The 141,614-nt window shown below is 52.9% G+C and overlaps 4 protein-coding genes across 9 annotated transcripts in view; 1 reads left to right on the top strand and 3 right to left on the bottom strand.

The window, feature by feature from the left end:
• Positions 1–30,127: 30,127 nt before the first annotated feature.
• CLDN14 (claudin 14) lies at positions 30,128–30,850 on the top strand (the record flags this gene model as incomplete). Its single annotated transcript, XM_084875882.1, has 1 exon — positions 30,128–30,850. One exon carries the CDS (start codon positions 30,128–30,130, stop codon positions 30,848–30,850), a length of 723 nt encoding a protein of 240 aa, XP_084732008.1.
• An 11,665-nt stretch (positions 30,851–42,515) lies between these two features.
• CHAF1B (chromatin assembly factor 1 subunit B) lies at positions 42,516–60,282 on the bottom strand. The gene is made up of 13 exons (XM_084873639.1): positions 60,109–60,282; positions 59,306–59,438; positions 56,876–56,993; positions 56,227–56,330; positions 52,260–52,356; positions 50,082–50,166; positions 48,242–48,335; positions 47,241–47,310; positions 47,068–47,159; positions 45,964–46,117; positions 45,466–45,873; positions 43,899–43,987; positions 42,516–43,208 (listed from the first exon to the last, which is right to left on the bottom strand). The coding sequence occupies exons 1-13, from the start codon at positions 60,232–60,234 to the stop codon at positions 43,075–43,077; spliced, it is 1,704 nt and encodes a 567-aa protein (XP_084729765.1). The 5' UTR covers positions 60,235–60,282; the 3' UTR covers positions 42,516–43,074.
• A 4,472-nt stretch (positions 60,283–64,754) lies between these two features.
• Positions 64,755–114,949, bottom strand: MORC3 (MORC family CW-type zinc finger 3). 2 transcript variants are annotated; one of them, XM_084873602.1, is made up of 17 exons: positions 114,839–114,949; positions 102,848–102,920; positions 101,717–101,849; positions 100,600–100,814; positions 99,953–100,100; positions 98,170–98,317; positions 95,799–95,927; positions 95,477–95,596; positions 92,516–92,613; positions 88,038–88,142; positions 85,173–85,295; positions 84,995–85,069; positions 76,919–76,964; positions 75,126–75,289; positions 70,588–71,476; positions 68,257–68,414; positions 64,755–66,459 (listed from the first exon to the last, which is right to left on the bottom strand). In XM_084873602.1, the coding sequence occupies exons 1-17, from the start codon at positions 114,875–114,877 to the stop codon at positions 66,306–66,308; spliced, it is 2,817 nt and encodes a 938-aa protein (XP_084729728.1). In that variant the 5' UTR covers positions 114,878–114,949; the 3' UTR covers positions 64,755–66,305. The 2 variants fall into 2 exon arrangements, with proteins under 2 accessions (XP_084729728.1, XP_084729729.1); XM_084873603.1 differs by lacking the exon at positions 114,839–114,949 and adding an exon at positions 113,582–113,813 and having other exon boundaries at positions 99,953–100,101; positions 100,601–100,814.
• Positions 114,950–131,345: 16,396 nt separating this feature from the next.
• Positions 131,346–141,614, bottom strand: part of DOP1B (DOP1 leucine zipper like protein B) — a 61,552-nt gene continuing 51,283 nt past the window's right edge. For 4 of the 5 annotated variants that reach the window (XM_084873567.1, XM_084873569.1, XM_084873568.1 and 1 more), the window contains exons 31-37: positions 140,795–140,856; positions 139,955–140,083; positions 138,632–138,768; positions 136,953–137,008; positions 136,141–136,302; positions 132,782–132,911; positions 131,346–131,822 (exon numbers count right to left, since the gene is read on the bottom strand). In XM_084873567.1, the coding sequence (XP_084729693.1) occupies positions 131,571–131,822; positions 132,782–132,911; positions 136,141–136,302; positions 136,953–137,008; positions 138,632–138,768; positions 139,955–140,083; positions 140,795–140,856 (928 nt within the window). In that variant the 3' untranslated portion in view covers positions 131,346–131,570. The remainder of the gene's footprint in view (positions 131,823–132,781; positions 132,912–136,140; positions 136,303–136,952; positions 137,009–138,631; positions 138,769–139,954; positions 140,084–140,794; positions 140,857–141,614) is intronic. The other variant, XR_014794088.1, reaches the window with a different exon arrangement.

Here is a 141,614-nt window from a genome sequence, read left to right as displayed (position 1 = left end):
TCGGCCCCGGTGTGCTGGGGGGGGGTCCCCGGGGCGGCCGGCCCGGTGTGCTGGGAGCGGGGTCCTGCCAGGGGTGCTGACCGGCCGCGGCGCAGGGAATCGTGGGTGGTGTCGATGTCACGGGCCCAGGACGCGGTCTGGCCGCGCTGCTGTGTGAGGTGAGCTTCCCGGGCAGGTGAGGTCAGTTTCCAGGCCAGAGGGGGTGTGTGCAGGTTATTAAAACACCTCAGACAGTCTGCAGCTAGTCTCAGGTGGTACGCGCACACACACACACACGCGCACACACGTGCATACACGCACACGCACATTCTCACCACTCGGAGGCTCAGGAAGGCCCCGCCCAGCGCTGTCCGGGGCCCCCACCCCGTCTCTGTCGCACCGTTTATCCCTCCCAGGTGAACCTGAGGTCACGCGTGTGCTTGTATTCGGATGTGTGTGTTGGCACGCACCTGCCTGTTCCCGGCCCGTCTTTAGAGGCGTGTCCCACGTCCGCCGCGTCAGCACCTGCGCAGTTAGTGCAGCGCCGGCCCCTTCACTCAGCCCGTGTCCGCCGCTCCCCGCCCGGGGCCTCACAGCCGTGCTCTCCGTGGGGGGGGTGGCCAGGTAACCCCGCGCCCGCTCCGGACAACCCGCTCCCCAGGCGGCCACTGCAGGGAGCCGCGCTGCTGCCCCCTGGCTGCGAGGGCTGGTCCTGCGTTGCCGGGGCTGGGGGTGGGGGTGGAGGGCTTGGGGGGTCTCTCCTTGCGGTGGCTGGGCCGGTGCTGCTGGATCCTCTCATGCTGTTGACACACGCATGTTGGGAGAGGGGCGAGCACATGGGCCACAGCACGCGTGTGCGGGGCCGGGAAGCGCCGTGGAAACGGGGTGGGTGGGCTGGAGGCAGACACGGGCCCGGCCTCACTGGTCTAGGCCTTTGGGGGCGGGGGGGGGGGGGGGGAGAAAGCTCTCCTGGAGTCTGTTGGGCCTTGTCTCCAGCTCAACATCGTCCCCAGGCCACGCGGCACACCTGGGGCGCCTGCCCCCCCCATTCCCACAGCTGGCCCTTCCGCCAGGCCCCCTGCGGGGCAGGCACAGGGCGCTGTCGCTGGCCTTCCCTGCGCCCCGTGCCCTGTCCGGCACGTAGTAGGTCTCAGTCACGGCGGGTTGGCCTGCCCGAGGTGGGGCACCCGCGCTTCCCGGGGAAACTGCTGTGTGAGGGAGGACACAGAGGCAGGGCTGCGGGGAGGGGGGAGGTGAGGACACAGAGGCAGGGCTGCGGGGAGGGGGGGGAGGGGAGGACACAGAGGCAGGGCTGCGGGGAGGGGGGAGGTGAGGACACAGAGGCAGGGCTGCGGGGAGGGGGGGGAGGGGAGGACACAGAGGCAGGGCTGCGGGGAGGGGGGAGGTGAGGACACAGAGGCAGGGCTGCGGGGAGGGGGGGGGAGGGGAGGACACAGAGGCAGGGCTGCGGGGAGGGGGGGGAGGGGAGGGGAGGACACAGAGGCAGGGCTGCGGGGAGGGGGGGGAGGGGAGGGAGGACACAGAGGCAGGGCTGCGGGGAGGGGGGGGAGGGGAGGACACAGAGGCAGGGCTGCGGGGGGTGGGGGGAGTGGAGGACACAGAGGCAGGGCTGCGGGGAGGGGGGGGAGGGAGGACACAGAGGCAGGGCTGCGGGGGGCGGGGGGAGTGGAGGACACAGAGGCAGGGCTGCGGGGAGGGGGCGGGGGAGGTGAGGACACAGAGGCAGGGCTGGGGGGGACCCCCTCAGAGACCCCACACGCCTGCTCCCCGGAGTCTCCTAGCTGTGCCCTGTGTGCAGAGCACCACCTGCGGCCGACAGGAGCCCTCAAACGGCCCCCACGGGCGGCGGTCCCGGCGCCAAGAGAGGGCTGTGTCTCTGAAATAAGGAAACACGTCCCTCCCGCTCCTGCCCGGCTGCTGAGTGCTGGTCTCCACCTGACGTGAGGAGGGGGACACACACTCACCGGGAAGTGGTCACCCCCAACCTCCTCTCCAGCCCCCTCCCCACCCGGGCTGTGCCCCCGGAGGGCGCTGTGCGGGCCAGCCCGGCCCCCATGTGTGGACCCCGTACCGCCGGCCGCATTGCCTTCCCTTCGTCCACTTCCTGTGTCCAGTGACGCCAACTTTATTATTTAATCTGTTTTATTGATCTCAGAGAGGAAGGGAGAGGGAGAGAGAGAGAGAAACATCAAGGATGAGAGAGAAGCATCGATCGGCTGCCTCCCGCACGCCCCGCCCTGGGGACGGAGCCCGCACCCCGGGCCTGTGCCCTGACCGGGAATCGAACCGTGACCTCCGGTTCCTAGGTCACCGCTCCAGCCCTGAGCCCCGCGGCCAGGCGGGTCGTGCCAATCTGAGGCTGGCGTGTGGAAATAAGAATAAGAGGAGGCTGTGGACAATTTTCCGTGTCTCACGTCTCACGTTTTAGGCAGCACTGATTTTTCAGACGAAGGGCGGAGGGAAGGTTAGGGAACATGTCCGGGGTGGCTCATTCCTGTGAGTTCGCAGCAGCTGGCGAGAGGGCTGTGCTACGGGGGCACGTATGGCCCAAGGGTTTGCGTTTTTCACCGTCCGGGGATGGGAGGGGAGGGGATGGGGTGCGGGAACCGAGCATGCCGTGTGTCCTCTCTCTGTTAAAAACCACCGTCCGATACACGTACAGATGGGGAGGGAGTCGATTTGAGAAAAGCCTTGTAGGCCCTAACCGGTGTGGCTCAGTGGATGGAGTGTCGGCCTGCGGACTGAAAGGTCCCGGGTTCAGTTCCTGACAAGGGCATGTACGTTGGTTGCGGGCACATCCCCAGTAGGGGGCATGCAGGAGGCAGCTGATCGATGTTTCTCTCTCATCAATGTTTCTAACTCTCTATCCCTCTCCCTTCCTCTCTGTAAAAAATCAATACAATGTATTTTTTAAGAAGAAAGAAAAGCCTTGTATGAAAAGATACATCCGTTCACACGTGAGGAGCTGTCTTGCCCTCGGGGCCAGCTCACGTTACTGTGATCCTCGGGAGGAGGAGGCGTCTCTGTGGCCACACGGCGTCTGGATGGGCACGAGGGAGCGTGTAAGAGGCCGGAGTCACTGACGGGAGGCTGTGGGGCAGGCAGCCTCCCTCGCCCGCGCCCTCCCGCTGAGCGCTGGGGGCATGGCCAGGTGGCAGCTCGCTCTGAGCTGATTCGGCCAGTGATAGAGATGGGGGCGGGGGGGCAGGAAGGGGCTGTGAAAGAAGGAGGAAGCCATTTCCGGCAGTTGATCGATGATTCTCTCTATCCCTCTCTCTTCCTCTCTGTAAAAAATCGATAAAATATACATATATATATATTTTTTTTAATCAATTTTTTACAGAGAGGAAGGGAGAGGGGTAGAGACTTAGAAACATCGATGAGAGAGAATCATCAACCAGCAGCCTCCTGCACACCCCCCAATGGGAATGTGCCCGCAACCAAGGTACATGCCCTTGACCAGAATCAAACATGGGATCCTTTAGTCCGCAGGCCGATGCTCTATCCACTGAGCCAAACTGGTTTCGGCTAAAATATATATATATATATCTTTTTAAACTTGAGCTTAGATGTTTTCAGCAGTAAAAATAGTGTTTTTCCCTCTAAGGAAGAGAAAACAAGCAACAAGAATGCGGAACTTAGACTCGTGTCCTGAGGAATCCCTCAGCGAGGGCACCTCCTCCCTGCCGGACCTGGGGCTGCCGTCTGCCCTGTCCTCCCGGAGCGCTAGACACGCTGCCCAATGAGGGTCCACCGTCCGTGCAGGCGTGGTGTCCGCCCCGGAGGGTCAGGCAGGAAACGGGCCTGTCCCCGCGAGGCCGGCGCACCTGGCCGGGCGCCGGGCGCTCAGGGCCGCTGACCCGCACGGAAACACGGGCCCGGCGCCAGAGCCCGCTCCCTGGGGCCGCGGTCACGCATGGGCGGCGGGCCTTAAAGTCCCATTCTTGTGGCTGGGGCCGTGCTGGCGTGGGGAGGCCGTCTCACGGAGGAAAGGCCGGAGCTGAGCTTTCTTAAAAATAGCCATTCGTCGCCCCGCGGAAGCAAACCAAACATGCGGGTCCGTCTCCGAGGGCCGGCCCATTAATCAAACGACGGCGTTGACAGGTTGGCCATTTGTCATTATTCCACGTGTCATAGTTCAGGCCTGACGTGCTGACAGGGCGATCGGAACATATGAAATCATCACGTCCGCGAGGAGTGACAGCTGAGCTTCCCAGCACGGATCCCCAAGCTTTCCCGGGAACGTGTTTGCCTCCGTCTCACCGGGCTGCGCGCACCTGCGGGTGACAATGACAATGACAGTGACAGTGAGGAGAGGCCCCCCCATGGAGCACAGCTGACATTGTGGGGAAACCTCACAGCCAAGGTTCTGCCTGCCACGTCCCATGGCTCAGGAGGTGGGCGCTGTGGCCCAGCCTGCGGAGAAGGGCCGTCCGTGCTGAGACCCGCCTCGGGCTGAGCCGGCCTGTGCTGTCCATGGGAGACGGGGAGGCTCCAGGAAAGACGAGTCGGAATTGAACTGGGGTGAAGTCTGCCTGGGGTGCTGTCACTGGGCCAGCCTCACAAGCCTGAAGTCCCCGTGGTTGCCTGCCAGGATTTGAAGTTGGATTGAATGAACATATTTTTCTAAAATAATTATAACTCTGCCTGGTTTGGCTCAGTGGATAGAGCATCGGCCCCAGGACTGTAGGGTCCCAGGTTTGAGTATGGCCAAGGGCACATCCATTGGGGATGCATGTGGGCGGCAACCAATCGGCATGTCTCTCTCTCACATCCCTGTTTCTCTCTGTCTCCTTCCCTCCCTTCCATTCTCTCCAAAAATCAATGGGAAAATATCCCTGGGGGAGGCTTAACAACAAAATAATACTAATAACGATACTACAGTCCTCTGTCTGTTTTTGTTTTCTCTGCCTCATTGGAAGCACAGACATGTCCCGTTGGACTCTCAGGTCTGCGCCTGCCCGGGACCCGCGTGGCCAGGAGGAAGGGCCGGGGGGGGGGGGGGGGGGTTAAGGCAGCTGAGACGGGGAGCTGGGTCCGGGTTCTGTCCGGGCTCCGGGGATGGCTGTGTGGCGTTGGTTACGTTCACCTCTGCGGAGCTCAGCTTCATCACCTGCAGAAGGAGGACATTGGGCAGGAGATGAGAGCCCGGCAAACCATGACCCAGTGGTCAGAACCGGCCCTCTGCCTGTTCCAGCAAATAAAGTTTTATTGGCACCCAGTCCTGCCAGCTGCTTCCGTGTTGTCAGGGCTGCTTTCCGTGACGACGGCAGAGGTGAGCAGTGAGACAGACGGTGTGGCCCACAAAGCCTAAAATACTTATATCCGGCTCATTGAGGAGAAGTTTGCCGACCGCTGAACTAAACCATCTCCACAGAGGCTTCCTCCCACGCCAAAGCCCACGCTCTGGGAAGGAGGAAGGAGCAGGAGTCTGGGCCTGAGTGGAGGGAAAGGCGGCCGGGGCAGAGATACGTGCCCCTTCCCTCTGGCCCCGAGGCCACGCTGTGACCACGATGGGGCGTCCGGGCCAGGAGGGCCCGGCTCCGGTGCAGCGCCAATGACTCCAGCAGCAGACCATTCCCCCGCAGCAGTCTCGCCTCCCCCTGCGGAGCCTGCGTGGCTGCGGCTCTGACCTTGCCGGTGCTCATTAGGGGGCGCCGGATCCCTCCCGAGGACACCCCACAACGCCGGCCAGGCCCGTCCCCACCCTCCAGCCTGCCGTTTGCCTGCTTGGGAAGTCACTGTTGGAAAACTGAGCCGAGGTACCGAAGGCCCCTCAGTCTGGCTCCCTCATCCCTCCAGCCTCCGCCACTGCTCCGCAGTTACCCGCACTCTCTGCCCTGGCCTAGGGCCTCCTCCATATCCTCTGACCCCAACCTCCTCCCTGACCCCCATCCTCCCTCCCTGACCCCCGGCCTCCCTCCCTGACCCCCGGCCTCCCTCCCTGACCCCCGGCCTCCCTCCCTGACCTCCAACTGCCCTCCCTGATCCCCAGCCGCCCTCCCTGACCCCATCCTCCCTCCCTGACCCCCATCCTCCTTCCCTGACCCCCGGCCTCACTCCCTAACCCCCAGCCTCCCTCCCGGCCTCGCTCCTGGGCCTCGCTCCTGGGCTTCGCTCCCGGCCTCTCTCCCGGCCTCCCTCCCGGCCTCGCTCCTGGGCCTCCCTCCCGGCCTCCCTCCCGGCCTCTCTCCCGGCCTCCCTCCCGGCCTCGCTCCTGGGCCTCCCTCCCGGCCTCCCTCCCGGCCTCGCTCCCGGCCTCCCTCCCGGCCTCCCTCCTGGGCCTCGCTCCTGGGCCTCGCTCCTGGCCTCGCTCCCGGCCTCGCTCCCGGCCTCCCTCCCGGCCTCCCTCCTGGGCCTCGCTCCTGGCCTCGCTCCCGGCCTCGCTCCCGGCCTCCCTCCTGGGCCTCGCTCCCGGCCTCGCTCCTGGCCTCTCTCCCGGCCTCGCTCCCGGCCTCGCTCCTGGGCCTCGCTCCCGGCCTCGCTCCCGGCCTCCCTCCCGGGCCTCGCTCCTGGGCCTCGCTCCCGGCCTCGCTCCCGGCCTCCCTCCTGGGCCTCGCTCCTGGCCTCGCTCCCGGCCTCGCTCCCGGCCTCCCTCCTGGGCCTCCCTCCCGGGCCTCGCTCCCGGCCTCGCTCCCGGCCTCGCTCCCGGCCTCCCTCCTGGGCCTCGCTCCCGGCCTCGCTCCCGGCCTCCCTCCTGGGCCTCGCTCCCGGCCTCGCTCCCGGCCTCTCTCCTGGCCTCTCTCCCGGCCTCGCTCCCGGCCTCGCTCCTGGGCCTCGCTCCTGGCCTCGCTCCCGGCCTCGCTCCCGGCCTCTCTCCTGGCCTCTCTCCCGGCCTCTCTCCCGGCCTCGCTCCCGGCCTCCCTCCTGGGCCTCGCTCCCGGCCTCTCTCCCGGCCTCGCTCCCGGCCTCCCTCCTGGGCCTCGCTCCCGGCCTCGCTCCCGGCCTCCCTCCTGGGCCTCGCTCCCGGCCTCGCTCCCGGCCTCTCTCCTGGCCTCTCTCCCGGCCTCGCTCCCGGCCTCGCTCCTGGGCCTCGCTCCTGGCCTCGCTCCCGGCCTCGCTCCCGGCCTCTCTCCTGGCCTCTCTCCCGGCCTCTCTCCCGGCCTCGCTCCCGGCCTCCCTCCTGGGCCTCGCTCCCGGCCTCTCTCCCGGCCTCGCTCCCGGCCTCCCTCCTGGGCCTCGCTCCCGGCCTCGCTCCCGGCCTCTCTCCTGGCCTCTCTCCCGGCCTCCCTCCCGGCCTCTCTCCTGGCCTCTCTCCCGGCCTCGCTCCCGGCCTCCCTCCTGGGCCTCGCTCCCAGCCTCTCTCCTGGCCTCTCTCCCGGCCTCTCTCCTGGCCTCTCTCCCGGCCTCGCTCCCAGCCTCTCTCCTGGCCTCTCTCCCGGCCTCGCTCCCGGCCTCTCTCCTGGCCTCTCTCCCGGCCTCGCTCCCGGCCTCGCTCCTGGGCCTCGCTCCCGGCCTCGCTCCCGGCCTCGCTCCGGCCTCGCTCCGGCCTCGCTCACACAGCCCGGGGCCCAGAGCCGTGTGCCCGGCCCGCGCACAGACCTCGGCGGAGAGCCCACATGGCCGGCCCCCCTCCCAGCTGGAGCCGTGCCCGCCGGGATGTGCCCGTCACCGAGTCTGATGTCACCTCCCATAGCCACGCGGCCTCGCCCGCGGCCCGTCCAGCGGCTTCTGACACAGGATCCCGGCTCTCGCCTGCAGGCCCCCCCCGCACTGTCACCTGAGACCCACGCTGCACCGAAACTGACCCCCCCCCCACCCCGTCTCCCTCCCGCAGCTCCAGTTCCAGGATGACGCTGCACAGCAGGCTCCCAGCGGGCGGCTCTGCAGGCCCCGTGCTCCCCCAGGGCCGGGCGGGGGGCGGGGGGGCGGCCCAGTGCGGGGTCCCGGCTGCCTGTCCTGTTCCTGCCGCACAAGGTCTGGGGGCAGCGGGGCGGGCGCCCAGGGCGGGCGGCCATGTGGCAGGAGGCCCCTCCCGTCTGTCATATGGGGGTGCCCGTTCACCTCCTCCTCAGCGGGGAAGCTTGTCAGATATTCTCTCAGTCATTCAAGCTTCAGTCCTGAGTGTCACCCCTGGTGCGCAGGCATCTGGGTGTGCCATCGTCTACAGCATGTAGATTACAGAATGCTGCTTCTGGCCCAGCCGGGGTGGCTCCGTGGCTGAGCTCGACCTAGGAACCAGGAGGTCACGGTTCGATTCCCGGTCAGGGCCCAGGCCCAGGTTTCAGGCTCAGTCCCCAGTGTGGGGTGTGCAGGGGGCAGCTGGTCCATGATCCTCTCATTATTGATGTTTCTCTCTCTCTCCCTCTCTCTTCCTTTTAAAAATTAAAAAAACAAAAAAAAAACAAACAAACAAACAAAAAAACAGCCCTGGCTGGTTTGGCTTAATGGACAGAGCGTCGGCCTGAGGCCCAAGGGCCCAGGTTTGATTCTGGTCATGGACACATTCCTTGGTTCAGGCCTGGCCTCTGGTTGGGGCTCGTCCAGGAGGCAGCCAATCAATGTCTCTCTCACATCGCTGTTTCTGTCTGTCTTTCCCTCTTCCACGCTCTCTAAAAATCAATGGGAAAATTTCCTCTGGTGAGGATTAACAAAAAAGAATTAAAAAGAATGTTCCTTCTAACACGGACGGACACACTCACACACGCGCACACACCACTACCGTAGCTGTGCCAGACGCAGTGCCAGAGGTGGCTCCGCGCTTTGTGGAGCCTGGAGCGGCGCCGCAGGCTCTGCAGAGGCCGCCAGCAACCCATTACCGCGTCCGAGGCAGCTCCGCGCTGTGAAGGCCACGGGCAGAACTGCACACAGTGGGGCGACGCCTTCGGCGGGCAGAACTGCGCACAGTGGGGAGACGCCTTCGGCGGGCAGAACTGCGCACAGTGGGGCGACGCCTTCGGTGGGCAGAACTGCACACAGTGGGGCGACGCCTTCGGCGGGCAGAACTGCGCACAGTGGGACGACGCCTTCGGTGGGCAGAACTGCGCACAGTGGGGCGACGCCTTCGGCGGGCAGAACTGCACACAGTGGGGCGACGCCTTCGGCGGGCAGGACTGCGCACAGTGGGGGGACGCCTTCGGTGGGCAGAACTGCACACAGTGGGGCGACGCCTTCGGCGGGCAGAACTGCACACAGTGGGGCAACGCCTTCGGTGGGCAGAACTGCACACAGTAGGACGACGCCTTCGGTGGGCAGAACTGCACACAGTAGGACGATGCCTTCGTGCCCGTGAGGTTCCTGGCTGCGCTGGAGCCGGCAGGGGGAGAGCATGTGGGAAGGGGAGGGCGCAGGAGGACAGTGAGTGCCGCTGGGCAGACTGGGGCAGGGGATGGTCGGCTCGGTGCCCTGCTCTGGGTGGCGCGGATGCCTGCCTGCCCTGTGCTCGCCGCCTCACCCCCTTCCCTTGCCACAGGCCCCTGCTCCCGGGAAAGACCAGGGGAGCACTGGGGTCTGTGCCTGGGGGCCAGGGCAGCGGAGGCAGGTGACCTGGTCACCGAGACAGACATCCTGCGTGCCACACCCGGCCCTGGCGGAAGTAGAACGAGGGGTCGTCTTGGGGTGAAAGCCACACGCCTCGCCCACTGACCTTGAGCACAAAAGACCGAAGTTTGGGAGGAGAGAGATGTCAATACTCGCCTTGGGGCTGAGGCTATGTCTGTGATTTACGTGCGGAGCGGGGACAGAAGCCCCGTGCACGGCCTCCGCTCCCTCCCCCGCGCATCTGCATCCTGAGCTCCGGAGGACATACATCACCCTCCTCCGCCTGGACCCGTCTCCGAGGGCTGGGCGGGAGCTCCGGGCCCTGCTCCTCTGGCTCTGCCAGACCCCACCCCCCAGACCCCCTCCCGCCCAGCCCAGCGAGCTGTCTCCCCCAGTTAACACGTGCGGACAAGGAGGCCCCGTGCCAAGTGTGAGCACCCTGTGGAGCTGCAGGCACTCCCGCAGCTGACTCAGTGCCACAGGCCCCGCGCCCACGGGTAATTAGACGGTTTCTCACATGAAGTGAGTCTGGGTTTGGGAAGGAGGCCAGAGGGCTGGGCGTGGGGTGTGGCTGCTTGACTCTATTGGACGTGAAAGGAAGATGGATTTGATCACATGCGGAGGTGCCAGAGAGCTGCTATTATCTGAGTTTGGAGTCAGTTTGACCCACAGAGAGGCACGTGAAGACTGTGCTTGCGTACGAGGCCGTTAAAAAGTTAAGGCACCGGATAAGCAACATGAGAATGTAACAGATTGCGGGCTGGCAATTTGAAATCACTAGAAGATTCTCTTCTTGTCCGCCTCTGGCCAATGCATATGAAACACTAACCCTTCCCAACACCAACCCTTCCCAACACCGACCCTTCCCAACACCGACCCTTCCCAACACCCTTCCCAACACCAACCCTTCCCAACACCAACCCTTCCCAACACCAACCCTTCCCAACACCGAGCCTTCCCCAACACCAACCCTTCCCAACACCAACCCTTCCCAACACCAACCCTTCCCAACACCGACCCTTCCCAACACCGACCCTTCCCAACACCAACCCTTCCCAACACCAACCCTTCCCAACACCAACCCTTCCCAACACCGAGCCTTCCCCAACACCAACCCTTCCCAACACCAACCCTTCCCAACACCAACTCTTACCAACACCAACCCTTCCCAACACTAACCCTTCCCCAACACCAACCCTTCCCAACACCAACCCTTCCCAACCCAACACTTCCCAACACCAACCCTTCCCAACACCAACCCTTCCCAACACTAACCCTTCCCCAACACCAACCCTTCCCAACACCAACCCTTCCCAACACTAACCCTTCCCAACACCAACCCTTCCCCAACACCAACCCTTCCCAACACCAACCCTTCTCCAACACCAACCCTTCCCAACACCAACCCTTCCCAACACCAACCCTTCCCAACACCAACCCTTCCCAACACCGACCCTTCCCCAACACCAACCCTTCCCAACACCAACCCTTCCCAACACCAACTCTTACCAACACCAACCCTTCCCAACACTAACCCTTCCCAAACACCAACCCTTCCCAACACCAACCCTTCCCAACACCAACCCTTCCCAACACTAACCCTTCCCAACACCAACCCTTCCCAACACCAACCCTTGCCAACACCAACCCTTCCCAACACCAAACCTTCCCAACACTAACCCTTCCCAACACCAACCCTTCCCAACACCAACCCTTCCCAACACTGACCCTTCCCCAACACAAACCCTTCCCAACACTAATCCTTCCCAACACTAACCCTTCCCAACACCGACCCTTCCCTACACCGACCCTTCCCCAACACCAACCCTTCCCCCACACCAACCCTTCCCAACACCGACCCTTCCCAACACCAACCCTTCCCAACACCAACCCTTCCCCAACACCAACCCTTCCCAACACCAACCCTTCTCCAACACCAACCCTTCCCAACACTAACCCTTCCCAACACCAACCCTTCCCAACAACAACCCTTCCCAACACCGACCCTTCCCCAACACCAACCCTTCCCAACACCAACCCTTCCCAACACCAACCCCACCCAACACCAACCCTTCCCAACACCGACCCTTCCCCAACACCAACCCTTCCCAACACTAATCCTTCCCAACACTAATCCTTCCCAACACTAATCCTTCCCAACACCAACCCTTCCCCAACACCAACCCTTCCCAACACTAATCCTTCCCAACACTAATCCTTCCCAACACTAATCTTTCCCAACACCAACCCTTCCCCAACACCAACCCTTCCAACACTAATCCTTCCCAACACCAATCCTTCCCAACACCAACCCTTCCCCAACACCAACCCTTCACAACACCAACCCTTCCCAACACCAACCCCACCCAACACCAACCCTTCCCAACACCGACACTTCCCCAACACCAACCCTTCCCAACACTAATCCTTCCCAACACTAATCCTTCCCAACACTAATCCTTCCCAACACTAATCCCAACACCAACCCTTCCCCAACACCAACCCTTCCCAACACTAATCCTTCCCAACACTAATCTTTCCCAACACCAACCCTTCCCCAACACCAACCCTTCCCAACACTAATCCTTCCCAACACTAATCTTTCCCAACAACAACCCTTCCCCAACACCAACCCTTCCCAACACCAATCCTTCCCAACACTAATCCTTCCCAACACTAATCTTTCCCAACACCAACCCTTCCCAACACCAACCCTTCCCAACACTGACCCTTCCCCAACACCAACCCTTCCCAACACTAATCCTTCCCAACACTAACCCTTCCCAACACCGACCCTTCCCTACACCGACCCTTCCCCAACACCAACCCTTCCCCCACACCAACCCTTCCCAACACTAATCCTTCCCAACACTAATCTTTCCCAACACCAACCCTTCCCCAACACCAACCCTTCCAACACTAATCCTTCCCAACACCAACCCTTCCCAACACCAACCCTTCCCAACACCGACCCTTCCCCAACACCAACCCTTCCCAACACCAACCCTTCCCAACACCAACCCCACCCAACACCAACCCTTCCCAACACCGACCCTTCCCCAACACCAACCCTTCCCAACACTAATCCTTCCCAACACTAATCCTTCCCAACACTAATCCTTCCCAACACTAATCCCAACACCAACCCTTCCCCAACACCAACCCTTCCCAACACTAATCCTTCCCAACACTAATCTTTCCCAACACCAACCCTTCCCCAACACCAACACTTCCCAACACTAATCCTTCCCAACACTAATCTTTCCCAACACCAACCCTTCCCCAACACCAACCCTTCCCAACACCAACCCTTCCCAACACCGACCCTTCCCCAACACCAACCCTTCCCAACACCAACCCTTCCCAACACTAACCCATCCCAACACCAACCCTTCCCAACACCAACCCTTCCCAACACTGACTCTTCACCAACACCAACCCTTCCCAACACTAATCCTTCCCAACACTAACCCTTCCCAACACCGACCCTTCCCTACACCGACCCTTCCCAAACACCGACCCTTCCCCCACACCAACCCTTCCCAACACCGACCCTTCCCAACACCAACCCTTCCCAACACCAACCCTTCCCCAACACCAACCCTTCCCAACACCAACCCTTCTCCAACACCAACCCTTCCCAACACTAACCCTTCCCAACACCAACCCTTCCCAACACCAACCCTTCCCAACACCGACCCTTCCCCAACACCAACCCTTCCCAACACCAACCCTTCCCAACACCAACCCCACCCAACACCAACCCTTCCAAACACCGACCCTTCCCCAACACCAACCCTTCCCAACACTAATCCTTCCCAACACTAACCCTTCCCAACACCGACCCTTCCCTACACCGACCCTTCCCCAACACCAACCCTTCCCCCACACCAACCCTTCCCAACACTAATCCTTCCCAACACTAATCTTTCCCAACACCAACCCTTCCCCAACACCAACCCTTCCAACACTAATCCTTCCCAACACCAACCCTTCCCAACACCAACCCTTCCCAACACCGACCCTTCCCCAACACCAACCCTTCCCAACACCAACCCTTCCCAACACCAACCCCACCCAACACCAACCCTTCCCAACACCGACCCTTCCCCAACACCAACCCTTCCCAACACTAATCCTTCCCAACACTAATCCTTCCCAACACTAATCCTTCCCAACACTAATCCCAACACCAACCCTTCCCCAACACCAACCCTTCCCAACACTAATCCTTCCCAACACTAATCTTTCCCAACACCAACCCTTCCCCAACACCAACACTTCCCAACACTAATCCTTCCCAACACTAATCTTTCCCAACACCAACCCTTCCCCAACACCAACCCTTCCCAACACCAACCCTTCCCAACACCAACCCTTCCCCAACACCAACCCTTCCCAACACCAACCCTTCCCAACACCAACTCTTACCAACACCAACCCTTCCCAACACCAACCCTTCCCAACACCAACCCTTCCCAACACCAACCCTTCCCAACACCAACCCTTCCCAACACCGACCCTTCCCCAACACCAACCCGTCCCAACACCAACCCTTTCCAACACCAACCCTTCCCAACACTAACCCTTCCCAACACCAACCCTTCCCAACACCAACCCTTCCCAACACTGACTCTTCCCCAACACCAACCCTTCCCAACACTAACCATTCCCAACACCGACCCTTCCCTACACCGACCCTTCCCCAACACCGACCCTTCCCCCACACCAACCCTTCCCAACACCGACCCTTCCCAACACCAACCCTTCCCAACACCAACCCTTCCCCAACACCAACCCTTCCCAACACCAACCCTTCTCCAACACCAACCCTTCCCAACACCAACCCTTCCCAACACCAACCCCACCCAACACCAACCCTTCCCAACACCGACCCTTCCCCAACACCAACCCTTCCCAACACTAATCCTTCCCAACACTAATCCTTCCCAACACTAATCCTTCCCAACACTAATCCTTCCCAACACTAATCTTTCCCAACACCAACCCTTCCCCAACACCAACCCTTCCAACACTAATCCTTCCCAACACCAATCCTTCCCAACACCGACCCTTCCCCAACACCAACCCTTCACAACACCAACCCTTCCCAACACCAACCCCACCCAACACCAACCCTTCCCAACACCGACCCTTCCCCAACACCAACCCTTCCCAACACTAATCCTTCCCAACACTAATCCTTACCAACACTAATCCTTACCAACACTAATCCCAACACCAACCCTTCCCCAACACCAACCCTTCCCAACACTAATCCTTCCCAACACTAATCTTTCCCAACACCAACCCTTCCCCAACACCAACCCTTCCCAACACTAATCCTTCCCAACACTAATCTTTCCCAACACCAACCCTTCCCCAACACCAACCCTTCCCAACACCAATCCTTCCCAACACTAATCCTTCCCAACACTAATCTTTCCCAACACCAACCCTTCCCCAACATCAACCCTTCCCAACACTAATCCTTCCCAACACTAATCCTTCCCAACATTAATCTTTCCCAACACGGACCCTTCCCCAACACCAACCCTTCCCAACACTAATCCTTCCCAACACTAATCCTTCCCAACATTAATCTTTCCCAACGCCAACCCTTCCCCAACACCAACCCTTCCCAACACTAATCCTTCCCAACACTAATCCTTCCCAACACTAATCTTTCCCAACACCAACCCTTCCCCAACACCAACCCTTCCCAACACTAATCCTTCCCAACACTAATCCTTCCCAACACTAATCCTTCCCAACACCAACCCTTCCCCAACACCCACCCTTCCCAACACCAACCCTTCCCAACACCGACCCTTCCCCAACACCAACCCTTCCCAACACCAACCCTTCCCAACACTAATCTTTCCCAACACCAACCCTTCCCCAACACCAACCCTTCCCAACACTAACCCTTCCCAACACCAACCCTTCCCCAACACCGACCCTTCCCAACACCAACCCTTCCCAACACCAACCCTTCCCAACACCGACCCTTCTCCAACACCAACCCTTCCCCAACACCGACCCTTCCCAACACCGACCCTTCCCAACACCGACCCTTCCCAACACCAACCCTTCCCCAACACCGACCCTTTGCAACACCAACACTTCTCCAACACCGACCCTTCCCAACACCAACCCTTCCCAACACCAACCCTTCCCAACACCAACCCTTCCCAACACCGACCCTTCTCCAACACTAACCCTTCCCCAACACCGACCCTTCCCAACACCGACCCTTCCCCAACACCGACCCTTCCCAACACCAACCCTTCCCATCACCAACCCTTCCCAACACCAGCCCTTCCCAACACCAACCCTTCCCAACACCAACCCTTTCCCAACACTAACGCTTCCCCAACACCGCCCCTTCCCAACACTGACCTTCCCAACACCAACCCACCACCAACCCTTCCCAACACCAACCCTTCCCCAACACCAACCCTTCCCAACACCAACCCTTCCCCAACACCAACCCTTCTCCAACACCGACCCTTCCCAACACCAAACCTTCCCCAACACCAACCCTTCTCCAACACCAACCCTTCCCCAACACCGACCCTTCCCAACACCGACCCTTCCCAACACCAACCCTTCTCCAACAATGCTGACATTTTCCTTGAGAAGTGAGGGGTGGGGACCTGGGATGATAAAAGCCTCTGGACTCCTTGCCCTGCTGCTCCCCCATCAGCCAGCATCCCTGAGCCAGGGTCACTCTGCCCTCCAGCCTGCTGCCAGCCCCTGCCCAGCAGCGATCAGCAGCTCTGGCCCCGCTCTTTGCTCCCAAGATCTCCTCCCACGGAGAGGCACCTCTGCCGCATGGGGTCTATTCCCTGGCCCCCGAAATTCCAGCTCAGTTCCAGGGTTCGCTGGGAACGCTGTGAGAACCTCCGTTGCCGTGGGAACATTCGGAAGCAGAGGCTTGTGTGGCTCTCCTACGAGACGCTGTGTCTGAGGCTGTATTTTGGACTAAGGGGTGTGTGTGGGCCACTCACTCCTCCTGGCCACGGCCGTGAGCTGGAAGCACAGAAACCACGCTAGCAACATGTCTCCCCCGCCCCCCCCCCCCGCCGTTAGCTCCCCCTCCCCCTCCTCCCTCTCCCCGGGAAGACTCCGCACAATCCCTCCTGCTTCTGAGCGGTCCTGGCCACGGCCATGGGGCATCAGGTGCTGCCAGGAGCCAGCGTGCGGCCTGGTGGTTGGAAAAGAATCTGATCCGTGCAAAACAGCCCTGCTCTCCGCATTCTGTGGCCAGAGCCAAGTTTCTCCGATACTTGGCACCGAGAGAGAGAGAGAGAGAGAGAGAGGATTTTTCTTCCTTTCTGAAATGGCAGCTCTGCGAGAAAGCCTGCCTCCCCCCAGGCCGCTGCCACTCCCTGCCGCTCTGCACGGCCCCTCGAGGGGCAGCGCCTGGGCTGGCGCAGAGGCTGCGGAGCCCAACGGACAGAGCCGTCCACGCGACAGACGGCTCCCTGCCGCCGGCGCCTCAGGGCGGTGGAGGGGCGGCCAGGCTGCTTCTCTGTCCGGGGCACCTCGGCTCCCTGGTCGGGGCACGTGGGGGGTGGGGGCGCAGTCTGAGCGAGCTCGTGTTTCCGTGGGGCCCCGGTGCTCCTGGTGGCTGTCTGGAAGCATGCAGTCTGGTCTGTTGTGGGTTGAACTGTGTCCGGTGGAAAAAGATGTCCAGTGTGAACTCCGCGACCTGCCGACGTGTCCGTGTGTGGACGTGGGCGTCGGGGGGAACTGGACTGGGGTGCAGTGGGTCCTAGTCCACTGACGGCACCCTGGCCTTAGAGAGAAATCTGGACACGTGTCCTTGGCCACGTGACAACGGAGACAGCGGTGGGAGTGATGGATCTACAGGTGCAGGAACGCCGAGGCCGGCGCAGCCCCGGCAGCAGGAGTGGCTCGGCCATCCTCCCTCCCTGAGCACCTGCGGGGCCCCTGCTGCACCCCACACCTGAGAATAACGCTGACTCTGGGCACATGGGCCCAATCAGGTTGACCCACGAAAGGAACCACCCCCGTAACTGCGTGGATCCCCTTTACCAATGGATGTGCCACTGACAGAGGCAGGCAGTGCCCGCAGCGCGGGCTGTACTGGGTGTTTAACACCCCGAGTCCCTGTCCCGTCGGCAGCCATGGGGTCCCCGTCCTTGTCAAACAAGGGTGGTGCCCACACATTCCCGAACGCCCTGCGGAGCCCAGGCTGAGGAGGCGCCGGGCCGGACGGCCTGAGTGTGGAAATGTGGCGGGTGTTGGCAGGGTCCTGATGAACGGTGGTCCTCACCATTCACACCTCCGGGCACACAGCCGGTCTGATCCAGGGCAGCCTTCCCCCGGGAGGGCCTTGGGTCCCGGTCAGAACCCTCCGCTCTGCCTGACGGGGCAGCACCAGCCCGAGTCACCGCACAACGGGGTAGACGTGGCTGCGTTCCAACGAGGCTTTATTTATGGCCGCAAATCCAGATCCCATCTACTTTTTCACATGTCATAAAACATTACCCTCTTTGGATTTTTTTCCAAACATGTCTGATACAAAAACCACCCTTAGCCCGCAGGCCATCTAAATGGAGCCCTCTCACTCTCCATCCACCACTAACCCCTGGTGGCCAGCCGATGATGGAACAAAAGGCTTGGATCGACGTTCCCTGAATCGAACCAAATGGGACTTGAACAAACAGTGATCTTTTTTTTTTTTTTTTCAGCAAACACTTCTTGGAGTTTGTATCTCATAGAAACCCCGTTTGGAACAAATGGCGTTTTATGAGTGAAATTTTATGATGTGGGCTCCAGCGGAGAGCGTTGGTGAATTTTGATGAATATAAAAACCAAGGGAAGGTCCAGATGGCCGTGTCAAGACGCTCTTTGATTAAACTGTCCAGATGCTTTGAAAAGAGGAGAGAGAAGGAAGTTCCTGCTCCGAAGCAGAGCCACTGACGTATGCAGGGTGATTTATATTCTTATTCATAAATATCAAAGTCAGACAAGAGTCCTGAAGAACTTACAGGAATGACAGATACATCATCCTGACAGCGCGCGTCACGGGTAACTTCAAACCACTGGGTCTCGGGGCGGGGACGAGAGCAGTTACAGCGCCTCCCGCAGGCTTATGGGAGTGGGCGAAGCACATCGGAATTTCTAAAAGGGCCGTGCAGGAAGACAGACTTCCTACCCACTGGCATGTTTGAAAACAAAAACAAAAAAACTCAGAGAATTGCTGGGAGAAGCTTGTTCCCAGGTGGCACAAAGGGGAAGCAAGAGGAAGCCCGAGGGAGCACACGTGGTCTCCATGGAGAGCACCGAGCGTGTTTCTGAGCATGTGCATGTTTATATTTTTATTACAGATTTTTGAATATTTAGAATTGCAGTAAAATGCATGGGACACAAAACTTGCCATTCTTACCATGTTTAGCGTAAAATTCAGTGACATGAAGTACATTTGCATTGCTGTGCTTTTTCATCATCCCAAATGTTCATTAAGAAATAACTCCCTATGCCAAAACCGGTTTGACTCAGTGGATAGAGCGTCGGTCTGTGGACTGAAAGATCCCAGGTTCGATTCCGGTCAAGGGCATATACATTGGTTGCGGGCACATCCCCGGTAGAGGGTGTGTAAGAGGCAGCTGGTCGATGTTTCTCTCTCATCGACGTTTCTAGCTCTCTATCCCTCTCTCCTCCTCTCTGTAAAAAATCAGTAAAATAAAATAAAATAAAAAGAAATAGCTCCCTGCCAAAACCGGTTTGGCTCAGTGGGTGGAGCATCGGCCTGAGGACTGAAAGGTCCCAGGTTCGATTCCGGTCAAGGGCATGTACCTTGGTTACGGGCACATCCCTGGTGGGAGGTGTGCAGGAGGCAGCTGATCAATGATTCTCATGAATATTTCTAACTCTCTATCCTTCTCCCTCCCTCTCTGTAAAAAATCAGTAAAATATATTTAAAGAAAGAAGAAGAAGAAGAAGAAGAAGAAGAAGAAGAAGAAGCAGAAATAGCTCCCTATTCCTCCCTCTCCAGCCCCAGACAACCACACCCTGCTTCCTGTCCCCATGAACTTGGCTATTCTGGGGAGCTCTAGGAGTGGGATAACTCGGTACCTGTCCGTTCACGACTGGCTAAGTGTAAGTAACTCAGCGTGCTCCCAGGGTTGGGCCACGTTATGTATCGGTCAGAACCGCGCTCCTGTTAAGCCTTACGAACACCCAGTGGATGTGCGGGCCACGTGGCGTATCCACATCCATCGGTGGACATTGGGCTTCTTCCATCTCATGGCTCCTGTGAATAGTGCTGCTACGAACACTCATGTTCAGGGATCCGAGTGCCTCCTTGCCGTTCTTCAGGGTATGTGTTTAGGAGCGGAACTGCTAGATCTCACGGTATCTCTGTGTTCACTTTTTTTGAGGACTCTGTACTATTTCCCACAGTGGCAGGAGCCACCAGCCTTGAGCCAACAGCCCAAGGTGTTCCAATGTCCCCACATCCTCACCCACAGCTGTGTGTTGTCGTTGTTTGCTTGTTTTGTACAATAGCCACCCTAACGGTGTGACGCGGGGAACATTTTTAATGAGGTTTGAGTCTCTGAAGCACCTTCCCACCCCTTTCCCACAGCTCAGTCTGAAAGCGGGCTGGGTTTCTTACCCCCACCCCCGAGCGTGTGACTTAGAGTAAACCGTCCTCGGCTCAGCTCCAGGGGCGAGAGGGTGGCTGCCTCCAGGCTGGAGGTGAGACCAGGAGAGAAACCCCGTCTCCCCTCACGAGGGAACCAGCCACCCCCAGCCCTGCCCTTTCCCTCTCTCTGAGCGAAATTGGGTTGCGAAGACGAGAAGGGGGTGCGGGGGGGCCCGGAGATTGCAGTTTGTGAGGTTACCCTCCTCTCTCATGTACTCGCTTTGTTGTTACATTTTCACTCTTTTCCTTTTTGCAAGAAACATATATTTTCTTGTCCTAAGTAATTTCAATACAGAAGTGCGTCGAGTAAAACTGCAAAGGTGCCTTCCCTGCCCTCCCGGAAAGACCCCGTCTCTCAGCCTGTCCCCTCCAGCCTTTGCGCATGTGCATGCGGTCACACACGTGATCACACGTGGTCACACAGATGATCACACACGTGATCACACACGTGGTCACACACGTGGCCACACATATGGGGGTGCTGTGCTTCCGTTTTCCCACAGGCGGGATCTTGTCCTGCCACGAGCATGTCCCACTCAGCTCTCAGCACTCACAGAGCGACTCCTTCACGTTAAGGCTGAATTTTCCCCCGTTGGGTGACAGCCCATTGCTCTGCCTCCTCAACGCTCTCCCGTCTCCCGCCTTACCCCTGGCTGGGTTATAAACACCCTGAGGGCATCTCTCTCAGTCTCCAAACACCGGGTCCACCATCTTCCTGCCGGTGAGAGTCAGAGCAGTTACTGACGGCGGAGTCTCTCCCCCTTCCACGGGGACGCCGGGGGTGGAGCCTCTGAGCCCGGAGGGACCGCACCACAGTCTCTCCGAGCGTGGCTCTTCTGTCTGACGACACGGGGACCAGTCCAGGGAGAGGGGGCCGTTCCCGCGTTCCCTCGGCAATGTTCTCTGGGTTTGGATGGCGCCCAGCTCAGGCCCCGGAGCAGCAGCCGGGAGCTGGGGTACCTGCAGCCATCCGTCATCCCGCTGTCTGCCCACCTGGGAGACCAGGCCGAGCTGTTAACGCCGCGTTCCTGCAGGACCATTTTCGGGGCTCCCGATGGTGCTCGCAGACTGGAGCTGGAGCAGCACCATGTGCCCAGACACACGCTATTAATAACCCTCCCAGGCTCCTCGCGGCCGTCGGAGCTACATGAAACAGAGCACAACCGAGCCTGTTCCCGGCCCTTCGGGGGGAGAAATTGCTTCAATATGAGGCCTCGCCTCCGAACAGAGCAGCCGGATCCGGGCCATCGCTCTGAAGCAGATGCCGGCGCGCAGACCTGTTGATAGCGCCAATGAGTGTCGTCTCGGCCTGGTGAGCTCCCGGTGCTTCCGAATCTGCCCGGCTTCCTGCGGCCGCTGGAAAACCCCCCCCGCGCGGGAGCAGAGGAGGAACACCTGTCTCCCAGATGTCCCTGCGCTGGGGAGGGGCCCACACCGCGGCCCTCGGCAGGAAACCGGATCGATGAGAGGAGAGCGAGCCGTCGGAACGAGGCCGAAATCAGTCTGCGTCCCCCAGCCGGTCACGCACAAGGGGAAACCTTCTGATCAATCGGCGTAATTAATATTGATTATGAAAACTCTGAGAAGCTTACAGCTTACAGCTGAATTGGGGAACTAGGACACCCACATGTGAACGATAGGCGATCAAGCCCAGGCAGACGCCCATTGCAGGGGGGAGAGGGAAATCCATTGGGATGGAGGCTGTGCTTCCGAACAGGGTGGTCATCACCGTGATACGGGCCCGAGGGACCGGCCTGGCAGGATGCTCGCCGGGGGAAGACAGAGCAGGGCCCTCCGGAGCCCCAGCCTGCCCTCCGGGGACCCCGCCTGCCCTCCGGGGCCCCAGCCTGCCCTCCGGGGCCCCAGCCTGCCCTCCGGGGCCCCAGCCTGCCCTCCGGGGACCCCGCCTGCCCTCTGGGGCCCCAGCCTGCCCTCCGGGGCCCCAGCCTGCCCTCCGGGGCCCCCCCCTGCCCTCCGGGGACCCCGCCTGCATGCCTTGGCTGTCTCACAGACCTGAGCACTGTCTTCCTCTGTGGGGGTGGGAGGTCCCCAGTCTGCCTCTGTCTCTGCCACCTTCCTTACCTTGAAATGGCCATGACCTTGAACGACCTTGATTACCCTTTCCTACCCCCCCAACCCACTACCTCACCCTCTTTTTGTTGTTTTGTTGTTGTTTTATTTCAGAGAGAGGAAGGGAGAGGGAGAGAGGGGCAGAAGCAGCAGTGATGAGAGAGAATCCTCCATCAGCTGCCTCCTTCCTGCACGCCCCACCCTGGGGATCCAGCCCCCAAACCTGGCATGTGCCCTGATGGGAATCAAACCCTGACCCCCTGGTTCATGGGTCCATGCTCAACCACTGAGCCACACCGGCCAGCCCTCACCCTGCTTTGCTGAGAAAGTATTGCCGGCAGGTGGAAAAGATAGAATCCGGAGAAAACCTAGAACACGTCCTGTCAACAAGAGTTAGAGGGTTTGTGTAAATTGTCGGAGCCGCCTTCAGGGCCGGCTGGGGTTCCCTGCAGGCTCCACCCCATGCGCCGGCCTTGGGGTCCCCGCACGCCATGGGTGTTCCTGTAGACAAACATTTTTTAGGCCAACCTTGGCAAGTACAATATATATATATATTAGAGACCCAATGCATGAAAATTCATGCGCTGGAGCAGGGGGACGGGGTGGGAGGGGAGTCCCATCAGCCCGGCCTGCCCCCTCACAGTCCGGGAGCCCTCAGGGGCGGGAGGCGACCTGGTGATCAGGGGAAGGGGATGGCTCATCACACCTCTGCTGCTGCCACTGCCGGTAGTGCAAGCCTCAGCCGGCCCTGGTTACCTGAGCCTCGGGCGGCCCTGGGCAGCTGGGAAGCTGCCATCTGAGGCTTGCCTGCTCCTCAGGCGGCCCCGGGTGGCTGGGGGCTGAGGGTGTGGGGGACTCCGAAGGCAAGCACGCAGGGCAGGCCCGGCCTTGCCGAGAGCCTGCAGCTCCAGCGGGGCTGAGGGGACTGGGCACCGCCATCTGTGGCTGTGGGCGCCGCCATTTTAGGGCGGGGCAGTCAATTAGCATATTCCCTCCTTATTGGCTGTGGGCACCGCCATCTTTGCGACAGTGTGAGGGTCAGTTAGCATCGTCCCTCTTTATTAGACAGGATGGCTGAGACCCTGGCAGCCCAAAGGGAAAGATGAAACCTGCCCAGTGTTTTCTTTCAAGAGGCGCTCTCCCTGCGGAATATTCCGCTTTGGCTGCTAATTAAAGAGGGCCCAACGGCCTGGGGCAAAGGGGGTTTCCTTCTGGCCAAGCCCGTCTCTCCTGGAGAAACAGGCCCGGCTGGGCCCCCGGACGGCCTCTTCGCCGGAGCCCACTGCTCCCGTGGTTTGTGGTTTGGTCCCCGGAGGCCGCTGCTCCCGTGCTTTGGGTCTGGTCCCCTCACCTTCCCTGTGTTCCCTCCCCAGGGGGTGCGAGGCCCAGCCATCCGGACGCCGGCCCAGCCGCCCAGGACCGTGCACGCCCGGGTCCCCGCTCTCCTGCGGACACCAGCGCCCACCCGGCCCGGCCGGACCGCACGGCCCCCCGCTCTGCTGACGTATGAGGTGGGTGAGGCTCCGGCGGAGAGGAGACGCCAGGGGATCGTTAGTTACAATCTGCGGACATGCGTCCTGCTGACGTTACTCCAGCTGCTGGCTGGACCCGAGCAGGCCCAGAGGGCAGGTGCCCTGGCCTTTCCGGGGTTTCCTGTCTGGCTGGGAGGGGCGGGGTGCACCCAGGAGCTCAGGGGTGCTGGGCCAGGCCGAGCTGAGCTGTGCTCACCGCCCTGGACAGAGAGGAGGCCCCGCCCCCGGGCCCCCACCACCCGGCTCTGGTGTGGGGACCAACCCTGCGAGGAAGGGCGGGCACCTGCCACCCGGGGACGGCATGTCTGCAGCGGGGCCCGGGCCCGTTCTTTGGGGACGGCCAGGCCAGGCCGAGGGGTGAGCACTGACTGCACCTCCGGTTTCTCAGGGCCTTGGGACGGGGTGGGGGGTGGGGGGGAGACCTACCAGCTGCTCTCCCCAGAGAAGCAGCCTGGGCTCCCGGGCTGTGCCAGGGGGTGTTCTGGGCGGCAGGCCCCTCCCAGGGACCCACCACCCTCACCCTCTTCCTGGAAAGACCCACAGCCACAGCACCAGGCTCCCTGCCTCTGCCTCCAAAGACCTGCCCCGTCCCACTCCGCTTCCCCGAGGAAGCCCCACGGCCACACCTCCCCTGCTCCCCCTACTCCCCCTCCCCCTGCTCCCCCTCCCCCTGCTCCCCCTGCTCCCCCTGCTCCCCCTGCTCCCCCTGCTCCCCCTGCTCCCCCTCCCCCTGCTCCCCCTCCCCCTGCTCCCCCTGTTCCCCCTCCCCCTGCTCCCCCTCCCCCTGCTGCCCTGCTCTTTGGTACAACACTAGAAATGTAGGCAGTCCGTGGGTTACGTCATTTCGTGGTTACATCGCCATTTCTCATTTATTTTTTTTAAAGTTCTGTCATTCTGACATGTACATATTTGCTCTAATTTTTTTGTTATTTATTTACCACAAGTAAAGGTCAGAAATCATTATCTTTCTTTTAACTTTTTTTACTGTGTCATTTCATCACTGCTGTGTGTCCTCCATGTGGGTGACCTAGGCACTCATGGAGGTGGGTCCCGACTTACATTGAGCTGTAGCCCGAGGACCTGCTGTACGGAGCTACCAGAGAATGAAATAAGAAATAAAGATGTGCAGCCCAGCCGGGTGGCGCAGAGGTTGAGCGTCCACCCAGGAACCAGGAGGTCACTGGTTCGATTCCCGGTCAGGTTGCAGGCTCCATCCCCAGTGGGGGGCGTGCAGGAGGCAGCCGGTCCATGATTCTCTCATGGATGTTTCTATCTCTTTCTCCCTCTCCCTTCCTCTCTGAAATCAATGGGAAAAAAATATATTTTTAAAAAGACTTAGAAAATGCAAGTCCGGTTCCTTTTCATTAGCTCTACCGACAAAATCAATCCGTCCTTTGTGATCCCCGCTCCGACGACCGGCTCTCCGTCTCTGCTCCGCTCTCCCTGGTGGGTCTGTGGAGGCTGCTCTGTGCACCCAGAGTTCCGCTCCCGTGGGCCCCACCGCCCCTCGCACTTCGCCGGGAGCGTGGTCAGGTCTCCGGCCACCGAGGCCCCGGCCAGTGCCAGCGCTGACACTGAGCGTGGGCTCCAGCCCCGGGCCCTGCCTGGGCCCCTCCCGCGGGCTGCTGGGCCTGGCAGGAACCGGGTCCGGGGCCGTGACGCTGTCTTCGGCCTGGAGGACACGGTGCCTCTCCCTCGGGTTTCCCGTTGCATGTGATCTAAGTGGAGCATCAGCCTCTCGTCCCGTCCCTGCCCCCTGACCGCTGCAGACAAGCCAGGTGTGAACTCTGGGCTGTGGCTGCCAGGAGGTGATAGAGCTTCTTCTATTGCATCCACCGCCTCTCAGTTCCCTTTAAACAACGTCACACCTGGCGAGACTCTTGGACGGCCTCACACCAGGAAAGCAATGAGCAAGGCTCCTGAGAACGGAGGGGGAGGGGACTTAAGTCTTTGGTCTGTAAGGGGGCGCACTCCTGCTCTGCTAAGCCCTTGGAGAAAACTGGCTTACCCGGAGCCTGAAGCGTCAGGTCACAGCGGCATCTAGTGGCCGTTGGTGATGGAACGGCTGGAGTGGACTAGACGGAAATTTATAATACAGTCGTTTTCAAGTGCTGAATTTCATCAGATCTAAGACTCAGGTTATTTTCCTGCTTGGCACGTTTTTTAAATGGGGATGTGGCTTGTCATATGTGGCACGTCATCTTTTTATTTTCCAGGGATACTTTGTCTTACAATCGTGACGTCTTCGTTTCGTCAGAACACGATCTTTGATGTGGAATTCTGTAGGATGTTCACTTAGGAATTCATTGTTTACTGGTCACCTGCTTCGTACGCGTTGACTCACTGCATGCTTTGCATTTGTTGCGTGTGATTGTATTGGACTCAAGACGTAATCACAGTGCCTGTGAGGCAGACATTCTCCTGGAGGCTGCATTAATGCATGGGCATCCACCAGACCGAGCCCAGGGGCTTAAAAACCCGTTACTGCCGAGGCTCAGTGGTCCTCAGCCTGGGGCCTGGGGGCATCCCTGCAGAGTGTCCCCCCCCTCAGGCCCCCTCCGGTGGGTCCGCCGTGGGCCTCACGTTAGGAATCTCAGAACCGCCCGGCTCTTACAGTCCACCGCGCCGCTCAGCCGAGAGCTTTGTCCTTCACTCGAGTCAGATGCTTTCAAGGTTATATAGATTTGCCCCAGCCGGTGTGGCTCAGTGGATAGAGCGTCGGCCTGAGGACTGAAGGGCCCCGGGTTTGATTCTGGTCAAGGGCACGTGCCCGGGTTGTGGGTTCCATCCCCAGTGTGGGGCTTGCAAGAGGCAGCCAATCAATGATACTCTCTCATCATTGATGTTCCTCTCTCTCTCTCCCTCCCCCTTCCTCTCTGAAATCAATGAAAATGTATTTTTTAAAAACTATTATATAGACGTTTTAGAAGTTGAGAGATGTGCGGCATTTTGTTTTATAGTAAACAACTTTTACTTCTCATAACGGTCATAACTATGCAAGAAAATAATTTTCCCTAAAAACCCCATCACGGCCCTAACCGGTGTGGCTCAGTGGATAGAGCATCGGCCTGCGGACTCAATGGTCCCAGGTTCGATTCCGGTCAAGGGCATGTACCTTGGTTGTGGGCACATCCCCAGTAGGGGGTGTGCAGGAGATGGCTGATGGATTTCTCTCTCATCGATGTTTCTGACTCTGTCCCTCTCCCTTCCTCTCTGTAAAAAACCAATAAAATGTATTAAAAAATAAAAATAATAATAAATAAAGGCACCATCTCTTGGTGTGCCATCCAACAATGCACAGCCTGCCTTGACCTCACGCCCTCACGGCGGTGACTGTGAATCATGTGAATTCGATTATCACATGTGACAATGCGGGGAGGGAGCCCCCGGCCAGGCCAGGGCCCTGGCGGGTGGAAAGCAGCGGCTGCAGGATGTACAAGGCCCCACAGCAACACGCCTGAACACGCCAGCCCCCGCCCGGGGAACGGTCCGAGGTTCCGCCTCCGGGACTCGCTCCTCGGCTGAGCGGGACCTGCTCCGGGGCCGGCCCTGAGCGTCCTGCCGGGCGGCGTGGTTCTGGCCTTCCGGCCGGTGCGATGGTAGGACGGAGCCTCATCAGGCCCAGCGGGGATCCGGGCAGTGTCTCCGGCCACAGCTCGGGGAGGAAAGGACCCCGCGGCTCTGGCCCTGCCGTGGGAGCCTGGCGACCCCGTACGCCACACGCCTCTGGCTCCCGGCAGGCACACGTGGGCGACAACCTTGCAGACACGCGTCGGCGTTTGTAGGTGGGGAGCACGCAATGAGCGGCCAACGCAACAGCAGTGACTCTTGGTGGGTCCTTCTCGCTGCCTTTGTTTTTTAAAATATGTTTTTACTGATTTCATAGAGGAAGGGAGAGGGAGAGAGACAGAGAAACATCAGTAACAAGAGTCATGGATCAGCTGCCTCCTGCACAATCTCCCCACGGGGGATGGAGCCCACAGCCCGGGCCTGTGCCCTGACCGAGAATCGAACCCTGACCTCCTGGTTCCTAGATCGATGCTCAACCACTGAGCCACGCCAGCCTGGCCTCCCTCCTGCTTGCAGTTCGCTGGGTAAAGGCCGGAGATGGCCCAGCACCTGCAGGCAGCGCAGACCGCTGGCCCCTTCCCGCCTGCGCGCAGCCTCGACAGCGCGGGTGCGAGGTCGGGGCCTGGGGTGTCTGAACAGTAGCGTGGCCCCTTTGGGGTTCCTTGGCTTTAACGGATAACAGGACTTTTAAAGTCACAGGACTTCTTCTATCCGCGCTCTCACAGCTGAGGAGCAGTGTCCTAAAATATTCTCACCAAAGTCCCTCTTTCTACCAAAACAGCCCCTGCCGGGCCCGACGGCGGAGCCTGAGCTGTCCTTCCAACGGAGACCACGGAGACCACGGGTCCCCGGACCGAGGCCCGGCCGCTGGCAGGAGAGAACAGCCTGCAGTGGCCGTGGATCCTCCATCGAGGGGGCCCTGTGGTGGGGGCAGGAGGCTGGGTCCATGTGAGCACGGCAGGAACGGGGAGGGGACCCTCAGGAAGGAAACCTGCAGAGGGCCCCGCCCAGGTTCCTACTCTCAGCCCCGCCGGCCAGGCTCCACCCACACCGGGCCCTGAGCACCGCCGCCGGCTCCCACAGGCCCTGCCCGTCCCCTGGCCCAGCTCCCCGCCCCCCGGCCCGGCTCCCCGCCCCCCGGCCCGGCTCCCCGCCCCCGGCCCGGCTCCCCGCCCCCGGCCCGGCTCTGTATCCCCCGGCCCGGCTCCCCGCCCCCCGGCCCGGCTCCCCGCCCCCCGGCCCGGCTCCCCGCCCCTTGGCCCGGCTCTGTATCCCCCGGCCCGGCTCCCCGCCCCCCGGCCCGGCTCCCCGCCCCCGGCCCGGCTCCCCGCCCCCCGGCCCGGCTCCCCGCCCCCCGTCCCGGCTCCCCGTCCCCCGGCCCAGCTCCCCGCCCCCCGGCCCGGCTCTGTATCCCCCGGCCCGGCTCCCCGCCCCCCGGCCTGGGGCCAGAGCGGCTCAGGGGACCCGGTCCGCCTCGGTCCTGGTCCTGGGTGAGAGTCCATGCGTGGGCCCGGCTCCGCGTCCCAGCCCAGCTCCCCGTCCACACCTCGCACCCCGCCTCTCCCCACGGCTGCCTCCTGCACGCCCCACTCTGGGGGTCCAGCCCACAGCCCGGGCCTGTGCCCTGACCGGGAATCGAACCCTGACCTCCTGGGTCATAAGTGGATGCTCAGCCCTTGAGCCACACCACTTGGGCAGGTGTGTTTGTTTGTTTTTACTTTCCTCCTCTCTCTCTGTGTGGCAAGCTCCCAGCCTCCGGGGCCTTGAAAACTGAGATACGGCCCCGCGGGCGGGCACGGCTCCGACGCCCGTTTGTACGTGTCGACGGCCGCCTTGTCGATGGGCCTGACGGGGCCTGGGCCGGGCACGCGGGCTGTGTCCCCGGAACGGTGAGGGCTTTCACGGCTGCGGTGACCGAGCCTGCGGCTCCCACTGGGCCAGGAGCCGCTCTGTCCCGCTGAAGCGCAGTGGCCTCCGCGCGCGTACCCGCACCCGCGCTTCCGCCTGCATCGGCCTGGCTTCTCCCCAGGCCCGGCCGGTTATGAATCATGGGTTTCTCTTTGCTCGTCCGCAACAGAGGGCCGACTTCTCACCTGGGCCTCGCCGTGTGTGTGGGATCTGGGCAAGCTGTTCCTCATGGGCCCTGAGCCACACGAGCGAGCCAACTGCCAATCTGAGTGGCCAGATGATTATGGTCTCTGAACGCATCATCATCAAGCCACTCCGTGTACTTCTCTTGAGTGCCTCATTTATTTGATATCAGAGACACTATAAATCGTGCACCTGATCAGTTTCTCCCTCTGCACTGGCTGATAGGGAGCTCATGGCAAATAGATTTGATCTTAGAGAGGAAGATGGTTGATCTCCAGCAAAATACTTTTGGTGCCCATTTGAGGTACAAATACACCGAGTGGCCAGATAATTATGGCAGGGAGGGCAGTTAGGGGCGATCAGGCAGGCAGGCGAGTGGTTAGGAGCCAGTGGTCCTAGATTGTGAAGGGGATGTCTCACTGCCGGTTAGGCCTGATGCCTGGGATCGGGCCTAAACCAGCCGTCGGACATCCCCCAAGGGGTCCCGGATCGGAGAGGGTGCAGGCTGGGCTGAGGGGACCGGCCTCTGGTTAGTAAATAAGTAACATGTACTCGTTGTCATGCCAGCCGCCCGTGGGAACGCAGTTTCCGTGGCGGACACACATGCACGGAGACGACATCTAACTGCTTCCTCTCTCTCCCGCCCCCCCCCCCAGGACCCCCGCGGGCACCTGAGCGAGCACGGCCCCCGCCGGGCGGGGCCATGGCCAGCATGGCCGTGCAGCTGCTGGGCTTCCTGCTCAGCTTCCTGGGCATGGTGGGCACGCTGGTCACCACCATCCTGCCGCACTGGCGCCGGACCGCCCACGTGGGCACCAACATCCTGACGGCCGTGTCCTACCTGAAGGGGCTGTGGATGGAGTGCGTGTGGCACAGCACCGGCATCTACCAGTGCCAGATCTACCGCTCGCTGCTGGCGCTGCCCCAGGACCTGCAGGCGGCCCGGGCGCTCATGGTCGTCTCCTGCCTGCTGGCGGGCGCGGCCTGTGCCTGCGCCGTGGTGGGCCTGCAGTGCACGCGCTGCGCCAGGGGCACGCCGGCCAAGGCCACCTGCGCGGTGCTGGGCGGCGCGCTGTTCCTGCTGGCCGGCCTGCTCTGCCTGGTGGCCGTGGCCTGGACCACGCACGACGTGGTGCAGAGCTTCTACAACCCGCTGCTGCCCAGCAGCATGAAGTTCGAGATCGGGCAGGCCCTGTACCTCGGCTTCATCTCCTCCTCCCTGGCGCTCATCGGCGGCACGCTGCTCTGCCTGTCCTGCCTGGAGGAGGCGCCCTCCCGGCCCTACCCCGCCCCGCCCCGGGCCGCCACCGCCACCGCCACCGCCGCCGCGCCCTCCTACCGGCCGCCCGCCGCCTACAAGGACAACCGGGCGCCCTCCGTCACCTCCGCCTCGCACAGCGGGTACCGGCTCAACGACTACGTGTGAGCCCGGCCGGCCTCCCTGAGCCGGGGCAGGCACCCAGGCCCCGCACCCAGGCCCGGACACCCAGGATCCGGCACCCGGGACCCTGGCACCCAGGCCCCCGCACCCAGGCCCCCGCACCCAGGATCCGGCACCCAGGCCCCGGCACCCAGACCCCGCACCCAGGCCCCCGCACCCAGGATCCGGCACCCAGGATCCCGGCACCCAGACCCTGGCACCCAGGCCCCCGCACCCAGGCCCCGCACCCAGGCCCCGCACCCAGGATCCCGGCACCCGGGACCCTGGCACCCAGGACTCCAGCACCCAGGACCCCGCACTCAGGACCCTGGCACCCAGGCCCCCGCACCCAGGCCCCGCACCCAGGATCCGGCACCCAGGCCCCGGCACCCAGGCCCCGGCACACAGGCCCTGGCATCGAGGATCCGGCACCCAGGCCCCGCACCCAGGCCCCAGCACCCAGGCCCCGGCACCCGGGCCCCCGCACCCGGGCCCCGGCACCCAGGACCCGGCACCCAGGCCCCGGCACCCAGGATCCTGGCACCCAGGCCCTGGCACCCAGGCCCCGGCACCCAGGCCCCCACACCCAGGCCCCGGCACTGAGTGTGCGTCGGGCTGCTCTGTGCAGGAAGGACCGCGTGGACGTGCTGGGCGGGGACAGGGAGGAGGGAGTGAGGGGGAGCTCTGATACCAAAGACGAGGAAAGACACACATTTATGGGGGGGGAGGGGTGAAAACACGAGGCAGAGGCCCCGTGGGGTCGGTCCGGGGACCGGTTTGCAGGCGGGAATAAACCTGTGGACTGGTTGTTCCGGAAACGTAGTCTCCGCGTCTGTTTCCAAGAGGAAAACAGACATGCACACTGTCATGCACACACACACTCTCACTCATGCACGCACACACATATGCACTCGCTCACACACATGCACACTCTCATGCATGTGCACGCACATGCATGTACATGCACACACTCTCGCTCATGCACACACCCATGATGTGCTCTGCAGCTTTGCCCCAGGAGAGCTCAGCTCCTCCCTGGAGACGGAGAGCCTGGGCCATCCTGGACCAGCAGGCGCCCTCCCTCCCGTCTGCTGCAGTGACGGCCTGCGGTGCTGCTGGGCTGCGGTGGGGAGGGAGCGGCGGGTCCCGGAGCAGCTCCCTGGAGGCCGGGCCGGGCTGGGTGTCCGCCAGGTGCCTCCGGTCACTGAGTCCAGAGGAGGCGAGGGCCTGGAGGGCCTGCGGGACCAAGGCCAAGGCCAGGGCAACCAGGGCCACTTCTTGTGCAGGAAACACCGGCTTCGGGCAGATGTGGCCAGACCGGCAGTGCTCGCTGTGCGTGCGGCCACGGGGGGAGGTGGTGGTGGGGGCAAGAGGCGGGGAGGGGGACCACAGAGGAAGCCCCGGGAGTGACAGTAAATCCCCTTAACTACGATTCCAGGATGTAAAAGAGCCGGCCATGCCCCACATTTCCTGTTTCCTCACCGCTCCTCACCTCAGAGGAGAGCTGGGTGTGTGACCGTGTGTGTGTGTGTGTGTGTGTGTGTGTGACCGCGCGTGTGTGCATGTGTGTGTGCATGTGAGTGTGTGTGTGTGACTGTGTGTGTGTGTGTGTGTGTGTGTGGCTATGTGACCGTGTGTGTGTGTGTGTGTGACTGTGTGACTGTGTGTGTGTGACTGTGTGTGTGTGTGTGTGTGACTGTGTGTGTGTGTGTGTGTGTGTGTGGCTATGTGACCGTGTGTGTGTGTGTGTGTGTGTGACTGTGTGACTGTGTGTGTGTGAGAGACAGACAGAGAGACTGAAATCTGAGGTCCTATGTATTTGAAGCCATTTCTTGATTCAAAAAGCACAAAGCCAATTCCTGGGCAGCTATCCAAAGGAAAACAGCGACATTTTATTCTGGTAAATTATTGTAGGTGTGTGGGGAGGGAAAGCATTAGCAAGCAGCCTGTTTCCTGCCCAGGGGAAGGCCCGTGAGGTCGCCCATAAATCTGGGGGGCCCGGCCCCGGGGTCAGGTCACCGTGTCCCCCTCACCCCTCTCGCTCTGAGTCCAGCACAGCTCACACTCCATCCCCCTCCCAGCCCCACCTGCCGGCCTGCGGGCCAATGACCCACCCGGCAGCCCTCCGGCTCTGCTCCCGCTGGAGCATCTGCTGCCGCCGCCGCCTCCAGCCCCCCGGAGGCCTGGGCTCCTGACCGTCACCCCAGGCGTTTCTCCAAAATAAAGCATCTGCCGGCATTTCCGGTCCAGCATAACCAACAGCGAGAGGGCGGGCCTCACAGCCAGGAGAGCAGGGTTTGGAACAGCAGGGATTGGGTCCAGTGGCTCGCACAGGTGTCTGGGGAAGCTGGAGCCTGCCTCGGTCGGAGCACACCTGGGACCTTGCTGAGCACAGACGGATGGACGGACGGACGGGAGGCAGCAGGCGGCAGGCCCCAGGACAGTGAAGAGGTGTGGAGATGGGAGCACAGTGCCATACCTGGGGTCCTAGGACCCGGAGAGGGCCTGGTCCGAGCCCTCTCCTCAGATGGCCTCTGAGGAGGGGTCAGCGCCTTCCATCCCTCACTCCGCAGACGTTCACGCCAGAGCCTCTCCCTAATGCCCAGGCGGGAGAACATCGACGGCTTCGTTCCTCCAAAGTCGATCTGGTGCCCTCGCCGGTGGTGCTCACTGGATAGAGCATCAGCCCGTGGACTGGAGGGTTCTGGGTTAGATTCCAGCAACCAATGAGTGTGTAAGTGGGTGGGACAAAAATAATCAATGAAAAAGTATTTGTTTAAATAATGAAGGACTCCTTGATGTATACATTCATGTCCTCCTTCATTTCGGGAAGTTCTGGCTTTTTATGCCTTTGCACAGCTGTTCTGTCCGGTCTGCTCTGTAATACTTTGCAGTAGAACAGCATTGGGTGTGCACTGGGTCCTGGGTGGTCTGTGCTCCTTATTGGCCGTTGCTTTTCCTCCAGTGGAAATGCTCATGATCTCGGTCACAGTGATGCTTTCACAGCAGTGTGTGTGTGTGTGTGTGTGTGTGTGTGTGTGTGTACACACAAATGGATCAATTGCACACATTATATATGTGCAGTTAAGTGTACTGCAGTTGTACCTCAATAAAATTGGGGGGAAAGGAAGCTACTTGGAGATATAATTTGAGATTAAATTAAAATAAATAAATCAGAATTCATGAAATTATAGGATGAAAAATCAGCATGGAGTATTGAATCTATTAAATATAAATTATATCCAATTAATGCAGAAATTCTAATTACAATAAGGTACAATAACTGTTGCAATTGCTAGGGAAAAGGGAACTGTCTGATTATTTTTCACTGACAAGACATAAAGTACATAATACTCCAGAACAGGCAGTAAAACTGGGGAATGGGTTGTCCAAGAGTATTAGTGTTCTGGTATACTCTCTCTATAACATAAAAGGGTGATATGCTAATTAGGCCGATGTCTTCGGATGTCCTTCCTGACTAAGCTGAGGCCTGGGGGAAGCCAGCCGGGGTCCCGGTGCCTGCGGGTGGGGAAGGAGGGAAGCCCGGGTCCCGGTGCTGGAGGGAAGCAGGTGCCGGCAGCCAGGAGAGGGAAGGCCTGCTCTTGGAGGGATTTCCATGCACCGGGCCTCCAGTCTATATAATAAAAGCCTGAGCAATCGTTATGGTGGAACAACTGGCTGCTAAGATGGGGCAGACGCTCAATGCAGGAGCTGCCCCCTGGTGGTCACTGTGCTCCCACAGGGGGAGTGGCTGCTCAGCCGGAAGCTGGGAGGCTCTCTCACTGCGGCAGTGCTAAGGAGCAGCGAGCCAAGCAGTAAAGAGCGAGCAGGTGGGCGGTAAAGAGCGAGGGACCCTGCGTTGTGAGAGGGATGTCCGCCTGCCAGCTTAGGCCCAGTCCCCGGAGGGGTCCCGGACTGCGAGAGGGTGCAGGCTGGGCTGAGGGACACCCCCCCCACCCACCGCCCCAGTGCACAAATTTTGTGCACCAGGCCTCTAGTCTTTTATAAGAGAAAGTAAAGTGGGATGATTGCATTACTGAAATTGACACCTTGTTGTAAAGTAAATACTCAAACCCAAACAGACTATATATTTTCTTAATTCAAAGGAGAAATAAGTCAACACAGCAGAAGGTACAAACAGGAGAAAACGGCAAGTGTTAAAGATACATAAAAAAATGCTTTCAGATAAAGCGTAATAATTTATACTATCGTCAGATAAATTTAAGGGACTTAGAAAAGCCAGAAGTAAAATTACAAGCAAAATTATAGATCAAAGATCTGTAAAATGATGGCACACGGTGGGCAAAATGATGGTGAGCAAAAAGAACGCCGGGGAGACGTCCAGGATTAATATTAGGGAAACGTGACCTCGATGAAAACTCGGGAGGTCACAGACAAGGGCCACTCCATCCGGACGACGTTTATAGCGGACCATGTGACCTGGGGAAACGGCAGAGCCACACTGACAGTGAGACTCTGGCTCCCTTCGCTCTGTCCCCATCCAGGCAGACACGGAAGCAGGAGAGACAGGAGGCACAGGCTGACCTCACACACGCACAGCGAGTTCCGTGTTCTGAAAGGGAAGAGAAGCTGAAACCGGTTTGGCTCAGTGGATAGAGCGTCGGCCTGCAGACTGAAAGGTCCCAGGTTCGAATCCAGTCAAGGGCATGTACCTTGACTGCGAGCACATCCCCAGTAGGGAGTGTGCAAGAGGCAGCTGTCGATGTTTCTCTCTCATCGATGTTTATAGCTCTCTATCCCTCTCTCTTCCTCTCTGTGAAAAATCAATAAAATATATATATATATATATATATATATTTTTTTTTTTTTTTTTTAAATGAAAGGGAAGAGAAAACACAGGACACAGGCTTTTCAGAAACAGAGAGGCCGCGCACCGCTTTCTAACATGTTAGACCCCAGAGGCAACCCCAGTGACCTCCAGGAGCCGAAACAGAACCCGCCTTCTGAGGCAACAGGAAGACGAAAATAATGAAGTGGAAGCAAACAAAAGAAACACGAATTCCCAACCCACCGGAAATGAAGAAAAGCAACCTCTGTTTTTTCTGTTTTTTTCTTGTTTCAAAGGGGAAATCGAACTGGAACAGCACTTGATCTAGGAAATTACAATAATGAGGATATTGTATGTCAGACTCCCTGGGGCAGGGTCACAGCTGAAGGCAAAGTAATAGCCATACCCTTCAGGGCAGTCTGCAAACACTAACCAAGCATCTGAAGGGGAAACAGAAAAACCAATGCAAAACCTAAAGAAAACAAGGCAGGAGCCCTGGCTGGTGGCTGGTGGTTAGCCTTGAGCAGTGGTTAGAAATCAATGAAAAATATATATTTTTTAATTTTAAATCATAGACTAGATCCATGGTCGGCAAACTGTGGCTCTCGAGCCGCAGGCGGCTCTTTGGCCCCTTGAGTGTGGCTCTTCCACAAAATACCACGGCCTGGGCAAGTCTATTTTGAAGAAGTGAAGTTAGAAGAAGTTTAAGTTTAAAAAATGTGGCTCTCAAAAAAATTTCAATCATTGTGCTCTTGATATCTGGCTCTGTTGACTAATGAGTTTGCCGACCACTGGGCTAGGTGAAATCACTAGACAAGGAAAGGAAGGAAGTCTGGGACAGCGACCTGGGTTCGGGAGGGAAGAGCAGAGAGGGGCACAGAGGAAGCGGGGAGCAGACCAGGAGCCTCGGGGACTGGGGGCCGGAGGGAGAGGGTTGCAGGAGAGGGTGCCCTGCAGGGGCAGGTTCGATCCCTGGCCCCAGTCAGAGCACGTGCAGGAGGCAACCAATAGATGTGTCTCTCTCACACTGATGTGTTTCTCTCTTCCTCTCCCCCTCCTCCCTCCCTTCCATTCTCTCTTTCAAAATCAACAAAAACAAACATCCTTTGGTGAGGATTAACAAAAAGCTTGTTTTTGAAAAGCAAAGTAGAAAGCCCACAAAACAACTAGATCACTTTTTAAAGAAAAAGGTGGGCCCGGCCGGCGTGGCTGTGGATGAGCATCGACCCATGATCCAGGAGGTCACGGTTCAATTCCCAGTCAGGGCACAGGCCCGGGGTATGGGCTCAATCCAGTGCGGGGCGTGCAGGAGGCAGCCAGTCCATGATTCTCTCATCACTGGCGTTTCTCTCTCTCTCTCTCTCTCTCTCTCTCTCTCTCTCCCTTTCTATCGAAATCAATGAGGATATATATTTTTTTAAATGAGAACTGCCCCAAGCCAACTACTGCTCCTGCCTCAACATCAGCACCAACAGGCACCTGAGGTGCAGGGATGGGTAACGGGCGGGAGGGTGGGGGTGGTGGATGGGGGTCAGCAGGTGTTAAGTGATGGAGCCTGGAGGGGAAGGTGGGTGACTAGGGGGGGCGAAATGGGGGGATGAGGGCAGCGGCAGCTGATGGTGAGGGATGGAGCCTGGAGGGAAGGTGGGTGACTAGGAGGGTGGGGAGTGATGGATGGGGATCAGCTGGTGGTGAGGGATGGAGCGTGGAGGGAAGAAGGGCCAGCTGGCAGGCTGGCATCTGCAGGTCGCAGAGCTGAGCAGACAGATTGCACGGTGCGGTGCCCTGAGGACCCACTCCCCTGCCAAGGTGGTGTCTGGGGCGTCCCCCAGCTCAGTTCCACGTCCCCGTGTAGCTCAGCACATGGACAACCCGTGGCCTCAGAAAACGCACGGCTCCCCGCGCCGCTGGGCGGACGGGCACACAGTGACAGTGACCGAGACGAGCCAAGGCCACGCAGGCGGGCGGGGCAGAGCATGTGGGTGCCCGGGCCCACCCCACGCCCCACCTCAGTCCACGTCTGGGTCTTGCCTTTGCCCAGGCGGGGGCTTTCTTCGTCTGCAGCACCCGCCAGGAAGCAGGGCAGCGAGGCCAGGCCCGGCCTGAGGAGGGAGTCGGGGTGACTCACCCAGGCAGGTCCCCGCTGCAGCCGCCCACCCCAGGCGGGCAGGGCCTGGCGCTCACAGGAGGCCCTGCTCCTCCCGCAGCGGTTCACGGAGAGGAAGCCCCGGAGGGACAGACAGGGTGGGGGGGACCGTGTGAAACGCTGGAGAGGCTGCAGGCACGTGGTGCGGCTCAGGGACACGGCTGGGCAATGCCACCGCGGGAGAGCTGGCCGCCAGGTGAGGTGGCCCCGGGGGAGATAAAGGGGTGAGCCGTCACTGGCAGGGCTCCCGTGGAGGTGGAGTGGGGAGGCAGCCATGCACGGGTCCCTGCATGAGGAAGGGGGTTTATGAGCGGAACTGGAGTGGAGGGGGAGCCCGGCCTTGGGGCTCCGTTCTCCGGGGAGCGAACCCGGCATCTGTGCCTCGTACACGGGTGTGGCCTCGGTCCCCGCCTCCTGCGGACGGGAAACGGGGCAGACATGAGCCATCGCCCGCCTGGCTGCTTCCGCTCTGGGGCTCCGATCCGGGGGCCCTCCCAACGTGGGTGCCAGGTCTCCCCGCGTGAGTCAAGCCACCCCCGCACGGCCACAGTAACGCCTTGGAGCCCAGCAGCTGCCGTCTGGTTCCGTCTGAGATACAACTGGCCTCCTGGTGTTCACTCATCCTGCAGCGTAAGGACCGAGCCGCCCAGCTGTGCGACGCCCACGTGGCTCAGTGACTGTGTGTGCGGATGGGTGTTAACTCTGTTCTGGTGATGAGAACTTTTACCATCTACTCTCTTAGCAGCGTCCAAATAGTGAACCCTAATCACCACTGTGCACACCCACCCCAGACTTACCTTACACTGGAAGTGTCTTCCTTCTGACCTCCTTACTTAGTTGTCATTTTAATTGATTTCAGAGAGGGAGAGGGAGAGATAGAAACATCAATGATGAGGATCATGGACTGGCTGCCTCCTGCACACTCCACACTGGGGATCGAACCGTGACCTCCTGGCTCATAGGTCAATGCTCACCGCCGGCTCAATTCCAAGACACTCACATATGCCCACGCCTTTGCTTCCCCGTGCCAGCATTCTGGCCCAGGCCCGCCCAGCCTGGACTACTGCAGTGGCCTTCCACTGCCATTTCCCCACAGCCCACCTCCACGCTGCACCCGGCCGCCCCAGGCCCAGCCAACGGCTGCCTAACGCCCCCGGCACAGCCGTATTTAATCCAGTCCACCTGTGGTAGACACGTGGGTGGTTCCCAGGCTGGTTTCCATCTAAAATAGTACAGCAAACCGTAGTGCGGAGATCTCTACATGGTTATGAGGAGGCACAGTGGACATATTTGTTGCTAATTTAAACGTTAATAAAGGAAACCTCTTTGAGGTCAGCTTCTTCAAACTCATTATACCTTTGACCACATTGAAATAAACACATGTGACGCCCCCTGGAGTGCTCTGAATCTGATTTAAAAAAAATATGATGTGGATTCATAACTCATCAGAACAATAAAATAGCATTTAATAGCTGGAGGGGTTCCATGGGGGAAAAAAGAGGAGACATATGTAATACTTTCAACAATAAAGAATTTTTAAAATCTCAAAGTAAATAGCATTTACTAGTAACTATATGTAGAAAGGAATAAACATAAAAACGTATTGTAAATAGATAAGAATTTCATAACAGTGAGGTTTAAAATCCTGTCATTAAAAATACACAAATTGCCAAAACCGGTTTGGCTCAGTGGATAGAGCGTCGGCCTGCGGACTGAAAGGTCCCAGGTTCGATTCCGATCAAGGGCATGTACCTTAGTTGCAGGCACGTCCCCAGTTGGGGGTGTGCAGGAGGCAGCTAATCGATGTTTCTCTCTCATCGATGTTTCTAACTCTCTATCCCTCTCTCTTCCTCTCTGTGAAAAATCAATAAAATATATATTTTTTAAAAATACACAAACTTAGTTAATAAACTTGGTGGAATTAAGGTTTGGCACTGTCACCCCCTAGTGGCTTACTCGAGTACTGACGCCACTAGAAACTTAAATTCATCACTTCCCTGTGAGTGCGACCAGCTGTGGGTCCGGCTGAGACAGCGTGGACCCTCCTGTACTGCGGGTGGGAGCGGTGTGATGGTGTGGCGGGCAGCACGGTTTCCTGCAGGCCTGGCCTCCTGGGCAGCAATTACAGACTCCCCATGAAGTCAGTAAACTCCGCGCACAGGCTGTCACGGGTGCATCCTCCAGACTTTACGTCTCGCCAACCAGCTCTGTGCGGACTGCCCTGAACGTCCGTGAAGTGCGTGGCCTGGCGGTGTCCCCTCGCCCACAGCTGGCCACGGGGCCTGGACAGAGCCCGCCGGAGCCGGTGTATTTTATTTGTAAAACCCCACAGGTGAGGGGTGCTGGGCTGGGAGGGAGAGAGCCTGTGGGGAAGGGCAGCCCTGGAGGCTGACCCACCTCACCCCACCCCAGCATGCGGTTCTCCGGCCTGCCGAGGGCGCTGGCCGGGGGCGCTGGCCGGGGCGGAGGGACCAGAGTCACGCCAGGCGTTAGGCCCTCAGAATGCCTTTCCCGGCGGAGACAGCACGTCGTTCTGAGAACTGAGAGGTAGGCCCTGCTGGTGGCACAGGGCCTGGCACCGTTCCCTGCACAGGAAGTCACCGTTCCATCCTGGTCAGGGCACATGCCCGGCTGTGGGGGTGCGTGCCCAAGGCAGCCGGTCAATGTTTCTTTCCCACATTGATGCTTCTCTCCCCTTCCCTTCCTCACTCTTTTAATGTTTTAAAAACATGTTTAAAACAAGGAGAGGGTGGTATCAGCCCCACATCATCCCTGAGCATCTGCGACCACAGCTGTTAAAGGGATAACACTGCTGCTTCAGTCTCTCCAGCCAAACCCTGTCGGGGGAGCACTCTTTCCTGCCCTGTCAGTGCTGACGCAGGCAGGACCTCAGGTGCAACACTGCCCTCCAGGTGTGGCCACCAGGGGCTGCGGCCAGCGGCCACGGCCACGGGCAGGGGGGCTAACGGGACACAGACCCCTCGGAGGAGGAGGTGGGAGCAGCCTGCAGAGGCTTCAGACCCAGGCCGTCCTCCTCCTGGGCAGAGGCTGTGGGGACAGTGCCACCTAGCGGCCACAGGAGTGCAGGGCACGTATGTGTGCACATGTGCGTGTGCAGGGAGGGAAGTGGGTCTGCTTACCCACAACCACTCAGTCCCCCTCTCATCTGCCCTGTGACAGCTGTGAGCGACCTTCAGATGAAGTGGACTGTCCAAGGTCCATCTAAGACACAGACAGACAGACGGACACACACATGCACCAGGCGAGAGTGAGCGACACAGCAAATAACACCGAGGGGAGCCGTGGGAGCCCGGGGGGACCCCAGGCTCGAGGGTGGGCGCCCATGCCCCCCTTGAAGTTTTAGGAGCCCCGAACCCGGCAGTTTTTTTTTGTTTGTTTGTTTTTGTTTTTTAAATATATTTTATTGATTTTGTACAGAGAGGAAGGGAGAGAGATAGAGAGTTAGAAACATCGATGAGAGAGTCATCGATCAGCTGCCTCTTGCACACCCCCTACTGGGGATATGCCCGCAACCAAGGTACATGCCCTTGACTGGAATCGAACCCGGGACCCTTCAGTCCCCAAGCCGACGCTCTATCCCTTGAGCCAAACCGGTCTTGGCGGAACCCGGCAGTTTTACTTATTTGGGAGGAAGGGTGCTCTGGGAGGGGAGGACCAGGGGGGATGGGGGAGGCGTTGGGGGGCCAGGGGGCTCACCCTGACCTTCGCTGAGGTGCCCATCCTGGTGGACCCTGCTTGAGGCCCTTCCTGGTGGCCCAGGCCTGGTCACCCACCGGGGTCCCCACTCTATGGGCCCGTGTGTACGGCAGTTCACCCTCGCTGCCCCCACAGCCCCACGGCTTCCTCCGTCAGACACAGGCGGGGGGGGGGGGGGAGGGGACGGGGAAGCAGGCCCTGGTCCCCACGTCACTCCCAGGCTCTGGGGACACAGGTCGGGTCGTCCCAGACGGCTGCCCAACTGCCACTCCTGCTGTGAGAGGACCCCATGTGCCTCCCACGGGGCCCCTCCTCCTCCTCCCACCCCCACGGCGTGTCAGCGGAGGGAGGGGCGGAGAAGAACGAAGGTGCTGCAGGTGCCAGCTCTGAGGGACCTCATGCAGCTGAGGCTGAGAACCACTGGTCAAAACACAGGACTAGCCGGCCGGAGGCTCTGGTAGTTTTCCCATTTATTTTTAGAGAGAAAGGCAGGGCGGGCGGGAGGGAGAGAATCATCCATGTGAGAGGCACGTCAATTGGTTGCCTCCCCACACATGCTCTGACCAGGGCTGAGAATTGAACCCGAAATCCCCTGGTCCACAGGCCGGTGCGCTAACTACTGAGCAGCCAGCCGGGCCCAATTCCTTTCTTTGCTGCTGCTGACTGGAGTCAGAGCCTCTCCCAGCCCTTGTCCAAGACTGTGGGCAGCTCTGGCCCCGCACCACATTCGTGCTGGTCACCAGGAGGAAGGCAGCCCCGGGCAGCACCGCACCTGTCACCGGACACCTGCCACTCGTGCTCCTCACGCCAGTGACGGCATCAGTCCGGCCCCACCTGCTCTGCGGTGCCCGGACATTCGCGGTGACAGCTCTTCCCAGCGCCATCCTCCGCGGGCCCACCCGCCACCGCGGGCCGCCCCCGGGCACCCACCCCTGCCTCCTGCGGTGACAGCCCCCCCAGTCTCCCCAGCAGAAACAGGAGCTGTCCCCCTCCTCTCCCCTTCCCCCACCCCGGGGCAGAGAAAGCAGAGACACAGGCGTCAATGACTACGTTACCTTTTTCTTCTTTGAAAAATCAACCTAAAAAGTTAACCTATTTGATACCAAATTGTATCTCAAGTAAAACCTCAACTCTCCCCTTAGAAGAGAGTAAAACCTGTTTTTTATGCCAGAGCAGGGGACGGGAGGACAAAGCTACCCCCCCCCCCGCCAGCCTGCTCCTCCCTTCACGCCGGCTTCCTGTTCAGAATGAGCCCTATCACCTTTAAAATCAGAACGCAAACAGAACGAACTTCCAAAAGCTGGCCCACTGTTTACAGGGTAATCTAATAACCATTCAGACACCCGGAACCCGCCACCCCCAGAGGGTCCGCACGGCCACGGGGCTCGGGGGGAGCGAGTGGTGTCCACAGGGACGGGCTCCGCGGCCCAGCTCCAGGAGTGCGGCGGAGGCTGGCGGGGACAGTGTCCCAGGGACACTCACGGAGGCGGGAGCAGACCCTCCCGGAAGCCAGGCTCTCTGACGCCGTGGCCGGGGTCTTCGCCCTCCCTGAGCGACGGGGTCCCTGCCACGCAGCCTTCACGCACAGGCCAGGTCTCCCGCGGGCTCCGGGCCCTGGGTGCCGTCTCCGTCCTCCGCCGGCCGGGGCCGCTTCCGCTGCGGGGGGCTGGCCCGCGTGTCTCCAGGTGGCTCGGGAGCGCTGACCGCCGAGGCTGCCAAGGAAGCAAGACTTCTCTAAGTGGAGAGCGGATGCCAGCACAACAGATCCTGGCCCCGGCTGGTGTGGCTCGGTGGACAGAGCCCTGGCCTGCGGACTGAAGGGTCCCGCTTCAATTCCGGTCAAGAACACATGCCTGGGTTTCAGGCTCAGTCCCCAGTGTGAGGGGGGCGTGCAGGAGGCAGCTGATCGATGATTCTCTCTCATCATAGATGTTTCTATCTCCCTCTCCCTCTCCCTCCCTCTCTGAAATAAATAAAAACATATTTTTTAAAACTCTGTGCCCAGACAAGGAGTAAACTGTCCGGCAGGTCCCATGTGCCTAGAATGGAGTCCACACCAGGGATCTCAGCCCCAGGGCCACTGTGCCTCCCAGGAGGGCGGGCGCTGCTGGCGACATGTTAGGATGTCAGGAGGGGGGATGGGAACATCTGGGGGTGCTAATGACCGCCGTCACACAGGACAGCCCACCAAGCCCCGCCCGGCCCGGCATGGGGCACCCAGCTCCCCCGTGCGCTCCGGGAAGCGGCTCCCCGAGAACAAACGGGCCAGTGGGTCTGCAGGGTGGGCCTCAGCAGGCGCATCCTCGTGTCTCAGAAGCAACTTGACATAAGCGGACGTTCATTTCCAAAGGAAGGAGAAGGTCCTCTACCCCCAGGGGAACGGGCCCAGTACCAGCCCTCACCTGGCGGGGCCTCCGCGGGAGGGGTGCAAGCCACAGCGGCTGGCACAGCATTCGGGCCATCCGTCTTTAAGGGCATCAGGTTCACTCTCCTGATAAGAGAAGGGAAGGGCGTGGTGAGTGCCTGTCACAGGGCCTGGGTGTCTGACACCACGACCCAAACCGCGGCGTCTCAGTAGCAGCTGGTCATGTCTGCAAGGCGGTACCTGCACACAGACACCGCGGGCTTAGTGACCAAGGATCACGCTCGTTCACGTTGTGTCACCAAAGCACTGGCATCATCACTGCGCTGATGCCATCACCGCGCTGATGTCACTACCACATGACGACACCACAGTGCTGACATCATCACCACGCTGGCGTCACTGCCACATGACGTCACCACGGCGCTGATGTCATCATTGCGCTGTTACTACCATATGACGTCACCGCCACATGACGTCACCACAGCACTGACGTCAGCTTACCCCTCAGCGGGCCCTCCGTGTGCACAGAGCCCTGCTCAGCTTCCTGCTGCGAGCTGTTCTTTCCAAAACCCACAACCTGAATGTCCAACAACTATTCCTTTTTCAAAATGAACAACTGCAAGAAGCTTGTAAGACATGAAGCGAAGAAACTTAAATACCCAAATATTTCCCAGAACCCCTTCCCTCCGCCCAGACACACAGGAGAGAAACCAAGCATCGCTGGTCTAGAGACCGACTGGGAGCCGCATACCCCCACCCCGTGGTGGACTGGCCAGCGAGGTCAGGAGTGAGCAGGCAGGGCCGCCCCAGGGCTTCCGGCACCTTCTGTCACCCCCGCCCTCCGGTGACCCCCAGGCACTCTGTTTGGACAGAGGGGCCAGTCTGTCTAACAGCCGGGAGGTGGGCCCGGAGGTGACCCCCCAGACATCCAGGGAGGAAACCGGGCAGCGCAGCTAATGGGGGTCACAGGGTCAGGAGGGCTGGGGGTCACCCCAGGGGCTTAGACCTCACGGGAAGCAGCAGAAAGAAGTCCCGGCCGGATGTGACATGTGACAAGAAAGCAGGGCTGATGGAGGACACGGCGTCCCAGTGTCCGGGGGAGAGGGGGTCAGAGGCCCCCAGGCCGAGTGTGCTCTGGGGACCTAGCTTTCGGGGTCGGGCTGGAGAGGAAGGCACCCGGGAAGGAGTGTGACCACGGTCTGCAGGTGGAACCGCACCTGTGCGTCACATAAGAAGCAGGGACCCCTCAGAGGGGTGTGAGCCAGGAGGCGGCGCTTGGAGTGAGGTGAAGAAACCTCTGGAGCCCTGGCTGGTGTGGGTCAGTGGCTAGAGCATGGGCCTGTGGACTGAAGGATCTCAGATTCCAATCCCATCAAGGGCACATGCCTGGGTTGTGGCTCGATCCCCAGTGGGAGGTGTGCAGGAGGCAGCTGCTCCATAATTCCCTCTCATCATTGGTGTTTCTCTCTCTCTCTCTTTCTCTCTCTCTCCCTCCCCCCCCTTCCTCTCTGAAATCAGTAAAATCATATTTTAAAAAGGAACCCTCTGGGGCAGCACAGAGTCGTGCTGCCGGCTCCTCAGCGTCCCCGTCCAGGGGTCCTTACCGGGGCGTCTTGCTCCAGGCCTGCAGGGTGTGCAGGGTGACCCTCCGGGGCGGGGGCGCCTTCCCAGCCTGACTGCTGGGCGGGCTCTTCTCCTCCGAGGGCCCGGCGGGGGCAGCCGTGGCGGGCGGGTCTTTGGGCGCTGGGGCTGCGGACGGCCTCCCCGGAGCGGGTGCTGGGCAGGGACTGCCAGGGTCCGGGATCCTGCTGGCCGGGGTGCCCTCCCCCGGCCTGGGCCCCGGCGAGGACCCCTGTGGGGTCTGACACTTCGCCTTCGTCGCCGTATCGGGAGTCCGCGTGCTCAGGTCCGGCTTCTCGGTGAAAGGCGTCCCCAGCTCGCCCTTCTCAAAGGTCACGAAGGAGCAGTAGCCGTCGGTGGAGGAGATGGCCAGGAAGGCGCCGTCGCTGGACCTTGGCCCCAACGCAGGAGAAAGGGTGGAGTTTTACCACGTCCGGCCCCCCCGCCGCCGCTCTCCCTGTCAGAGCCCCCTCCCCGCTCACCAGGAGATGTCGCTCAGCGTGTGGTAGTGGATGTTGGACACGTAGCCGAAGGGGAAGAGCTGCTGCGTGTCGTAGAAGAGCACCGAGTCCTCGGAAGCCACGGCGAACACCACGCGGTAGGGCAGGCGCACCAGCGGCCCCGGGGCCGGGCCGTCTGCGGGACAGGGCAGGAAGGACGTGACACCAGCACCAGCCGGACCCCCACACCGAGCCCCTCCCCGGACACACAGGACCGATTCTATAATAGCGTGCAGAGGCCCGGAGGCCTTCCTTTTATTTACACACAAACGCAGGAACGAGAACTTCATGAACCAACGACACCGTGTCAGGATCACCGAGGGGCACACGGGAGAGAACTTCCGGGAAGGAAGTCCAGGGTCACGTGGGAACACTGTACCAAGTGACCTTTCATGCTCTCTCCGGTTAATTGTGTTCATTCACATAAGAGTTTAGAGTGGAGAACAGCTCCGCTCCCAGCCTCGGAGTGACGGGGCCCGATTCAGCCTCCGACGTTTTAAGACGCAGACTGCCCGTCAGCAGTGAAGGCCAGTGCCCCCGGGCGGAGGGGAGCAGCAGCACGCAGTGCTGCGCAGCCTCGGCTCACCGCCTGGTGCCCAGGCCCAGCGGCGGGAGGGCACCCGGCGGCGCCCACAGGTGCCCCGAGCTGCGGGGCCAGAGCAGGGCTCCCAGCTGAGCACTGGCCGGTGCCGTCGGGGAGCGACCCGAGGTCCAAGCAAGAACAGGAAAGAGATCCCTGGCCAGTGGTTGAGCGGCAACCCAGGAAACAAGAGGTCACCTGCGGCTCGATTCCCAGTAGGGGGCGTGCAGGAGTCAACTCATCAATTATTCTCTCTCATCATTGAAGTTTCTCTCTCCCTCTCTCTGATATCAATAAATATATATATATATATATACATCTAAGTTGCTCTAAACAGAGACTGTATGTTCTAGACGCTGCCAACCACAGACACACAGTTTGCTAACAGAAGCCTCTGTGCCGGCTCCGAGTAACTAAACGGAGCCAAACTCACAGGCCCCTCCTTCCCCCAAGGTAAGGTCTAACCTCACCCACCCTGCTGACCTCCCGACAGGAGACACATGTACCTGTTTCCGCCTCCGGCCTCAACTCAAAGTAGACGGGGCAGCAGCGGACAGCAAGCGTGGCTTTTCCGGGACACGGGAGATGCGCCACCGGCCTGGGGGGGAACCAGGGGTTAGAGAGACCGCCGCTCAACAAAGCAAGAGGGCAAACGTCCCCGCCGGTCCCTCGGGCTCACCGTTTCAGGTTCTTCCTGGAGAAGAGGTACGTGGTGTTGGTCACGTTTTCGCCTGACTCCACGCATCCGGCTGGCAGGAGGGAGGCTGTTATTTTACGGTCCACCAGCACACCCAAGCAGCCAATTCCGGCTTAAAGTGACCTTCCCGAGAGACGTACCCCCTGGACAGTGTGTGTGCAGCTGGGATCAAATACAAACCCCGCACCCTTGGGCTCACCTGCCCACTGGCTCTACCCACTGGTCCTCACCTGGGTGCCATCTCACCTGAGAGCTCAGCCACCTGAGGGCACGGCCACCTGAGGGCACAGCCCCCGGCCAGGCCCGAGTCCTGACCTCACTGCCGTCCGAGGGCTGAGGCTGGCCGGTGGAGCCAGGAGCTGCCAGGAGAGAGCCCTCTGCCGCAGCCCCAGCCCTGCAGAGCTGACCGCTCTGGGGCCACCCCACTGTATTTGGTCCCAGTCGCACACACACTGTCCAGGGGGTACGTCTCTGCTCCACCCTCCCACGCTGCACTTGGCACAGCCAGACCCAGTGGAGAGCGACCGACAGACACACCTGCTCTTGGACACGTCTTGTCCTCTGCTGCTGAGCGCGCGCGTGCCCACACACACACACACACACACACACAAATGCACGCACATTCTCACACATGTGACCTTTGCGTATCCACCAGGAGGGCGGCAGCATCTCGCCCATCCTTCCTTCCATCCCAGGATAAACACCTGGCCAGCGTGCACTTCCTGCAGGCTACGTAACCATGACAACCATACATACACACGTGGTGGGCGTTTCTTTACTTTACAAAATGGGGTGCTCTCTAGACTTTTCCTTATCTTGCTTTTCTTAGTCTAACTGCTCAGGAAAACCACCTGCACAGCAGCTAACGCCCTCTCTTCCCTCGCCCACCTCGGGGTCCCTCTTACGTTCCCCTCCAGTGCCCGCCCTGTTCTAACCACACGTCCGAGGTGCCCTGGCCTCCGAGGGGACGCGCCGCCACGCACCTGGGGTGAGCAGCAGGGAGCCATCGGGGGTGAAGCTCAGCCTCCGGAAGAAGGACTTCATGCTGTCGTCATGGAACATGCGGTAGCTCCTGGCCTGAGGCACAAAGCGAGCGTCAGCCCCGCCCCCGGCAGACAGGCCGCTTCCCTCCGTGCGGCCGCCACTACTGCCGATCGTCACCGGAACCGAAACAACGAGTACCAACCCGCACTCCTGGGGCATGAACGGATCGGCCTTCCGTTCAGGAAAGCTTGTGTGTGCACGTGTGTGGGCACATGTGTGGACATGTATGTGAGTAACTGGTTCGTGTGGGGATGAGACTGGGAAAGAGTAAGAGGATGGCCGGAGCTCTCTGCTTGTTGAGAATTCCCACCAGAACAAATGCCTTTTTGAAAGGATGTATTGTAGTTGATTATTAAGCTGGTAATCACACCTTTCCAACCACCCTCCTGAACCCTGTGGAAGTGCCGTGCGCACCCACTGCAGGAACACCGGGCCAGGGCAGCATCGCCCTCACTTCCCAAAGCGGCGACCGCCGCCCCGCCAGCCCACACCTGCCCGAGGCCTGCATGGCGCTCCGTCCGTTTGGGCCAAAACCCGACTGGCTGGCTCCCTCCTGCCTCCTCAGCCTCCATTCCTGCGGGAATAGGGCCAGCTCTTCCCAAGGTCAATCCCTCCTGCCCCTGAGCCGGCAGAGGGCCTGGTCCCTGCTGTCTGTGCCCGGAGCCCTCCGTCTTCCTGCCAAGATGCCATTTGCACTGCCTGCTGCCGGCCACCCACCCCCTCCCACCTGCCTGCGTGCCTCAAGCTGGGATCCTCCAGCCCGCGTGCTCCACCCACGCCACTCCCCGCAATCCACTCCTGGAATCTACTATCGGAATCCACTCCCTGGAATCCACTCTTAGAATCCACTCCTGGGAATTTACTCCCAAAAATCCACTCCTAGGAATCCATTCCCCGGAATCCCGGAGGCCTGCCGCCTCAGCTGACTGACCCGCTCAGGGTGGCCAGGCTCCCGCAGATGTTAACCTGTTAACCAAGTGGGACCTATAAATACGTCAAATGTAAACAATATCGGGACGTATGAATACGTCCTTGAAATATATGTTGCGCTCCGAGAGGGACGGTATATATTTTTTGTAATCTTTTTTTTTATTATTGATTTTTTTACAGAGAGGAAGGAAAGGGGAGGGACAGAGAGTCAGAAATATCGATGAGATGAGAAACATCGATCAGCTGCCTCTTGCACAGCCCCCACTGGGGATGTGCCCGCAACCAAGGTACATGCCCTTGACAGGAATCGAACCCGGGACTTTAGGTCCGAAGGCCGACGCTCTATCCACTGAGCCAAACCGGTTTCGGCTATTTTTTGTAATCTTTATCATTGTTTGTAAAATTTATAATTTTTTAATTCGACGTGTCCATTTTTTTTTTTGTCGTTATTCTTTTCTATTTTTTTTTTGTAATTTTGTGTTTTCCTTTGTGCTTTATATATATAAATAAACGAAAATATATATATTTCATTTATTTTCATTAAGTATAAATAAAAAAAAAAATAACATGAAATTACGTCCTCCGGGCGTGACGTACTGACACGTCCTAGTGAAAGAGTACGCGCCCGTTACAGGTTGCGTCATTAAAAAGGGAACTCCCTGGTTAACAGTTAATGCTTCTCGGCTCTCCTGCCCCAGACGGCCCTGCGCCCAGACAGGCCGGCCCACCACACTCCCGCCCCGACGGCCCAGGGGGCCTCACTGGGCTCAGGTTTGGCTGCGAGTCAGGAGCTCAGTCTCGCCCCGTCCCCACGGAGCGCGGCCCCACGCAGAGCCGCGCCTCTCCTACCTCTCCCTCGGCGCCCGCGCCCGCCAGCATCTTGGACACGTTGAAGGCCACGCGCTTCTTCTGGGTGCTGTACACCCGCAGGGTCCTGGGGGAAAGGAAGTCCGGTCTCACTCTTCTGGCCAACGATCTGCCTCCCACAGAAGCGATCCTCACCCAAACGAAGGACGCCTAGTACCGTGTGGCCTGGAACCGTTTACAGTGCCTTTCCCCGTGACCGCGTCCTTCCGAGGAGCGGTCTGAGCGGCAGGTCTGAGCGGCCTGAAGCTGTCAGCGCGGCGCAGGGAGGCATCCCTCCCTCCCTCACGGAGGGTCCCGGCTCCCCGGTAAGACTGTCTCCAGGCCGGGCCTCGTTTCGTAGGCCCGGACCTCGGGCCCAGCGGCAATTGGTACGGCTGTGGGTTAATTTTCGTGGAACAGCCCGGTCCTCAGGGATTTGCAAGAGGAAGATAGCACCACAGGCCAATCTGCAGGCGGGAACTCAGGATTCCCACTGGCTAAGCATGCCTCCTGCCGGCCGGAATCCACACAGAGCGGGAAACCATGACATCTGGGACGTCACAGGTTCCGGGGAAACACACACCAGCTCCCCCCGACTCTCATGCCCAGGCCTGAACTGAGACCTGCTGCGATGAAAAGTAGTGAGTGAACACTGAGAAGGACCATTTTGACTATCACAGGCATATGACGAGTAATATGCCTGGCACTCCTAATTTTTAAAAAATTATTTGTTCTAAGAACAAAACTCAATGTGATTACACCAGTACACACAGGAGGAGGTCCTCCTTTCAAAAGGCACAAGAGTTTACTTTTATATTCAACAGTCTCCTTAAAATCGCCGTAGTGGCAACAAAAGGAAACCAATATCCACTCCTACTATTGGTACCTCTGCTTAAGTCATCTATACCAGTGTTTCCCAAACTTCTCTCATGATGAGAATCACCTGGTGGAGTTGTTAAAACACGGATTCCTGAATCCCAACTAAGAAGTGCTAAACTAGAATTTTTGGGAACATATAGGTAAAATTGTATACTTAACTAGTGCTCTAAGACAGATGTTATATACAGAGCACTAAGTTAGGTATGCAATTTTACCTATATGTTCTCAAAAATTCTAGTTTAGCACTTCTTAGTTGGGATTCAGGAATCCGTGTTTTAACAACTCCACCAGGTGATTCTCATCATGAGAGAAGGTTGGGAAACACTGATCTATACTAATAAAAGGGTAATATGCTAATTAGACCAGACGTCCTTCCGGACAAAGCCACAGTGGCAGGGGCCGAGGCAGAGGCGGTTAGGGGCAATCAGGCCAACAGGGGAGAGCAGTTAGGGACAATTAGGCCATCAGGGGAGAGTAACTAGGGGCAATCAGGCAGGCAGGCAGGCAGGCAGTTAGGAGCCAGTGATCCTGGATTGAGATAGGGATCCCAGATTGGAGGGGGTGCAGGCTGGGCTGAAGCGCCCCCCTCCATGCACAAATTTCATGCACTGGATCTCTAGTCTATATATGTAAAAGCCTAAGCAACCAGCTGACCAGCCGGCAGTTATAACATGCACTGACCACCAGGGGGCAGATGCTCAATGCAGGAACAGAAACCACAGGAAAGAAAACGTGGAACAGACTGATGAATCTCAGAAGAGAGGGGCAAGGAGGAGGGTGGGAAGAGATTAACCAAAGGTCTCATATGCATACTGGAGGCCCGGTGAACAGATTCGTGCACTGGTGGGGTCCCTCGGCCAGGCCTGCAGGAAACCAGCTCTCCAACATCTCCCGAGGGGTCCCAGATTTTGAGAGGCACAGACCAGGTCGAGGAACCCCACCTCTAGTAGTTATTATAAAAGACCTTTTCTTTAAAAGTTGCCCATGAAATTCAGATCTAATTCCAAGCTCTTTCTGCATTCATTCACCTAGCCCGGCCAGCGTGGCTCAGTGGTTGAGCATCGACCTATGACATCCACCCACTCCATAGACTTACTAGGTACTAACTTCGGGTAAGACACTTGCCTCACCAGTTTCCAATTTTTCTTACTGAAAGAATGACAAAACAAAATCTTTCCATGAAATGAGACTCAAAGAACCGAAGCTAGACCACTGCTTATAGTGGCTGAGTTGTGATAAAATGCCTCTGCAGAAGTTTTTAAGTAAACAGATATAAAGACCGTTTGTCCAGTACTCACGTACCGATCACAGCTCAGGGTCGCGATGTACTGGCCCAAAGGATCCCAGGTAATTCCCTGTACGTAACTTTTATGCTCATTAAAAATAGAGATCTTCTGTCCTAGGAGAGAAACACACGACAGCATAACCAAAACTGCTCCAGCGCCAGCGCGGACACCGCAGCCTCCGGGTCACTGTCCCAACCCTGTTCTGCCGTCAGCAGGTGGCCAGGAAACTGCCCCGAACACTGGGTCAGGCTCGGCCACACGGTCCTGCCCAGCCCCAGCCGCCGGAGCCGGCAGTGGACACCCCACGGGCAGGCGCACTGCACCAGGAGCGTGGAACAGAGGAGGGAGGCTGGGCGGAACCAGGCAGGCGGGACCAGGTAGGGCGAAGGGGCCATGGAGGGAAAGGTGGTCTAAGCAGACGCACGAGGAGATGGAGCAATGCGATAACTGCAGACCGCCAGGGGGAAGGTAAAGGGCAAACGGACAAGATGAGGCGGAAGGGGGTGGGCACAGGAGCCCTGGGCAAGGAAAAGACCCGTGCGGCTCAAAGGAACGCCAAGAGGGGTGACCTGGTTGTAAAGATGAAACTTGGAGGCTTTTGGGGATGTTGTTTGTTTGTTAATCCTCAATATATTTTATTGATTTTTTACAGAGAGAAAGGGAGAAGAATAGAGAGAATCATCAATGAGAGAGAAACATCGATCAGCTGCCTCCCGCACACCTCCTACTGGGGATGTGCCCGCAACCAAGGTACATGCCCTTGACTGGAATCGAACCTGGGACCCTTGAGTCCTCAGGCCAACACTCTATCCACTGAGCCAAACCAGTTAGGGCTCCATTGACTTTTAGAGAGAATGGAAGAGATGGAGAGACAGAAACATGGATGTGAGAGAGACATCCACCAGTTCCCGCCCACACGTGCCCCCACTGGGGCTGGGGATCAAGCCTGCAACCCAGATACGTGACCTTGATGGGGATCGAGCCTGAGACCCTTCAGTCCGCAGGCCGGTGCACTAACCACTGAGAAAACTGGCCAGGCAAAAGTGAGGTTTTGAGAAGACCATGGAGAGTGCCCTGGTTAGGAGGTGAGGGTAGAGCAGATGGGGGACGAGGGCCTGAACCCCAGCAGCGCTCACGGTGGGGGAAGGGGAAGGGGAGGTAGGAGGAAAACCAGGCACACACCAAGAAGGGAGGGGAAGTCATGAAGGCTTGGCCATGCTAGGGAACCAGGACCAGTTCTCTGAGACGGCCTTCCCTCTGCTCCCTCCCTCCACCTTTCCCACCTCATCCCCAGCCCTGTGCCCTCCATCACCAGCCCTCTGCCCTCCATCCCCCAGCCCCTGTGCCCTCCACCCCCCAGCCCTCTGCCCTCCATCCCCCAGCCCTCTGCCCTCCATCCCCCAAAGCTGGCCCCACAGCTGCCAGCACCGACCAGTGTACAATGCGCAGCTTCAGGCTAACCCCCGCTCCTCCTTCCTTAAACTCTGTCCAGGCATTCTGCTGAGGTGGCGGGGCCGGGGAGACGAAGGGGGTGTGGGGAGAACAGGAGCGGGACCGGCCTCCCGGTGGTCATGAACACCGGCCTGAGGCTGGTGGGAGGCCTGGGGAGTGGCCCAGCCGCGGGGGGCAGGTGTGAAACCAGCTGCGCTCAGCCTGGGACTGGGAACCGGAAGGAGACCGTCAGCCCGATCCAACCGGCCGGGGTTTGTCTTGGAAAGGGCCGAGGGAGTGAGAGCTGATGGACAGCCCCCGGGGGAGCACGGGCTGGGGCTCCCAGACCAGGAAACGGGGCTCAGAACGAGGGCTCCGGGGAGAAAGGAAAGGTGTTGAGGACGGAGGGCGACGGCTGTGATGGGAGAGTGGGCCCTGGGCTCCAGAGGTCAAAGGCGGAGCAGCTAAAAGACCTGAGACTGACGGATGTGACAGTCGGATGTGACAGCCGGGACGTGACAGCCAGACGGCATGCTCCCCTGAAGACAGGACTCACACTGTGGAGGGGAGGGGCCGAGGCGCTGGGCAGCAGCAGGAATCGGCTCATGAGGAATTCCTTAAACAAAAATGCACCCATAGCCCAGCCGGCACTGCTCAGTGACTGAACATCAGCCTGTGAACCAGGAGGTCACGGCTGGATTCTGGTCAGGACACAGGCCCCGCTGCAGGCTGGATCCCCAGGAGGCAGCTGATCATGATTCTCTCTCATCATGGATGTTTCTCTCTCCCTCTCCCTTCCTCTCTGAAATCAATAAAAATAAAAAACTTTTAGCAGAAACCGGATTGGCTCAGTGAACAGAGCGTCGGTCTTCAGACTGAGGGGTCCCACGTTTGTTTCGGGTCAAGGGCATGTACCTTGGTTGCGGGCACATGCCCTGGAGAGGATGTGCAAGAGGCAGCTGATGGATGTTTCTAACTCTCTATCCCTCTCCCTTCCTCTCTGTGAAAAAATAAATAAAATATATTTTAAAAAATAAAAATAAAAAAATTTTAAATATTGACTTGAAATAAGTTGCCTATGCTACATATTGGGGGGAAAAAAAACTTTACCCACACAAGGCAGAGGTCTGACACGTGACCCGATTCCCACACTTCCCCGTGGCCCAGCTCAGGAAATGGCTCCACTAGTCACCTGGTTGTCAAAAAGCTCAGAGTTACAGCCAATGCATCAAACCCCGTCCGCTCTTTCTGCAAACTATGTCCCACCCCCTCCCAGCCCCTCCCGTCCCCGGCACCCAGCCCAGGCCACCGTCACCCCCCGATCACGCCTGCGCCGCTCACAGCGTCCCGCTCCCACCTGTGTCCTCCCAGGACCCGCTGGCCACACGCCACCTGGAGGCGTCTTTTAAAGTCCCGTCAGGCTCTGCTCAAAACCCTCCGACACCACGGTCACACGTGGGACACAATCTCCAACCCCGTGGCCCGAGCCTCCCGCTCCATCCTCAGTCCCCCGCCCCTCCACCCCCCTCCGGTCCTCTGTCCGTTCCCTCCACACACAGGCCGCGGCGCTGCTGCTCCCACCGCCGGCATGCTCTCCCCAAAACACCGCACACCGCTTGCTCCCCAGATCCGTTCACGCCTCGGTTCAAACCCCACGCGTGAGCCTTCCGAATGACCTACACGCCCGACCCGCACAGCGCCTCTGCTACCCGGCACCCCAGCAGGGGGCTGCCGCCTCGTCCTGTGCTCTCCCGGCACCTCGCCAGTGCCCGGCATGCTGGCCCGTCCAAGGCCATCGCCGGGCGCCGGCAGGCTGTGCAGGACAAGGCCAGATTTGGGGACGAGAAGTGACACATCCTCCGTTAGAAAGAGGGGCAGGGACAGGGATGGTGGAGGGAGGCGAGGAGAGGACAGCACCGGAGGAGCAGCTGGTGCAGAGGGCATGGGAGGGGGCTGTGGCGGCAAGACCCCTCCCCCAGGGCACGGGGCTGCGGGAGAGAGGGAGGAAACACAGGCCTGAGGAAAGGGCTGCAGGGGAGGCATCGGCTGCTGCAGGAGGCAGCCGGTCAGTGATTCTCTGTCATCACGGATGTTCCTCTTCCTTCCTCTCCGACATCAATAAATTACTTTTTTAAAGCAGCGAGGTGCCTTCACCTCCTGAAATGGAACCATGGTCCTGCCTCTGAGCTCGGAGCAGGGAGTGCCCCTGGATGGAGACTAGCCAATCTCCCCAGATCTCAGCGCCTCGAAGGCAGGGGTCAGCCTGTCCCTCCACGGCCGCCTCCCGGGCACGGGGCACCCACCTTGCTCGGCACCGGGGACTCGGGACACCACCCTAGGCCCAGGCTTCCTGCCTGGGCGCCGCAAGCTGAGCTGGATGCACGGCACCCGGGCTAACCCCCAACCTGCTGCGCCCAACCCGTTTGGGCTCCTTAAAGAAGTGCTTCTGATGCCGTGAAGACAGACAGGTGAGGCTTGGTAGACACACCGGATGCCGCCCCCCCCCCCCCCCACACACACACACACAGATAGTAACAAAGCCTATCCGCTACCTTTGCTGACGTCCCAGATGATGGCCGTGTTGTCCACGGAGGCGGAAGCCATCAGGTTGCCGTCGGCGGCCCAGCAGATGTCGTACACGTCCTCCAGGTGGCCCCTGGGGTCCGAGTGGGGGGTGGTGGGGGAGAGGAGAGAGAGAGGATAAAACGTTTAAAGGCAAACTGAGGGGCCACGCGTTAGGATGGGATGGTAGGAACTGCTGCTGGGGCTACCTTAGCGACAGCGACAACCGACCACCTTCACGTCCACAGATATCTGTCTTTTGCCCTGACTGGTGTGGCTCAGTGGATAGAGCTTCGGCCTGCGGACTCAAGGGTCCCAGGGTCGATTCCGGTCAAGAGCATGTACCTTGGTTTCGGGCACATCCCCAGTAGGGGGTGTGCAGGAGGCAATGATCTATGTTTCCCACTCATCAATGTTTCTCTCTATCCCTCTCCCTTCCTCTCTGTAAAAAATCAATAGTTATTTTTTAAAAAAGAGATATCTGTCTTTACAATTGATTCGATTTTACTTCTTAGCAGAAACTAAGGAAACCCATGTTAATCATGCTTTTCTCTTTTAAAACCGTTCTCTTGTTTCCGTCCCGCTGAAGGACAGTCTCCAGTGAGATACGCGGTCCTCGGAGGACGAGCCCTGCCCCACCTCAGCGTCTTCACCACCGTCCAGTTCTCCTTGTTCAGCTCCGCCTCGTCCTCGTCCGGGAAGGCCAGCTGCTCGGGCTCCTTGCTGTCGTTCACCTTCCACAGCAGAATGACCGCATCTGGCGGGACGCAACGGGACAGGCTGCTCCACCCCACCTTGGCGCCGGGGTTCAGGCCCTCACACCCCAGGAGCCTCGTCCACCTGCGGCCACGGCCATTCACTTCTAAGGCCGAGCGGAAGACAGGTTTGCCTGCTGAGCTAAAAGCCCCAATCAGACTCATCAGATCAGGGCGAGACAAGTCGCCTTAAACAGAAGGGTCCTGGCGGGCCAAACACCACTGCAACGCGGCCCACAAGCCAAAAGGCGGAACCGAGAGAGAACCGAGGAAAGGCAGCCGCGCTGGTGGGTTAGGTCGCTTGGTCACGGTGTCCTCCCCGTATGCCAAGGTGGCAGGTGCCAGCCCCTGCCAGGTCACACACGGGGACGCATCCAGCAGTGAGTCATCAATAAGTGGAACAACAAATCTCTCTCTCTCTCTCTCTCTCTCAATAAATAAAAATGTTAAATAAATTAAAAGGAAAAAAACAAAACGGCAACCAAGAGCCACCAACACCATGGATGGCAAATCTTTCCCAGCTGTGCGACCTTCAGCAAGTCACCTCCATCTCCACTTGTAAACCGGGGGTAACAGCCCAGCAGGTCTGGCTCAGTGGACAGAGCGTCAGCCTGTGGACCGAAGCATCACTGGTTCGATTCTGGTCAAGGACACGTACCTCGGTTGCAGGCTTCTCTCTGGCCCGGGCCCTGGTCGGGCTGGTGCAGGAGGCAACCAATCGATGTGGCTCTCTCACATCAGTGTTCCTGTCTCTCCCTCTCTCTTCCACTCTCTCTAAAATCAATGGGGAAATATCCTCAGGTGAGGATTTAAGTTTTTAAATAAAGAAAAATGAAATAAAATGGGGATAAAAACAGGGTCTGTTGGGAGGATTAAATGTGTTAACAGGCGTGAAGCACTCACAGCACAACGCCCCGCCCGCAGTAAGCCCACGTGTCAGGATTAATATCGTGGAGGCATCTCACACATTAGCCTGACGTCATCGACTGTCTGCTCCCTGACCACTGCGTTCTGAGTCCGCTCACAGTACCTTCTGCCCAGACCCGCCTCCCCCTGAGAACTGCCCAGACGCCGGGGACGGGGACCCCTCCTATGGCTGGAGCCTGGAGCCCGGCTGAGCAGATGCCCCAACATAAGGACAAACTCCACTGCCAACAGCAGGTTCCTGGGCCTCCAGGGCCAAAGGGCTCTGCTGCCCAGGGCAACCTCACGGAAGACTTCGGCCAGGCCGCCAGGGGGCGCTCCCACTCCCCACCCCCCACCCTTCCCATCTGGGCCCACCCTCAGGACACAGGGGCACTGAATTTTACAGCCAGTCTCTTTTCCTCCTGTGAACAAAGTCTGAGATTCCTGGTTTACTTTGCACTGGCTTCCAGACTGTTCTAGAGGTAAGGGATGGTAAAAAGACTTACTTTTTTTATATAGTTTGAAGACTAGAGATAGGCAATACAAACTAGAGGCCTAGTGCATGGGATTCAAGAACTGATGGGGGGCGTGGCTCATTGTGGGACGCTCTTCCTGGTTAGCCCAGCGGCTGTGGACCCGCTCTCTGAGTGGCTGTGGACCCGCCCTCTGAGCGGCTGCTTCCGGGTCTGGCATCTTCCCTGGAGCCAGAGCACTCGCCTCTCCAGGGGACCAGGTGGGGATGGGCCCAGGGACAATAGCACGGAGAGGCGACAGAGTAGCCTCAGGCCCTCGGCAGCCACAAACCCGCCTCCCACCTCCAGGGTCAGCAGTGGATAGAGCGTTGGCCTGGGACTGAAGGGTCCCGGGTTTGATTCCGGTCAAGGGCATGTACCTGGGTTGCGGGCACATCCCCAGTAGGCAGGAGGCAGCTGATGGATGTTTCTCTCTCATTGATGTTTCTAGCTCTTTATCCCTCTCCCTTCCTCTCTGTAAAAATCAATATATTTATTTTAAAAAAAAAACAAAAAAAAAAACTTGGCTCTCAAAAGAAATTTCAATCGTTGTACTGATATTTGGCTCTGTTGACTAATGCGTTTGCCGACCACTGTCCTACACCAATTCATTAGCTGGTTACACAGACCCGTGGGTCAGACTGTGGTCACTTTACATTCTACACTGACAATCCAACGAGGCCGGCACAGGCCTGGAGACTCCGTCAGAAGGGAAACACCTCGTACTGTCCCCGAGCCAGCCCAGGGGAGCACGTGGGCAGGAGGCATTTTCACACAGGTCTTCTCAGCGTGTGTTTGCTGCCCCAGCTGCTCCGGCCCCCAGAACACGGGTCCGGGGCCTCTGCAATACACAAGCCCTGCCTGGCTCCCGCCTCAGGGTTTCACAGGACACTCACCATCTCCTCCGGAGGCCAGGATCTCCCCAGTGGGAGAGAAGCGCACGACGTTGACGGCCTTGGTGTGGCGGGCCAGATTGGACAGGAACTCAACGATGGCCTTCCCGTCCGGGCCTTTCTCCACCTTCCAGACCTGGTGATGCCAAAACAGGCAGCCAGAGCCGCAGAGTGAGCGCCCGCCGCTCCGCACCCGGAAATGACACTGCGCCCATTGCCAGGAAGACAGCGTAGCTTTCCTTTTGGAACATAAAACCCGCAGACCCACAGTCCCACTGCTGCCTGCCCTCCCTCCCGCCTTGTTCTAGTCCGGACTGTTCCCCCACAGGGACCTGGCTCAGGTTCTAAAGCCACAGGGATCCAAGCCCCTCAATCTAGAAGGTGACCCCCGGAGAAAGCAGCCTTCTCCGGTCTCACTGCTCCCTCCGGGCCCTGAGAGTGGATCCCGCTGGGCGAGGTGAGGAAGCAGCTAGAGCTGGTTGGCATGAGCTTTAAATGTGCGACTGGAGCTGAGGACAGTGTGGCTCAGTGGATAGAGCGTCGGCCTGTGGACTGAAGGGTCCTGGGTTCGATTCCAGCCAAGGGCATGTACCTTGGTGGTGGGCACATCCCCAGTGGGGAGTGTGCAGAGGCAGCTGATAGATGTTTCTCTCTCATCGATGTTTCTAACTCTCTATCCCTCTCCCTTCCTCTGTAAAAAAAATCAATAAAATGTATTAGGAAAAAAAAAAAAAGAAATGTGAGACTGGAGAACGCTGCCTCGGCGGGGCTTGCTGTGCTGCTGCTGCTGTCCGGTCTGCCCTCACCCTCACGGCGGTGTCCACGCCCGCGGACGCCAGCCTGTGCACCCTCCCGGCCGCGCCGTGCTGGAAGTCCAGGCTGTACACCGGCTCCTTGTTGTGCCAGGCGATCTCGCAAGTGATGACCTTCATCCTCGCCCGTCGTGGCCACCGTTCTTCTTCCAGAGACGCTAGAGGAAACTGAAAACGGTAATGAATTGAAGAGGAGAGCCGGGAATGTGAACCCTCACGATGAGCCAAAAGCCTAACCAGCCAAAGCCAGTTTGGCTCAGTGGAAGAGCGTCGGCCTGGGGACTGAAGGGTCCCGGGTTCGATTCCGGTCAAGGGCATGTACATTGGTTGCTGGCACATCCCTAGTGGGGGGTGTGCAGGGGGCAGCTGGTCGATGTGTCTTTCTCATTGACGTTTCTAACTCTCTATCCCTCTCAATTCCTCTCTGTGTAAAATCAATAAAATTAAAAAAAAAAAAAAAAAAAAAAAGCCTAACCACTAAAAACGCACTTGATAGCTTCGTTTGTTACAGCATCGTCCCTGATACGCCACGGTTGCCGGCAGGGGCCAGGCCAGGGCACCTCCAATGAACAGTTCACGTAAGTGGCACAACAAATCATGCTTCTCCCTCGCTCTTTCTCTTCCTCCCTCTCTCTCTAAAATCAACCACTTTTTTTTTTTTTTTTTAATGCACGCTGCACCGGAAAGCATGCAAATATGTCCCGACACAACACCTTGCAAGTTGCACCTAGAGTGCTCTGTTGAGCCCTTGCTGGTGTGGCTCAGTGGATAGAGCCTCAGCCTGTGGATTGAAGGGTCCCAGGTTCAACTCCAGTCAAGGGCACAAGCCCGGGTTTGCGGACTCCATCCCCAGCAGGGGGCATGCAGGAGGCAGCCGATCCATGATTCTCTCTCATCATTGATGTTTCTCTCTTTCTTCCTCTCTGAAATCAATAAAAATATATATTTTTAAAATGCTCTGTTGAGCCCTGGCTGTTATGTTTGTTCTCCCGCTACTTGGAAAAGCAAAATGGAACACGCGGGCGGAGAAACCAGGAGGCCGCCGGCTGTGCCCCCGCCCCGCTGAGTGGGGATTGGGGCGCGCAGAGGGAGCCAGGGGGCCAGCGAGGGAACCCCGCTTCCCAGGAGCCAGGCAGCGGGAGGAGGGCTCCCGGGAGGAGGGGCTCTGGGAGGAGGGGCTGCGGGAGGAGGGGCTGCGGGAGGAGGGGCCGCGGGAGGAGGGGCTGCGGGAGGAGGGGCTGCGGGAGGAGGGGCCGCGGGAGGAGGGGGCTGCGGGAGGAGGGCTCCCGGGAGGAGGGGCCCTGGGAGGAGGGGCCGCAGGAGGAGGGGCTGCGGGAGGAGGGGGCTCCGGGAGGAGGGCTCCCGGGAGGAGGGGGCTCCGGGAGGAGGGCTCCCGGGAGGAGGGGCCCTGGGAGGAGGGGCCGCGGGAGGAGGGGCTGCGGGAGGAGGGGCCGCGGGAGGAGGGGCTGCGGGAGGAGGGGGCTCTGGGAGGAGGGGCTGCGGGAGGAGGGGCTGCGGGAGGAGGGGCTGCGGGAGGAGGGCTCCCGGGAGGAGGGGCCCTGGGAGGAGGGGCCGCAGGAGGAGGGGCTGCGGGAGGAGGGGGCTCCGGGAGGAGGGCTCCCGGGAGGAGGGGCTCCGGGAGGAGGGCTCCCGGGAGGAGGGGCTGCGGGAGGAGGGGCTGCGGGAGGAGGGGCCGCGGGAGGAGGGGCCGCGGGAGGAGGGGCTGCGGGAGGAGGGGCTGCGGGAGGAGGGGCCGCGGGAGGAGGAGCTGCGGGAGGAGGAGCTGCGGGAGGAGGGGGCTCCGGGAGGAGGGGCTGCGGGAGGAGGGGCTGCGGGAGGAGGGGGCTCCGGGAGGAGGGCTCCCGGGAGGAGGGGGCTCCGGGAGGAGGGGCCCTGGGAGGAGGAGCTGCGGGAGGAGGGGGCTCCGGGAGGAGGGCTCCCGGGAGGAGGGGGCTCCGGGAGGAGGGCTCCCGGGAGGAGGGGCCCTGGGAGGAGGGGCCGCGGGAGGAGGGGCCGCGGGAGGAGGGGGCTCCGGGAGGAGGGCTCCCGGGAGGAGGGGCCGCGGGAGGAGGGCTCCCGGGAGGAGGGGGCTCCGGGAGGAGGGCTCCCGGGAGGAGGGGCCCCGGGAGGAGGGGCCGCGGGAGGAGGGGCCGCGGGAGGAGGGGCCGCGGGAGGAGGGGGCTCTGGGAGGAGGGGCCGCGGGAGGAGGGGGCTCTGGGAGGAGGGGCCGCGGGAGGAGGGGCCGCGGGAGGAGGGGCCGCGGGAGGAGGGGCCGCGGGAGGAGGGGCTGCGGGAGAAGGGGCCGCGGGAGGAGGGGCCGCGGGAGGAGGCGCCGCGGGAGGAAGCGGGGTCACGGAGGAGGAGCCCCAGGAGGAGGGGACAGGGGAGAGGGGGCTGCCCGGGCTGCAAAGGGAAGGGCCGAGACTGCCAGGGAATCCTGCCCCGCAGGGACGGCCTCGGGGGCAGGGGCCCTCTCCCGGCCGCAGGGGCAGGACGCACGCCCCGGCAGCCGAGCCTGGCCCGGCGGGGAGGAGACCGCGCGGGGCCGGGGCCGGGGCGGGAACCGGCCGCCCGAACGCGCGCCGCTCCGGAGGCAGCCCGCCCCCCGCCGCCTGCCTCAGCGAGAGCCTCTCGCCCCGGCCCGGTTCGACCCGGTTCGGCCCGGCCCGGCCCGGCCCAGAGACCCACGGCGCCGCGGGAGCCGGCAGCGCCGAGAACTCACCTACAGGGACGCGGCCACTCAGCCGCTCAAGCGCGCGCTCCGATTCCCGCGCGCCGCAGGCCCCGCCTCCCGTGGGCGGGGCCACAGGACGCCCGGTTTCTCGTTGGGCGGGGCCATAGGACGCCCCGCCCCGGACGCCGAGCGTGGTGGTCCCGCGCCGCTGAGTCGTCCAATCAGGGCTGGCTGGCTCCTGCTGGCTCCGGGAGCGCACGCAGCGGGAGAAGGGGCGAGTCATCCGTTCATTCCTTCCATCGCTTCTTCCCGAGCTGGTTCGTGTTTTCTGCAACCGCGCCGCACGCTGAGGCCAACTCAGACCTGCCCTCGGGGAACTTAGAAAGGGCGGTCCTGCCAGACAGGAACTCTGAGACCGCCTGACTGCCTGTCTTTCACGGGTGCAGCGAACTTTGAGCTGCAGCCTGTATCGGGCCTTGCCTTAGTCTCCAGAATTTCAATCAATAAGACTGTCCTCGACCTCCTGTAGTCACGTACGCGAGGAATTACAATAAAAAGGTAAAGTGGCCCCATCCGGACCACGTACTGTCAGCAGCAGCATCTGCACATGAGGAATGTGGGGCCCGGTGTCAGCTCGGAGCTTTTATTGAGTTTGTAGCCTTAGCTGACTATATATAGAGAGTTTGTTGGGATTGAGGACTATCTTCTCATGCTGTTTTGTTTTTAATTAGATTAAGCAATACCGCCCTCATTCACTACTTTTACAAATGTAACAAAAAAGATAGGTTCCTCTACCCACATGGGGTATGTGCCATGAGAGTCCACAAGGCCTTTGGTCCAACTCGTTAGCCATCTTTCTCTCCAATGAGGCAGCCAGGCAGCGCCTGCAATGCAGAGATGCGATCTTTGGGAAGACCCTACTAGGAAGGCCACTGTCCTTGAAGTCGAGCCCAGTGACATCGAGAATGTCAAACCTAAAACCCATGACAAGGCATCCCTCTGACCAGGAGCGTCTGGTTCTTGTGGGCAAACACTGGAGGATGACCCAACTCTGATCACAACATCCAGACAGAGCCCTGCACTCGCGCCTCCTTCCACCAGCTCCAGCAGAAGTGAAACCGGCAAAACGACCAGCCTGAACCCCGTGCTGTCAACCGTCTCCAGAAGTGCGGCCGAACCAACAACCTGCCCCACAGAAGGCTGAGTGAGGCCCCTCCACCACCTCCTCAGCCCACAGGCGGCTTCTGCTGGACTCCTGGGACCCTGAAGCTTCACTAACGTTGCTCTTTGTTGACTAGAACAGTTAAAAAACATCTAGCCATATCTTCAAAAGAGCCCTAACTTAGCAATATTTTCTTAAAGGGTGAAAAATATGTAAATACTTCCCCATTAAGCCAGATAATATCCATAAAATGCATTTTTTGAAAAAGGAAAAAATAGCAAATTCCAGAAGAATGGCTACATAGATGTTCACACACGTGGACTGCTGTCATTTGGACAGCTTCTTTAGTCCGAGTGGTATAGACACACACTGCTCTGCGGAGTGCAGCTACAGCACTCATGCTCACACTCGCTCAATAGCTCGGTCTCAGTCTAGTGGAAGCAGTTCAAGTCTTCTAAGCTGAACTGTAGTAAAATGAGCTCAACCTTAGGGTTCTTAAGGAACACAATTTTAGTTTTCAAAATATAGTTTGAATGCAGAAGTCTTTAAAAGTAATATCTGGCCAGGACCGGTTTGGCTCAGTGGTAGAGCGTCAGCCTGAGGACTGAAAGGTCCGGGGTTCAATTCTGGTCAAGGGCATGTACCTTGGTTGCGGGCACATCCCCAGTGAGGGATGTGCAAGAGGCAGCTGGTCGATGTTTCTCTCTCATCGACGTTTCTAACTCTCTGTACCTCTCAATTCCTCTCTGTGTAAAATCAATAAAATATATATTTTTTTAAAAAAGTAATATCTGAAGAGTTAGGCATCATATATATTTTTATTTTATTATAAGAACTTTTAAGTTTTGGGCAGATACAATTGTGACAGAAAACCAGCTTCATACCAAAAATACACTTTCGATTTATCAAGCAAATAAAACAATCATTTATTTGCTTTTTCTAGAACAATGTACAGTAAAAATTTGATATTCTATATGATAGAGATGTAATTAAACATACATACAAAAAAAACATGTACTGAATGTTCAAAAACAAAAGTAAAAATAAATAGCAATGATAAAACATTGGAAAAAATAATGCACATTTCAGTTGTGGAAAATTAATTATATATACAGTTAAACTTAATAGAAAGCCATCTCTTTAAAATTGCACAAAACAAGGGACCAAAAAAAGCATTATTTATGGCATGTGATACTGTAATCTTAGGGCGATTTGTTCCTTAACTCCAGGACACAGAACACTTAATCTGTAACACAACGAAAGGTGTGCAGTCGTGTTTGAGAAAGATTGTCTTCCCCAACGCACATTCACCTGTAGTGATTTTATAAAAAAGGCTGCACAGGAAATTCATTCAAAGGAATATTAGCAATTATTGTGCCCACTCCATGCTCAGCAGCCAAAAATGGGCACGTAAACATGGTCAGACAGTTAATATACTTGATAATTTTTTATACTGAAGATTATTTCTTTGTTGTATAAAAACACTTGAGCAGAGACTTGTTTGGCTCAGTGGATAGAGCATCGGCCTGCGGACTGAAAGGTCCCAGGTTCGATTCCGGTCAAAGGCATGTACCTTGGTTGCGGGCACATCCCCAGTAGTGGGTGTGCAGGAGGCAGCTGATCGATGTTTCTCTCTCATCGATGTTTCTGGCTTTCTATCCCTCTCTCTTCCTCTCTGTAAAAACTCAATAAAATATATATTTTTTTAAAAAACAAAACACTTGAACAATGATTGGCAATCTCAGCACAGAAAATATCCCAGCAAAATGGATGGAGACAGTTTCTGCTTACCTTATTTTCATGAGAAAAAAATATTCCAGGAGATAAGCACTTATTGAAAAGAAACGTTAATGCTCAATTCACTTACAACTTATCAGGAGTTCGTCCATTTTTTACAAACGCCGATTTAACTTCTCTGTAAGAAAACCAAAGGTAGCATTCCCATTTGCATTTATGTATGGCACAGCCCTCACTTCAGATAAAAATACTTTGGGAAACCAGGAAAGATTGCACAAGGTTAGGGGCAACCTGAAAACCTCTTGGTGAAAAACACTTATGTCCTTTGGGGCAATAAAAAAATATGTGCAGACTTAGTTACAAATATTTACATTTTAAAACAGAAACATGAGTTAGCTATTCAGTTGCTCAATATCAATGATTCACAGGCATTTCAAATGGTGTGATAATGTGTCCGCATGTCTGTGGCCACATTTGAATGCATAGGATACAGGAAAGATTATGGTCCTTCAGTCTGCCACCTATCACACATCTATAAAACAAAATGATTTACATTCTGACAGCTGGACAACCAAAAGGACTGAGCAAACAGTTTTATTATCTCGCATAATACAGACTTTAAGAACTACTGATTTCACTCATTTGTTCAACAACTTGTCCTAAAATCTCATCGACGACATCAACATCGTAATTCACTTGCTGCAGATCGAGGTCAGGTACAATCATGGCCAGCAGTTGTCCCACATTAACTCGGAGAGATCGCAGTTTGAAGCTGCAAATACAAGTGTTACATTTATTTAAAGAAATAAAAACCAAATATTACCTTTAGTAGATAAACAGTGCAATACAGTTTAATATCCATGTAGGGCATAATGCTTAAGGGGAAATTAGTCCACCAATTTAATCACTATAATTCAATGTAATAATTATGTATCTATTGGTAGTCAGTAGTGTTTCATAACCCTAGTGGCTCTTTGGCTCCAACGTTTACAATTCTGACTTGAGCCTGGAGAAAACATGGACTGGCAAAATACGTAACTCATCTCCTAGAAAACTGTGACAACAGCGAGCATCCTGGCTGGTGTAAGAGTAAGAGTGCATCTCTGACTCTGCCGCCTGTGAAGAAAGAACTGTTCCCTAGCACACGTTCTGTGAGCTATCCGTCACTGTGTAAGAGGAGAAAGAAATGGTTCTGGGGCCTAACCTGTTTGGCTCAGTGGACAGAGTGTTGGCCTGCGGATTGAAGGGTCCCAGGTTCGATTCTGGTCAAGGACATGTACCTTAGTTGCGGGCACATCCCCAGTAGGGGGTCTACAAGAGGCAGCTGATGGATGTTTTTCATCGATGTTTCTAACTCTCTATCCCTCCCCCTTCCTCTCTGTAAAAAAATCAATAAAATGTATATTATAATTTTAAAAAATGGTTCTGTGATCAAAGATGTTCATAAAACATTGGGTTAATTAATAGTAAACAAGACTTTTTAAAATGCAAGAATTCATGCTAAAGGTCACTGACTATCCATTTTTTAAATGCATTTACAGGAAACCAATGTCTCTCTCTCACATCGATGTCTGTCTGTCTGTCTGTCTCTCTCTCCCCTCCCTTCCTTTCCACTTTCTCTAAAAGCAATGGGGAAAAAGTATCCTCAGATGAGGATTAAAAAATAAATAAAAAATCATCAGTTACTCAAAGGTTAGTGTACGAGAGTCATCTGCAATGCTTCAGTGTCCAGTTTAATAACCTGCACTGTGGCCCACGGACAGACATCTCTACAAGCAACATGGCTGCTGAGGTCCCATTCTTAGAAACACTGGCGGGGAGTTTTTCCTGAACCCTTCCCTCCAGCTTCTGTGCAGCACTCCACACAGCAGATTTAGTGAAGTCCTTCAAAACTTATGCTAGAAAACAGTACTAATACAATTCATGGTCAAGTGAGGGTGGTAGCTTATTTCTCAATAGCACCTTTTAGCTCTGAAGTCCTATCATACCAGCAAAAAAGTGGCACAATCTTAGCCCTGAATGTCTACTTATGAATGGCAAACCATCAACACGGCACCAACACTGTCCCCCACCACCTGAACATATCCACTCTCAAAAACAAAACAAACCAGTTCCATTTTATACGTCACTGAGACAGGGTGGGGTAGTCATTCATTTGCTCTTTTCTGATTTTCGCAGCACTTCTTCCTAATGATCACCCGTTCTAAGGCAATTTTTAGCAACGGTGGGATTTCCCAAAAGCTAAGACGGGGGAAGGCACGTGGTAGTAAAAGGAGATAGCAGACCTTAAAGAAATGGTGCCAAATACAAAAGTAAAAGAAATCACACATTCCAAACCACTCTGACCAATCCAGAGCTTCGGTCCATAGAAGCTCCTATTTCACTTAAGTTGGATCTAAACTGTTAGTCTGAGGGAAGGATGATAATATGCACTTCTCTTTCTCTATCACAATGCTGGGGTCAGAGCAGTCAGTAACCACTCTGGATAGAGTACCTGTTAGATGTGTGATAGCAAATTAGTATCTCATAACCAGCACTACAGACAGCTAAGTGGCTCAACTGAAATTACCTTTCCCCATCAGCGTAATTTACAGACTCTTCGATAGTACTTGAAGTTGAAACATCTGTTCCTCTGTGTTCATTTGCAGATTTTAATTGTTCAATTTCAGTTTTCAGTTCTTCACACTGTGAACGAATTTGTGATTTCTCCATTTGCAGTATTTCAACCTGACAAGAAAATTATAATTACTGTAACATTTAGAACTACTGATATCAAAGTACAAATTTAAGATAAGAAATCTAGAAAACCTGCTTGATGAAAAGTACCACAAAAAAATATTAGACAAAACCCCCAATAGCTTTCAATGTTTAGTTTCATTTTCCCATCTTTGTACACAGGAAGGAACAAAAGTTCATTACAACTTTCTAAAAATATATATGGTACCTGAAAACTAGGAAACCAAGATTACAATGCCTAAATGACGCTGGCATCAGTGTGTGGTTTCTGGCACACTCCCCCACTCTGGGTGATGACACAAACCTCACACTGACTGTGAGCGATGAGGTCACCTAGCTCCTAAGTCACACAAAGATGGAGTCTGACTGAGCACTTCTGTCAGCAGTATTTCCAGGAACAGGCATGTTGTTTTCAAATTCTTCTTAGCTGAGAAAAACCCTCCTTTCAAACATCATGTACATAACTTATATAATAAAAAGCCCTAAATGCTAAGTGTCTGGTCATCCAATAGGCCATTCAACCAATCCTATATAATAATCCTTTATAATAAAGATACAATATGCAAATCAACCATCACTCCCAACACACAAGATGATCGACCCCATGTGGACTCAAGATGGATAGCAGGTGGGGGCAGTTGTGGACAATCAGGCCAACAGGGGAGAGCAGTTAGGTGTGACCAGGCCAGCAGGGGAGGGCAATTGGGAGGGACCAGGCTGGAAAGGGAGGGCAGTTAGGGGTTACCAAGCTGGCAGGGCAGAGTAGTTGGGGTTGACCAGACCAGCAGGGGAGGGCAGTTAGGGCAATCGGGCCGGCAGGGGAGAAGATAGGCGTCAATCAGGCGGGCAGGGAAGTGGTTAGGGGGTGATCAGGCTGGCAGGCAGGAGAGCAGTTGGGAGCCAGCAGTCCTGGATTGTGAGAAGGATGTCCGACTGCCCAGTGGAATCAGGCCTAAACAGGCAATCAGATATCCCTCGAGGGGTCCCAAATTGGACATGGTGCAGGCTGGGCTGAGGGGACACACCCCATGCATGAATTTCATGCACTGGGCCTCTAGTCAAAACATAATATGCTAATGATATGCTAAGGCTGCTTAACTGCTATGACATGCACTGACCACCAGAGGGCACAGCTGACAGGTCGACCAGTTGCTGACATGCCCTGATCACCAGGGGACAGATGCTCAATGCAAGAGCTGCACTCTGGTGATCAGTGTACTCCCATTGAGCCATCAGTCAGAAATCCCCTCAGGGGCTCCCAGACTCCAAGGGCACAGGCTGGGCTGAGTCCCCCCCCACCAAGTGCACGAATTTCATGCACTGTGCCTCTAGTGATACATAAAATAATTTTCCTTAAAAAGGAGATACCAAATTGGACCTGGAGGCAGTATAGAGGCCAATACTTAGTTCCTGATACTAAAATCTCCTCCTTCCTCGCCGAAACCGGTTTGGCTCAGTGGTAGAGCGTCAGTCTGCGGACTGAAAGGTCTCAGGTTCGATTCCGGTGAAGGGCATGTACATTGGTTGTGGGCACATCCCCGGTAGGGGGTGTGCAAGAGGCAGCTGGTCGATGTTCCTCTCTCATCAATGTTTCTGGCTCTCTATCTCTCTCCCTTCCTCTCTGCAAAAAAATCAATAAAATATATTTTAAAAAATAATAAAATAAATAAAATTAAAAAATCTCCTCCTTCCTCAGAAAAGAACCCCTGAATAGACTGAAATTCCAGGGCACCCATTAGCCAGTTAAGTCAAGTCCCAACAGATGGAATATACAACTCTGAGGAACAGCATCTTCCTCTTCCCTTCTGCTTGGAATGTTAGCTACGTGGGGGCTGGGCCTGAAAAGCCAGCTCAGACCACAACTGCACACTGTGAAGCAAAGTAACTAAGCAATGTCCTGTGCACTACAGGACACTTACCAGACCTGTCACCACCGCTGGATCCCAGCACTGCCCATCTACAGACAGTTTAAGAACCAAAACTACCCGACACATTTTCATATGCCCCCAGAAGGCTGATCCTCGGTGGAGAGCCAGGACCATGGCATGCAATCAGTGGAAATTCGGACTGAGCTATGTACTTCACTCTGGCAGCTGGCAGTGGTCTCAGGTTGAGATGCCACTGGATTCCCATGACCACCAGGATGCTGAGTGATAGAACTCACCTCACTTTTATACTGGTCCCTCTCAACAGTGCACTTGTCCAGCTGTCTAAATACATCATCAAGCTGCACAACCATTTCATCCACCTCGCTCTTACTGTCATTATTGGAACACTGACTACATTCATGCTTGACGTGCTGCAAAGCACTGCACTGTTTTTTCAGCCTTTCTATTTCGTCCAGAGCTTGCCGATACTGAGATACCATGTGGTCCACACTTTCAGATTTGCCATTAATACTTTCAAGTAAATACACAGCATCAGTTTCAGTAGATTGATGGCAAGTTTCCTTCTTCACGTATTTGTCATTCATTTCTAGTATCCTCTGTTGTAACAGCCTGATTTGGTCAGTGAACACATGACATTGTCTTTTATAATCTTCTTTTTCTTGGGAAACTAGCAGCAGCTCATTTCTGAGTTCATTTAACTGGCACCCAGCATCACCCACAGCTTTATCTAAGCTCTCCGGCGTCTCCTGTGGCTTCGCTTCAGCTTCCACACACGATGGCGGTGCAGCCGTATCGTTTCTTGAATTGACGTCATCTTCAACAGTTTCTTCCTTTTTAACCACCAGGCCTGGGACTTCAGTCTGGGTGGCCACAGCATTCGCCTGCTCACACCTGGATGGCAAGGTGCCTGTTGAACTCGTCTGGTCACAAGGTGCACAGTCACCCATAGGCTCATCCTGAACAGTGCTTGGCTCGATGTGACTCTGTTCTGGTCTCGCTTCAGCATTCTGCTCTACGGCGGGCTTGGGAGTACTGTTTTCTTCTAGGATGATGACATCTTCATCCTCCTCTTTATAAGCTGGAGCTTCAAATGCTTGATTACTCAATCTCGGAGTCTTTGCATTCAAAATTGAGGAACGAGGCGTAGAAAGTCTCCGTTTCATGCTGCAAAAGATTTTATATGCAAATTAAGTTATGAAATATAGATACGAACAAAATAGATGACTTTAAATTATTCTACCTTAAAATTTGAAGAACTACTTGCTCATGCTGTGTTTTACAACAGTGATCCATTATTGCACGGTACTACCCAATGAGTTAATGGAGTACAGATCCTCTGCTCCCTCTACACCCGAACAAACACTGCTGAGAGGTCTTTAAAGCATCAGATGAGCCCACTGCCAGCATCTCTTCATTTGCTGTCCTCTGGGCACTTCAAGGTACCCATGTCCCAGCCAGAACGCACCACCACCACCACAGGTCCCCCTTTGAATTCCAAAGCTCAGGGAGTGGCACTGCCATCCGATCTGCCCATCGTGATTTGCATCGACATTCAGTGATCAAGTGAGCCACAGAGCAAACCCGTATGCCCTGTACTTTCATGTAACAATATTCTTCATTTCCTTAGGTTTCTGGGAATTTATCACCAGATGATTACTTTTTGCACCACTTTTAAAAGGATATTTGTACTAGTTTCCTGTTTGGGCCTTCTGTGTCAGACCTCACGTTTCCTTGATTTTAAGATTTTCTGCCCCAACCAGGTGTCTCAGTTGGTTGGAACATCAGCCCTTGCACCCAAAGGTTGCTGGTTCGATTCCCAGTCAGGGCACATACCTAGGTTGCAGAAACGATCATGGTAGGGGTGCATACAGGAGGCAATGGCTCAATGATTCTCTCCGACATCAACATTTCTCTCTATTTCCTCCCTTACTATCTTTCAAAAATAAAATTAAAATAAAAAATGTATCCTAAGAAGAGGATTAAAAACAAAGAAAGAACTTCCTTTCTTGGTTTATTCTCTATCGAAGGAGTACAAATTCTAATAAAATCTTGAGAAGGCATAACCAGGACATAAAAAATGTAAAACTTGCCAAAACCGGTGTGGCTCAGTGGTAGAGCGTCGGTCTTCGGACTGAGGGGTCCCAGGTTCGATTCCGGTCAAGGGCATGTACATTATTTGCGGTCACATCCCCGGTAGGGGGTGTACAGGAGGCAGCTGGTCGATGTTTCTCTCTCATCGACGTTTCTAGCTCTCTATCTCTCTCCCTTCCTCTCTGTAGAAAATCAATAAAATATATTTAAAAAAAAAATAAATGTAAAACTCTGCTGATGAAGATGTCTTTATTTACCTCGTGTGTTTACTGGCTTGGTTTTATACAGACTTTAAGGTTGGTAGTTACTTTCTCAAAACTGTAGAAGCATCAGATTCCCATACACACTCAGTGTGCTGCCAGTCTCAGCCTGCCTTTGTGCAGTTTGTTCCTCCGTGTCTAAACTTCATGACGTGCCCTCACAGGTTTGGCTCAATGGATAGAGCGTCAGCCTGCAGAATGAAGAGTCCTAGGTTTGATTCCAGCCAAGGGCACGTGCCCGGGTTTGTGGGCTCAATCCCCAGTAGAGGGCCTGCGGGATTCTCTCTCATCATTGATGTTTCTCTCTCTCTCTCCCTCCCTCTCCCTTCCTCTCTGAAATCAATAAAGAAATACATTTAAAAACAAAAACAAAAACGCGTGGGAAGAGGCTTCCCCAGACACTGTGCTGTGTGCAGTGGAATGAAGGCTTTCTTCCATTACTTCCTCCCTTTGTTTTCGGATTCCTGATTCAGATGCTGACCTTCCCGTCTCTTTTTCTACCTCCACCTGCTTACCTTTCCGTTCTAAGAGGCTCACTTGTCCAACATCTCCCCACCTCCCAGCCAATGTCACGTGGTTTCTTCGCGGCCTTCCTCCTGTTTGTACATGGTGATCCTTGGCCCTCTCTTTCTATTTCAGAGTGAGGGTGGGCTTGCGATTCAAGAGCACGCAGACACTGCGCATCCAGAGCTGTATCTTGGGAACCAGTGAGGGAGGAAGAGGGGTTTCTCCCGCTCAGTATTCAAATATTTGCTCACTCCTGTTTTCCAAACAGTGGCGCCCGGATATCTTCAGCAGAACACACTGGTCCAGGAGGTCACCTTCCCACCTCCTGACACAGAGGAGAGCAAGCAAGCCTCCTGTCCTCGGCCTAGTTTTCACCTTCAGAAGAACTGGTGTTTCCAGGTTCTCATCTGTCCGGAGATCTCCGGAGTGAGCCAGTGGATTGGAAATTGCCCCATTATTTTTCTTACCAGGCTTACTCCTAATTTGTCATTGTCACAGACTTTGACTCTATGAATTTGAGTATAGGCGTTAAAAATTTCCTCTATTCTCTTCTTCCATTTTAATGATAGTCACTTTTAAAAATAAATTCCATCATTTTTTCTCTTACAGATATTTCTTTTTCTAACTTTGTCTGGAACCATCTTTATGAGGAAAAACCAGGAATACAAAGAAAACTGCTTTTTAAAAATTCACACAAGTTTCTAGTTAAGTAGCAGCCCGGCCCCAAAAGAAGTCCCTGATTGTGAGCTGGAAGGCAGCTCCATGTGCATATGCACAAAGGCAATTCCTTCTGTTTCCTAAGGTCACAATCCCTTGGAGAATTTAACGAAGGTCACAAAACCTCTGCAAAAACCTGGCATCACTATCTCAGAGAATCTTGTTCCAATGTTTCTTTCAACAATAAGCATCAGGTGTAGTCAGCCTGATCCACCAGTCCACTCACCTCACCTGTTCTTTCCTTCCCTCTGAACGGGCCCTGTGCACAGAGTTCTGCATTCAGGGTTTCAGGAACCAACTGAAGTAAGCACAGCCTCATCACGAGCCTTCTCAGTCATTCCACTCAAGAGAGCTAACAAATTGTTCAAACCACTATCACTCATCCTTTTTATCCCTTCCTTCTCCAACCACTCATCCAAAATACAGTGTCACGGGCTATGCTAAAATGTATAGTTCACACTTGACATTATAATATTTCTAGAGGCCTGGTGCACAGATTCGTGCACAGATGGGATCCGGCCTGCAGGCCTGGATTGGGGAGGGAAGGGGCCTGATCAGGGTGTGGCAGGGCAGGGGAAGGGGTTACAGTCAGTTGGTGGGCCAGCCCCACCTCCTGGTCAAACTTCCTATAGAGGGGGCAATTTGCATATTAGTCTTCTATTATATAGAATACTCTTAATTATTTTGTTTTCTTCTTTACTCCGTTACTGACAATCCTAAAAAGCAGAAACCGCCCTGGCCAGTGTAGCTCAGCTGGTTGGAGCATCACCCCATGTAACAAAAATGAGCATGTTCCATTCCCAGTCAGGGCATGTAAGGAGGCAACCAATCAATCTTTCCCTCTCACAATGATGTTCCTCTCTCTCTCTCTCTCTCTCTCTCTCTCTCTCTCTCTCTCTCTCTCTCTCAAAAAAAAAAAAAAAAAAAAAAAAAAAAAAAAAATCAATAAAAACATCCTCGGGTAAGGAGTAAAAAAGAAAAGGCAGAATATTTCATGCTATCGGAAATCTCAGAGGTAACAATTTGATGAAATTCCACAATAAGTACAATTAATATTTGTAATTGATTTAAATAGGTGTCAAAGTGGGATATGATAAGTACATGTGGATACTGTGAGCATTCACCTGTCCTTAAGACTTTTAATGCACCTAAACTACAGTTTCTTAGATGTGCCTGCCAGGGCCCAGGAAAGGCTGTTTAATTGTCACCCCGAACGGGAAGCACATTCTGCCACTGACCTGTTGCTCTCAGGCTCAGCCTGGGGTGAGCTCCTGTTGTTTACAAGTCTTGCTGCATAAGTGGTCGCTGGTTCGGAACTATGTCCTCTTGGAACACTGTCCTTCGCGGGAGAAAAACTTTGACTTGGCAAAGAAATTGTTCGAAACAACAGGTCAGTATCAATCTGTTGGAGGGAGAAAAAACTTTTCTTAAAGGAATTTTTAAGGCCCAAAACACAATACATTTTTTCCCCTTTTCTCCTTATGCACAAGATGCTGACAACTATCCCACCCTGTCACCTCCTTGTGCTACACTGGAGAGCAAAACACAACAGGCCAAGAGCCACATCCATCTGCAAGTGAGCGAAGAATGGATTTGTTTCTTAAGGTGTGAATGAAACAAATGAAAAATATGCCATGGAGACTATATGTAGTCCACAAAGCCCAAAACGTTCACTATCTGGTCTTTTACAGAAAAGATCAGTTGGCCCTGTAGTACATAGAGAACTTATGCAGATATAATAAAAACTTTTTTTCTAAGAGAAATAAGTTAAAGATAGTCATAAGGATACTGCCTTTAAAAACAAGTAAACCCACTATTCTTACATCCCAGTTCTGTTCTCACCCCTAATCCTCAGCTTTATACAAAAAAACATTTCAACATAATTATAAGCAAACATACACATCTGCATAAGATCAAAACTTCCACACAAGCAGGAGCACCTAGTCACATACTCAGAACAGGCTCCTCAGCACCAGTAAGCAATCAGAAAGAAAGAAAGGGGCGGGGAGAGTGGTCAACAGAGACAAAGAACACCCACAGCTTCAGTCCAGGTTAGGACTAGAACTTGGCTCCTGGGTGTTCCTGCATACCTTTCCTTGACTGCCTAGCAACAGGTTCTAAAAAGAATGTCTGCCTTTCCTCAAAAGATGCCCTGCCTTGGCCAGTGTGGCTCAGTGGATAGAGCGTCGGCCTGCAGACTGAAGGGTCCCAGGTTCAATTCCCGGTCAAGGGCACATGTCCAGGTTGCTGGCTTAATCCCCAGTCGGGGGCATGCAGGAGGCAGCCAATCCATGATTCTTTCTCATCATGGATGTTCCCTTCTCTCCCTCTCCCTTCCTTTCTAAAATCAATAAAATTAGATATTAAAAAAAAAAAGGATGCCCCACTAAATAATAAAACTGAACAGTTTAACACAGCCAGTGTGACTCAGTGGTTGAGCATCAACCCAAAAGGTTGCAGATTCCCGATCAAGGCACATGACGGGGTTTCAGGCTTGATCCCCAGTAGGAAGTGAGCAGGAGGGAGTCAAGTGATCAATCAATCAATGTTTCTCTCTCATTGGTGATATTTCTCTCTCTCTCCCCGCTCTTCTCTTAAAACATTTTTTTTGTTTGTTTGTTTTTGGAACAGATTGAATGAAGTTGTTGGGTTAAGAAGTCAGGGTTGGGAAGTGGGCAAGGAGGAGAACAAGAAAAGAGAAATGCTTGAACTGAAAGAACACGATCACTTCAATTTGCATGCAACTCCTAATCTTTAAAAATATCTGTGCCCTAGCCGGGTTTGCCTCAGTGGTTAGAGTCAGCCCTCAGGTTTGATTCCCAGACAAGAGCCTCGTTTGAGGCCTGTGAGGCAACCAATGGATGTTTCTCTTTTTCTCACCCCCCCCTCCACACCTGTCCCCCGCGCGCCCCTGGGCAACTCCTTAAAAAAAAAAGGAAAAATACCCTCATGTGAGGATTAACAAAAACAATGTGTTGAAGTAATCTCTACCCAATAGGAGACCCGGCTACCAAATGGAAGGCTTCGTTACCTGAGGGATCCTCTCCAGTTGTCTGATCCTGAATCTGTCCTTGTCTCTTAAAAAAAAAAAAAAAGAAGAAAGAAAGAAAGGAAAAGATATTTAAATCTCCTCGACATCTCACTCCCACGTCCCCGGGATGTGCACGCTGGAGTCGGAGGTGCATCAGTGCGCCTTCTACTCTGCCTTTCTCCGCTAACGCCCGGGCCTCGGCTGTCCTCCCCACTGCTCACCGGCCTTGGAACAGGAATTCCACACAGGCCTCACTGGTCTGTGGAGCCCCGTCCTGCTGGATTTAAACAGTGCACCTTAAATCGAAAGTTCCAGAAAGTGCTGTGAACTCTGCCCTATGTGTGCAGCACTGTAATCTAAGTTCACCGAGGCTGACCACCATCACTCGTGACCTAACACCCCTAGCCCACCTCCATTTCCACGTGACCACTCCCATACTTCCTCTAGTTAAGCCGACAAATCACTGTGCCGTGTGCATTCTCATCCTACCTCCAAGGCCTGTTACAAACATGTCCTCATGAGTCTCCCTGATCCATGCTGCCCTCTGCATCCTGGGGCCAGAAGTAACCCTCCTTATGGCCTTCCCAATAGGACTAGAGCCGTGGTCGGCAAACTGCGGCTCCCAAGCCACAGGCGGCTCTCTGGCCCCTTGAGTGTGGCTCTTCCACAAAATACCACGGCCTGGGCGAGTCTATTTTGAAGAAGTGGTGTTAGAAGTAATTTAAGTTTAAAAAATTGGGCTCTCAAAAGAAATTTCAATTGTTGTACTGCTGATATTTGGCTCTGTTGACTAATAAGTTTGCCGACCACTGGTCCAGATCATGCCTTGCATGGTATTTGTTAACTTCTAAATGGTAATATTCTCATCTCACCTTCCCTGTTAGACTATCCTATCCAATAAAAGAGTAATATGCAGGGAGAGAAAAAATGATGGCAGCATAAGGTAGACACCTGAATGCAGCCTACCACAACAAATTTGAATTTAAAACTGGAAAACAGGAGAAACAGCCAAAACCGGTTTGGCTCAGTGGTAGAGCGTCGGTCTGCGGACTGAAAGGTCCCGGGTTCGATTCCGGTCAGGGGCATGTACGTTGGTTGCGGGCACATCCCCAGTAGGGGGTGTGCAAGAGGCAGCTGGTCGATGTTTCTCTCTCATCGATGTTTCTAGCTCTCTGTCTCTCTCCCTTCCTCTCTGTAAAAATCAAAAAAAAAAAAAAAAAAAAGAAAAGAAAAGAAAAGAAAGAAAGAAAACAGGAGAAACATTGCCCTGAAGCTCCGGACAGCCGGCTGAGAGGAGGCTCTACCATCTGGGAAGGAGAGAGAAGGCGCGCTGAACCTCAGGAACTGAGAAGGTGCAGAGAACTGTGCGCGCGAAAAGGCGGCCACCCAACTTCGCTGCCGGCTTGCTTGCAGAGCGCGGAGAGGGCAGGCCAAGTTCGCTACTGGCTTACTCCCCGCGTGTGGAGAGGGCGGACAGCTAATGCGCTGCTGGCTTTCTTGTTCGGGAGGAAAACAGAACCACCCTATTGCACTGATAGACGGCCCCAGACAGGGAGAGGCCAGACTGTCAGGCAGTGGGCAGAGATCTCTCAGAGGTGTGTGAAGCCAGCAGCCATTGCTGCGGGACTCAGAAACCAGACCCTTGTAGGGAGGGGCTGAATAAAGCTTGTCTGCACCACCCGAGACTCCGCCCCATCCAAGCAGAGCACAGAAGCCCTTCCAGTGGCTAGCTTTCTCGTTCGCTATGAATAGGACTCTCCTAGGGAGGGACAGACAGGAATCCAAAGCTTGTCTGCGCCTATACCAAAGAGGTGCGCGCGCCTGCAACCAATCTTGCAGGATTCAACAAACCTTGTCTGTGCCACCCGAGACTCCACCCCATTCAAGCGGAATACAGAAACCCTCCTAGCTGAGACACTTCTGATCCTCATAGCCCATTGGCGTGGAGATCAACGCTTCCCAGTGATACCAACAACAAGCAAAGCTTAACAACAAGGCTGCCCACACAGCCCACAAAGGGCTACACCAAGACTGTCCACCTCAGGTAACTGGGAGGCTGACTCACTGAACCATATAGGACACCTTAGCACACAAAGCCACACTACCAACTCAGGGAAGCTGTGAAAATGCCAAGACAAGGAAACAGATCACAAACAAAAGAAATGGAGGACAAGAAGCAACTGGATACAGAGTTCAAAACCACACTTATAAGGTTTTTCAAGAATTTTCTAGAAAAGGCCAATAAAATAAACGAGACCTATGAAGATATGAAAAGGGATCAACTAGAAATAAAGAATACATTGTCTGAAATAAAAAATATTATACAGAGATAGCAAGAATCCAGTTAAAGATTTGAAACACAAAGAGCCAGAGGACACTCCTCCACAGAAGCAAGAAGATAAGAGATTCCAGGAAGTTGAAGATAGTGTAAGAAACCCCTGGGACAATTTCAAACGAACCAACATCAGAATTATGGAGACCCAGAAGATGACAGAGGCAAGATACCGAAAACATACTGAAAGAAATAGTGACAGAAAACTTCCCCCACCTGGTGAAAGAATTAGACTTACAAGTCCAGGAAGTGCACAGAACCCCAAACAAAAGGAATCCAAGGAGGACCACACCAAGACACATCATAATTAAAATTCCAAGAGCAAAAGACAAAGAGAGAATATTAAAAGCAGCAAGAGCCGAGACCGGTTTGGCTCAGTGGATAGAGCATCGGCCTGCAGACTGAAGGGTCCCGGGTTTGATTCCGGTCAAGGGCATGTACCTTGGTTGAAGGCACATCCCCAGTAGGGGGTGAGCAAGAGAAAGCTGATCGATGATTCTCTCTCATCGATGTTTCTAACTCTATCCCTCTCTCTTCCTCTCTGTAAAAAAAATCAATATATTTATTAATAAATAAATAAATAAATAAATAAATAAATAAATAAATAAAAGCAGCAAGAGAAAAGCAGGTAGTTACCTATAAAGGAGCACCCATACGATTGTCAGCTGATTTCTCAACAGAAACCATGCAGGCCAGACGTGAATGGCAAGAAATATTCAAGGTGATGAGCAGCAAGAACCTACAGCTAAAAATGTTCTACACAGCAAAGCTATCACTCAGAATCGAAGGCCAGATAAAGAGCTTCACAAATAAAAAAAAGCTAAAGGAGTTCATCACCGCCAAACCAGAATTATATGAATTGCTGAAAGGGGTTCTTTAGGAAGAGGAAGAAGATAAAGATAAAAATTATGATCAACAAATATGTAACTATCAAAAAGTGAAACTTAAAGCCAAGGGAATTAAAAAACCTGATGAACGTAGCAGCCAAGCCCGGAGCAGCCGGGTCAGGAGCATCCAGGCCCGGAGCAGCAGCTGCCAGGCTGAGAGCGGCCAGGCCCAGAGCAACCGGGCCCAGAGCAGCCAGGTCGGGTGCGGCCAGCCCCGGAGCAGCAGCAGTGGCCAGACCCGGAGCAGCTGGTTGTGGAATGGACCAGAGCAACAGAGGCCAGGCCCGGAGCAGCCAGGCCTGGAACAGCTCACTCCTTGCCTGCCTCCGCCCCAAGGCCGCCTCTCAGACATGGCTGGAAACTTTTGGGGGAACTTGAGGGTCTGCTGAATCAAATGAGGAAAGCTTAGATCTGGATGTGTTGAGTTAGTATAGTGCTGGGGTGTTGATCTGTGAGCGCCTTGGGTGGGGCCTGGATGAGGTTGGTTGATCTATTTGGAAATGTCTTTTGTGTGAAGTGTATCCTTGGGCATATGGGGGTATTATTGATTTGAGAAAATGCTAAGTAACTGATTTACTATCTGAAAAATTTAAAGTTCTGAAAGTTTAAGGTCTCTTGCCAAAAAGAGGTTTTAAAGCTAACACCTTAAATTTAATGGAGAAAGGAAATGACAAGCCCTCCCCACCCAGAACAGGAAATCCAATTCCAACCAGCAGCTATGTTTAAACAATGTGTCCATTTACACTTGAATGGCTATACCTTTTGATAGCCTAAGGGCAAGTTTACATGTAAACAAGTTTGCTCTCAATTCTCAGGGCAGAAAAAAAAAAACAAGGTTTAAAATTATTAGATTTTAAAATTTATTCTTAGAAGTGTAAAAGTTTATTAATTAAAAAAAAACAACAACAAAAAAAGGAGATTGAAAAACCTGATTAACAATAATAGCTGTTCATTGTAGTAGAGTCGGCGATATGGGAGGAGTGGACTGACTGCTCTCGGGGAAAGGGAGGGAGGAAGAGACTGAACATAAACTGTGCACCTATGTATGAGGACAAAGGGGAGTGGGGAGGGGGGGAGGGGGGGGTGGGAACCTGGTGGAGGAGGGAAGAAATGAGGAACCTTTGTAATAATATGAACAATAAAGATTGATTTATAAAAAATAGAGAGGATCCAAGATGGCTGCTCGGGTATACACCTAGCCGCAGCAGCTCACAACAATTTCAAGGGAATACAACTAAAATGTAGAGTGGACATTGCCCAGAGCTACAGGCAGTCGACTGACTGAAAACTCTACAATAGGAAGGAGGGAGAAAACCAGAAGGAAAATCAGAGGAGCTGAAAAAAAGCCTAAGGTACGGAGACATGCTGCCCGCTCGCACGCACACGCGCGTGGAGAGGTCGCAGCCGGAGAGGAGGAGAGGGCTGGGTGCTGCCCGGCGTTCCCTAGCAGGAAGGAAATAGAACCCCCAGCCTGGGCTGAACCCCCGAACTGGCAGCGCTGAGCCCCAAGTTATGTGCCAGACCCTGGGGACCCAGGCTCCGGCAGGGGGAGACAATCCCGGGGGACGGCGAAATGCAGGGCCCCCGGAGTCGCGCGCACATGGCGCGCAGAGGACTGAATGTTGACTCTGATGCTGGATTACCCTAGCCGGAAGAAACAAAGCCTCCGGCGGCAGCTCTGAGCCTCAGTCCAGACCGCCCCGAACTCCAGGTCTGGGCCAGTCCCTGGGGACCCAGGCTCGGGCAGGGGGAGACGGAGCTGTGAGGTGGAGTCCTGGGAGCGCGGCGAAAGGCCGAGCCCCCGGAGTCGCGCACACTGTGCGCAGAGGACAGTCTGTTGACTCTGATCCTGGACTCCCCTAGTGGGAGGGAGAAATAAAGCTCCAGACTGGAGGAACGCCACGAGGAGCAGGAGCCCCTGCCGGACACCGGCCAGCCGGACACCGGCCAGCCGGGCGCCAGCAAGGAGCCGGGCGACGGGGCCCCCAGTGGGGGGGGTGCCCCTGAGCCTTCGACTGCTGAGCGCAGGCAACGGAGCCAAGGACGGGGGCTGCTTCCTGGGCGGCGCTGACCCCGGCAACAGGCTGGAGCAGCGCGGGAGCCTGCGGAGAACAAAGGGGTGCCACAGGCCAACCTGCTGAGCTCCCAGGACAAGGAGGAAGAAACCAAAGAAGTTCTCAATGTGAAGAAATCAAGTGAGAGCAAATGATAGTAAAATTACTTAAGAAAGAATACAAAGAAGATCTTGAAAAATCAAAGACTAAGTCAGAACTCAACGCACCAGCCAACATTGCAACATAAATACGTTTTTGTTTTTTTTTAAAAAAAGAAAAAAAAAAGAGAAAAAAGGGACAGAATGTTGGAACAGCGGCGACCAGGCCTAGAGTGGCCAGGCACAAGGCAGTGGCAGCTGGGCCCGGAGCAGCAGTGGCCAGGCCCCAGAGCAGCAGCAGCCAGAACAAGAGCATCAACGGCCAGCACTGGAGCAGCCAGACCTGGGGCAGTGGCAGCCAGGCCTGAGGCAGAGGCGGCCAAGCCCAGGGTGGCCAGTCCAGGAACACCCAGACACGGAGTGGCTGGGCCCGGAGAAGCCCGGCCCAGAGCAGCCGGGTTGGGAGCAGCCAGGCCCAGAACAGCAGTAGCCAAGCACGGAGCATCCAGGCTGGGAGCGGCCAGGCTCGGAGCAGCCGGGTCGGGTGCGGCCAGGCCCGGAGCAGCGGCGGCCAGGCTGGGAGCGGCCAGGCCCGGAGTAGCTGGGTCTGGTGTGGCCAGGCCCGGAGCAGCGGCTGCCAGGCTGGGAGCGTCCAGGCCCAGAGCAACAGCTGCCAGGCTGGGAGCGGCCAGGCCCGGAGCAGCGACTGCCAGGCTGGGAGCGGCCAGGCCCGGAGCAGCCGGGTCTTGTGCGGCCAGGCCAGGAGCAATGGCTGCCAGGCTGGGAGCAGCCAGGCCCGGAGCAGCGGCTGTCAGGCTGGGAGCGGCCAGGCCCGGAGCGGCCGGGACCGGAGCAACCGGTCCCAGAGCAGCCGAGTCGGGTGCGGCCAGGCCTGTAGCAGCAACAGCCAAGTCCAGAGCAACTAGGTCGGGAGCGGCAGTGACCAGACCCGGAGCAGCTGGTTGTGGAACGAACCAGAGCAACAGAGGCCAGGCCCGGAGCAGCCAGGCCCAAAACAGCTCGCTCCTCGCCTGTACCTGCCCAAGGCTGCCTCTCAGACATGGCTGGAAACTTTTGCGGGAACTTGAGGGTCTGCTGAATCAAGTGATGAAGGCTTAGATCTGGATGTGTTGAGTTAGTATAGTGCTGGGGTGTTGATCTGTGAGTGCCTTGGGTGGGGCCTGGATGAGGCTGGTTGACCTATTTGGAAATGTCTTTTGTGTGAAGTGTATCATTGGGCATGTGGAGGTATTATTGTTATGAGAAAATGCTAAGTAACAGATTTACTATCTGAAAAGGGATTTACTATCGGGGAAAGGGAGGGAGGAAGAGACTGAACATAAACTGTGCACCTATGGATGAGGACAATGGGGGATGGGGAGGGGGCAGAGGTTGGGGTGGGAACCTGGTGGAGGGGGGAAGAAATGAGGAACCTTTGTAATAATATGAACAATAAAGATTGATTTAAAAAATAAAAATAAAAAAAAAATAAAAAAAATAAAAAAAATAAAAAATAAATTTAAAAAAAATAAAAAACCTGATGAACAATAATAATTGGTGAATATAATAGAATCAGAGGTATGGAAGGGGAGTGGACTGACGATTCTCGGGGGAAAAGAGAGTGGGGGGGTGCGGGAAGAGCCTGAACAAAAACTGTCCACCTATGGATGAGGACAATAGGGGGTGGGGAAAGGACAGAGGGTGGGGTGGGAACCTGGTGGAGGGGGAAAAAATGAGGAACATTTGTAATAATATGAACAATAAAGATGTATTTTAAAAAAAAAGTAATATGCAAATTCCCCATCACTGCAAAATACAAGATGGCGACCCCCATAAAGTCAAAGATGGCTGCACCCATGTGGACACAAGATGGCAGGGAGGGCAGTTGGGGGTGACCAGGCCTACAGGGGAGGACAGTTGGAGGGCACCAGGCCACCATGGGACGGGAGTTATGGGGGACCAAGCCTGCAGGGAAGGGCAGTTGGGGGTGACCCGGCTGGCAGAGAAGAGCAGTTGATAGTGACCAGGCCAGCAGGGAAGGGCAGTATGGGGCAATTGGACCGACGGAGGAGCAGTTAGGTATCGATGAGTCTGGCAGTGGAGTGATTAGGGAATGATCAGGCAGGCAGGCATGCAAGCAGTTGGGAGCCAGCAGTCGTGGATGGTGAGAGGGATCCCAGAATGGAGAGGGTGCAGGCTGTACTGAGGGATACCCATCCCTGTGCATGAATTTCATGCACCGGGCCTCTAGTAAGCTCATAAAGGACAGTATTCACTCATGATGCGTGGCCCCAAAAGACAAACAATCTGTATGCAAACTACCTTGTATGTAGGGCAGCAATAAACAGGGATGACAAAAAGAGGTGTCCACAGCATCAACTTTTTTTAAAACCCACTTGCTGTTATGCATCCAACAAATTATTTTCTTGGGTCATAATCTTTTTGGCTGAACACAACCCCTGAACAAGGGTCTGAGCTAAACACAGACTTGTTCTCAATAAACACAGTCAAACCTCTTTATCCTTAGGTCTCACATCTGCAGATTCAACCAACCACGTACACGGAGGGACAACTTAAGTTGTAGGCAGATTTTTGACAGCAGAATTAAGGTCCCCCTAACCCCCTACCTCCACCCCACTGTTCAAATCAGCGAATACTGCAGATGCATTAATTCTCCTCCCACCGCAAATCAGTGCCACCCTCACCTCTTCTTGTAGGTTTTTTCATAAGTCGGATGCACCAAATCTTCATCTTCAGGTTCTTCCGGAACATCACAATTTCTAGTCATAAAAATCACAGGAAGAGCAGGTCAGCAGTGCCTAATCATAAACCTGGAACAGTATTTCCTTCTTTCCAAATAGGACACTCCCAACTATCTGGTACCTGAACTGTGGGTCAGGGTTATTGGAGCAATACCATTTTTCTGGGAGATGATCTATCCCATCTGGTAATTTTCGCCACTTTAGACAGGAATCACATTGAACCCATGTCTGATCAGGACGTTTCCTGTAGTAAAAAAATATATATTAACATGGAAACATGGATGCTAAGTGCACTTCCATTAGCTTTTCCATATTATTTCCATAATAAAATGCCCCTCTTATTTAATTCTGTCTCTGAAAACTCATGACATCTATTATTGTGTACAGCAAGTTAAAACAATTTTGATTACCTTCAAAAGATTAAAAATGACAGGGCAATTTATTTTTTAAAATATATATATTTTATTGATTTTTTACAGAGAGTAGAGGAGAAGGATAGAGAGCTAGAAACATCGATGAGAGAGAAACATCAATCAGCTGCCTCCTGCATACCCCCCTTACTGGGGATGTGCCCGCAACCAAGTTACATGCCCTTGACCGGAATCGAACCTGGGATCTTTTAGTCCACAGGCTGACGCACTATCCACTGAGCTCTATCCATTGGCGACAGGGCAATTTAAATTACTTAAGTATATTATTTAACAGCATACTATTAAACTTACTCCAAGATAATAAAAACTCAAAACAATTCAAAATACTTCAAATGCCTTGCTCTGAAATTTAGTGTTTGTACCTGCGAAGACAAATCTATATATAAAAGCCAGCGACCAAAATGCCCCAATGACCAAATGGTTGCTATGATGCCCAATGAGCCCTTGAAGAGGCCTAATCGGGGTGTGGAGCCAGCCCATCCCATCCCAATAGGACCACAGCCCCTCCCCCCAGCCAACCACACCCCAGAATGTCCACCCCCAATTGGGGACAAGGCCCACCAGACAATTGCCTGCAGCCCCTCCCCCCAGCCAAGCCAACACTGATTGGGGTAGGACTGCTGGCTAAGCCCCTGCCCTCTCCTCCTCCCCACAGGCCCAGCCCTCATCCGCCTATTGGGGCCAGGATGGCCGAACCCACTGTGCACGAATTCGTGCACTGGGCCTCTAGTATACTTATTAGCAAAATAAATCACCAGGTACAGAAAACAGACAAGTTTTATTACTACAGTCTAAGCAACTTTTTACAATTGTACTACATTTTATCCTCTATTATAGCACATCTCTGAACAACTTAAAATTTATATGTTCTTTCAGTTCATAAAGTACTTTCTTATTTTTATCACTTAATAATTACACTGATCCTGTCGAGACCGGTTTGGCTCAATGGATAGAGCGTCGGCTTGGGGACTGAAGGGTCCCAGGTTCGATTCCGGTCAGGGGCATGTATGTAGGTTGCGGGCACATCCCCGGTGGGGGGTGTGCAGGAGGCAGCTGGTCGATGTTTCTCTCTCATCGATGTTTCTGGCTCTCTATCTCTCTCCCTTCCTCTCTGTAAAAAATTAATAAAATATATATTTTTAAAAAAATAAAAAAAAAAATAATTACACTGATCCTGTAAAAAATTTGAGACTCATTTAACATATAAAGACTTCATCTTAATGCCTGTAATTTTTTAAATGTAGTTTTGAAAAATGCATTTATACAATTAGATGAATCTTCAAACAGTCCAGAAGCTTATAAATAAGTATAAACTGATTTCAGGAGGTTACATTATTGCATGTGTAGACACACACAAAATAAATAAGAAATTAATACACCAAGTTGTATCTTTCTTTTTCTTCTCTTTTTTCTTTTTTTAAAAATATATTTTATTGACTTTTTACAGAGAGGAAAGGAAAGGAATAGAGAGTTAGAAACAAGAATGAGAAAGAAACATCGATCAGCTGCCTCCTGCACACCTCTTTCTGGGGATGTGCCTGCAACCAAGGTACATGCCCTGGACCAGAATCGAACCGGGGACCCTTCAGTATGCAGGCTGACACACTATCCACTAAGCCAAAGATATTAATAGTTAGGGCTCTATCTTTGTTTTTCATTATACATCTTGAATATCTTCCCATTGGTACACACAGTAAACATCAGTACTCATTCATAGGATTATTATTATGTGCTCAGTGGGCTTGAGTGTCACACATATCTTTTAACTAGAGGTCCGGTGCACAAAATTCGTGCATGGGTAGGGTCCCTAGCCCTGGCTGATGATCAGGGCCAGCGGGAAATTGGGGGCCCCGCTGGCACTCGCCTTGGCTGGCCTGGAAACTGTGGGTTGGGGGCAGCTCCTGCATTGAGCTTCTGTCCCCTGGTGGTCAGTGAAAATCACAGAGACCAGTCATTCCACAGGTTCTGCTGTTCATTCGATTTGCATATTAGGCTTTTATTATATAGGATTCTTACAATCCTAGGAGAAACGGAAGCTTAGAAGAGGCTAAGTAAGAAATTCAATGTCACATGGTTACTTAAGCGGCAAAACTAGAATCCAAACTCAAGACTGGTTTATGAGATAATACAACACATGGGTAAAAACTTTATCATCATGAATCTTTTCTGACTATGTATAAATATATATATTTATTAGTTCACTATTCTAAAATGTTTTTATTGATTTTTAGAAAGAGAGGGACAAAGGGAAGGAGGGAAACATTGTCATTGTTTCACTCATTTCTTCATTTATTGGTTGTTCCTTATACATCCCCTGACTGGACACTGAACCCAAAACCTTGTTATCCAGGGACAACGCTCTAACCAACTGAGCTTGCCTGGCCAGGGCCTATTCATCAAGTCATTTTATGGTCTGCTGATTTAAACTATAGAATTTACTACTTACTTTGGGTGAGAGTCAAGTGTAAACACTACACAGTCACTGTACCCTCTAACATCACTGGACCTTCTACATCATGATAGTAGAGAGGGTTGACTTTTTAATGTAAACTTACTGTATATCTTCAACAGGCAAATTTAGAGGATATTCTGCATTTTTCTTCACTTTCATTTCATTCCAGTAATCATTCAGTTTATCTCCCAGTGCTAGTATTGTAAGCCTGAAAAGTAAATTATGAAACCAATTTAAGAAAAAATAATGATCAGATTAAATCTTTGTCAAACACAGAGAAAGCACAATTTAGCAATGATCAGGTGGACACTGGGAGTGTAGGGAGTAGGGACGAAGGACCCCCAAAAGTACAGTTAATAAAAAACACTCAATGTAACAGCAATTTTCTAAAAGGACCTTTTTAAGCTCCTAGTGCAGAACAAGGGGCCTCTGGGAGGAAGACACAATGTCACACTTTGGGTCCCTTGTGGAAGAATGCGGCCACCAATCATGGTGACAACCACGTATGGTAACAACCAATTATGGTGACAGGCTCTCTGAATTTCAACTCCAACTGCCCACGCTTCAATTCAAGTCAAACTCTTAACTTTTTGTGCATGAAAGTATGCAACCATTACCAGCAAATATATTTCAAATAGCTTCTGTCCCACAATTAAAGACTTTCACTTCTGCCACAGTAAGATGTCTTTTCTTCACTGAGTTTATTAGCATGACATTGGCTAATAAAATTACATAGGTTTCAGGAATACAACTGTATAATAATACATCATGTGTTTACTGCACTGTGTGTTCACCACCCCAAGCCCCCTAAGATGTTACAAAGCAAGTCAATGGGACCCACTGAAATAAACAAGACTAAAGCCACAGTTCTTCCTTGTCTCTTTTTCTCATCACCTCTACTCCTCATCCATGACACTGCACTCAGTTCTGTTGAGAATATACGTAGGAGAGGAACTGCAGGGTCCTGTGGTGAGCATTTACTTGACAGCCTAATAGTTTTCAAAAATGAACAATCAACAGTTTTATATCCCACAGCAATGTACGCTGAGAGCTCCAACTGCCTACATCTTGCCAGCATTTGCTTGTTGTCTTCACTGTAAATAAGGTATCCACTTTTGCTCATTATGATGGAAGCTTTTTGCATCTTGTTTAAAGAACCTGCCTAACTAAAGATTATAAAAGTATGCCGAGATTGGTTTGGCTCAATGGATAGAGCATCGGCTTGGGGACTGAAGGGTCCCAGGTTTGATTCCAGTCAAGGGCATGTACCTTGGTTGCAAGCATATCCCCAGTAGGGGGTGTGCAAGAGGCAGCTGATCAATGACTCTCTCATCGATGTTTCTAACTTTCTATCTCTCTCCCTTCCTCTCTGTACAAAATCAATAAAATAATTTTTAAAAAAATAATAAAATTAAAAAAAAATAAAGATTATAAAAGTATGCCTGTTTCCATTTTGATTTTGTCTCATTTAGGTCTACAATCCATCGAAGAGCTGGCCTTTCGCTTCATTGTAAAGGCAGGAGTTAAAGTTCATTTTATCTGTACAGCCAGCCAATTGACCTGGTCTCTTTTGGAAAGATGACCATTTTCTTACCGCACTCTAATGCCACCTTTGTCACAGCATATGTGTGAAAATTGGGGGTTGTTTTTTCGTTTTCTCTACTCCATTTCACTAGACTGTTTACCCTTTTATTAACACCCGCTTTCTTAGCTACTACAGCTTTCTAAGAGTTATTTAATACTATGAATCTTCTTGCTTCGCTGTTCTTTAATGACTGTCTTAACTGTTTTCAGTCTTCTAACTGACTACTTGGAAGTTTAGATTAAGCCTATCAATTTATCAACATCCACACATACCTGATGGGTTTTTTTGATTCTTTTTAAAACTGAAATTGCATTTAATTATTTTGGAGAAACACTGACACTTCATAATACCCAGTGTTCCAATTCTTCAACGTAGTATACCTACTTATTTAGGTCTTAAATTTCACTCCACAATGTTTTGTGGTTTTCAGTGTATCAAGGTCTTTGTGTATTTAATTTCCTCTAAAGTACTTGTCTTTATGATGCTCTTATTGATTTTAATATCATGTTGTTTAGCTGTTGTTGCTAGTGCACTGATTTCTGAATACTTATCCAGCAACTTTAGAATACATATTATTTGTTCCTTAATTCCAATTACAGATAATTTTGGACTTTCTACATATTATCATCTGCATAAGTTTTCTGTATTCCTTCCCAACCCTTCTAACTTTCATTGCTTTTTCTTGCCTTATTGTATGGGTCATTTCCTCCAGAACAACTGTAAATAGCTGATGTCTTTATCTCATTCTCACTTTTGGAGAAAGCTATTGATTATTCACCATTAGAAACGATGCCTGCTCTTTTTGTAAATACTCTGTATTGTTATTTGTAAGTAACTATTGTTACTATGCCCTTTCTATTAATAATTTTGTAAATGTTCCCTTTTTTTTCTAAATCACAAATGGGTGTTGTTTTTATCAATTGATTTTTCTGCACCTATGAAAATATCGATCAGAGTTTTCTAAATCAATGTGATGAATAACATTGAATTTTGAATGTTAAAAACCACCCATAACCATCTTGCAATTCATCCCTTGGTTTAAATGTATCATACTTTTTATATTTCAGTGGATGCTATTTGTTATTATTTTAAGATTTTTATATCTTGATCAGGAAAGATTGACATAATTTATTTTCTTGTAACATATTCATGAGTTCACTACCAAAGTTATGCAAGTTTATAAAGGACTTTTTTTTAAATCTTTGAATTTCATATATAATCATTTTTCTAAAAATTTATTTAATTCCAAAGGAATGTATTCCTATCATCTAAAATGATGACAAATTACGCTATCCCTTTCATAAAGTTTTGTCTGTAGACCTACAGTACTGTCCTCTATTTCATTTCTGATACTGACAACTGCGGTTTTCTCCTTTATTTCCTTAATTGCTTCGTCTTACCAGATACTTACAGACTATTAAACTTATCAAAGAAGAAACTTGGAGCTGTTTTATTATGTCACTTATCAATTTATTGTCCCTCAGCTCAAAGCCAGACCTCGTTGCTCAGCTCTGTGACGCAGTGCCCTTTGCCAGCTGAGCCAGGTGAGCTGGGCTGGAGCAAGGGGCCTGCAGGGGGAGCCGCTCCGAGTGCTCCCGGGCTCGGGGGGCCGGCCCACAGCCTGAGGAGCTCCGCATGCCCTGACCCCCCTCTGCCCCGGGCAGGAGAGCAGGCCTAGCACCCGGGTTCCCGCTGAGCCAGATCTTCACCATCCAGCTCCAGCCCACCACAGCCTGCCAAGAGCAGGCCCAGGACAGGCCCACTGGTCAAGCAGGCGGCTTGCTGTTTCGTGACCTCCAGAGATCGGAACCTCTGGGATTGCGGCGGGGGGGAGGGGGGGGGGGAGTCTTCTCCTAGTTCCCTGCCTGTTTCCTCCTTTTCACCCTGGAGGTTAGCAGCTCCTCTTTTCACCTTCACCCCTTTTAGTAATCACTTTCTACAATTCTAGATGTGGGCAATAAAAGGGAGCCACAAACTAAAAATCACACGCCCAAAGCAACCACACAGGACGGTGTGGAATTAAAACGTCCCGGCTGGGAACTGGTCATGTCCCAAGGCCAGTGCCTCCTTGACACAGGTCATCCTCACCTTCACTGAGCCTGTCCATTGTCTTCTGTACCAGGACAGCATAGGTACCTTTGGAATGTCACGTAACTTCCTACCAGACAGCGGCCACGGGACCCTCCTGGCTTGTTACTCACTAGTGTTTGCTGTGACTGTCAACTATCCTCACCCACAAAGTAAGGGAAGCACGTCTATCCCTTTTCTCCATCCCAGATTCCCACCTCCCCTGTGCTTCCTCCAGCTCCTCAGATGGCCATGTCTGAAACGAGGTGCAAAGCGGCCTTCTCTGGAGCTTTCCTCAGTCCTCTGAGATTCTGCTTCCTGGGAATCGTCCACAGTTGGCTCAAATAAACCTACAAAATTCTCTTTAGGCCTGAACTTTCCTTACATTGACACAGTTAACAATTCCTTGTATTAAATTATCCCTGTTCAGATAACAGGCTTAGCCGTCTCAGGACTGAACTCTGAGTGATATATTTATTTTCTATATTATATGTGGTTCTTAATTCACTGATTTTGCAGTTATCTTTATTTCCTTCCTTCCGTTTTCTGGGTGTGTGTTTTTTTCTTTATTTAAGGAGAGGGCCAATGGCATTTGTCTTTGCCACAAATATTTACATGACATTTGCATTCTACTCCAGAACATATGCTCATTAGGACTGTTTGTGCGGCCCTACTTTACAACTAACATTAATGGCCATATTTCCCGGGACTCTCAGAAGTATTTCATTAGTCAAGACAGGAGACTATATTTCTATTTGTAGGACACAACGCCTAGGATGGAAGGCGACGGCTAAATGTGTCTTCTGTGCAAGCCTTTCATCTACTCATTTTCTTAAGGCCCCACCAGGTAAACACACCCACAGGATAAAAACATCCTCAGGAAAAGTTATGAAAGCATCTCCAAAACAAAACATGAAAAGGCAACACACCTGTACTCATTAGTATAGTCGAAATCTTGCTTATTATGAGTTGGCTTTAGGAAATTACACTCTATAATTCCCACCACTCCAACACCCATGTTGTTTGCCTGGAAAAGAAAATGAAATTGGCATTTTAAGCATAAGACATGAAGCCAACATAATTACCCCTCCATGAAGATTTATAATTTGTAGCCAACGTTTTCCTGTCCTTTATCTCATGAAGTTCAGCCGGAGAAACATTGTCCGGCAGGGTAATTCACTTTTCTGGGAGTTACTTCCTATGTATATTAGAGCCTTCCTCCAAAACCACATCCACTGTTGTCAAGTATTCCTCAGACAAGTATATCACCCCGATTTTACACAAAGGAAAAAGACCACTCTGCGGGGACGCAACTTCTTAGCAGTAGAAACCACAACTAAGTCACCCACAGCCCAAAGGCTCCGGCACTTAATACTCCATGTTTGTTTAAGGTTAGCATTTTAAAAATTAAACTCATTTATCCCAAGTTATACATCCAGTTGTTAATGGCAATGAAGTGAAAATCTACATCAGTAAAAATTATTTTTAATTTTTACTCTGCTAGCTAAAATACTGAACTCAAAGCACAAGTCATATTCTGATTATCTACATGTGATTATCAAGTATATTTTGTTAATTTATAATAAAATATTTTTGTAATATTTTGATTGTAGTTTACTTCTTTCTCTTTTTTTTTAAAAAATATATTTGTATAGATTTCAGAGAGGAAGGGAAAGGGAGAGAGAGAGAAAAAAACATCAATGATGAGAGAGAATCATTGATCAGCTGCCTCCTGCATAACCCGCACTGGGGGGGGGGTCAAGCCCACAACCGGGGCATGTGCCCTGACAGGGAATCGAACCGTGACCTCCTGGTTCATAAGTCAATGCTCAACCACTGAGCGATGCCAGCCAGGCATAACTGTAATTTACTTCCAAGTTGATATACAAAGTGAAAGAAAATATACTTACAAAATGAAAATTTTCATAAATACCGGTGGTGCAAAAGTATGGTTATAGTTGTGAGTACAAGAAACAGAGTTTATTCTTTTTTAAACAATATATTTCTTTATTGATTTCAGAGAGGAAGGGAGAGGGAAAGAGAGATAGAAACATCAATGATGAGAATCACTGACCGCCTGCCTCCTGCACACCCTCTACTGAGGATCGAGCCCACAACCAGAGCATGTGCCCTTGGCCAGAATCGAACCCAGGACCCTTCAGTCCACAGGCTAATGCTCTATCCACTGAGCCAAACCAGCTAGGGCTAAAGTTTATTCTTATATTATTTATGAATTACTTATGGCTTACTGTACTGTTTTCCAGATGAACAACTGTACACCCACTATTGCCCACCCTGGAGATGAAGCCATATAAATGTAAGATAACCCTACTCCATGAACAACCATCAGTGGTCCTACTCTCACACACTTGTAAACCACCCTTCAATCTGTAGTTCGTTCCACCTTCTTTCCAACCTCATCTTCCTCTCTCTCCCATCACTCTCTTTCCCACTCATCACCTAATGCAGGCACAGCACACTACTCCCTTAGTGATGGCAGCATCTCAGAACCTCATTTCCCTTCCTCTGAAGGTCATGTTCTCTGCCCGGAAGGCCCTGCCAGACTTCCACCCAGGAGTCACTGAGACTCATGTCAACCACGTTTCTCCAAGAAGCTTCTTCAGATGCTCCGTGTCTGACCAGCTCTCTGTGCTGAGATCCAGCACAGGAAATCACACCACTGTCTGACACCCCCACTTAATCACCCCTATTTAGGGGTGTCAGATGGAAGGCAAATACTAGCACCAATCCATCATCTGGTAATTAATTAATTAATTAATTAATTAAAAGTTGGTCGTAAAGACTATTTTGTGGAGGGCCAAGCATAACCAGAAATTACACATATGCAAATTTAACTGGGTGGGAAAATGGCTATGTCTCTTACTTAAGTCAAATTCATAAGTGGTAAACGATAAAAAGAATTTACATTCTGTGGCAGATACAATTATTTCTTTTGAATCCCAAAGCACTTGATAACTAAGGCCTATTAGCAAAAATGCATTTCCAATTACCAGTAAGATTCAGAAACTTGTGAATATAAAGAGCCCGACATTCATTTACTTTTGCAAAAATGCTCTACCCTGAGCTTGTGCCGTGAAAATATGTAATCAAGACACAATCCGTTGACTAACATTCAAGTTAAACCCATACTATCATACTATGTAGAGCTCATATTATTTCACGAAGAATTCAGAATGAAATAAGATAAATGAAAAAAAGAGGAACACCTATAATAATCTGATTTAAGATTTTATATTAAAAAATAAGATAAATTGAAAATGGAAGTCATAGAATTAGAAAACAAAATATGCCTAGACATAAGAGCTTTAAGAAGATGGTTTTCAGAATTGATCACTGAATTAACACACAAACACCAACAGTAACAAAACACCTTCCTGTGAACACATGTGAAGGACAAACAGAATGACGTGGGACAATGTCCATCACCCGAAACTGAACTCTACAATGGTTATGGCTTAGGAGGAAGGCTCTATTAATTTAGGAACTAACTCCAAAAAAGTAAATCACCTACCAGATCCTGTTTTTTCAGGCTACTGAGTCAGCACTAGTGAAAGCAACCAATTTCATTCCAGCAGGAAATGAGCAGAGATCCAGATCCAAATGCATCAAAAGGTCTGCATGGTGAGGCCTAGGGCATGTTACTGAGCCCGGTAACTCATCTGTAAAACAGACACACAGCATTCTGTCCCCTCATAACATGACTCAGGATCAAATCAGAAACGAGTAACCCAGGATTCTAAGTTCAAAAGCCACACCAACACTATTAAAACACCGAAATGTAGAAGCCATTAGGCAGAAAGCATGTAATTTCACATCTGACCCAAATAACAGTTATCATAACGTATGGAAGACAGACATTGCCTGCTTACCTTTAACTGATATCCAACTTTTTCATAAGCTTTGATGAGTCTGTTTTTATGATACATCATTATCCCATAATGTTCTTTATTTTTGCAGTTGAATCCGAAAGTAATTTTCACTGTTCTCGTCTTAAAAGTTAAGGAAAATTCTGAACACATCACCCCCCTCCCTTCAAGTCATCCTTTCTACTTCATCAGTGACTGAGTGTGAAGGTACAGAAGAAAGGGGAGTTAGAGGCCAGAGCAGCATGAGAAGAAGAGGAGGGACGGTGTAGGGGAGTACACAACTAATACAGCTCCGGACGACATCAGAGAGAAAATAAAAGGATACTAGAAACTTTGGTCGATAAACATCGTGTTCAATGTAAGCAAGACTCTTCGAAACTAGTTGTGTCTTCACTTTCTGTCCACGTAAGATGATCTGCATTCTTGGCTTTAGATATAATATACTGCAGTAAGCCTGAAAAGACACGAAACAGTATGTTTTTTTGAAACAATTATCGATAGCTTTGTTCAACACCACTTACACATGCATTTAAAAAGAAGCTGCCGACTTACTTCATAAAGGACCATTAACTCCAATAAAATATGCACTCTATATACTTTTCACTGAAAATAAATTCAGCATATTACAGCCAGTAAAAATTCTGCAGAAAACAATCTATTGACCTATGTTGATATGTTAAGTGAAAAAGTTACAAAATAGCATGTATGGTATCTCATGTCAATTTTTTAAAAATGTATACATGTAGCCCTAACTGGTTTGGCTCAGTGGATAGAGCGGCGGCCTGGGACTGAAAGGTGTGCAGGAGGCAACTGATAGATGTTTCTCTTTTATTGATGTTTCTAGCTCTCTATCCCTCTCCCTTCCTCTCTGTAAAAAATCAATAAAATATATTTTTAAATGTATACATGTGCATTTTCTGACTCTTCTGTCAAGTACATATCTATCTATATAATAGATGAATATGCAAACTAGCCAGGACGCTGTAACAGCATGACGGAACAGCAGAGACCTGAGGCTGCGTGGTGCCTAGCCAGGGCGTGGGGCCTTAGGCCGCATCCCCCGCCCTGCAGAGCTTGGTTGGGAGCTTCAGGCCATGCTCCCTGCCCCAGGCGGGGGGACCTGAGGCTGCACCCCTGCTCAGAGGGCCTCACAGGGTGAGGCCAGCCACGTCTGGGTGTGGCTGGCTGGGTCTAGGTCTCCTGCGTTTTTGAAGTTCGTGTGGGTAGTGGGCGGGGACGACTCTAGGTCCCATAGCGTGCCCAGACTCTGACAGGACGGAGATTTTCATATACATTTTACTAATTTTCTTTCATTTCTGACATTTCTATTATAGAGAAAGGGCAAATAACAATATTAAAATACTTGCTCTAATTAATTCCCTTTCAATGTGCACAAATTTCGTGCACTGAGCCACTAGTATAGCTATAATTTTAAAAACAAGTTTTACTGACGAAACAGGTTTGGCTCAGTGGATAGATCGTTGGTCTGTGGACTGAAGAGTCCCAGGTTCAATTCCAGGTACCTTGGTTGTGGGCACATCCCCAGTAGGGGGTTTGCAGGAGGCAGCTGGTCAATGTTTCTCTCTAGTTGATGTTTCTAGTTCTCTATCCCTCTTCCTTCCTCTCTGTAAGAAATCAATAAAATATATTTTTTTAAAAAAACAAGTTTTTTATGTCTTTTTTAAAAAAATATATTTTATTGATTTTTCACAGAGAGGAAGAGAGAGGGATAGAGAGTTAGAAACATCGATGAGAGAGAATCATCGATCAGCTGCCTCTTGCACACCCCCCACTGGGGATGCGCCCACAACCAAGGTACATGCCCTTGACCGGAATCGAACCCGGGACCTTTCAGTCCACAGGCTGACGCTCTATTCACTGAGCCACCTGGTCCCAGCTAAAAAAACAAGTTTTATTTAGACAAAAATAAACATAATAAAAGGGGCAGTTCGAAATTGGAAAAGGAAAAAATCCTTATATATATTAAGAGCCTAATCCTTATATATATGCAAATAGATCTAACGGCAGGACCAGTTGCTATGACACACACTGACCACCAGGGGGCAGATGCTCAACGCAGGAGCCACCCTCAGTCCACAGGACAGCCAAGGTGGGTGCCAGCAGGTCTACCCCCCAACCCTGATCGCCCCACAGATCAGCCCTGATCGCCGTCCACACCTAGGGACCCTACCCGTGCACGACTATCATGCTTTTATTATATATAATAGGATTGTTATATTGAGATATTAATTTCCTCAATCTCAACAACATAAACATTTCTCAGGTCGTTTTTCAGAGGTATTTATAACAAAATTATATTAATGTATGTTATCTCTACTCTATACACAATTTATTGCTTTAGGATGTCAATGTGTGTATATTCTTGAGTATTTTAAATTAAAAAAGAAACTCTGACTTTGGTATTTTTGATTGAGTAATCAATATGGCCATAATAGGATACTCTTATCCCATTATTTCCAATTTAAATCATTTAACCACATAGGGAGAGAATGACACAGTGCTAGACCTGATGACTTCACAATTAAAAACTGTTTCTAAGCAAATAAAACCCATGTGCTCCTGCTGGCGTATGTCTGAGACACTGCATCAGAGACCAATGGTAGCATTTGTAACTAGTGGGCAACATGTCTTCCATTATCTGATGCTTTTCTCACTTCTCTGGGCCTGGTACATACCCTCAGGGAGTAGTCACTTTCTGGGGCGATTTGGTCCATCCTCTCTTGCTTCTTGTACCCTTTCTTCCCTGTTGTCTCATCTAAATCCTCTGGAATTCTGATGTCATATTTATCCTTCTCAAAATCAAACTCCGTTGCATTTTTGTAGCTGTAAAATTAATTTTTTGAAGGAACAAAATTTTAACTTCATAACAAGATAAGCAAAGAAATACTACTACTTAACAAAACACCTATATACCCGGTAGGCACTATAGTGGTGGTGGTGGGGAGGGGTAAAAATAAAATGAAAGAAAAGGAATCTAAGAAAATGAAAAAATAAATAAATAACACCTTTATTCGCACACATTGCTAGTGGGAAGGTCAAATGGCAGAGCTACTTTGAAAAACATTCTGGCAGTTTCCTAAAAAAACTAAACTAGCAACTCCCTAAGACCCATCAATTATACACGGCTGGCCATTCACTGTAGAAAACGCAGACTAGCCCTAGCTAGTTTGGCTCAGTGAAGAGAATGTCAGCCTGTGGACAAAGGGTCCCAGGTTCAACTCCAGTCAAGAGCATGTACCTTGGTTGTGGATACATCCCCAGTAGGGGGTGTACAGGAAGCAGCTGATCGATGTTCTTAACTCTCTACCCTTCTCCCTTCCTCTCTGTAAAAAATTAATAAAATATATATTTTTAAAAAGAAAATGCAGGCTATATTCTCACAAAAACCGGTCCACAAATGTCTAGAGTAATGGCCAACAACCCAGATGGCCTTCCGAGGTGCCTGGTTAGACACCCTGTGCTCCACCCACACGGGCTTCTCCTCAGCAAGAAAAGGAAGAAACTACTGCCGCCCTGAGAACTGCATGGCCCTCTGGGACTGGTGCCGAGGGAAAGCAGCCAGGGTCACACTGGGATTCCTTTTATGTGCCGTTCCTGAAATGGAGAGCTAGAGCTGCCCAGGATGCAGGAGAAGGGCTGTGGACATACGGCAGCCTGAGGCCCCTGCAGGGATAAAACACCCGCACAACGCCTGCGACAGTGTCTGCGGTTTGGAGACGTTCCCCCTGGGGGAAAGAGGTCAGTGATGCAGGAGATCTGTCATTATTCTTACAATTGAGCATGAATTGCAATCATCTTAAAATAAAATAAAAAGTTTAAACTGAAAAGAAAGAAAAACGGGGGAGGCACAGGGAAGAAAAGTAAGAAGAAAAGAAAAGGGGAACACAGGAGGTCAGAAAAGCACAGATTTAACACAGCTTTAGTTTACCATTATGTGTACTTTATTCCTATGGGTCAGGATGCATTAGATATCTCAGTATTACACACTCATCCTAACCTTTAAAACTTTTATCTGCAGTGGGTCTTATTCCCATTACCAGGACAAAGAACTGCAATTTCAGCAACAGAAGTCTCACCAGTATTTTTTCTCACCAGATGCTAGGTCATGCTTAGCTTTAAGTAATGGACTAAATGGACAGATTTCTCTGTTAAGAGGTGGGTTTCTATTGTCTCATTTATTTGTTTTGAGGAGGGGGTGGAATAACAGTAAGAAAAGAGCTATGGAGACTAAACCTCAAGGCCAGGAAATTCAATTTTAACATGAAACTATTCCAAATTGAAGCCAAAGTGGCCTCAATAAAACACCCTTGGGAAGAAATCATGAACTACACCAAAAAGCAAGCCCCTTTCAATGCAGTTCTCCTCTGTCTGACCATTGGGGGATGAAGGTAACACAATCACTGCTGCCCGTGCACTTGACCGCCCCCACGGTTACCAACCCGCAGTGTCTATACTTACCTTCTAAGGTTCCAAATGATGATCCTCGTCCCCTTCTTCCCTATAATAGCATCCAGTTCTGCCAGTAAACTCTGCTCCGTACGAAACAGAGAATGCTTCAGAATCGCAGCCAGACTTGCCTCTGATTCCGCTAAATTAATCATCTGGCGTATATCCTAAGTTAAAGACTTAGACCGAAACATATTTTCCACAAGTGCAATATGAAAACCAACTCAAATTTCAAATGGCAGTCTTATTTCAAATGAACACCCAGGGTGAAGTATGGGCAAGTTCATTACACCTAATTTAATGGTCCCAATGTTTGAAATGTGGCTATACAGAGGATATTTTCCTAAAGATATCTTATTTGTCATGGTAATTAGTGAAATTTTCAAGCCAGACCACAAGTCCCATCAGAGCACAGTAAGACGGAAACCAAGAGGAAGACTACAGAAGCTCAACTTGAAAAGCAACTGCCTAACAGTTAAGGACTTCCATGGCAACATTCCCGCAGAGAACAGAGGAACACCTAGCCACAGACAGAGGCAGAGGCAGGGACAGGAACAGGAGCCAGAGGGAAGAATCTGGAGGAAGGCAAAAGGACAGAAGGGTTCACACTATTTCTTCAGAGTTTCTAAATCGTTTCCATTTCAAAACCAAAAGGATATGGTGTTGGTTGAAGGCCACTATTGGGACAACAACATGTTCTGCTTGTATGGCTTCCAAGTAGGTCTGAGACAAGAGGCCCACGCTCATGATTTCTCCATTTTTGGTGAAAACAATTGCATCTTTACCCAAACGCATGGAGCCGGACTTGAAACCATTCCCGTACAATCCCACTGGGACATGACCGTTCACGGTGACTTTGTCACTGAAGCCAAAGCTAAAGAGAAATGACAGATTTAAAAAATAAATATGGATAACCTTCATGTTTTTAATTCAATAACTATAATAGGTGAAGAGCCTAGTTTTGTATGTTGGCGTCATCCTCCCTGGATCTACAATCTTGGGCAAGTAACTGCTAAGCTGCCTTGGAATGTCTCCCCGCCTCTGAAATGAAGGAGACAAAGTCTACATCACAGGGGTGTGTAAGGACCACACGCACCAAAACAGGAGCGTGGGGCTGAACGGCCGGGTTATAATGTGAGTGCCTGGGCCCTTGAAATTGCACCCCCTAAATCTCTCCTGTCAGCGTGGAGATCTCCTGTTCTCAGCACGCCTTCCTAGTATGTTTCCCGACGGGGCGGCCTTGGCTTTCTGGCAGCACAAGGAGTATTTGAGGAACAGTAAAAGACCTCTACTACCGAATTCTCCCCCTACCCTGTACCTGTGGCTATGTATGTTCGTTTCCATTTCAGACACATCTGGCTTCATCCTGACATCCTATACTGTGACCCTAGAGCCCAAGGCCTTATGACTCTCTTCTGCTGCTTCCTCATCCTCTGAAGAATCCCTTTAAAATTACCTCACAAAGTGGTAAGTTTCGTTGGAAATACTGGTTAAAACTAATTTACACTAAAGAATAAATGAACTGATACCAATGTGCTATAGCTCTATAAATGGTGGAATTCTAGATTGGGTAGGACATGGGGGAGGAGGGGGGGAGATGATGAGAAGAATGGTAAGGATTGCCTAATAACCTAATAGTAGAAATGAAGTAAAACTTAGAGAACAGAGCACACTGCCAGTTTTTAACAAACAAAAACTATGGGCAAGAATACAACACATGAAACCCTTGAATTAGGTAAAAGCAATGGTTTTAAGAAATGTGACACTTTCACATACCTTAGCATTTTATGTAATTTATCTGAAGTCATTCCATTGCCATTATCAGTGAAGGTCAAGCATATGTGCTTATCTATCACTGTTTTGTCAATCCAGATCTGTTTAGCATTCACGTCAGGATCGTATGCATTATCTGAAAAACAAAATTTGGGAAATTGTTTGCATTTTTTAAAAACACAACTAGTTCAGGACAATCTTTTAACAAGCAACAGAATAACATATTTTAAGAACATTTAAAAAGTTGAAATGTTAACCTCTGAGATTTAAAAACATAAAACTACAGCATTTACTCTGCTATATATCGCTGACTATGACAGAATTAACTCTTTCCGAAGCCCTCCATACAGAGCGAGTCCTGGTCCTCCTGACACTGGGCAAGTACAAAAGCAGGCCTCGCTGTCCACAGATAAGCAAGTTAAGGTCTGCCCACAGATCAGCTGGCTCTCTATCACCGGGAAGCTGGGCGCTGGTGGCAGCTAGCACTCACGCTGATGAAGAAGAGACACAGTTTCTGCTAAGTTGCAAACACAGATGAAGGTTTACCTTCTACAGAGTTCTTCAAATGTGTCTCTTTTCAATAAAGAGAAAATCACAGGCCCCAAACGGTGTTCCTTGTGCTAAATAACTGATACCAGCCCTCGCTGGTTTTGCTCAATAGTTAGAGCATCGGCCTATGACTGAACATTTCAGGTTAAATTCCAGACAAGGGCACGTATCTCAAATGATCCTCCTCTCACACTGAAGTTTCTCTCTGTCTCTCCCCATCCCTTCCACTGTCTCTAAAAATCATTGGGAAAAATATCATTCCCAACTATTAAAAACATACTACTAATTTCTTAAAGATCTAGTTCTTTTAGAAACAGAATAAAAATATTTCCAACATAAATACTTTATGAATTCAGTCAATTAAAATACTTTAAAGTAGTATAGTAGTAAAGTTGAACAGTGATCAATTTGACTAATCTGACATCCATATGAATAACTGTCATGCTAGTTAACTTTTACCCATAATGTTCTCATTCAAGATACCTTTTTTTTAATAAAGCACATTTATATAATATTTTTCAATGAATTTTTTTTAAACTTCAATTGCGAGCAATAGGTTACATATGAAATGTCAGTTTTACATACCTATTAATTCAGCAACTGCACTGAATGGCCAAGTGTGACTGGTAGAATTGGTATGTAAAAACTTCGGGCAAAGCTGGAAAAAAAAAAAAATTCATGTAAATTAATGCAGGTCTCACTTTTAGGAACAGAAACCGAGAGAAAAATTCTGAGGTTCTAAATAAAATACAGTGAGCGAGAGTGAAAGGAACCAGTCCAGGCTGTGGACCCACCCCCAGCAGACGGCTCGCACTCCTGCCTGGGCGCTGGAGGTGGCATCACCTTCGGCAGCATCCTGCCAGTGCACGGGCTTCCATACGGCTCCCCACAGCCAGCCACAGTGCCAGCTCCTTCCTTACAGGCTGGCGCCGCCCAGGACGGCCGCGCACCTTCCCCGCCCCAGCCTGCCTACAGCCGGCGCGAACGCCTTCAAACAACCTCACCGTCTTTCCCACCGCACTGCCCGCCGCCGCCAGGCCGGCACAGGTCCCTCTCCGCCTGCCTGTGCTGGGGAGACTTCCTGCCCAGGACGGTCCTTTCCTGCCCGGCTTCTGGCTCAATAAACCCTTCCTTTCTGAAAAGCTTTCAGCCAGGGGGATTTTTTATTTGTTTATCAATGTAATTTTCGGTCCTTTCATTAAACACTGAGACCCAGACCCAGTAACAGTAAGTGGCTGCTTCTTTCAGGAAATACCTGGGAAGTGATACCTAAGGTAAGATTCCTGGAAGATAAGACTGTTCATCATCGAGTTTACTCACCAAGACTTCCTTCAAAACCCTTGCCTCCTAATATCCACCAACCCAAAGCCATAACATCAAAAATTGCCCAATCCCAAAGTTACCAACCTTGCAAGACTCTCCTCAAAATTACCCACCAAGGCTTCCTCATCTCTGCTGCGGCACCACTAAGGCCGTGTCAGGGTGTCTTCCACTGAGGGCCTGAGGCCTAACAAACCCAGCTTTGTCTTTAACCCACAGGCTTTTCTGGACTCTCCTGAAAGGTCATCACAGATGTACTTACAGCAGCAGTTACATCTACAAACCCTTCAAACAATGTTCAAATGCAACAAACCTTCACTGCCAAGGATTTTATGTTTGATTAATTCACATTAATAAAGTGTGAGAATGTGCCAATCAACCTCACGAACAGGGATCTCTGCACTGCTGAGTACTGTAAATATCCAATGTGTAAACATGCACAAATGGCTTTAAAAGGCTGGGGCTTGAATACTTCAACATGCAGAGACTCTCATGCGACGAGGACGCTAGCATTCACTGCGAACAGATTCCGTCCTATTTAAGGGGAAAAGAGGCACCTCAGTGTTTCCTAGAAGAGCCTGGAAATGTGATTTGAGTATCAATCAAATCGGCTCCAGGTGTCAGAGAGGTCTGCCCCTCTCTGTCCACACTAGGTTTTGGATAATCGCCAAGAACTCATTCGGCATTGGGTTGAAGTTCACTGTGAGATGGTGTCCCGGCTGGAGGCTGCGTACTTTGGACCTGCTGCAGCAAGCATCCATGCCATGAGGGACATAGGCAATCAGACTTCCCAAAGCACACGTCACAGAGCCAGCCCTTCATGACAACCAATGTCCAGATTTCCGTCTTCTCCCACCAACCTACCTGAGGATGCGCCAGCACTCATGGTCCCCGCTCCTTGCTCAACTACCATTCTACAATTTATATTTTAAATGGCATATTGCTCCACCTTTCTAAATCTTACCATGGGGCATTAGGGTATAAAACCTTTAGCTTCCAAAGAAGAGTGTGACTAACCAACCACCATGAACCCTTAGGGTTTGCCTCTATTTCATGCATTTCTGTCAGGTGTGAAATCGGGAGTTAACAAGTTGGGCCCATGTTGAACACTTTGATTTTCTATGTAAGGCATAGTGTGGTGGTGGGAATGTCAAATTTTATTTAATGACTTCATCATATACACAGGCTCCAAAGTGACACAATACAAACTGTTACTGAGGAAGAGTCCCAGGAGAGCAGAGCAAAGAAGGAATCAGTGAGAAACAAGGAATGCTAAACAGTAGCCTTTTGGTTATTGAATCATAGCAATTTTCAACTATTTTTTAAATATTTTATTGATTTTTTACAGAGAGGAAGAGAGAAGGATAGAGTTAGAAATATCAACCAGCTGCCTCCTGCACCACCCCCTCTGGGGATGCGCCTACAACCAAGGTACATGCTCTTGACCGGAATCGAACCGGGGGCCTCCCGGTCCGCAGGCCAACGCTCTATCCACTGAGCCAAACCGGTTTTGGCTCAACTATTTTTTATACTAACTGGAAAGAAAACCACTTGAACAGCCAAAACAGCAGTGTAACAAACACACACACACACACACACACACACACACACACACAAGCAGACCATGATGAGGAATGTATTAAGTGTATGATCCTGAGCAGTAAAATTAACCTCTGTGCTTCAAGCTGTAAAAATGAGGTTAATGGTGTCCACTTACAAAATTGTTAAGAAGAATTAAATAACTTAGTATTTGTGAATGCTTAGGATATCTGGAACATAAGCCTTGCAAGTATTTTAAAAATGAATTGCTTTAGCCCTGAATGGTTTGGCTCAGTGGATGGAGCGCCAGCCCTTGCACTAAAGGTTCTCAGGATCGATTCCTGGTCAGAGCACCTGCCCAAGTTGCAGGCTCGATCCCCAATAGGAAATGTGCAGGAGGCAACCAATCCATGATTCTCTCTCATCATGCATTTTTCTATCTCTCTCTCACCTTTCCTCTCTGGAATCAATTTCTTTTAAATTATATATTTTATTGATTTTGTACAGAGAGGAAGGGAGAGAGATAGAGAGTTAGAAACATCGATGAGAAAGAGTCATCGATCAACTGCCTCTTGCACACCCCCGACTGGGGATATGCCCGAAACTAAGGTACATGCCCTTAACCGGAATCAAACCCTGGACCCTTCAGTCCCCAAGCCGACACTCTATCCACTGAGCCAAACCGGTTTCGGCTGGAATCAATTTTTTTTTTAAATATATCCCTTTAAAGACACAACTCATAAAAATAAGGAAAATCCTTAAGGACCTCAAGTAGAGAAGATGAGATTAAGAACAAAACTAAGATTTGAAAATGGGATGCACTGCAGGTTAGATGGGGTGCTTACAGGGAACACAGGGTTTCCGTTTTAATGGCGACCCTGTGACTGACCTGGCAGAAAAGCAGCACACACTGATCCTCCCGCCCCCTCGATGAAGAGACAGGAAGGAGGGAATCTGCCTAATGCAAAGCTTGTCTGTCCAGGTCTGGACTCCGGGTGTTAAAGGAAAAAACATACCATGAAGATCTGCAGCAGGGCAGCCTTCGCCTGCGTGCCTGGGTTGCAGAGCAGCCCGGCTTACATAACCTGCAGATTACTGTGCAGACCTCGCCCCGCCAGACCGCGCAGATCCCCGGGTCGTTACTTGGGGATATTGGGCACATCTAAAATAACACTTCAGCCCACCATGAAAACATGACCCCCCCCTAAATACTAGGGGAAAGACATCGCCCTACAACACAGATAGCCCTTTAGATCACTGCACATTTAAAAAGTACTTTCCAAAAAAGGCGTGTGCGTGCACACACACACACAAGATGTGTTGGAAATCACGCAGATTTTTTTTTAAAAAATCAATAGTCACCCGAAACCGGTTTGGCTCAATGGATGGAGCGTCGGCCTGCGGACTGAAAGGTCCCAGGTTTGACTCTGGTCGGTTGGGGGCATGTACCTTAGTTGCGGGCACATTCTCTCTCATCTATCCCTCTCCCTTCCTCTCTGTAAAATATCAATAAAATATTTTTTTAAATCAATAGTCACAAACTTTAAATAAATTCTTTATATTTGTACTGATTTCTAGGGAGAGGGATAGAGAGAGAGAAACATCAATGAGAAAGGAACACCGCTGATGAGCTGCCTCCTCTAAGCCCCTACTGGGGATCAAGCCAGCAGCCTGGGCATCACCCTGATTAGGAATCGAATGAACTCTTGATATCTGAAGCAATACTCAGCCACCAACAACATCAGCTGGGCTAACTAACTTAAATGTAAAGCTTTTAAACATGGAACCCTGCACACACAGTGCTTACCTCTTCTCTGTCCTGAATCTGCTCTCTGATGAAGGAGAAAAAAGACATAAGCCCAGAAGAACAAAATGAACTAACAGTAGACAGAAGTCAGTAGTTTGGAAATCTTAACTGACTGAATAACCTGGAAAGAGAAAAATCTGAAGCAGGGGATAAGAAACCCAAACAGGAAGAGGCAGGAACCTTGAAATAACCCTAGAAAGCTTGGGAATTAGACTTCGGTGCCTGCTCTAGTTATATTAGTGTGATGTGTGAATTATATTTGTGTGATGATGCTTAGCATAACTAACTCCATTTTAAAACTTAGAGTGCTTATTTTGAAGTTGTTTTGAAGTTGTAACCCTGAGTGTGTGTGAACGCCCTAACGGGTGCTAATCTTTAAAAGTGTAAACATGTTTACCCCATGTGTGAACGCCCTCACATGTGTTAATCTCTAAAGTTGTAAACAAGCAGCAATGTGCCAGGTAATGCTGCCTGAGACCCCCGATAAGACACTGAAGAAGACATCATGACTCAGCAAGAAACGGCCATAAAAGAAGGGACCTGGAGGCCCCGGTCAGAAACCACAGGCTCCTCCACCGCCGTGCTCTCCGCTCCCTTCCTGCTCCTGTTCGAAGCTCTGCCCGAGTGCGCTGTCCCTCTGCCCGTGAGCCGAGCCTCTGAGGCTCAGCTGTGACCGAAGCGCTGCCGTGGCGTGTGTGTGTGTGTGTGTGCGTGTGTGTTCCCGTCCAGTGTGTCTGTGTGTGTGTGTGTGTGTGTGTGTGTGTGTGTGTGTGTATCTGTCGGCGCGGATCTCCAGGTGACCTGCCTAGGCTTCTGGAAACCACCAGGACTCTGGTAAATAAACCGTGTGATTCGTGCATCTTAAATGTTTGTCTCTTGTGTTTAGTTTATGCTCAGTCAAACTCAGTAAGAACTATGGGCAGCCCGTGTAAGTCCAGTTTCTGGCTGAGGAACCCGTCACCTGTGCATACGTCCCCACCTGAGGCAGAGTTGGAACAGCGCCTTTAGAACCAAAGGTACGAGAGGCCATATGAAAAGGAGACAGGCTGAAAGTCTTTACAAGAATCAGTTAAGATTCCCTGAGATCCTTCTTTCACCCTCAGCAACCCAACCCTGCAACTACCCTCAGCAACCTGTCAGAGACTGGAGAGTCCTCTGGAGAAATCAGTGATGGCAGGCTCACGCACAACTCAAGACCATGTTAAGAGCAGGTCAGCAAACGGCCCAAAAATAAATCTCCTCATGAGCTGAATAAAGTTACTTGCACCCCCTTCCTTACACCATATATAAAAGTTAACTCAAAAGACCTAAACATCAGAGCTTAAATAGAAAACTTAGAAGGAACAGGGGGTAATTTTCATAACAATGGATTTGGTAATGATTTCTTGGAAATAACACCAAAGCACAAGAGACAAGTAGAAAAAAATAGATCGTACTTTTATATGAAACAGGAATTTAGGGGAATATAGGCAGGCTTAGGGAATGTTTAGAATTGGGGTCCAGGGAAAAGTCCTAGGGCTACAGATTGGGAAGCAAGCCAGGCGCAGTTCCATGTCCATAAGACAAGGAAGCAGCACAGGTCCATCCCCATAAGACAGGTCCATCCCCATAAGACAGGTCCATCCCATAAGACAGGTACATCCCCATAAGACAGGTCCACCCCCATAAGACAGGTCCATCCCCATAAGACCAGGAAGCCAGGTGCAGGGAGCAGCAATAGTTGCATTTCCGTAAGACAAGGGAGCTGGAAGTACCCAAAAAGGTCTATATTTACAAAATAAAGAAGAAAGCCCAGAAACAAAAGAACAATGAGGGAGGAGGGCATCACATGTCCCACGTGGTTGACCTTTGAGTTCAGGAGTTGCTATAGTGACCAAATCAAAAAAGATAATGGCCAATCAGAGGGGCTATCAGGACACAGGAACTACAGCCTTTAAAGACCATGGAAACAGGAAGTTGGAGGGACCCCTTCCCCATGTGGGAGTCCATTCTGTGGGACTCTTTCCCTCTCCCCACGTGGGAGTCTGTACTTGTTCTTCAATCAATCTCCACCTTTGTTCTACTACTCTCTGTCCGGGGATTCATTCTTGGGCTCTGGCGGACAAAGAATCGGGTTCCAGTCCAAAAATTCTGCTTCAGCCGGGACCTGTTTGGCTCAGTGGATAGAGCATCGGTTTAGGGCACATGTGTCAAACACAAGGCCCGCGGGCCAAATCCAGACCGCCAGGCCTTGCAATGTGGCCCAGGCCTTGCAATGTGGCCCGCACCGCGCTGTCATCACTGCACTCCGCTGTCAGTTTATGACATTGTCATTTTATGACTGTTCAGTAAACCATTCGGCCCGCGATTTAGGCTGAATTTTAGATTTTGGCCCCTTCTCTGATTGAGTTCGACACCCCTAGTTTAGGGACTGAAGGGTCCTGGGTTCGATTCCGGTCAAGGGCATGTACCTTGGTTGCAGGCATATCCTCAGTAGGGGGTGTGCAAGAGGCAGCTGATCAATGACTCTCTCTCATCGATGTTTCTAACTCTATCTCTCTCCCTTTCTCTCTGTACAAAATCAATAAAATATATATATATAAAAAAAAAAAATTCTGCTTCAGGTATATCAAAGGACAAAATCAACAGTGAAAAAGCAACCTAAAGAATGGGATAAAGCATCTGGACTGTTTGATTAAAATCCAGAAAATATAAATAACTACTTCTCAACAACAAAACAAACTAATTTAAAAAACAAAGAAAGGCCTTGGATGGCTATTTCTCCAAAGATGGGACACAAATGACCACTAAGCACCTGTGAAAAGATGCTCACAGCACACTAACCATTACGGAAATGCAAACAAAAACTAAGTACTCTTAACAAACACAACCAGAAAACAAGAAGTGTGGGGATGTGGAAAAACGCACTCCTGTGCATGCTCTGAGGGAACATTAAATGGTGCAGCCACTATGGAGGGTCCTCAAAAAAACTGAACATAGGATCACCATATAAGCCAGCCATTGATTTTTAAGAAAATATTGAAAAGTACTGAAAGCAGAGTCTTAAAAAGATATTATACCCATGTTCATAGCAGCACTATTCACAATAGCTAAGTTAAATAAGACAATCACAAAAAGTCAAATGCTTATGAGTCCACTTATATGAAGTTCCTAACATAGTCAAACTCACAGCAAGCAGAATGGTGGTGTGAGGGGCGGAGGGAAAGGGGAACAGTGAGTCATTTTGGAGCAAGTAAAGGAGGCTGATTTTTGCAAGATGAGAATTTGGAGACTGGCTGCGCAATAATGTGAATGTGCTTAACCTACTGAGCTGTCCACTTGAAAGCAAATCTTGTGTGTTTTACCACAACAAACACCAAGCTAGCAAGATGAACAGTGCGGTGCTTCTGTCTCCTTCCCCTGCTTGGCTTCCAGGAAGGCGGGCCGGCAGGAGCAGGAGACTAACTGTAAGGTCCTCTCTAGGAAACAGAACGACTCCTAAAAGTTCTGCTCGCTTCTTTTACAGTGCTTTCTGGTTAACATGTTTTTGTTCTCATTTTTCAAAAATTACTGTAAATTTTTTTCTACTTTAAACATACTTATAGTCTAACATTCCCAGTCTTTAGTGTCTATAGACACTGACATAGAGTGCCCCCAACAAAAACCAAAGAACTTATATGCATACCTGAGGCCCAGTGCATGAATTTGTGCATGGGTGGGGTCCCTGGAGCTGGCCTGTGGGGACTGAGCCCCAGCTCGCACCCCCAGCCCCGCAGCCCCATCTGGCACCCTGCCTTGGCCTGACACCACCTCTCATTGCTCCATCATCCCGCATGCGGGTGATAGATCAATAGATCAGGGCTGCCTGCGCGTAGGTGCGCGCGCCCCTCCCCCCCCAACCTGGCTCCCTCAGCACCTGGGAGCCAGGAGGCAGCCCCAACTCTGCTGCTGCTGCTGCTGCTGGTCACCATCTGTGGGGCAATCGGTTGGGGCCAGCCCCCAACCCCCTCCACCACGGCCGCCAGTGGTAGGCATATGCCAGGCGACAGGGCCCCCACTTACACCTACCTTGGCCTGGCGCCACCCCCTCACCTGCTCCACTGTCCCACCGCCCCCATGGTGATCAGAGCACGTCATAGCGAGCGGCCGAACTCCCGGTAGAATGATTACCTATTAGGCTTTTATTACTTAGGAGGGTTGGCATTACCTATGGACACAGTCAATAGGGTGGTGAAGGCCTGGGGCAGGGCAGGAACACAGTGGAGGGAAGCAATGAAAGGAATAAAGGAAGGCTTCTGTAAAATCCTCAACCATAAAGTCGTTTTTTCTAACCTCAAAAAAATGCTTCTCCTCCCGGTACTCTGCTCTTTTTGGAAGGATGGGTAGGCTCCACCACTACCAGTAACAAAATAGCAATACTGCCGCCTGGCCAGCGTGGCTCAGCGGTTGAACATCAACCTACAAACCAGGAGGTTAAGATCCAATACCTGGTCAGGGCACATGCCCAGGTTGCAGGCTCGATCACCAGTGTGATGTGAGCAGGAGGCAGCCAATCAATTATTCTCTTTCATCACTGATGTTTCTCTCTCTCTCCCTCTCCCTTCCTCTCTGAAATCAATAAAAAATATATATTAAAATTTCAAAAAGCAGTACTGTCTGAGTATAACATGCAATGTCCTTTATATACATTTACTTATTTTTTTTAAGAGGGAGAGGCAGAGATGGAATCATGCTGCATTAACATGAACCAGCTGCCTCCTGCATGTGCCCTGCTGGGGATTGAGCCGAAACCCAGGCATATGTCCATCTGGGAACTGAACCTGGGATCTCTTGGTCCAGGGGACAACATGCAGCCACTGAGCCACATGGGCCTGGCAGCTCCCCTCATTTTTAAAATGACACTCCGAGGTGGGTAAGATGGTTTCCATTCTTCAGACTGGAAACTCAAGCACAAACAGGTTAACTGGCCCAGGGTACACATCCACTTGTGGGTCAGGATTTGGACCGGGGCAGGTGGTTCCAGAGCCCCTTGCGCTCCGGCAGTAAGGTACTGTGCTTACCAAGGGAGAAAACCCCAAAAGAGGAATATGTAGGATGAGACACAACAAAAAGGGGAAGGAAAAGTCTAGAAGAATAGCATAGGGAAGTCCCCAAATCACAGCTGAACCAATAAAATAAACAAAATTTCGGGGTGTCTGGAACACACCTGTTCCCAGTTCTCTGAAAGTTTGAATAAAAAAGTGATCAATCAATCAATACAGAGAAAACTAAGCAAACAAGCAAACAAAATACAAATCAGTTAACTTCAGGGAAAACAAAAAGCTGTACAGCAAAGAAAGCATGACCATATTTCTGGCTGATACATTTGTAAATAATGAGTGATAAATCATGCGGTAATTCAACCAATAAAAGAGACTAGGAGCCCTGAGAGGATGGGAGGAGACGAAAAGTGTGGGTCAGTGTCACTAAATGCACAGCAGCATTTCTGGCAAACAACAACACGGAATAAGCATTTCACTTAGTAATATGGAAGCAAAAGGCACACGTTTCAGTAAGTCCTTGTCACTCCACATTCCTTTCCGGAATCTCCTAAATTACTGAGTGATTTTTTAAAGATCCGCATACATTATGGTCCACCTTTGTGCCTCAGAGTTTTTAACATATTCCTACACCCTCTCCTAATGCTAGCACTTGAGAGCTATACAGAAGTGAATGAAGATGGCTCTATTCCAATGCGACTTATGAATGGAACTAAAACGTGTTTCACACAATTTCTATATACCGGTATTATGAAATCTTTTTTTTTTTTTTTTTTTTTGGTAACCATTTAAGAATCATTCTTAGCTCTCGGGCCACACAAAAACAGGTGGCAGGCTGGATGTGGCCCATGAGCTGGAGTTTGCCAATTCCTGTCCCAAAGCAACAAGGCGGATGGAGACGGTCCAGAAGCTGCAGATGGAGACTTCCATCAATGAGGCAGCAAACAGCCCATATCACCGCAAAACAAAGACTTAGCACCGGATAGCACCGGATAGCTGCTCCGCCCAGACAGCGGGGTAACAACAGGGGCCTCTGAAGGCGGTTTGGACCCGTATCTTTGCTTTCTTCCTCACCTCGGCCTTGAAGGGCAGACACAGCTACCTGGGAAGGGAGGAGAAGGGAGAGGAAGGGAGAGGAAGGAAGGGGAGGGAGGGGAGAGGAGGGGAGGGGAGGGGAGGGGAGGGGAGGGGAGGGGAGGGGAAGGGAGGGGGAAGGGGAGGGGAGGGGAGGGGAGGGGGAGAGAGAGGGGAGGGGAGAGGGAGGAGAGGGAGGGGAGGGGAGGGGAGGGGAGGGGGAAGGGGAGGGGAAGGGAGGGGGAAGGGGAGGGGAGGGGAGGGGAGGGGAGGGGGAGAGGAAGGGGAGGGGAGAGGGAGGAGAGGAAGGGGAGGGGAGGGGAGGGGGAAGGGGAGGGGAGGGGGAAAGGGAGGGGAGGGGAGAGGGAGGAGAGGGAGGGGAGGGGAGGGGAGGGAGGGGAGGAAAGGGAGGGGAGGGGAGGGGAGGATGCAAATGCACACACGGGAAAAACCAGCTCGTGCTTTTCCCCATCCAGGTTTCTGGGCCTGGATTTGGCTCCTCTAAGAGGGCGGGGTCTGAGTCACAGATTTTAAACCAGATGCGATCAGACTTTACCGTACCTGAGGCTAACTGGAAAGCAGCATTGGAGTCTGCCCGGGTTCGCCCTGGTGTGGGGATGAACAACTAGCAAATAAAGTTCAAGGGCAATCCTAAGAAAGAATAAAGTTTCCCTCTATGGGCACACTAGCAAATGCTATCTCCTACAATAAACCAGTTATGTAACCAAAGGACCTTTATTCAGAGCCGGCAAAGAACGCTTTGGAGTCAACAGATGAACACACACACACACACACACACACACACACCCAAAAAAAGAAGAAGAAAAAAGAAAACAGGGAAGAAGAAGAAGAAGAAGAAGAAGAAGAAGAAGAGAAGAAGAAGAAGAAGGAAGAGGAAGAGGAAGAGGAAGAGGAAGAGGAAGAAGAAGAAGAAGAAGAAGAAGAAGAAGAAGAAGAAGAAGAAGAAGAAGAAACAAAAAGGAAGCAGGGCAACCAGCAAAAAGGATAGTTCTTTTTCAAAAAAACAACCAAGAGTGAAACACGAAAAACTTTCCATTTCGCCGGCGTGAAGGAAATGCAAAGATGCGCTTCCCACCGGCAGTGCCAGGCGCTGCAGGGCGCCGGCCCGGGGCCGCGGAGGGAAGGGGCCGCGGCGGCCTCCGGCCCGAGCCCAGCGCCGGGCGGGCGGAGGTCCGTGTTTGCGGGACAAACGCCGCCAGCTTCCCCCGGCCGGCAGGTAGGGCCACGCCCCCGGCGAGCAGGGAATTCCAATTCGGACGGTGTGACCGCTCCTCCACCGGAGGCTCCGGGACGCAGACCCGCTGCAGGGCTTTCCCGGAGCCGGACGGCCGCCGGGGGCCGCAGGAGCCGGAGGAGGGGGCCCGGCACCTCGGCCCGGCTGCGGGGAAGCCGCGGGGATCCCGCCGCCCGGAGGCCCGGGCCGCAGCCCTCGCCCCTGCCCGCCCCAGGGCCCGGGGCGCCGGCGGGCGGGGAGCGGGGAGCGGGTCCCGAGGCCCCGCCGCAGGCCCCGGTGCCAGCCCGCCGGACCGAGCCAGGAGGAGGGGCGGCGGCCGGGCCCGCCCCGGAGCCTCGGGCGCAAAACAGAAACCGACCGGAGACCGGGGCCGCGGCCCGAGACGCGCCGCCCGGCCCTGCCCGCCGCCCAGCGCTCCGAGGCGGCGCCGAGGCCACTGCCGGCCCCCGGCCCTGGCGCGGCCCCGCCGCCCGGCCGGCGAGTCGCCACCGCCCACCGCGGCCCCCCCTCGCCGCCCGCCCGCCCTCCTGGGACGCGGCCGCCCCACCCCTCGCGCCGCTCACCGCGCTGAGGCGGATCCCGCTGGGAGGCTGCGCCGCCATCTTAGCTCTCCGTGTGGGCCGGCCGCAGCCGCAGCCGCGGGGACGGCGCTGGGCGCGGGCCCGCCCACTTCCGGGGCGGGGCTGCGGGGTCCCGCCCACGCACTTCCGCCTGCGGGCCCGGGCGCGCCGGGCTGGGAGAGGCAGATTGGCGGGCGCAGTCCGCGGTCCGGGCTCGGAGCCGGGGCGGGGCGGGCGCCGAGGAGTCACCCCGGTAGGCGGACCTGGAGGCCGGAGGGTCCCGCGTGTGAAGCCTGGCGCGATGGCGCCGGCGGCCCACAGGGATGCCCCCGAGGCCTGCACCGGCAGGCTTGCATGGCGCGGAGAAAAGCCATCCCGCGCGCGCCCACCGCTGTCCGCGGGATTTGAAAGCTTATTAACGGAATGCAGACTCTGCGCCTGTTTGGATTCACCCTGAAAATGGTCATCCTTCTCCCCGATGAGAGTCCTTTCCTGCGTGCACGCCTGTGGAGTCTGCACCGGGCAGCCCCCTGAGACCCAGGGGTTGCGGTCTCCTCCCCGCTCTAGTCAATCTCATGAGAAAGGTTTCGGGGGAGTGACCGACAGCAGCGCTGAAGCAAAGCAAGCAGCTTTATTATTAAACACTAGAGGCCCGGTGCATGACATTCGTGCACTGGTAGGGTCCCTAGCTGCTGAGCTCCCTCCCTCCCCCTTCCCCCGGCTGACCCCACCCTCTGGTCGAACTCCTGGTCAAGGGGACAATTGCAAAGAACTCAGCTACACACCTGGTGGAGGGCCAAGGGGGTGTATACCTTTCTCCCTGTAGGTTTCAGTTTCCGTTTCCGCCTGAGGTCTTGGGTGGCAGACTAGGTTTCAAAGTCCCCTTCTGTTGTTGTGGCGGATCCAGGAGTGTTTGTGCATAAAACTGGTCTCCGGGCCAGGGCGATCTGAGCTGAGTATTCTCCGGCGAGGGCAGAGGCATAACCCTTGCTCTCCAGGGTCCTTACCTGGGAAGGCACAGTCGGGATTCACAGCCGGTGCCCAGACGGTTTGGTCTTGTTTAACCTTCTTGTCTCAGCTCTCCCATCCTACTTGCCCAGGGGCTTCCCAGCTCCTGGCTGTCCTGCCTCCAGTCCTCTCCCTCACGCACAGTTATATGGCGTCAACTCTGAGGCTTGTAAGGACTAAAACATCTTTTAATCTATCATAATAAAAACATAATATGTTAATTAGATCGGACATCCTTCCGGACAAAGCCAGGGCTGCGAGGGAAGCCGATGCTGGCAGCCAGGAGAAGGAAGGCCTACTCTTGAACGAATTTGTGCATCGGGCCTCTAGTTAATAAATGGATGAGGAAAAGTTAAAAATAAATAAATAAATAAATAAATAAATAAATAAATAAATAAATAAAACCCCTGTGTGCTCTGTCACCCTGACCACTGAGGTTTGGGTAAATGACACAGTGAGAGTCCTCTGAGTAAGAGGGCCGGTTCACCCTATTTGAAATGCTCTGGACTCTGCTTTACCAGGTCTCCTCCAGCTTCGAGATTGTGAGCCAGGTCCTGGCCAGCGTGGTGCAGATGGGGCCTCATCCCATGCAGCAGGGGATTCCCAGTGTGTGTGTGTGTGTGTGTGTGTGTGTGTGTTGGGGGCGGGGGGAGACTTGTAGGAGGCAGCCCATTGTTGTTTTAGCCCATTGGTGTTTCTCTCCCTCTCCCCTCCTCTCTCTAAAACTCAATTTTAAAATCTTAGAATTTTTTTTTTTTTTAAGGAGCTGGGAGGCAGGATAGTAAGAAGCCAGGAAGATCTTTGGCAAGTGGAATGGGGCACTGAGTCAGAGCTGAACAAACTGGCCTCAGCTGCCCCTCGAGCACCCTACTCCTCCACGGAATGAGCACCCCGTTCAGCGTTCAGCCCTCGGGACCCTGAGGTTGTTCGAATCGGCATCAGGTAATCTTAGGGACAAAGACTCGGGTCCACTGACCACGGAGACGGAGTTTGGGTCAAACCAGAGATACCATCGGGGCCTCAGCCAGGGTTCACTCCAGGCCCAGAAAAGCTGCAGAACCAGATGAAAGCAGCACCATGCTGGCCTCAGGACCGATGCAATGGCCATGGCCCCTACCCCAGCACCGTGACTCCATGACCCCGATTGGGAAGATGGTGAATATTCCATTAAGACCTTCCCCCAAGCTCTGGCTGTTTGGCTCAGTGGATAGAGCGCTGGCCCGCAGACTGGAGGTTCAAGCGTTTGATTCCCAACAAGGGCAGGGACCTCGGTTGCAGGCTGTGTCTCTCTCGCATGGATATTTCTGTCTCCCTGCCCCTCTCTCTCTAAAAAAGAAAAGTAATCAATGAAAATACATTGGGTGAGGATTAACAACAACAAATTTTTTTAAATATATTTTATTGATTTTTTACAGAGAGGAAGGGAGTGGGAGAGTTAGAAACATTGATGAGAGAAAAACATTGATCAGCTGCCTCCTGCACAACCCCCTTCTGGGGATGTGCCCGCAACCAAGGTACATGCCCTTGACCAGAATCTAACCTGCAACTCTTGAGTCCGAAGGCCAACGCTTTATCCACTGAGCAAAACCGGTTAGGGAAACAACAAAATTTTTTTTAAAAGATACTCCCCTGAGACCTCCCCTAAAATTCCTCTCTCTCCCTCTATCTCTCCTCCTCTCTCTCTCTCTCTCTCTCTCTCTCTATCTCTCTCTATCTCTCTCCCTCCCTTTCCGTTTCTCACCCTCTCTCTCCCTTTCTCTCTCTTTCTCTCCCTCCCCCCCCCCTCTCTCATTTGCCTGCCCCTCCCCACCTTCTGTCTTTTCTGGGCCCTTATCTTTTCTTTCCCCAGGGCCCCTTTTTTGAGTTGATAACTAGAGTCTAGCAGCACAGTTGCCTCCCTGTGCCCGTGTGCCTTTCTCTCTAAGGGCCCAGGCAGCCGCACTAGGCTCTCTCCCTGGGTGTGATCCTGCCTCTTCTGCCTGAAGCCCTTCCTTTGAGGAACGCACTCTCATAAGCACCAGGACTTGCCTTGTGAAATCCCTCCTGCACACTGCCCCGCTAACAGCTGCACTGTCCCACGGGAGACTCGGGCCTGCCCTGCCTGGCAAAGCCAGGCGCTCAGGGAGCCCGGGGGACCGAAACAGAGAAGTTTCAATGTCATGGTTGTGTTTATGAAATAAGTTTGCCCCATTAGTGAGAGGTGAAATCAATCTTTGAGTCTCAGCAGAACTCTGATCCAGGCCAATCTCACCTCATTTCAAAAGTGCACTCCCGGCCAGGCCCGGAACAGCCGGGTTGGGTGCGGCCAGGCCCGGAGCAGCAGCTGCCAGGCTGGGAGCAGCCAGGCCCGGAGCAGCAGCTGCCAGGCTGGGAGTGGCCAGGCCCGGAGCAGCAGCAGCCAAGTCCAGAGCAACTAGGTCGGGAGCGGCAGTGACCAGACCCGGAGCAGCTGGTTGTGGAACGAACCAGAGCAACAGAGGCCAGGTCCGGAGCAGCCAGGCCCGGAACAGCTCGCTCCTCGCCTGCCCCTGCCCCACGGCTGCCTCTCAGACATGGCTGGAAACTTTTGTGGGAACTTGAGGGTCTACTGAATCAAGTGATGAAGGCTTAGATCTGGATGTGTTGAGTTAGTATAGGGCTGGGGTGTTGATCTGTGAGTGCCTTGGGTGGGGCCTGGATGAGGCTGGTTGACCTATTTGGAAATGTCTTTTGTGTGAAATGTATCATTGGGCATGTGGAGGTATTATTGATATGAGAAAATGCTAAGTAACTGATTTACTATCTGAAAAGGGATTTACTATCGGGGAAAGGGAGGGAGGAAGAGACTGAACATAAACTGTGCACCTATGGATGAGGACAATGGGGGATGGGGAGGGGGCGGAGGGTGGGGTGGGAACCTGGTGGAGGGGGGAAGAAATGAGGAACCTTTGTAATAATATGAACAATAAAGATTGATTTAAAAAAAAAAAAGTGCATTCCCCTTTAAAAAACAAACCACACACACACATAAGTGAGGAAACTGGAATTCTACATTCTCAAGGCTCACTCCTATGGATGAGATGTGAGGCAGACATGTATAGGCTAAACTTACAGTAGGCTGGTATAAAAGCTTGTATCACCCCTAACCAGTGTGGCTCAGTGGATAGAGCTTCGGCCTGTGGACTGAAAGGTCCCAGGTTCGATTCCGGTCAAGGGCATGTATCTTAATTGCAGGCAAATCACCAGTGGGGAGTATGCAAGAGGCAGCTGATCGGTGTTTCACTCTAGGTGGCTGATCACTCTCATTGATGTTTCTAACTCTCTATCCCTCTCTCTTCCTCTCTGTAAAAAAATCAATTATATATATATATATATATATATATATATATATATATATATATATATATTAAAAAGCTTGTATCAGACAAACTCATGTTTACTTGGAAACCTTTAATTTTTTAAATGTCAAAGCTGAGTTTGATGTGACTTTATTGTGGTTCAAAACTATCTTCTCTGGGGAGTGCTGAGTGGATGTCCCCTCCCCAAATGCATGTGACAAGATCAGTGCCCTTGGTGAGGGGGTCCCTGCTGACGGCCCTCAGCCCTCCAGCCTCGCGCAGACACGGCAGCAAGGACTTGGAAGGGGCTTTGACCTTGGGCTTCCCAGCTTCCAGAACGGTGAGAAATAAATGTTTGCTGCAAGCTACCCAGTAGCTATAATGTTTTTATTACAGCAGCCCAAACCCACTGAAACAAGGAGAGAGGAATTTAAAAATTCTGTACGAAGGTTAAAATAAGGGTCAGCAAATTAACTAATTAATTAATTAATTAAAAATAAAATATTGGTCAGAGAAAATAAAACCTGACTGTTCTAAATCAACCACAATGTGGTCCCTCCCCTCCCCTCCCCTCATCATTTCCTTCCAGCCTCCTGCCCCCTCCCCCTCTCCTGCCCTAAAGACCCAGGGGAATCGTATCTCCCCCTCTCTCCACCCCTTCGCCGGGCCAGCCCGTGTGAAAATACATACCCTGTTTCCCCGAAAATAAGACAGGGTCTTATATTAATTTTTGCTCCCAAAGATGCGCTAGGTCTTACTTTCAGGAGGTGTCTTATTTTCCATGAAGAAGAATACGGTACACATTTATTGTTAAATGAAAATAAAGGAAATTTATTACCTGTATATGGTACGGTAGTACGGTAGTTGTCAACACAAACCAGACAAACTGTGAATCCTACAGTATCAAGAATTTACTCGAAAATTGAGTAATATGGAGGATCCAAGATGGCTGCTCGGGTATACACCTAGCCGCAGCAGCTCACAACAATTTCAAGGGAATACAACTAAAATGTAGAGTGGACATTGCCCAGAACTATAGGTAGTCGACTGACTGAAAACTCTACAATAGGAAGGAGGGAGAAAACCAGAAGGAAAATCAGAGGAGCTGAAAAAAAGCCTAAGGTACGGAGACATGCTGCGCGCTCGCACGCACGCGCGCGCGGAGAGGTCGCAGCCGGAGAGGAGGAGAGGGCTGGGTGCTGCCTGGCGTTCCCAGCAGGAAGGAAATAGAACCCCCAGCCTGGGCTGAACCCCCGAACCGGCAGCGCTGAGCCCCAAGGTATGTGCCAGACCCTGGGGACCCAGGCTCCGGCAGGGGGAGACAATCCCGGGGACAGCGAAATGCGGGGCCCCCGGAGTCGCGCGCACATGGCGCGCAGAGGACTGAATGTTGACTCTGATGCTGGATTACCCTAGCCGGAAGAAACAAAGCCTCCGGCGGCAGCTCTGAGCCTCAGTCCAGACCGCCCCGAATTCCAGGTCTGGGCCAGTCCCTGGGGACCCAGGCTCGGGCGGGGGAGACGGCGGGGGAGACGGAGCTGTGAGGTGGAGTCCTGGGAGCGCGGCGAAAGGCCGAGCCCCCGGAGTCGCGCACACTGTGCGCAGAGGACAGTCTGTTGACTCTGATCCTGGACTCCCCTAGTGGGAGGGAGAAAGAAAGCTCCAGACTGGAGGAACGCCACGAGGAGCAGGAGCCCCTGCCGGACACCGGCCAGCCGGACACCGGCCAGCCGGGCGCCAGCAAGGAGCCGGGCGACGGGGCCCCCAGTGGGGGGGGTGCCCCTGAGCCTTCGACTGCTGAGCGCTGGCAACGGAGCCAAGGACGGGGGCTGCTTCCTGGGCGGCCCCGACCCCGGCAACAGGCTGGAGCAGCGCGGGAGCCCGCGGAGAACAAAGGGGTGTCACAGGCCAACCTGCTGAGCTCCCAGGACAAGGAGGAAGAAACCAAAGAAGTTCTCAATGTGAAGAAATCAAGTGAGAGCAAATGATAGTAAAATTACTTAAGAAAGAATACAAAGAAGATCTTGAAAAATCAAAGACTAAGTCAGAACTCAACGCACCAGCCAACATTGCAACATAAATGCGTTTTGTTTTTTTTTTAAAAAAAGAAAAAAAAAAAGAGAAAAAAGGGACAGAATGTTGGAACAGCGGCGACCAGGCCTAGAGTGGCCAGGCACAAGGCAGTGGCAGCTGGGCCCGGAGCAGCAGTGGCCAGACCCCAGAGCAGCAGCAGCCAGAACAAGAGCATCAACGGCCAGCACTGGAGCAGCCAGACCTGGGGCAGTGGCAGCCAGGCCTGAGGCAGAGGCGGCCAAGCCCAGGGTGGCCAGTCCAGGAACACCCAGACACGGAGTGGCTGGGCCCAGAGAAGCCCGGTCCAGAGCAGCCGGGTTGGGAGCAGCCAGGCCCAGAACAGCAGTAGCCAAGCACGGAGCATCCAGGCTGGGAGCGGCCAGGCTCGGAGCAGCCGGGTCGGGTGCGGCCAGGCCCGGAGCAGCGGCGGCCAGGCTGGGAGCGGCCAGGCCCGGAGCAGCTGGGTCTGGTGTGGCCAGGCCTGGAGCAGCGGCTGCCAGGCTAGGAGCGGCCAGGCCTGGAGCAGCAGCTGCCAGGCTGGGAGCAGCCAGGTCCGGAGCAGCCGGGTCTGGTGTGGCCAGGCCCGGAGCAGCGGCTGCCAGGCTGGGAGCGGCCAGGCCCGGAGCAGCCGGGTCTGGTGCGGCCAGGCCCGGAGCAGCGGCTGCCAGGCTGGGAGCGGCCAGGCCCAGAGCAACAGCTGCCAGGCTGGGAGCGGCCAGGCCCGGAGCAGCTGGGTCTGGTGCGGCCAGGCCCGGAGCAGCGGCGGCCAGGCTGGGAGCGGCCAGGCCCGGAGCAGCCGGGTCTGGTGCGGCCAGGCCCGGAGCAGCGGCTGCCAGGCTGGGAGCGGCCAGGCCCGGAGCAGCAGCTGCCAGGCTGGGAGCGGCCAGGCCCGGAGCAGCCGGGTCTGGTGCGGCCAGGCCAGGAGCAGTGGCTGCCAGGCTGGGAGCGGCCAGGCCCGGAGCAGTGGCTGCCAGGCTGGGAGTGGCCAGGCCCGGAGAAGCGGCTGCCAGGCTGGGAGCGGCCAGGCCCGGAGCAGCCGGGTCTGGTGCGGCCAGGCCCGGAGCAGCGGCTGCCAGGCTGGGAGCGGCCAGGCCCGGAGCAGCCGGGTCTGGTGCGGCCAGGCCCGGAGCAGCGGCTGCCAGGCTGGGAGCGGCCAGGCCCGGAGCAGCCGGGTCGGGTGCGGCCAGGCCCGGAGCAGCGGCTGCCAGGCTGGGAGCGGCCAGGCCCGGAGCAGCAGCTGCCAGGCTGGGAGCGGCCAGGCCCGGAGCAGCCGGGTCTGGTGCGGCCAGGCCCGGAGCAGCGGCTGCCAGGCTGGGAGCGGCCAGGCCCGGAGAAGCCCGGTCTTGTGCGGCCAGGCCCGGAGCAGCAGCTGCCAGGCTGGGAGCGGCCAGGCCCGGAGCAGCCGGGTCTGGTGCGGCCAGGCCAGGAGCAATGGCTGCCAGGCTGGGAGCAGCCAGGCCCGGAGCAGCGGCTGTCAGGCTGGGAGCGGCCAGGCCCGGAGCGGCCGGGACCGGAGCAACCGGTCCCAGAGCAGCCGGGTCGGGTGCGGCCAGGCCTGTAGCAGCAACAGCCAAGTCCAGAGCAACTAGGTCGGGAGCGGCAGTGACCAGACCCGGAGCAGCTGGTTGTGGAACGAACCAGAGCAACAGAGGCCAGGCCCGGAGCAACCAGGCCCGAAACAGCTTGCTCCTCGCCTGTACCTGCCCACGGCTGCCTCTCAGACATGGCTGGAAACTTTTGCGGGAACTTGAGGGTCTGCTGAATCAAGTGATGAAGGCTTAGATCTGGATGTGTTGAGTTAGTATAGCGCTGGGGTGTTGATCTGTGAGTGCCTTGGGTGGGGCCTGGATGAGGCTGGTTGACCTATTTGGAAATGTCTTTTGTGTGAAGTGTATCATTGGGCATGTGGAGGTATTATTGATATGAGAAAATGCTAAGTAACAGATTTACTATCTGAAAAGGGATTTACTATCGGGGAAAGGGAGGGAGGAAGAGACTGAACATAAACTGTGCACCTATGGATGAGGACAATGGGGGATGGGGAGGGGGCAGAGGTTGGGGTGGGAACCTGGTGGAGGGGGGAAGAAATGAGGAACCTTTGTAATAATATGAACAATAAAGATTGATTTTAAAAAATAAAAAAAATAAAAAAAATAAAAAAAAAAAAAAAGAATTTACTCATTTATTCAATGACAATCATGTCATCATCTTCTGGAACATAACATCATAACATAACATCATCTTCTGGAACATCATCATAACAATCCAATTCATGAATTTCCTGGTGAATTTCTTGTGACTCCATTTCTTTCAGAATCAGTGGACCAAATCTCTCATGTTTAGCCTAGGAGGGGGGCCTTATTTTCGGGGGGATGCCTTATATTTCACTCAGAAGGAAACCTGTAAGTAGGTCTTATTTTCGGAGGATGTCTTATTTTCGGGGAAACACGGTAATAAATAAAAATCAGACACAATGTGAAATAGTTACCCAATGTAAGGGGTTGCTTGGGGTGTTCTATCCAAAAAGGAGGGATGGCGGACAACCGGTAGTTGTATTTCCTTGTGGCCAGGACAGGAGACAGAGGGTCCCAGCCAAAGCCGTGTCTCCCTGCGAGGAGGATTAGCCATCGCTTCTGTCCACCCCAGGGCTGCTTTCACAAACCTATAGTTGCCATCTCCTCTTACATTGAACAGTGTATCTCGGAGAACCTTCCGGAAAGAGCTCCCCACATTCCATGGCGTTGATGTTGTTTACTCAGCCCGTCTCCTCCTGTGGACACAGGGCGTCTCCCGCGTCGGCTCTAACCGATAATGCTACGATGGATGAGTCACTTGTGCATGAGTCATTTTGCACACCCGTGTGTGTGTGTGTGTGTGTGTGTGTGTGTGTGTGTGTGGCCCCGTCTAGAGTGCAAAGGATGTTCAAGGCCACTTGCGCGGGAATCCTAATCAGGATGTTCAAGGCTGAGATGCGACACTCGGGTGCAAGAAGCAAGGACACAGTGCTCTTCCCGCGCGGAGGCTGCGCCAGCGTGCCCAGAAGACAGAGGTCACAGTTGGCAAGGGCCTCTATTGTCTCAGTCAGTATTGCAGTACCAGAGGCCAGCAGAAGCCGGTTTGGCTCAGTGGATAGAGCGTCGGTCTGCGGACTGAAGGGTCCCAGGTTCGATTCCAGTCAAGGGCACATACATTGGTTGTGGGCACATCCCTGGTAAGGGGTGTGCAGGAGGCAGCTGGTCGATGTTTCTCTCTCGTTGATGTTTCTAACTCTCTATCCCTCCCCCTTCCTCTCTGTAAAAAATCAATAAAATATATTTAAAAATAAATAAAATAAAGTACCAGAGGCCCGATGCACCAAATTTGTGCAAGGGGTTTGGCCCCGCCGTGGTGGCCGCCTCTGCGTCGGCCCCGCCTCTGCCTCGGCCCCGCCTCCTCGCTTCATCCAGAAGGTCACCCGGAAAAATGTCTGTCTAATTAGCATATTACGCTTTTATTATTATAGACTCGGATAGATGTTACTGACAGCAGGCAGCTCGCTCGGAGGTGGCTGCTCGGTGTGGTGGTAGCTCCTCTGAGGGCTCCGGAGTGCTCCCACTTGGAGGCTGGCTGCTCCTCTGTGGCAAGGTGTCTGTGACCCAGCCGGTGTGCGGTGCCCGCTGCTGGCGGGGACTCTGCCTGGGAGGACTGCTTCGTCTGGTAGCTCCTGTCCTGGCAATGGCTGCATGGCCACTGGCTCCTACAGTGAACACTCTCTTATACACCACAGCTTCCCATGGCTTCTCCCTCACACGCCTGGCGTCCCAGGAGGCCCAGTCCCGGCACACGGGCTCGGACCCGGCAGTGTGTATGTCAGATTAATTCCTGAAAGTAGAACTGTTGGGTCGAAGAGACATCCGCTCACAGATCTGATAGTGACGGCCACAGGTTCTCCACATGGCTTGTTCCGGTTCAGTGTACTCCCTGTGGCCAGGCAGGAGGGATCCTGCTGAAATGGTCAGTGGATAATGTCTCAGAGAAATTTTATTTACTTATTTGTGTGTTTTTTTAAATATATTTTATTGATTTTTACAGAGAGGAAGGGAGAGGGATAGAGAGTTAGAAACATCGATGAGAGAGAAACATCAACCAGCTGCCTCCTGCACATCCCCACCTACCGGGGTTGTGCCCGCAACCAATGTACATGCCCTTGACCGGAATCAAACCTGGGACCTTTCAGTCTGTAGACCGATGTTCTATCCACTGAGCCAAACTGGTTTTGACATGTCTCAGAGCAATTTTAATGTTTATCGTCATGTTGTAAGGTTGGGCATCTTTTCACGTGCGAAAGCACATGTTGTGTGCGTGTGGGTGTGTGTATATGTGTGCTTCCGGTACACATCTTTTGTCCCTTTCTTTTTCAGTTTTTTTCTTTCAATAGGAGTTAAGTATCGGAGAAACTAGCCCTTGGTAATACAAGTCTCAGATATTTTTTTTCAGTTTGCCATTTGTCGTTTACTTTGTTTATGGTGATTTTGGTTATGCAGAATTTTATTATTTATTTATTTATTTATTTAAATATATTTTATTGATTTTTTACAGAGAGGAAGGGAGAGGGATAGAGAGCTAGAAACATTGATGAAAGAGAAACATCGACCAGCCGCCTCTTGCACACCCCCTACTGGGGATGTGCCTGCAACCAATGTACATGCCCTTGACCGGAATCGAACCTGGGACCTTTCAGTCCACAGACCGACGCTCTATCCACTGAGCCAAACCGGTTTTGGCTGGTTATGCAGAATTTTAAAAAGAAAATTTTATACAGTCAAAACTATAAAACTTTCTCTTATGACTTCCGGAATTAATACTGGTGTATGAAAGATCACCTTCGTTCTTTGCTTACGTAAATATCTTCTCTCGATTCCTTCCAGTATTTTCATAGTTTTTCCTGGTTTCGATCTCTGATGTGTTTGGGATTTATTTTGGTGAAAGGTGTGAGGTATGAATCTAAGTTTTCCCGCCTTCATCACCCGGTTATCTTGACGTTACTTACTGAATAAGCCACTGTTCTCCCGCTTTGGCTTTAGTGTCCCTCTTACTGTAAACCAGCTGGCTCTGTCCCTTCGTGTCCACCACAGAGGGCCTTTCTCTGTGCCGCACTGGCTTCTCTCTGTTCCTGCACCGACACCAAGCATTTCGGCTTCATAATGTGTTTAAGGATCTGCTCAGGTGAGTGCTCTCATTACTTTTTTCTTTCGGAAAGTTTCTGGCTGCTTTTGCCTATTGTTCTTTGTACATTTTAAAAAATCTATTTTATTGACTTTTCACAGAGAGGAGGGAAGAGGGACAGAGAGCCAGAAACATCGATGAGAGAGAAACATCAATCAACAGCCTCCTGCACACCCCTAACGGGGACGTGCTTGCAACCAAGGCACATGCCCCTGACTGGACTCGAACCCGGGACCCTTGAGTCCACAGGCCAATGCTCTGCCCACTGAGCCAAAGCATTTTCGGCTGTTCCTTGTACTCTTTAAAATGAGTTTATGTCGTTCCCAAATTCCAAATGTTATTTCTTGGGGATTCCCTTAAATGTTTGGAATATCTTAGAAGTGACAACGTATGGCCTGTAATTGTCCTCTTCCCGATCTCAGACGCTTCCTTTTAGCTACTGGGCTTCACTCCTTTGGTAGCGCTGTCTTCAAGACCTTTTTTTTTTTTTTTTTTTTAATGTTTTTTTTTTTTTTTTTTTAATGTTTTTTGTAAAACTCTGATTTGAGAGAGAGGAAGGTGAAGAGAGAGGGTGGGGGATCAATGTGAGAGAGCATTTGTCAGTGGCCTCCTGTTCTCGCCCCGACCAGGGTGGAGCCACAGCCCGGGAGGTGCGGACCTGCCCTGACGGAACCCACATGTGACCTTTGTGCGTGGTGACACTCTGCCTGCACACAGCAGCTGGTGAAGGGTGCTGTGTTGCATCAGAACATGTCAGTCCGATGGCACAGAGTTCTGTCCTGTCTCCCAGGTCCTTCTTTAAAACTCCACCAACTCGCCAAAACCGGTTTGGCTCAGTGGATAGATTGTGGCCTGTGGACTGAAAGGTCCCAAGTTCGATTCTGGTCAAGGGCATGTACATTGGTTGTGGGCACATCCCCGGTGGGGGTGTGCAAGAGGCAGCTGATCGATGTTTCTACCTCTCTATCCCTCTCTCTTCCTCTCTGTAGAAAAATCAATAAAATATATTTTTAAAAAATTAAAAATAATGTTTAAAAAAATAAATAAAAATAAAACTCCACCAACTATCTCCACAAACCCAGCCAGTCCTCCTCCTGAGTTAACTGGGCACACCCCGCACACCCTGGTGGCAGGCCTGTCCTCCTGCCCAGCAGCTCCCACGCTTGGGAGCCACGAGCCACCCCTGCTGTGGCCCTCAGCACGGGGACTGCGGGAGCCAGGAGGGCGGGCTCAGGACTGTCCTCCAGCCCTTACCCTTCCCGCCCCCCAGCTTCTGAGGTTTCCGGGGTGACTTCCTCTCTCTGGTGAGAGCAGGCCCCCAGGGGCTGGGGTTTCAGTTCCCAAGGGTGCGGTCAGAGAACACCGGGTACAGCAGCGCCCAGGCGGAGCCCTGAGGCACCCACACCGGGTGGTGCCAGGCACCCTCCACCCACCCCCCAGAGGCTCCCCCGGGCCCCCCGCGGCCGTGAGCACAGCCGTGTCTCCTGGGCTGGGCCCCCCGGCGCCGCCCTGGCCTGCTCCCCCTGGCCCCCAGGCAGTGGCCCTGGGTGCTGGGCGGCCCTGGGGCACCCGCTCCCTGGGAGGAGCGGTCAGAGGGTCATCTCCTGGGCGGGGCAGAGGCCCTGGGAGGGAGGAGGAAGAGGCTATCAGAGCCGTGAGTTCCGTTTTCTCCGCAGCTTCCTCCATTTCCTCTATGACATGCACAATACGTACAGTTTGTCTTCAGGTCAAAATGCCGCTTTCCTCTTTTATAAAACGCACTATCTGTCGGGACTCAGGTAAGTTACTGCAACTCGTAGGCTTATGGACACTGGAGGGGGCACAGGCTTCATTTTTACTGATGGGTGCGTGATCAAAGCTGTTGGCATATCCTGGCCGGTGTACTCGGTGGTCAGAGCACTGCCTGAGGGTTTGATTCCTGGCCAGGGGCAAGTACCTGGGTTGAAGATTCAATCCCTGACCCCGATATGGATGTGTTCCAGAGACAACCAATCCATTAGTCTCTCTCACCTCTCTCCCCCCCCCCCCCACTCCCCCTTCACTCTCTCTAAAAATCAATGGAAAAATATCCGAAGGTCAGGATTGACTACAACAACAAAAACAAAACACCTGTTTATATAGATCATAGACGTGGAAGAAATGGTGGTTTCCACAATTTGAAGAGGTGGTTTCCGTTGACATTCCCACTTTGCAGATGGGAAAACTGAGACACAAAGTATGTTCCCAGGCTAGTATGTGGGGAGGCTGAGTGTCTATCCTCAACTACTGTAGTACACACTGACAGAAGAGATTGAATGTACTCTGTATTTGTAAGACTTTTTCTTTCTTTAAATATATATTTTTGTTGATTTCAGAGAGGAAGGGAGAGGCGGAGAGAGATACAAACATCACAGATGAGAGAGAATCATTGATCGGCTGCTTCCCGCACGCCCCCTCCTGGGGATTGAGCTGTAACCCCCGCATGTGCCCTTGACCAGAATCCAACCAGGGACCCTGCAGTCCGCAGGCCGATGCTCTAACCACGGAGCGACACCGGCCAGACTGTAGGACTTTTTGTGTTCTATGAGAAACAGGATTATGTTGTGGAATCCCAGCCCTGCCCTGTGAGATTTCTCTGAAAAGCCCAGCTGGTGTGGCTCAGTGGTTGAGCATTGACCTATGAACCTCGAGGTCACAGTTCAATTCCCAGTCAGGGCACATGTCCTGGTTGTGGGTTTGATCCCCAGTGTGTGGTGTGTGGGAGGCAGCTGATCAATGATTCTCTCTCATCATTGATGTTTCTATCTCTCTCTCCCTCTCCCTTCCTATCTGAAATCAATAAAAATATACAGTATAAATAAAAGCTGTTGAGCAAAAAAAAATAAAAAAACATACGTAAATAACAAAAAGTTTTCTCTTAAGGATTAAATTATATATGGTATTGTCAGAAACCATTAAGTTGTTTTAGATACTGGGAAAAGAATGAAACACAAAATTTGTAAATCTAAATACAGATATAAGCACTACCTTTCATGGCATAATAGCTACTGATGCTATAAATAATAGCTACTGATGCTATAAATAAGCAATTAGGTGTTTTTTTTAATTAATCTTTATTGTCGGGAGTATTACGTGTCCCCTTTTTCCCTCTTTGACCCCCTCCAGCGGCCCCTACTCCCTCCCTCCCCACCCCAGGCCTTCAGCCCTGTTGTCTGCGTCCCTGAGGGATGCATATGCACCCAGTCTTTGGCACCTCCCTCCCCCCTCCCCTCTGACACCCCGCACCCTGTCCCAGGCTTCCAGCCTCCGGTCATCAGCAGATTCCACGTGAATGTGATCATGTGATACTCGTCTTTCTCCGACTGGCTTATTTCACTCAGCATGGTACTCTCCAGGTCCCTCCATGCTGTTTCAAAGGGTAAGAGATTCTATTTTTTTGACTGCTGCATAGTATTCCATGGTATAAATGTACCACAGCTTTTTACCCACTCATGCGGGATTAGTTTTGTTGTCAATTTTGACAGATGTTACACATATACCTACCTAAATGCTAACTATTAATGAGCACAGAGTTATCTCCTCAAAACCTGGATTATAGGTAATGCATAGTATGCTACAGAGGATTTATTGTATAATTCTATACTTTAATACTTAAAACTGTAGTGGCCAAGCTTGCAAATGTTTTCAGTTATCCCAACACCCAAAAACGATTCCCTTGTGATTGTTAACAGCTGTTTGTGTAACTGTCACTAGAGGCAGAATCTGTGGGTGGGTGGGGTCCCTCGGGGTGGCCTGCAGGGACTGGACCCCAGCTTGTGCCCCCAGCCTCACAGCCCTGGAGCCCACCTGGCACCCCACCTTGACCTGACGCTGCCCATGTTCCTGCTCCACCATCTGCCGAGGTCCTACTCTTGTTGGGGCCCATCAGTGCCCACCATGTTCCACGCCACCCCCTAGTGGTCAGTGCACATCCTAGCGAGCTGTCGAACCCCCGTCTCCCACAAAAACTCCTGGTAGAACCACTGCCCGAGGGGACAGTTTGCACACTAGGCTGTTGTTATAGAGGATGGTATCTATCGCACCTTTGGGTGCTTATTTCTAGCCCTTATTTGGGGAACCACGTGGCTCTGTGCTCCCCAGACCCTCTGTGGGGACTAACGACAGGAAGTGCTGCCCTGCACACGAACCAGGAAGTAGCGGGAAATCAGGAGGAACTTCACACTCGTTCATCAGGCCCCACCCGTCTGCAGAGAGGACAGGACAGCAGGCGGCACTGGGCCAGGGACTCCATGCTCTGTAGCTGACCCGGGCAGGACCCCGGCAGGGCTGGTAGGCCAGCCGCAACAGAGGGCACACAGCCAGGGCTCCACGGGGGGTGGTTGGCAGAAGACACACAGGCTTGGAGACCGTGGGTGCCAGGCTGCCAGGCTGGGGGTCGGTGCCTGGGGCGGGGTCACTTGATGAGCAGCGGGGTGTGCACAGGGACAGCGGCCCCGGGAGGAGCGAGGGCAGGGAAGAGACTGAGAGCTGTTTGGGGCCCCAGAGGCTCCGTGACCACGCCGACTGGCCCATTAACGGGAACGTGCTGGCAGGTCCCGGTGGAACATACCTCAGGCGACAGCTGTGAGCTGACCACCAGGCATTGCTCAGGCAGCTGAACGTGCAACCACGTGACTTTAATGGCAGGAGTTAAACACCCTCAGATGACCTCCTCAAGCATCGGCTGCTGATGGGCAGCTATTGTTCTCAGAAAACACATTTTAGTGCTAAAATGTGGCACTAAAATAGAGACTTTAAAGCAATGTGTGTAAAAGGTTAAAAATAATATTCACCGGTTAGTGTTTAGAGAAACAGGCTAGGCAGACCCCTGTCTACGCTGACAAAGAGAATGACTCCTCGTACTTCGACGTACAGATTCTGTGCGATCGTAGAGGATATATTAACTTTATTTTCTTTACATAAGTCGAGGAAGAAACATATAATTCAATGCACATATATTACAAGGCCTTGGGAGGTGGGACTTGTTGCTCAGCAGGAAATGGCCTGAGGCCGCGTCCAGTGGAAGGAGTGTCCGCCCAGCCCGCCTGGCCGCTCCCTGCGCAGCATCTGCCGCCGCCGCTGAGGCTCAGGAGGGGCGGGCCGGCTGCCGGAGGCTAACATTCCAGATGCTCCAGAAAGTCGCCCTCCACACACGCCTCCAGCTGCTTCAGGACCCCCGGGCTGTCCGTGCCGGGGCCCCCCGCGGGGGGCGGCTCTCGGGGGTCCGCGGGCGGCGTGCTCCGGGCCTTGAAAGCCCGGTTCAGCGTCGTGAAGAAGGGCATCAGCTGCCGCAGGCTGGCCACGGAGCGCTGGCGCAGGAGCGGGAACCCGCTCTCCTCGGCGATGTCCTCAGAGCCGCCGATCTCCTGGCAAAAACAAGCACAAAGGAAAAGACCACGTGAATGACAGTCTCAGCTGAGGGCCAAGGATCCTGTGAAGCGCATGCAGCGGCCGGTCCCAGGAGATGGTTCTTCCCGCACCTGATGGCGGCTCCAAGGGCAGCTGCAGACACGCAAAGGCTGGTCTTTTTATTTTTAATTTTTTTTTTATTTTATTGATTTTTTTACAGAGAGGAAGGGAGAGGGATAGAGAGCTAGAAACATCGATGAGAGAGAAACATCGAGCAGCTGCCTCCTGCACACCCCCTACTGGGGATGTGCCCGCAACCAAGCTACATGCCCTTGACCGGAATCGAACCCGGGACCCTTCAGTCCGCAGGCTGATGCTCTATCCACTGACCCAAACCGGTCTCAGCTGGTCTTTTTTTTAATTTTATTTTTTATTTTTATTTTATTGATTTTTTACAGAGAGGAAGGGAGAGGGATAGAGAGCTAGAAACATTGATGAGAGAGAAACATCGAGCAGCTGCCTCCTGCACAGCCCCTACCGGGGATGTGCCTGCCACCAAGGTACATGCCCTTGACCGAAATTGAACCTGGGACCTTTCGGTCCGCAGGCTGATGCTCTATCCACTGAGCCAGACCGGTTTCAGCGCAAAGGCTGGTCTTCAAGCGACCTTTCCCTCCAGCATTCACCCAAAGCCCAGCCCCCGGGGCCCTGCCCTTCCTCGCAGGCCTTCCTCTAAGTAACAAGCTGCGTCTACGCGACTGCGTCAGCCAGGGAGCCCGCCTCTGAGCAGCTGGGGTGGGAGAGTGACATAAAATGGAAAACTAAAGGTGGAATTTGGAGCCATCTCCGAGTGTTAAAACTCACATACATTTTGAAAGCGATTCCCAGTGGCCAAAACCAGGTGGTGTGCTGACATACTTCCCTCAGCCCTTCTCCCGTCTTCCACGAGTACACATTTGGGGAGGAAAACACTTACCCCATATTTTAACTTGAGAAGTTCCAGAATCCGCACCGTGTGTGGGGTGCATTCCTGCTGCCCCTCCTCCAGCTCGGCCAGGAGGGCGGGGCCCTCTGTGTCCACTTCGGGAACGAACGCCCACCGGTACCTGCAGGCAGAACGCACGGTCAGCACGCGGCTCCGAGCCTCTGACACGGTGCTATTGAGCTGACATCCCCGAACAGTCCGCCTGGGCAGAGTGCACAACTCAATGGCTTCCAGTGTACTGCAGAGCTGTACACTGTCACCATATCAGTCTTCCACTCACGCCCCCTCTCAGTCCCTGCTCCCCTCCAATCTAGGCAGCCGCTCACTCAGTGTCCATCCCTGCAGGTGCTCACCCTGGGCATCTCCCATCGATGGGTTACAGGACACAGGTCCGTGGTGGCTGCCTTCTCTCCCTCACACAGAGGCCCGTGCTCTGCCCCCTCCCCCGGCCGCGGCCCCCTGATCTTTCTCCTCTCTTCCTAGTCTTGCCTTTTAAAGGATGTTATGTAGTTGGGATCACACAGCTGTGCGATCAATCAACAGCGACTCCAACCTACACAGAGGACCAGCGAGGAGAAGGCAGTGCTGGGTGGTGAGAGCTGAGTACAGGGCTAAGGCCCAGGTGCCGTCAGGGTCCCCTGCGTGGTGGCGGGTGCCAGTGCTCCATTCGGATTTGTCACCAGAGACCCCACTGCACGACAGACCTCATGCTGCTTCCCACTCACCCCCGATGGCCGGTGGGGCGTCCCCTTCCTTTGCCTGTTCTGGATGCTGCTGCCATGCGTATCCATGTGCACCAGAGCCCACTTTTTAAAGCCTTTCTTTTTAAGGGCACTTCTGTTCACAGCAAAGCTGAACAGAAAGGCACCCCCTGACCCCCAGGCACGGCCTCCCCACGATCACGCCCCCACCGGAGCGGGGCACACTAACCACCGGTGATCCTGCACGGACGTCACCACCACCGGGGGCACCGCCACCCGGGGCACCCGTGGGTCTGGACTAACGCACAGGGACACGCGCCATTGTTACAGCGGAAGCAGTTTTAGGGGTACAGCAGGCAGGTGTAGGGAGTTTTAGGAATGAAGATGGTCTGTGGGAAGGAATGAGACTTGAAGGCGCATGGTGTTTATCTTATCTGGACATGGGACAGAGAAATGCTACAGGCAGACAGAAATACGTCTGGCCTAAGCAATTAAGGCGGCCATAAGCCGAGGACAGACAGAGCATCTCTGGCCTGAGCAGTTAAAGTGACCACGAGCTAGGCCAACAGCAGCCTGAGCTGAGAAGCTGGGAGGCTGAGCTTCGGCTGTCTCTGCCAGCACACCTGGGAGAGCTGGGAGACCAATCAGCGGGGACGCCAACCACAGAGGCCCAGGCGAGGCGAGTGCAGTGCTGGGTTCGTGGAAGCTGAGTACAGGGCTAAGGCCCCATAAGCCCCCAGAAGGGGGGGGCTCATGCCTCAAGACAAAGCGGCAGTCACCCTTCTCAGGTGCCCCTGTCCATTCAGAGTCTTAGGCTTAGAATTTATTTATTTCTTAAAATACATTTTTATTAACTTCAGAAAGGAAGGGAGAGGGAGATAGAAACAACAATGATGAGAAATAATCACTGATTGTCTGCCTCCGGCATGCCCCCCACTGGAGATGGAGCCCACAACTGGGGATGTGCCCTTGACCAGAATCGAACCCGGGACCCTTTCATCTGCAGGCCAATGCTCTATCCACTGAGCCAAACCGTTTTTGGCCCCGTCTTGCCTTTCAAAGGATGTGATGTAGTTGTAACCTTTTCACCTGGGCTTCTCTCATGTGGTAACAAGCACTAAGGACACACTTTAACCACAGACATCCCCACAGGATTGCTTCCATGGACTGGAACGAGGGGAGTGGCCTCTGGGCCGGGCACAAAACTAAGCGAGGAGCAGCCGTGTGAAGCCCATGGAAGTGTGAGCCAAGAGGGGCAATGTGAGCTGGAGATGGTATGTCCCAATCTCTCTATATAAATCTGTACTTATAAAAGGCTAATATACTGAGTTCCTCCGCCTGTCTGGCCAGTCACTATGATGTGCACTGACCACCAGGGGGCAGACGCTCAATGCAGGAGCTGCTGTGACAGGTACAGAGAAACCGCACCGTGGACCTGGCCCCCACAAAGCAGCACTTGGCTTCCCCCAAGCGGGACACAGGCCCCGCCACCACTTTGGAGTGACACCCACTAAATACAGACGATGCTGCTGAGACCCCATGGCGCAAAATGTGGTCCACAGCCCAGTCAGCCCAGCCCAGCCCTAAACGGTCGCTGTGGGCGCCAGGTAATGACATCACGTAGCAATGCCTGGCTTCCTCTCCTAGCAACTAGCCTCCTTGGAGTTTCTTCAGCCCAGGAGCATGACTTGCTTTATAGCCAGGTGCAAACACTTCACACTGTAACCGAATGTCTGTGAAGTGTTTCCTGTGCCTCATCTCATTTGATCCTCACAGAAGTCCTGGAGTAGGTAGATAGGAGACTTGGGGGAATCCTATTTTCTTTTCATTAGCCGGAAAACAGAGATTTAGAAAGCTTGAAACTTGACCCAAATGAAAAGGAGTAAGAAATGGTGGACTTTTAAAATGACTTCAGGTTTTCTCACTGCACAGAATATAGTCAAACACTGCTGCAGTTAAATATTTTACCCTGTGTGATCTACAATAATAATCTGCTTGGTATTTACTGCTGTGTTGCTGACAATTACCTGAAAGAGAAATTGGGGTGCTTCACTGGGCTGGAAAAAGTTTACCTAAATCAGAAAGCAGGTCTAATTAAGCAAGTTCATTCTATAACTATGAAAGGTTAAGTTGACTAGCACATGCACGGTACATATAAAGCTCTTGTTGGCTCAAATCCCATGCATGTGTTTCCATCTGTCATTGTTGACCGTGAATTTGGTTGACACTTCCATTATAAAGAGCGAATAGCAATATTAAAATATCTCTTCTAATTAATTTTCTTTCAAAGTGCACAAATTAGTGCACCGGGCCACTGGTTATTTAATGAAAAACAAAGACCACAAACAAATCAGCACAAATGCAGTGAGGACCACCAGTGGATAACTCCTGTTTTTATAAGCATTTAGTAGCAAAAAGCACCTAAATACACACACACACATACACACACACAAACACACACACACACACACACACACTCCCGTAACGTACGACTGTGAGCCAAGTTCACAAAGCCACAGCTGTTGGTAACATGAACCTCAGTGTGCTGAGCAGGCTCACTAGCCCCAGGAATTGTGCTGTGGCTTCTCTTATGCTGCACAGGAAAGCCCCCCCTGCTTCTTAGAGGACAGGAGGTCTTGTCTGACTTACGTTTGAAATAGGGGCATCTGGGCGGGTGGAAAAGAGAGGGCCGTGTCCAGGAATTTGCAAGCTGACAAGTAGAAGATGAGCTCATTCTGGGGCATCTCTCCCACGGAGGGCCCGTTTCCATCAGGAACTGAAACTTTCGTTTTGTTGATTTTGTTGCAGTTCCTACAAACGTGCAAAGAAACTTGTTAGAAGCTCATTCGAATCTGCTGCAGTCCCTATGCGGATGCAGCTGTAACAGAGTGAAGTGCTGGGCCTCTCTGACTCCACATGGCCTTCAGGCAAATAGCTTGTTGCATACCGAATTAGAGGAATTGTGCCTGTGGCTTGAGTTTTACAAAAATGGCCATAGCAGAGACTGCCTCTCCAGGAAATAAGGGAAGCATGCATTGTTTATCAAGGATTTGCAGGAATTCATGGTCTACAGACTAAACACAACCGCCCCCCACCCCATCAGTCACTTCTGCTCCTCCCACCTGCCCAGCCCTTGACATAAAAGAAGCCTGAACTCTGCACTTTCTTAAGATGAATTTCAAGTACCATTAAGTCCCATCTTCTAGGCTGGTCCTTTCTTGATCAATAAACTTTCCTTACTCCAAACTCTGACTTTTTGAGCTTTGGCCTTACGAGCTCACCAACTTAGGCCTGGTATCATAATGCCCATAAAAAAGGTTTTTCCTTTTAAGACATTATCAAAATAGCTGGTCCTTTCACAAGAACTTCAAGTAGATGGTACTTAGCATGACGTTGGGTGACCCTACACCATAGAGTGAGGTCCACTAACATTCATGAGTGTGCACAGACCCTTTCCTTACCTCAGTGACTCCTCATCCTCTTTCAGATTGTCCTCGAGCTGTATGAATGCCTGAATCTTGAAAATAAAGTGTGAAAAAAAAAGAAAAGAAAGTGTGAATTCAAATTACTATTCGAGAGAAATTAAACCTAGCTTAATGTTTAAAATTCATATGTCTCTAAAAAGTAGCAAACAGAAAAACAACCACCAATCAACTAAATAAAAAGATATCCCAACTGTTAAGAGAAAACCACAGGACAAAAATGGCATCACTTCTGCTAAAGCCTGCGACATCAATCTTAGATTTAATTCCAGGAGGAGCTGGGGCTGCAACCTCTTCCAAACAATCTTTACCAGTCTGGAATTTTCTGGTCAACACCAATGAGGTTATCTGTCACAAGGGCCCCCACTTTCCCAAAAGAGCAAGCAATCTGCTTGACAAAGCCCTTCCCATCCTGTATCCTGGAATCCTTTCTCTTTTCTAAGAGCCTCCTGCCCCACCTGCATCTTTTGTATAAAGTTTCTTTTTTTTTCTTTCTTTTTTAAATTTATTTTATTGATTTTTTTACAGAGAGGAAGGGAGAGGGATAGAGAGCTAGAAACATATTGTAGATGAGAGAGAAACATCGATCAGCTGTCTCCTGCACACCCTCTATCGGGGATGTGCCCACAACCGGTGTACATGCCCTTGACCGAAATCGAACCTGGGACCTTTCAGTCTGCAGGCCGACGCTCTATCCACTGAGCCAATCCAGTTTCGGCTGCACGAAGTTTCTAAAGATTAGGTGGCCCAGCTCTGCCGGCTGCAGGAGGGAGACCCTGACACACAGATTCCCCTCAAAGGGTAGCCTCCACTTGGTTTCCAGAGCTTCTCCATGCCTGCCGTGTCTTAAAGTTAACTGGCCTAAAATAATACTGATGCCAAAGAGATGTATGTTGGGGTAACAAATTCTGTTCCCCTATAACAACATAATGCCTCCGTTAACACTGCTGTATGGTGTATATGAAAGCTGTTGAGAGAGGAAATCCTAAGGAAAATCTCATCATAAGGAAAAACTTTCTTTCCTTTTTATATCTATACGAGTTAACGAAAGTAACGGGACTTCTGGTGGCAATCATTTCTCAACCATGTAAGTCAGATCACTATGCTGTACCCCTTAAGCTTACGTACTGCTGTATGCCCCTTACAGCTCAATAAAACTGGAAAACCCGGCTGTTCTCCCTCCCCGAGCATGCCCACATCTTGCTTCCCTCTCAGGGCCCAGAGTCTGGGGGACTCCAAGCGACTGGCAACCAGGGGAGCAACGGGCAGCGGCAGCTCATCCTGGGCTCAACCCCACACTTGTCATCAAGGCCCCCTTTTCTCTGACTTCCCAGTGAGCCACAGCAGCTTGCCTCAGCCCCTCCACTGCTTCTTCTATCCTAGGCCCTTCCTTGTTTTACTGTCCCAGCTTTGGTGAACATACCCTCAAAGAAACCCCAAAACTCTCATGTTGTTGTACAGTAACGTGCTGCACAGGCTTGTGGCCTGGGAGCAGACCACACCGGACAGCCAGGTGTGTAAGAGCCTCTATGATGTCCACACAACCACGAACTTGCCTAGCAGAACGCATCCCCACTATCAATTATCGCGTGACTGTATATGGAAAAGTATTTGTGAAAGCTCCAATTTCGCTTGTCAGGGTAAAAATGTGTACTTACTAACTCAGAGACCATTATTGGCCACAGGGAAGTCAAATGCTGGGGAGATATTCTTAGCAGCAAAACTCTGAAAAAAAGAAACATCTGAGCAGCAACTAGGGGTGTCTGTCCAACTCTGAGATTGTCTGTCAGGCGTTCTAGGGAAAGAAGATTTTAAAGACGTCACACAAATACGCAGTTTGGAGTTTCTCAGCAGACAACAAAGAAAGATGGAATCGTCAATGCTTCAGCATTTCCCACCACCCAGGTGCGAAGCGGGTACTGGAGGACGTCTGTGCCCTGCCCCCCCGGCCTCCTCGTTCTTGGCTTTGCCGAAGGAAGGGGTTCCCGTGGCTCTCGTTCCCCTGCCACGGCGGGGGGAAAGGCATGAACTTTTGGCTCAAGTCAGAAGGCCATTGACTGACCAATGACCACCTAACCTTTCTCCTAAGAGGATGAAATAGGAGGCGCAGACACCAAAGGCGGTCCTTGGTGAGGGATGGGACCACAAGACCATAAAGGCTGGTTGGTAGGTGACACTATATTTTGGGGGTGAGAAGTAGGAAGTGGAATGAGTGAACAAAGTAGATTTACTCAATAAAGTGTAATTTGACACTCAGGACAACAATTTTAATTCCCGAAAGGGAAAGAATGTTGTGAGTTCAACTCAGTAGCCGCTAACAGTCTTTCCCACTTGTCTACTGAAATAGTTGTTTGTGCAATGTGATTTTCCTTGTAACGTGAGGTTGCTTAAGAACAGCGCTGCCACAGCAAACAGCTGAGTGCCGGTCCTGCCGGTTACGGCTCATGCGCAACCGCAGAGACGCCCTTCTCGGTCTGAGCTCGCTCTCTGGTGTCTTCTTGTCGCCTTTGCGAGCACAAAGGACACGCACAGCTCAGACACCTGCCAAGCACGTTGGCATTTAAACGAGCGTTTCTGCTTCTGGTTCGGACAAGAAGGAGTAAGTACGTTACTTTCTGTTTCTCTAATGGAAATTTTAAAAACCACCTCTGGACAAAATACATAGACCAACCAGCAGAAAACGGAAAGGTGAGGGCCAGGTGGCAGGACCGGCTCGGAACCTGGGGACTCAAGGAATGACCTGGAGGTGAGGTCCGTGGGGTTGAACTTTATTTTTAAAAATTTCATCCCGGCCTGGGCAGATGCTAGTCTCTGAGCACGGGCATCCTGTGTGGACGCAGAGCTGACCCTGCGGGCCCCTGAGGAGGGGTGGGAAGTGCGCCGTGGGCCTGGGGAGCCAGACTCGCAGCTAAAAGGGAACAGTGTCGCCTCCAGATCTTCCCAGGCCCCGATCAGGGCCTTTGTGGGGTGACGCCTCTTACCTTGTATCAGAGGAAGGTACAGGTGGTACTGGTCGAGTTCCCCGCTGAAGACAGCGAAAGCCTGGCGCTTCAGCAGCATGGCTTTCTGCTCAAAACTTGGGAACAGTTTTAAGGAACTGCTCTGCATGCCTAGAATAAACACAGGAAATAAGTCCCATTTAGTGAAAGAACTACAATTAGAGTAAGTGACAGGAAATTCATACTAGTGGAATTCTTAGCATCCCTGGTGAAAAACCATGATCTTGATTAAGGAAAGGCATGTGGTAATTTCTTGCATATTTATTTGTAAAAATACTTATTTCTTTAGAAAATAAATGGTTTTTATTGATTTCAGAGAGAGGAAGGAAGCGGGAGATAGAAACATCAGAGCTGTTTCCTGAGGCCTCTTACTGGAAACCGAGCCATCAACCCAGGCACGCGCCCTGACTGGGAATTGAACCAGTGACCTCCTGGCGCGTGGGCATAAGCTCAACCAATTGAGCCACACTAGATGGGCAAAATACTTGTGTCTTTAATGAGACTTCGTGATAAGGGGTTAGGAGAAGATATGAGGCAGAGAAAAGCGCTTGTAATAAATGATGATAAGCAATTTATCGTGACCTTCCAACGCCTTTCTCCACAGTAAAGCTGCGAGAGAGCCTGGCTAAACAACACTGCCAACACCAGACGCTGGAAAGGCTCCCTCATCTAGTCCCAACGTACTGCGCCCATCACACCGCGGCGTGCGGCTCAGGCGGTGCAGGAAGGGGTGGGTGGGGCTCTGAGCTCCGGGGGCACAGCTGCTGGCAGTGGCGTGGGTCCCTCAGGGTGTGACTTACGTGCAAGAAACAAAGAACTCACTCATTAAGTCTTTAAACATTGTTTTCTCATGAGTCAGAAGATGGTCAATAATGGACTTCCAACTGGATATTTAAAAGAAGCAGAATTAGTTAAATATGCACAAGATGACAGTCTGATTAAAAGCATCAATAAAAGACCATGCCCTGTTAAGATCTATTGAAAAACACATTCTGAAAAGTTAGTGAAGGCGTAGTTTTTATCGAAGGGAGAGCTAAGCAAGCTCTCCACTTATAAGCGTGACCGGGAATAACTGATGGACTGAGAAACACAGGAGTAAGAGGAGCTCCCGGTTCACCACAACTGAAACAAACTGTCAGGCACGCTGGCTTTCCCGAGGTTGCCCTACATACGTTCACACTTGTGTCGACGGGAAGAACGGGGAGCAGTGAAGACACATGTGTCTTCCAGTGGGCCCCCCAAAGGGGAACAGGGTGATAGGGTGCAAGCCACTGTCTCTGGTGGTGGCAGGGCAAACTTCCCGGCCACACAAAGAAAGCTGACCAGTCTGTGCCCTCCGCCTCCAGTAACGAAGGCACGCTCAGCCACGCCAGGAGGACCACTGAGGGCTTTGTGGCCTCCGAGAAAAAGGCGTGGGAAGTTCACCTCGCAGCTGGATCGCCACGGACCTCGGCTGTCCGGGCAGGGCCGGGCCCTGCAGGGTCAGTGAGTGTGAGTGGGGCAGGGGGACAAGGACGGGCAGTGCCAATAGCCGGTGATTACAAGACAACGCAGCGTGGGACCAAGCACCGCTGGGACCCCACAGTAAGCGCTTCAGAATAATACCGTGTCTTCATTGACATTTTTTGATTAAAAAAAGTAG

The sequence above is a fragment of the Pipistrellus hanaki genome (assembly GCF_964339955.1).
Source record: "Pipistrellus hanaki genome assembly, chromosome: 2".
Taxonomy (NCBI): domain Eukaryota; kingdom Metazoa; phylum Chordata; class Mammalia; order Chiroptera; family Vespertilionidae; genus Pipistrellus; species Pipistrellus hanaki.
The sequence above is the reverse complement of the archived record's forward strand: the minus strand, read 5'-3'. Positions and strand labels throughout refer to the sequence as shown.

Bases quoted from the DNA above. Each gene is read 5' to 3' on its own strand.
- CHAF1B (XM_084873639.1), bottom strand. From the start codon at position 60,234: ATGAAGGTCATCACTTGCGAGATCGCCTGGCACAACAAGGAGCCGGTG. The intron at 50,167-52,259 runs GTACGTGAGTAC...CCTTTCCCCCAG, and splicing joins GCGACCCTGAGCTGTGATCG to GACCCTGCGGGTGTACAGCA. The intron at 43,209-43,898 runs GTGAGGGCTGGT...CTTCCTTGGCAG, and splicing joins TCCCGCGGAGGCCCCGCCAG to CCTCGGCGGTCAGCGCTCCC.
- MORC3 (XM_084873602.1), bottom strand. From the start codon at position 114,877: ATGGCGGCGCAGCCTCCCAGCGGGATCCGCCTCAGCGCG. The intron at 100,815-101,716 runs GTATGTGAAAGT...ATTTCTCTTTAG, and splicing joins AAATTACATAAAATGCTAAG to CTTTGGCTTCAGTGACAAAG. The intron at 88,143-92,515 runs GTGTGTTGCCTT...TTTACTTTTCAG, and splicing joins GACTATACTAATGAGTACAG to GCTTACAATACTAGCACTGG.